General features: G+C 43.3%; 1 pseudogene; it reads left to right on the plus strand.

Moving 5' to 3' along the window:
• The first annotated feature begins 40,864 nt into the window (after nucleotides 1–40,864).
• LOC134946391 (5S ribosomal RNA) lies at nucleotides 40,865–40,984 on the plus strand (annotated as a pseudogene).
• Nucleotides 40,985–144,179: the final 103,195 nt, after the last annotated feature.

Consider the following 144,179-nt stretch of genomic DNA (forward strand, 5'->3'; position numbering starts at 1 on the left):
AAATTAAGCAGTTTAGCTAAAACCCTACAAAAATGCAGAGAAGAATCTAATTTAAAAGAAACAGAAAGCAAAGAAAAAATAGATCAGCTAAATATCCAAATTAAAACTTTAACAACACTTAATGACATGGGTAAAATCTCCCAGGATGAAGTGTTACAGAAACATAAAAATGCTCAGAGGGAATCCACAGAATGTAGGAGAGCTCTAACAGAGGTTACAACAGAGAGAGATGAGATAATAAGTGCATATAAAGTTATGCAGGGACAGCTCACAGAATGTATGAAAGGGAAAGCGATTGACCATGCCCCTTGTATGGACAGGGAGATGCAGCTTATGCAAGAGATATCTGTTCTGAAAGGACATATTGCTGCAAACATTAGGATAGGAACTGCAGCCACTGCCCCATATCCTATCTATGCATATGAAAGAGAACAATGGGACACAAATCATGAGGACAGAGAGGACTGCTGGGGAGAGGGGAATTCTACTGAATCTACCCTCAGGGTACCCATAGCAATGGGAGAGTTTGCAGAATCAGCGGCGAATAGGGAGTGCTCTATATTAATAGGCACAGATAGTAGTGATGAAGAAGTACAGACAGAAATTGAGGCACACAGGGCTCATAAACAGCCAGCATTCCTCACTGAGAGTAGGAACACCCTATTGGGATTCAATAGTGAAGGAGAGGCCATTCACTCAAGGGCCCCTAGTGCCAATCATCCCCCACAACCCATAAAAACACTTATGGGAGTGGCAGATATGATTGGAAAAATGAGTTCAGGAGAACACATCACCTCCCATGCAGCTAATGTTCAGCAAAGGTGTGAACTTCTAGGAATTAGAAATCTCACTGATCAGGTTAAGGTACTGCAATTAACAATTCCATTAGCTGCTTGGAGTGCTTTGCCAGATTTGATTAAAGAAGGTAAAGGTACATATGAAGAAACTGTAGAGGAGCTACAAAAGATAATTAACCCTTCAGTAGCAGCCACAATGGTTGCATATGAAATCAAACAGCAAAGTGAGGAGAACCCATTAATATATGCAAATAGATTGTGGGCAGCATACAGTGCAGGAAACAGCAAAAATGACAACAGTCAGAAAAACAGCAAAGATTTCAAAAACTTGTTGGTGCATAACTCGCACCCCACAATTAAAGCTAAGTGTGAACACTTGATAGATACCGTAAAGCATAGCTATGATAAAATAATGGGATTAATGCAGCGGTCCTTTCAAGCAGTACAGGCCAGTAAGCAACGTAAGATGGCAGAAAGGAATGAGAAATGTGTTATAAAGAGGGTTGCAGCATTACAGTCAGAAGGTAAACCAATGGTGGTTGAAGGGCCCCACATTCCAGGGGAGGTAAACACACCATTTAACCCACGATGGAACACAGGGTCACAAAGGAGAGGGGGAATTTTTAAAGAGAGATCCATTTTTAGAGGTGGAGGTAGAGGATACCAAGGACATTCAAATGATGGAGCTTGGAATAGACACATGGGTTACTCACAACATTTTGGGAACAGAGGAAAGGACACAGAGTTTAAAACACCAGGGTCCCACTTACACAGAGCTAAGACACCAGCTACAGGCCATAAAAGAGAAGTATGAGAATTTAGAAAAAGCAAACAAAGTGCAGCAAGCTGACACACAAAAGGAGAAAAATTGACAGTCAGTGGCCCCAAGGATAGTTGCACCAATCACTTTAGATAGGTGCGGGCGCCCTCAAGTCTCGGTTCTGGTCAGGGGCCACCAGCACACAATGTTACTAGACACCGGTGCCGCCATATCAATCCTACATGATGATCAGCCACATCACTCTCCTCTGTCAGCAGGAAAAACAATACATCTCCAAAGCTTTGCAGGGAATAAGGTAGATACAGTGCTGTCAAACCCTCTCCAAATACAAATAGGAGATGTATCTGCAATTCACACATTTGCATTAGCCTCACTGCCAAGTGAAACTAATTTATTAGGGTCTGACTTTATGATCCCTAATGGGTGTATATTGGATCTGACTAACCTTTTACTTCTGCAGAGTTCTCCTAATGTAACACCTGAGGTTGTAATTATACCAGATTCCCATGTAATTGCTGCTGTAAAACCCAATAATGCGAAATATGATGTGCTTAAGGCTAATGTTGATCATCCTGACAAAGATTTGGTATTACCATTACTTGAACAGTTTCAGGATGCTTTTGCTAAACACAAACATGACTGTGGGAAGGTAAACAAGGTGATTGAAGTCAGTGGTCTTGACCCTCCCCCACAGAAGCAGTACAATTTCCCACAGGAGGCCATAAGCTTCATTCAAGAAACAATTGACTCTCTGTTAGAGCAGCGTGTAATCAGACCATGTGTATCCACTAACAATGCGCCAATATGGCCAGTACGGAAACCGGATGGTTCCTGGCGGCTCACAATTGACTACCACAAACTTAATGGCCTTACGCATAGCTGCGCACCCACTGTTGCGTCAATGCCAGACATTCTAAAAATGTTAAACCCAGAGCATAAATGGTTCACAGTTTTAGACATTTCAAATGGGTTTTGGTCTCTGCCTCTATCTGAAGAGTGTCAATACAAATTTGCCTTCACATTTCTGGGAAAGCAATACACGTTTACGTGTCTTCCACAGGGCTTCCATAATTCTCCATCATTTTTCCATACTACGATGAGAGACATTTTAACTGATTTTTCTTCCCACAAGAATTTGTTGCAGTATGTAGATGATCTCTTACTAGCAACAGAGACAAAGGAAGAGCATCTTCAGCTACTGGGAGAACTCCTTGGCATCCTTAAAGACGCAGGTTTGAAGTGTAACCCATCTAAAGCTCAGATTTTACGGGAATCTGTTTCCTTCCTGGGGATCAGTGTTACGGCTGATGGGAGAACAATATCGGCAGATAAGGTAAAAACCATCCTTCGTTTACCCCTTCCTGTCAGCATACCTACACTGAGATCCTTCCTGGGGTTGGTAAATTACTCTAGGTCCTTCATTCCTGATTTTTCACAAATATCTGCACCTCTCTATTCTCTCCTCAAAAAGGATGTAAAGTGGGAATGGACCCCCAGTCACACAAAGGCAGTAGAAACATTAAAAGAAGCACTAGCTAGTGCCCCTGCCCTTGCAAATCCAGACCCACAGTTACCCTTTCACTTAGAGACAGCAGCAACAGAAACAGCCATGTCTGCAGTCCTGTCACAGGAAATACATGCACAGCAAAGGCCCATAGCTTATGCATCAAAGTTACTGACACCAGTGGAATTAAAATACTCCGTGTGTGAAAAACACCTTCTTGCCACATTTTGGGCAGTAAAACAGTTCACATACATGATAGGCCTGAACCCTATCATCTTACATTCCACGCACACACCAACAAGGTTCCTCCTCACAGACAGAATCAAAGATGGGAATGTCTCTAATGCCAGGTTAGCACATTGGGCCCTTTTGTTGCAGGATCGAGATATAACAGTGAAGGCAACTAACAGTCCATCCACCAGGGACTGACACACACATGTGACTTACTCCCAGCTGACCATTCAAAACATTTGTTTAGAGCAATGCCACAGGAGGCTACAGCCCCTGAACAAACCACCCAGATCTTTACAGATGGTTCATGTTTTTATGTACATGGGTCACCCCATGCAGGTTTTGGTCTGTACATAATGCATCCCCAAACCACACCACAATCTGTTTTTCGATCTTGCAATGTAAAATCTGCACAGTACGCTGAGCTGGCAGCAGTAGCACATGCCCTTGAATTATTCCAAGACCACAAACATGAAATCGCATTGTACTCAGACTCAGCATGGGTGTGTAATGCCCTTACTGAATTTTTGCCCTTTTGGCAAACTCATCAGTATACCTCATCTGATGGAAGCCCTCTTAAATATTCAGACCTTCTCCAGTACATAGTTTCCCTGGCACAGAGTCTAACACATGTCCCCTGGGTCTGTAAAGTCAAAGGGCATTCAACTACATCACCACACCATGAACAGAATGAAATGTCTGACCTTTTAGCCAAACAAGGGGCACAAGAGGGGGAGCTGTGGCAGATACCGAAAGCAAGCCCAGAGCCAAAAGTGTGCCCTCTTGTATGTGCAGTGGCAAAAAGGCCAGAGATGATAAATGCACCAGACATTTCAGAGATCCAAATGCAGGACCCTGAAATTAAAGAAATCATACAAAAGTTGAGGAATGAGGAGTTGGACTTAACAGAGGGAAATACATTGGCAAAACACACACCAAATCTAACACTAACAGAGGACAAGGAAATGCTTATCCACAATGGGGAAGATACAACATGGGTAGTCCCAAAAGAGTACAGGAATGAAATGATATATCTTGTACACGACCTCCCCACAGGTGGACACCAGGGTGTAGAAAAGACACAGCAGAGACTAAAAACAATAGGTTGGTGGCCAGATATGGTAAAAGATGTACAGCAATACTGTGACAACTGTGTGGTATGTGCCCAAGTTAACCCAGCACCTAGAAAGATAAATGCTCCACTGAGAATCCAGAGAAGGGAAGGTCCCTGGAATGCCTTACAAATTGATTACATGGGCCCTCTGCCTGTCACAGCTAAAAATAACAAATACGTGTTGGTTGTGACTGACCTATTTTCAAAATGGGTAGAAATTTTTCCCTCTAAAAGTAACACAGCTCTGAGCACAGCAAAAATTCTGGTTGATCAGATATTCACACGGTGGGGCCTTCCAACATCGGTTGAATCAGACCAAGGTTCACATTTCACAGGTAATGTGATGCATACATGCCTGGAAATGCTGGGAATAAAACAAAGCTTTCATGTCCCTTTTCATCCTGAATCTTCTGGACAGGTGGAACGTGCCAACAGACAGATCAAAACTATGTTGAGAAAGTTTGTTGGCATAAATGGTAAGAACTGGGATAATTTGTTACCCCTAGTGGCAATGGCAATAAGGGCCACACCTTCATCAGCGACCCGATTGACCCCCTTTGAATTAATGACAGGCAGGCAAATGAGATTGCCAGAGCACCTTTGGATAGATCTACACACCCCTACTATTGATAGACTGTCAATGGATCAGTACCTTACAAAACTGCAAAAAGCACTCACAGAGGTTCATCTGTTTGCAGCACAGCAGTTAGGGAAAGCACAGAGAAAAGCAAAGGCTTATTTTGACAAAGGTGTAAGAGAAAATTGTTGGGAAGTTGGAGAAAGGGTCATGTTTCTAGAACTCCGACCCACAGACCATGGTCTGGGCAAGAAATGGAGAGGACCATTTTCAATAGTGGACAGACTGAGTCCCTCAGTATACAAATTAAGAATCAACGATGCAAAGAAAGTGCAGGACAAATGGGTACATGCCAATCAGATGAAACTGTACAAAGGAGAAGGGTCAACTGAGTAGCGCATCTCTTTCTTTCTTATAATTTTATTTTGTTTTGTTTTGGTTTTACAGAAAAATGAGAATCCCAACTTTGGTCCTGTCCTTCGTGGTGAGCCTCCAGATCCAGTGTACCAGTGAGGTCAACATTTCAATTAGAGTGGAAGCCAATCCGATTCACTGTAAAGAGGGAGACTCCATCCTCCTTCCAGTGTCAGTACAAGGCACAACAGGGAAACAGGTATCCTGGTGGGGCCCAGCAGACAAAGAAATTAAAGCCTGGGATAATGGAAACGCAGGAAACTCACCACATTACATGGGTAGAATACATGTTTTTCCAAATGGATCACTATTGCTTAGCCATGCAAACCCTACAGACACAGGAACCTGGACATATGGTTTTATCATCCCCATTCCCATGTATGGGAATCCACCCACAGTAAAGAGGACTTATGTTCCTGGGAGTATCACACTGAATGTGTCCCAGAAAAGAGACCCTACTCCCCCAAGTACCACAACAACAACAAAGGCTAAATCACTGCCATCTACTAAAACGGCTGAGTGCCCACCAACAAGTGAAGGACCCACAAGTGGCCTTACTGCCACCTCCATTCCTGGTTCCTTGATAAACAATGTACAATATATACATGTACCAGTAGTCCTAAATCTATCAAAATGGAATATGGCAGAATTTGGTTATTGTGTAAATAGTAATGTTTCTTTATTCTATGCTTCCTTATTAGTAGATATTGTTGCTTGTCACCAGAGCAGAACTCAAGACCCATACACAGGACAGGCAACCCCTAACCAAAAAGGTATTTTTAGATCCAGGAAATTACAAAGCTTAGATGGGATCATTGGATCCATCCCTGGACTGTTTGGTTCCGGGATGTCAATTTGGAATAGGGCGGATTTGGAAGTCATCCGCAGACACATAGGCTATTTTGAGCAGAAAGAGAGGCAATATGTTTTGAAGCCTGTCCTGCAGGGCATTGAGGGTCTGGCCAGTGAAGAAAAATTTACTGTTTATAACATGCATGATATAGCAAGATTGTTTTCAGAGACCCAAGCCAAGATAAACGAAATCATTGAACTGAACAATAGAGAAGCCAGACAAAATCAGGTGGGGAAAGAAATAATATGCACTGCATATGGTAATTATGTCCTCAACGCAATCACACATGTAATTAGAGACCTACAATCTGGTAGAATACCTGACATTTTAAGAGATAATGACCTGACCAATTGGTATTGCTCACAATCTGACATTGGGCATGGGGAAAATACCCCAAGAGATGGTTGCAGACCTCTGCCCATCTCAACAATTAGGAATTTAGGCACTGTGACCCCCCACCCAAATAGAGGTTCACCCCATTGTTACAACAAGCAGCAACCTTGTGCAGTCAGCGATATCCTATATGTCTCCTTTACCATTTCTCTACCTGTGTTCGACCCAAGCAAGTCTTTATTTGACAAACTGTCTACAGTTCACTCCATTGGATATTTGGAAAAGGACATTTACAAAGAGCGGCTGGACCTACCAGAACTACTGGTCCGAGTCGACGACACCTGGAAAGTTCCACATACTGCTTGCTGTGCAGTCAAGGGAAACCAATACTTGGGTCGCTGCAACGTTTTCGAAATTGAGACGCCAATCTGATAGCGTAGCATTACGGTAGTCGCTCACCTATAGTGTGCCCGATACCAACAGCGTATTCTCGCGAGCGTTTGTGTCGCTCAAGCGGCTCGCTCTTGATACAGCGTCCGCTACGCTAATATTTTATGTGATTTCTAATATGAATAATCAGAATCACACCCAAGTGGCTAAAAGAATAAAAAAAAAAAAAAATAATAAAAGGAAGGTAATAACTCACTCCTTTTAAGGATGCTGCTCCTATGAGGTGATCCTTGACAAAGTCTAGTACCTCTATAAAGAAAGTTTTTTTCTCATGGAAAAAAACAAAAAGAGAGAAAAAAAAAGGAGCTAATAGTGTGATATAGTTTTTCACAATTTTTAATCACACACATACATAAACAATGGAATCGTACAATTTAAAAATCAATAATAAGCTTATCTGTTGTACAGGTCGTTGGAGAGGTAGTGGAAGCTGGCCCAACGCGTTTCGTCCCTTTAACAGCTTTTTTGGGACTTCCTCAGTGATTCTGATTATTCATATTAGAAATCACATAAAATATAGTGGTTTATAGAAACATTATAGGCACAGAGCACTTTATATAAAAAATATTTTATATATTGGCACAAATACGTCACAAGTCACTTTATAATAGTAAGAGCATTTTGCTGACACATCTTCCCTCTCTGCCTATGTAAATTGTGGTTTAACACCTCGCTGAGGGCGTTTATACATGGAGTAAGAGGACAAGGGAAGATGACCAATTAAAGATACCACTACAGGCACAACTTGATCATATTTCTGGTACGCATATATATTTTTTGGTTATACACAGATGGAAGTTTTCACACCAAAGCACTGAAGGCGCAGAGACTTTATTTCTATTGAACATATATATAGATATATATATAGATAGATAGATAGATAGATAGATAGATACAGTGCATCCAGAAAGTATTTACAGTGCTTCACTTTTTCCACGTTTTGTTATGTTGCAGCCTTATTCCAGAATGGAATAAAATAATGTCCCCCTCAAAATTCTACACACAATACCCCATAATGACAACGTGAAAAAAGTATTTATTAAAAAGAAAAAACTAAGAAATCACATGTACATAAGTTTTCACAGCCTTTGCCATGAAGCTCAAAATTGAGCTCAAGTGCATCCTGTTTCCACTGATCATCCTTTAGATGTTCCTACAGCTTAATTCGGGTCAACCTGTGGTAAATTCAGTTGATCTGACATGATTTGGAAAGGCACACACCTGTCTATATAAGGTCTCACACTTGACAGTGCATGTCTGAGTACAAACCAAGCATGAATTCAAAGGAATTGTCTGTAGACCTCCAAGACAGAATTGTCTCAAGGCACAAATCTGGGGAAGGGTACAGAAAAATATCTGCTGCCAGTGGCGCACCCAGGGGGGGTTTCCGAGTACCCAGAAACCCCCCTCCACTAAAAAAAAAGCTGCATGAGTATTATTAATGACTGTCTAGCGTCCTCTGCAGCCTGCTGTCTTCCTGGTGGCACTTGCAAGTGCAATAAAAGTTTACTTTATTTTAATTATAGTACATATATATCCATGTGCCTACATATATACATATGTATATACATACATACATACATATAAACACACACACACATGTTATATATATATATATATACATGTGTATATATATGTGTACTGTATGTGTGTTGTTGCCATATAGAACATTACATAACAATATAATTTAGTAGGTACCAAAGTTAGAACAAATTATGTAAATTAAATAATATGATTTATTACCCAATGTGATTTTAACCAGTTAAGAGTGTGTGTATATCTATATTATTGTAAGGTATAACTTAAATAGGTTTGAATGTATTAGTCTTATGTTTTGAGAATTTAGTAGCATGTGTTTCTGTGTGTTTTACTGCAAGATTATGGGTCATTATGTAAGAGACAGGTTTTCTCTGTGTAAGCCATATAGCCAGAATACACAATACATTGAGCATTACACAAATTCATCCCTTCCATGCCATTATTCATATCTGTATTAATCAAAGGATTAATGTCTGATCTGCGCTATACCAAGTACAATTAAATCAAAGTTTACATGATATGTAGATATATGTATACTGTATACTTGATTCACACACAGCAAATAAATAATTATAACTTGGTGGATAAAGTCAATAGGTCACCTAGCTCAGGTCTCATAATATGCAAACAGTTACTGGTATGAACAGGGTACATTGGAATTCACAATCAAAGATCTTCATACCTTTAGAAAGTATATCAACCAGCTGGCCTATTGTCCAGTTATACTGCTGGCCAGAGGCAATGATAATATAGGATCAAACCCACTATAAACAGGTCACAATCATTTATGCTAACACCCTAGGGCCTAGGCGAAATAGATCGTTTACACATCCATACAAAGGTAGATCTCTGATGGATAAAGAAATACCAAATTTTATGATCCCAAATTCCCTACATGCTCACCACCGTGGGACGGAGTTAGCAGAGAACGTTTTATTACACTTTGGAATCTGTCAAAACCTATAATTATCTACTCCATTGGAAACTGTGGGGATATACTAGTTTTGAATTGGTAGAATATAGGATAAAAGGGGCAGTCTGATAGATAGAGAGTTAGAAGGAGAGGAGGAAGGAACGAAGTCCAGAGGGAGTCAGGATCCTAAGACGGTAGCTATGAATTATGCCCTCACATATTCTTGCAAGTGTATAGTATGTGTATTAATTGTTTAAGTTTGTAAAACTGTTTGTGTTTTATGTATGTACCATGGTTAAGGAAGTATAGATAAATTATAAGATTTATTATCATTGTGTTATCTTATCTTGTATTTTGTATCACCTATAATAAATGTACTAGACAAAATAGAGCTGGTATTCCAAGTCTTGAACTCATTTTCGGAATCACTAAAAGTTATACATGAAATCTGCATATATTATATAAGGCTCTGCAAGTTGGGACAATTGACTTGTAGTCATAAAGTATAGTACTTATATGTTCAATGAGCCAGGATTATATATCTCTGTAAAGTATATTTAGGCTTTGCCTGGAAATATTTCCTGGACAGTAGAGATATAGCTCCTTAAATCTGAGCCAATCACAGGTATTAAATAGGAACGTCCACGCATAACATATTGTGTGATTGGACCAGTACTAAACATCACCCCTTTTGTTATGAGCCCACCTATTTGTAAGCCTATTATAATATATTTGCAGATCTAAAATACATAAACCATTATATCAATATATGATATAATAAATATATGTTATATAAGATTCCATAAATCAACATTGGCGACCACGAAGGGACTTGGAATTATTCAGTATCGATTTTGACTAAATACAATATTTAGGAGCAGCACAAGGGCTATAAGCTTGCTGGGCAAAATACAAGATCACAGTGGAATAGGTTGCAAATGACTAGAGAAACTTTTTTTTTTTTTAAAGGCCTAAAGTAAGAAATTAAAAACACGGGTGTTAGAGTTTAACTTATCAGGCTAGCGAACAGATAAGGGAGGATACCACGTGCAAAATATAGGAAATATTGTTCCCAAATACTTAAAATTTGTAATTCTCAGTGATAGAATACATATAACGAAAGGGAATAAATCTGTAAAATGGCTACAATGTCAAATATAGACAGCATTGTAGTGAAATACATCACAAAGCAAAAGTGTACAGACTTTGCTTGTGATGCCAAATTAAAAGAAAACCCATGGAGCTATGTCCAGGGTTTGTTTGATGATGAAATTAAATCATCAAAGAAAAGGAAACAGAAAGGACTAGCCATTGCAGGCTTGTATGCAGCCTGTTTGGCTATGGATGCTAAATTTAGCAGTTTAGCTAAAACCCTACAAAAATGCAGAGAAGAATCTAATTTAAAAGAAACAGAAAGCAAAGAAAAAATAGATCAGCTAAATATCCAAATTAAAACTTTAACAACACTTAATGACATGGGTAAAATCTCCCAGGATGAAGTGTTACAGAAACATAAAAATGCTCAGAGGGAATCCACAGAATGTAGGAGAGCTCTAACAGAGGTTACAACAGAGAGAGATGAGATAATAAGTGCATATAAAGTTATGCAGGGACAGCTCACAGAATGTATGAAAGGGAAAGCGATTGACCATGCCCCTTGTATGGACAGGGAGATGCAGCTTATACAAGAGATATCTGTTCTGAAAGGACATATTGCTGCAAACATTAGGATAGGAACTGCAGCCACTGCCCCATATCCTATCTATGCATATGAAAGAGAACAATGGGACACAAATCATGAGGACAGAGAGGACTGCTGGGGAGAGGGGAATTCTACTGAATCTACCCTCAGGGTACCCATAGCAATGGGAGAGTTTGCAAAATCAGCGGCGAATAGGGAGTGCTCTATATTAATAGGCACAGATAGTAGTGATGAAGAAGTACAGACAGAAATTGAGGCACACAGGGCTCATAAACAGCCAGCATTCCTCACTGAGAGTAGGAACACCCTATTGGGATTCAATAGTGAAGGAGAGGCCATTCACTCAAGGGCCCCTAGTGCCAATCATCCCCCACAACCCATAAAAACACTTATGGGAGTGGCAGATATGATTGGAAAAATGAGTTCAGGAGAACACATCACCTCCCATGCAGCTAATGTTCAGCAAAGGTGTGAACTTCTAGGAATTAGAAATCTCACTGATCAGGTTAAGGTACTGCAATTAACAATTCCATTAGCTGCTTGGAGTGCTTTGCCAGATTTGATTAAAGAAGGTAAAGGTACATATGAAGAAACTGTAGAGGAGCTACAAAAGATAATTAACCCTTCAGTAGCAGGCACAATGGTTGCATATGAAATCAAACAGCAAAGTGAGGAGAACCCATTAATATATGCAAATAGATTGTGGGCAGCATACAGTGCAGGAAACAGCAAAAATGACAACAGTCAGAAAAACAGCAAAGATTTCAAAAACTTGTTGGTGCATAACTCGCACCCCACAATTAAAGCTAAGTGTGAACACTTGATAGATACCGTAAAGCATAGCTATGATAAAATAATGGGATTAATGCAGCGGTCCTTTCAAGCAGTACAGGCCAGTAAGCAACGTAAGATGGCAGAAAGGAATGAGAAATGTGTTATAAAGAGGGTTGCAGCATTACAGTCAGAAGGTAAACCAATGGTGGTTGAAGGGCCCCACATTCCAGGGGAGGTAAACACACCATTTAACCCACGATGGAACACAGGGTCACAAAGGAGAGGGGGAATTTTTAAAGAGAGATCCATTTTTAGAGGTGGAGGTAGAGGATACCAAGGACATTCAAATAATGGAGCTTGGAATAGACACATGGGTTACTCACAACATTTTGGGAACAGAGGAAAGGACACAGAGTTTAAACACCAGGGTCCCACTTACACAGAGCTAAGACACCAGCTACAGGCCATAAAAGAGAAGTATGAGAATTTAGAAAAAGCAAACAAAGTGCAGCAAGCTGACACACAAAAGGAGAAAAATTGACAGTCAGTGGCCCCAAGGATAGTTGCACCAATCACTTTAGATAGGTGCGGGCGCCCTCAAGTCTCGGTTCTGGTCAGGGGCCACCAGCACACAATGTTACTAGACACCGGTGCCGCCATATCAATCCTACATGATGATCAGCCACATCACTCTCCTCTGTCAGCAGGAAAAACAATACATCTCCAAAGCTTTGCAGGGAATAAGGTAGATACAGTGCTGTCAAACCCTCTCCAAATACAAATAGGAGATGTATCTGCAATTCACACATTTGCATTAGCCTCACTGCCAAGTGAAACTAATTTATTAGGGTCTGACTTTATGATCCCTAATGGGTGTATATTGGATCTGACTAACCTTTTACTTCTCCAGAGTTCTCCTAATGTAACACCTGAGGTTGTAATTATACCAGATTCCCATGTAATTGCTGCTGTAAAACCCAATAATGCGAAATATGATGTGCTTAAGGCTAATGTTGATCATCCTGACAAAGATTTGGTATTACCATTACTTGAACAGTTTCAGGATGCTTTTGCTAAACACAAACATGACTGTGGGAAGGTAAACAAGGTGATTGAAGTCAGTGGTCTTGACCCTCCCCCACAGAAGCAGTACAATTTCCCACAGGAGGCCATAAGCTTCATTCAAGAAACAATTGACTCTCTGTTAGAGCAGCGTGTAATCAGACCATGTGTATCCACTAACAATGCGCCAATATGGCCAGTACGGAAACCGGATGGTTCCTGGCGGCTCACAATTGACTACCGCAAACTTAATGGCCTTACGCATAGCTGCGCACCCACTGTTGCGTCAATGCCAGACATTCTAAAAATGTTAAGCCCAGAGCATAAATGGTTCACAGTTTTAGACATTTCAAATGGGTTTTGGTCTTTGCCTCTATCTGAAGAGTGTCAATACAAATTTGCCTTCACATTTCTGGGAAAGCAATACACGTTTACGTGTCTTCCACAGGGCTTCCATAATTCTCCATCATTTTTCCATACTACGATGAGAGACATTTTAACTGATTTTTCTTCCCACAAGAATTTGTTGCAGTATGTAGATGATCTCTTACTAGCAACAGAGACAAAGGAAGAGCATCTTCAGCTACTGGGAGAACTCCTTGGCATCCTTAAAGACGCAGGTTTGAAGTGTAACCCATCTAAAGCTCAGATTTTACGGGAATCTGTTTCCTTCCTGGGGATCAGTGTTACGGCTGATGGGAGAACAATATCGGCAGATAAGGTAAAAACCATCCTTCGTTTACCCCTTCCTGTCAGCATACCTACACTGAGATCCTTCCTGGGGTTGGTAAATTACTCTAGGTCCTTCATTCCTGATTTTTCACAAATATCTGCACCTCTCTATTCTCTCCTCAAAAAGGATGTAAAGTGGGAATGGACCCCCAGTCACACAAAGGCAGTAGAAACATTAAAAGAAGCACTAGCTAGTGCCCCTGCCCTTGCAAATCCAGACCCACAGTTACCCTTTCACTTAGAGACAGCAGCAACAGAAACAGCCATGTCTGCAGTCCTGTCACAGGAAATACATGCACAGCAAAGGCCCATAGCTTATGCATCAAAGTTACTGACACCAGTGGAATTAAAATACTCCGTGTGTGAAAAACACCTTCTTGCCACATTTTGGGCAGTAAAACAGTTCACATACATGATAGGCCTGAACCCTATCATCTTACATTCCACGCACACACCAACAAGGTTCCTCCTCACAGACAGAATCAAAGATGGGAATGTCTCTAATGCCAGGTTAGCACATTGGGCCCTTTTGTTGCAGGATCGAGATATAACAGTGAAGGCAACTAACAGTCCATCCACCAGGGACTGACACACACATGTGACTTACTCCCAGCTGACCATTCAAAACATTTGTTTAGAGCAATGCCACAGGAGGCTACAGCCCCTGAACAAACCACCCAGATCTTTACAGATGGTTCATGTTTTTATGTACATGGGTCACCCCATGCAGGTTTTGGTCTGTACATAATGCATCCCCAAACCACACCACAATCTGTTTTTCGATCTTGCAATGTAAAATCTGCACAGTACGCTGAGCTGGCAGCAGTAGCACATGCCCTTGAATTATTCCAAGACCACAAACATGAAATCGCATTGTACTCAGACTCAGCATGGGTGTGTAATGCCCTTACTGAATTTTTGCCCTTTTGGCAAACTCATCAGTATACCTCATCTGATGGAAGCCCTCTTAAATATTCAGACCTTCTCCAGTACATAGTTTCCCTGGCACAGAGTCTAACACATGTCCCCTGGGTCTGTAAAGTCAAAGGGCATTCAACTACATCACCACACCATGAACAGAATGAAATGTCTGACCTTTTAGCCAAACAAGGGGCACAAGAGGGGGAGCTGTGGCAGATACCGAAAGCAAGCCCAGAGCCAAAAGTGTGCCCTCTTGTATGTGCAGTGGCAAAAAGGCCAGAGATGATAAATGCACCAGACATTTCAGAGATCCAAATGCAGGACCCTGAAATTAAAGAAATCATACAAAAGTTGAGGAATGAGGAGTTGGACTTAACAGAGGGAAATACATTGGCAAAACACACACCAAATCTAACACTAACAGAGGACAAGGAAATGCTTATCCACAATGGGGAAGATACAACATGGGTAGTCCCAAAAGAGTACAGGAATGAAATGATATATCTTGTACACGACCTCCCCACAGGTGGACACCAGGGTGTAGAAAAGACACAGCAGAGACTAAAAACAATAGGTTGGTGGCCAGATATGGTAAAAGATGTACAGCAATACTGTGACAACTGTGTGGTATGTGCCCAAGTTAACCCAGCACCTAGAAAGATAAATGCTCCACTGAGAATCCAGAGAAGGGAAGGTCCCTGGAATGCCTTACAAATTGATTACATGGGCCCTCTGCCTGTCACAGCTAAAAATAACAAATACGTGTTGGTTGTGACTGACCTATTTTCAAAATGGGTAGAAATTTTTCCCTCTAAAAGTAACACAGCTCTGAGCACAGCAAAAATTCTGGTTGATCAGATATTCACACGGTGGGGCCTTCCAACATCGGTTGAATCAGACCAAGGTTCACATTTCACAGGTAATGTGATGCAAACATGCCTGGAAATGCTGGGAATAAAACAAAGCTTCCATGTCCCTTTTCATCCTGAATCTTCTGGACAGGTGGAACGTGCCAACAGACAGATCAAAACTATGTTGAGAAAGTTTGTTGGCATAAATGGTAAGAACTGGGATAATTTGTTACCCCTAGTGGCAATGGCAATAAGGGCCACACCTTCATCAGCGACCCGATTGACCCCCTTTGAATTAATGACAGGCAGGCAAATGAGATTGCCAGAGCACCTTTGGATAGATCTACACACCCCTACTATTGATAGACTGTCAATGGATCAGTACCTTACAAAACTGCAAAAAGCACTCACAGAGGTTCATCTGTTTGCAGCACAGCAGTTAGGGAAAGCACAGAGAAAAGCAAAGGCTTATTTTGACAAAGGTGTAAGAGAAAATTGTTGGGAAGTTGGAGAAAGGGTCATGTTTCTAGAACTCCGACCCACAGACCATGGTCTGGGCAAGAAATGGAGAGGACCATTTTCAATAGTGGACAGACTGAGTCCCTCAGTATACAAATTAAGAATCAACGATGCAAAGAAAGTGCAGGACAAATGGGTACATGCCAATCAGATGAAACTGTACAAAGGAGAAGGGTCAACTGAGTAGCGCATCTCTTTCTTTCTTATAATTTTATTTTGTTTTGTTTTGGTTTTACAGAAAAATGAGAATCCCAACTTTGGTCCTGTCCTTCGTGGTGAGCCTCCAGATCCAGTGTACCAGTGAGGTCAACATTTCAATTAGAGTGGAAGCCAATCCGATTCACTGTAAAGAGGGAGAATCCATCCTCCTTCCAGTGTCAGTACAAGGCACAACAGGGAAACAGGTATCCTGGTGGGGCCCAGCAGACAAAGAAATTAAAGCCTGGGATAATGGAAACGCAGGAAACTCACCACATTACATGGGTAGAATACATGTTTTTCCAAATGGATCACTATTGCTTAGCCATGCAAACCCTACAGACACAGGAACCTGGACATATGGTTTTATCATCCCCATTCCCATGTATGGGAATCCACCCACAGTAAAGAGGACTTATGTTCCTGGGAGTATCACACTGAATGTGTCCCAGAAAAGAGACCCTACTCCCCCAAGTACCACAACAACAACAAAGGCTAAATCACTGCCATCTACTAAAACAGCTGAGTGCCCACCAACAAGTGAAGGACCCACAAGTGGCCTTACTGCCACCTCCATTCCTGGTTCCTTGATAAACAATGTACAATATATACATGTACCAGTAGTCCTAAATCTATCAAAATGGAATATGGCAGAATTTGGTTATTGTGTAAATAGTAATGTTTCTTTATTCTATGCTTCCTTATTAGTAGATATTGTTGCTTGTCACCAGAGCAGAACTCAAGACCCATACACAGGACAGGCAACCCCTAACCAAAAAGGTATTTTTAGATCCAGGAAATTACAAAGCTTAGATGGGATCATTGGATCCATCCCTGGACTGTTTGGTTCCGGGATGTCAATTTGGAATAGGGCGGATTTGGAAGTCATCCGCAGACACATAGGCAATTTTGAGCAGAAAGAGAGGCAATATGTTTTGAAGCCTGTCCTGCAGGGCATTGAGGGTCTGGCCAGTGAAGAAAAATTTACTGTTTATAACATGCATGATATAGCAAGATTGTTTTCAGAGACCCAAGCCAAGATAAACGAAATCATTGAACTGAACAATAGAGAAGCCAGACAAAATCAGGTGGGGAAAGAAATAATATGCACTGCATATGGTAATTATGTCCTCAACGCAATCACACATGTAATTAGAGACCTACAATCTGGTAGAATACCTGACATTTTAAGAGATAATGACCTGACCAATTGGTATTGCTCACAATCTGACATTGGGCATGGGGAAAATACCCCAAGAGATGGTTGCAGACCTCTGCCCATCTCAACAATTAGGAATTTAGGCACTGTGACCCCCCACCCAAATAGAGGTTCACCCCATTGTTACAACAAGCAGCAACCTTGTGCAGTCAGCGATATCCTATATGTCTCCTTTACCATTTCTCTACCTGTGTTCGACCCAAGCAAGTCTTTATTTGACAAACTGTCTACAGTTCACTCCATTGGATATTTGGAAAAGGACATTTACAAAGAGCGGCTGGACCTACCAGAACTACTGGTCCGAGTCGACGACACCTGGAAAGTTCCACATACTGCTTGCTGTGCAGTCAAGGGAAACCAATACTTGTGTCGCTGCAACGTTTTCGAAATTGAGACGCCAATCTGCGGCCTAGAATCAAGTAAACCAAGTACCTTAATCACAGATATAAATGAACTTGCCACCATTCCCAGCAAAGATATGGATATGGGAGGACCTGAACACAGTGCAAAGCCAAATACATCAACCAGCTATACAGCCAGAGACATTGCTTGTCCAGTGCAGCTAACAAAATGGAGAACTCCAGCGGTGAAGGTTACATACAACATGAATGGACAGTACTGCATAGTCACAAATCACGGAGAGTTCCTGTATGGGGAAAAGTCATGTCCAGTGCCAAACCCAAATTTCTGTTTTAGCCCACATGAGTATACCACCATTGGTCAGACGGTTATCACCCCAATCCCCGTTTATGAAGAGGACATAAATATAGATAGTGAACCAGAAATCTCAAACCTTGGAGAATATATACCTGTGTTCAACATACACATAGATAGTTTAACCTTAGATTTACAGAAACTCCTGGATAGGAAAGACACACACATAGTTCAAATTAATAACATGGTTGAGAAGGCAGATGCCACACTAAATAAATTACTGCATGATGGAGATTTTGAAATAACCATGACAAACACCTGGCTGGAGATTGGTTTAAAGGGCTTGCTGATCGGTCAAACAATCTTGCTAATCATTTTAATTTCACTGATATTGTGGCTTAAGCGCCTTATAAGGCAGGAACGCAGTAAGCTAGAAAAACTGGTAGATGCAAGATATAAGCAATTATTATGTTAATGTATGTGTGGCCATTATCATCAATTCTCACGGCCACAAGGGGGCGACTGTTGCCATATAGACCATTACATAACAATATAATTTAGTAGGTACCAAAGTTAGAACAAATTATGTAAATTAAATAATATGATTTATTACCCAATGTGATTTTAACCAGTTAAGAGTGTGTGTATATCTATATTATTGTAAGGTATAACTTAAATAGGTTTGAATGTATTAGTCTTATGTTTTGAGAATTTAGTAGCATGTGTTTCTGTGTGTTTTACTGCAAGATTATGGGTCATTATGTAAGAGACAGGTTTTCTCTGTGTAAGCCATATAGCCAGAATACACAATACATTGAGCATTACACAAATTCATCCCTTCCATGCCATTATTCATATCTGTATTAATCAAAGGATTAATGTCTGATCTGCGCTATACCAAGTACAATTAAATCAAAGTTTACATGATATGTAGATATATGTATACTGTATACTTGATTCACACACAGCAAATAAATAATTATAACTTGGTGGATAAAGTCAATAGGTCACCTAGCTCAGGTCTCATAATATGCAAACAGTTACTGGTATAAACAGGGTACATTGGAATTCACAATCAAAGATCTTCATACCTTTAGAAAGTATATCAACCAGCTGGCCTATTGTCCAGTTATACTGCTGGCCAGAGGCAATGATAATATAGGATCAAACCCACTATAAACAGGTCACAATCATTTATGCTAACACCCTAGGGCCTAGGCGAAATAGATCGTTTACACATCCATACAAAGGTAGATCTCTGATGGATAAAGAAATACCAAATTTTATGATCCCAAATTCCCTACATGCTCACCACCGTGGGACGGAGTTAGCAGAGAACGTTTTATTACACTTTGGAATCTGTCAAAACCTATAATTATCTACTCCATTGGAAACTGTGGGGATATACTAGTTTTGAATTGGTAGAATATAGGATAAAAGGGGCAGTCTGATAGATAGAGAGTTAGAAGGAGAGGAGGAAGGAACGAAGTCCAGAGGGAGTCAGGATCCTAAGACGGTAGCTATGAATTATGCCCTCACATATTCTTGCAAGTGTATAGTATGTGTATTAATTGTTTAAGTTTGTAAAACTGTTTGTGTTTTATGTATGTACCATGGTTAAGGAAGTATAGATAAATTATAAGATTTATTATCATTGTGTTATCTTATCTTGTATTTTGTATCACCTATAATAAATGTACTAGACAAAATAGAGCTGGTATTCCAAGTCTTGAACTCATTTTCGGAATCACTAAAAGTTATACATGAAATCTGCATATATTATATAAGGCTCTGCAAGTTGGGACAATTGACTTGTAGTCATAAAGTATAGTACTTATATGTTCAATGAGCCAGGATTATATATCTCTGTAAAGTATATTTAGGCTTTGCCTGGAAATATTTCCTGGACAGTAGAGATATAGCTCCTTAAATCTGAGCCAATCACAGGTATTAAATAGGAACGTCCACGCATAACATATTGTGTGATTGGACCAGTACTAAACATCACCCCTTTTGTTATGAGCCCACCTATTTGTAAGCCTATTATAATATATTTGCAGATCTAAAATACATAAACCATTATATCAATATATGATATAATAAATATATGTTATATAAGATTCCATAAATCAACATTGGCGACCACGAAGGGACTTGGAATTATTCAGTATCGATTTTGACTAAATACAATATTTAGGAGCAGCACAAGGGCTATAAGCTTGCTGGGCAAAATACAAGATCACAGTGGAATAGGTTGCAAATGACTAGAGAAACTTTTTTTTTTTTAAAGGCCTAAAGTAAGAAATTAAAAACACGGGTGTTAGAGTTTAACTTATCAGGCTAGCGAACAGATAAGGGAGGATACCACGTGCAAAATATAGGAAATATTGTTCCCAAATACTTAAAATTTGTAATTCTCAGTGATAGAATACATATAACGAAAGGGAATAAATCTGTAAAATGGCTACAATGTCAAATATAGACAGCATTGTAGTGAAATACATCACAAAGCAAAAGTGTACAGACTTTGCTTGTGATGCCAAATTAAAAGAAAACCCATGGAGCTATGTCCAGGGTTTGTTTGATGATGAAATTAAATCATCAAAGAAAAGGAAACAGAAAGGACTAGCCATCGCAGGCTTGTATGCAGCCTGTTTGGCTATGGATGCTAAATTAAGCAGTTTAGCTAAAACCCTACAAAAATGCAGAGAAGAATCTAATTTAAAAGAAACAGAAAGCAAAGAAAAAATAGATCAGCTAAATATCCAAATTAAAACTTTAACAACACTTAATGACATGGGTAAAATCTCCCAGGATGAAGTGTTACAGAAACATAAAAATGCTCAGAGGGAATCCACAGAATGTAGGAGAGCTCTAACAGAGGTTACAACAGAGAGAGATGAGATAATAAGTGCATATAAAGTTATGCAGGGACAGCTCACAGAATGTATGAAAGGGAAAGCGATTGACCATGCCCCTTGTATGGACAGGGAGATGCAGCTTATGCAAGAGATATCTGTTCTGAAAGGACATATTGCTGCAAACATTAGGATAGGAACTGCAGCCACTGCCCCATTTCCTATCTATGCATATGAAAGAGAACAATGGGACACAAATCATGAGGACAGAGAGGACTGCTGGGGAGAGGGGAATTCTACTGAATCTACCCTCAGGGTACCCATAGCAATGGGAGAGTTTGCAGAATCAGCGGCGAATAGGGAGTGCTCTATATTAATAGGCACAGATAGTAGTGATGAAGAAGTACAGACAGAAATTGAGGCACACAGGGCTCATAAACAGCCAGCATTCCTCACTGAGAGTAGGAACACCCTATTGGGATTCAATAGTGAAGGAGAGGCCATTCACTCAAGGGCCCCTAGTGCCAATCATCCCCCACAACCCATAAAAACACTTATGGGAGTGGCAGATATGATTGGAAAAATGAGTTCAGGAGAACACATCACCTCCCATGCAGCTAATGTTCAGCAAAGGTGTGAACTTCTAGGAATTAGAAATCTCACTGATCAGGTTAAGGTACTGCAATTAACAATTCCATTAGCTGCTTGGAGTGCTTTGCCAGATTTGATTAAAGAAGGTAAAGGTACATATGAAGAAACTGTAGAGGAGCTACAAAAGATAATTAACCCTTCAGTAGCAGGCACAATGGTTGCATATGAAATCAAACAGCAAAGTGAGGAGAACCCATTAATATATGCAAATAGATTGTGGGCAGCATACAGTGCAGGAAACAGCAAAAATGACAACAGTCAGAAAAACAGCAAAGATTTCAAAAACTTGTTGGTGCATAACTCGCACCCCACAATTAAAGCTAAGTGTGAACACTTGATAGATACCGTAAAGCATAGCTATGATAAAATAATGGGATTAATGCAGCGGTCCTTTCAAGCAGTACAGGCCAGTAAGCAACGTAAGATGGCAGAAAGGAATGAGAAATGTGTTATAAAGAGGGTTGCAGCATTACAGTCAGAAGGTAAATCAATGGTGGTTGAAGGGCCCCACATTCCAGGGGAGGTAAACACACCATTTAACCCACGATGGAACACAGGGTCACAAAGGAGAGGGGGAATTTTTAAAGAGAGATCCATTTTTAGAGGTGGAGGTAGAGGATACCAAGGACATTCAAATGATGGAGCTTGGAATAGACACATGGGTTACTCACAACATTTTGGGAACAGAGGAAAGGACACAGAGTTTAAACACCAGGGTCCCACTTACACAGAGCTAAGACACCAGCTACAGGCCATAAAAGAGAAGTATGAGAATTTAGAAAAAGCAAACAAAGTGCAGCAAGCTGACACACAAAAGGAGAAAAATTGACAGTCAGTGGCCCCAAGGATAGTTGCACCAATCACTTTAGATAGGTGCGGGCGCCCTCAAGTCTCGGTTCTGGTCAGGGGCCACCAGCACACAATGTTACTAGACACCGGTGCCGCCATATCAATCCTACATGATGATCAGCCACATCACTCTCCTCTGTCAGCAGGAAAAACAATACATCTCCAAAGCTTTGCAGGGAATAAGGTAGATACAGTGCTGTCAAACCCTCTCCAAATACAAATAGGAGATGTATCTGCAATTCACACATTTGCATTAGCCTCACTGCCAAGTGAAACTAATTTATTAGGGTCTGACTTTATGATCCCTAATGGGTGTATATTGGATCTGACTAACCTTTTACTTCTGCAGAGTTCTCCTAATGTAACACCTGAGGTTGTAATTATACCAGATTCCCATGTAATTGCTGCTGTAAAACCCAATAATGCGAAATATGATGTGCTTAAGGCTAATGTTGATCATCCTGACAAAGATTTGGTATTACCATTACTTGAACAGTTTCAGGATGCTTTTGCTAAACACAAACATGACTGTGGGAAGGTAAACAAGGTGATTGAAGTCAGTGGTCTTGACCCTCCCCCACAGAAGCAGTACAATTTCCCACAGGAGGCCATAAGCTTCATTCAAGAAACAATTGACTCTCTGTTAGAGCAGCGTGTAATCAGACCATGTGTATCCACTAACAATGCGCCAATATGGCCAGTACGGAAACCGGATGGTTCCTGGCGGCTCACAATTGACTACCACAAACTTAATGGCCTTACGCATAGCTGCGCACCCACTGTTGCGTCAATGCCAGACATTCTAAAAATGTTAAGCCCAGAGCATAAATGGTTCACAGTTTTAGACATTTCAAATGGGTTTTGGTCTCTGCCTCTATCTGAAGAGTGTCAATACAAATTTGCCTTCACATTTCTGGGAAAGCAATACACGTTTACGTGTCTTCCACAGGGCTTCCATAATTCTCCATCATTTTTCCATACTACGATGAGAGACATTTTAACTGATTTTTCTTCCCACAAGAATTTGTTGCAGTATGTAGATGATCTCTTACTAGCAACAGAGACAAAGGAAGAGCATCTTCAGCTACTGGGAGAACTCCTTGGCATCCTTAAAGACGCAGGTTTGAAGTGTAACCCATCTAAAGCTCAGATTTTACGGGAATCTGTTTCCTTCCTGGGGATCAGTGTTACGGCTGATGGGAGAACAATATCGGCAGATAAGGTAAAAACCATCCTTCGTTTACCCCTTCCTGTCAGCATACCTACACTGAGATCCTTCCTGGGGTTGGTAAATTACTCTAGGTCCTTCATTCCTGATTTTTCACAAATATCTGCACCTCTCTATTCTCTCCTCAAAAAGGATGTAAAGTGGGAATGGACCCCCAGTCACACAAAGGCAGTAGAAACATTAAAAGAAGCACTAGCTAGTGCCCCTGCCCTTGCAAATCCAGACCCACAGTTACCCTTTCACTTAGAGACAGCAGCAACAGAAACAGCCATGTCTGCAGTCCTGTCACAGGAAATACATGCACAGCAAAGGCCCATAGCTTATGCATCAAAGTTACTGACACCAGTGGAATTAAAATACTCCGTGTGTGAAAAACACCTTCTTGCCACATTTTGGGCAGTAAAACAGTTCACATACATGATAGGCCTGAACCCTATCATCTTACATTCCACGCACACACCAACAAGGTTCCTCCTCACAGACAGAATCAAAGATGGGAATGTCTCTAATGCCAGGTTAGCACATTGGGCCCTTTTGTTGCAGGATCGAGATATAACAGTGAAGGCAACTAACAGTCCATCCACCAGGGACTGACACACACATGTGACTTACTCCCAGCTGACCATTCAAAACATTTGTTTAGAGCAATGCCACAGGAGGCTACAGCCCCTGAACAAACCACCCAGATCTTTACAGATGGTTCATGTTTTTATGTACATGGGTCACCCCATGCAGGTTTTGGTCTGTACATAATGCATCCCCAAACCACACCACAATCTGTTTTTCGATCTTGCAATGTAAAATCTGCACAGTACGCTGAGCTGGCAGCAGTAGCACATGCCCTTGAATTATTCCAAGACCACAAACATGAAATCGCATTGTACTCAGACTCAGCATGGGTGTGTAATGCCCTTACTGAATTTTTGCCCTTTTGGCAAACTCATCAGTATACCTCATCTGATGGAAGCCCTCTTAAATATTCAGACCTTCTCCAGTACATAGTTTCCCTGGCACAGAGTCTAACACATGTCCCCTGGGTCTGTAAAGTCAAAGGGCATTCAACTACATCACCACACCATGAACAGAATGAAATGTCTGACCTTTTAGCCAAACAAGGGGCACAAGAGGGGGAGCTGTGGCAGATACCGAAAGCAAGCCCAGAGCCAAAAGTGTGCCCTCTTGTATGTGCAGTGGCAAAAAGGCCAGAGATGATAAATGCACCAGACATTTCAGAGATCCAAATGCAGGACCCTGAAATTAAAGAAATCATACAAAAGTTGAGGAATGAGGAGTTGGACTTAACAGAGGGAAATACATTGGCAAAACACACACCAAATCTAACACTAACAGAGGACAAGGAAATGCTTATCCACAATGGGGAAGATACAACATGGGTAGTCCCAAAAGAGTACAGGAATGAAATGATATATCTTGTACACGACCTCCCCACAGGTGGACACCAGGGTGTAGAAAAGACACAGCAGAGACTAAAAACAATAGGTTGGTGGCCAGATATGGTAAAAGATGTACAGCAATACTGTGACAACTGTGTGGTATGTGCCCAAGTTAACCCAGCACCTAGAAAGATAAATGCTCCACTGAGAATCCAGAGAAGGGAAGGTCCCTGGAATGCCTTACAAATTGATTACATGGGCCCTCTGCCTGTCACAGCTAAAAATAACAAATACGTGTTGGTTGTGACTGACCTATTTTCAAAATGGGTAGAAATTTTTCCCTCTAAAAGTAACACAGCTCTGAGCACAGCAAAAATTCTGGTTGATCAGATATTCACACGGTGGGGCCTTCCAACATCGGTTGAATCAGACCAAGGTTCACATTTCACAGGTAATGTGATGCAAACATGCCTGGAAATGCTGGGAATAAAACAAAGCTTCCATGTCCCTTTTCATCCTGAATCTTCTGGACAGGTGGAACGTGCCAACAGACAGATCAAAACTATGTTGAGAAAGTTTGTTGGCATAAATGGTAAGAACTGGGATAATTTGTTACCCCTAGTGGCAATGGCAATAAGGGCCACACCTTCATCAGCGACCCGATTGACCCCCTTTGAATTAATGACAGGCAGGCAAATGAGATTGCCAGAGCACCTTTGGATAGATCTACACACCCCTACTATTGATAGACTGTCAATGGATCAGTACCTTACAAAACTGCAAAAAGCGCTCACAGAGGTTCATCTGTTTGCAGCACAGCAGTTAGGGAAAGCACAGAGAAAAGCAAAGGCTTATTTTGACAAAGGTGTAAGAGAAAATTGTTGGGAAGTTGGAGAAAGGGTCATGTTTCTAGAACTCCGACCCACAGACCATGGTCTGGGCAAGAAATGGAGAGGACCATTTTCAATAGTGGACAGACTGAGTCCCTCAGTATACAAATTAAGAATCAACGATGCAAAGAAAGTGCAGGACAAATGGGTACATGCCAATCAGATGAAACTGTACAAAGGAGAAGGGTCAACTGAGTAGCGCATCTCTTTCTTTCTTATAATTTTATTTTGTTTTGTTTTGGTTTTACAGAAAAATGAGAATCCCAACTTTGGTCCTGTCCTTCGTGGTGAGCCTCCAGATCCAGTGTACCAGTGAGGTCAACATTTCAATTAGAGTGGAAGCCAATCCGATTCACTGTAAAGAGGGAGAATCCATCCTCCTTCCAGTGTCAGTACAAGGCACAACAGGGAAACAGGTATCCTGGTGGGGCCCAGCAGACAAAGAAATTAAAGCCTGGGATAATGGAAACGCAGGAAACTCACCACATTACATGGGTAGAATACATGTTTTTCCAAATGGATCACTATTGCTTAGCCATGCAAACCCTACAGACACAGGAACCTGGACATATGGTTTTATCATCCCCATTCCCATGTATGGGAATCCACCCACAGTAAAGAGGACTTATGTTCCTGGGAGTATCACACTGAATGTGTCCCAGAAAAGAGACCCTACTCCCCCAAGTACCACAACAACAACAAAGGCTAAATCACTGCCATCTACTAAAACAGCTGAGTGCCCACCAACAAGTGAAGGACCCACAAGTGGCCTTACTGCCACCTCCATTCCTGGTTCCTTGATAAACAATGTACAATATATACATGTACTAGTAGTCCTAAATCTATCAAAATGGAATATGGCAGAATTTGGTTATTGTGTAAATAGTAATGTTTCTTTATTCTATGCTTCCTTATTAGTAGATATTGTTGCTTGTCACCAGAGCAGAACTCAAGACCCATACACAGGACAGGCAACCCCTAACCAAAAAGGTATTTTTAGATCCAGGAAATTACAAAGCTTAGATGGGATCATTGGATCCATCCCTGGACTGTTTGGTTCCGGGATGTCAATTTGGAATAGGGCGGATTTGGAAGTCATCCGCAGACACATAGGCAATTTTGAGCAGAAAGAGAGGCAATATGTTTTGAAGCCTGTCCTGCAGGGCATTGAGGGTCTGGCCAGTGAAGAAAAATTTACTGTTTATAACATGCATGATATAGCAAGATTGTTTTCAGAGACCCAAGCCAAGATAAACGAAATCATTGAACTGAACAATAGAGAAGCCAGACAAAATCAGGTGGGGAAAGAAATAATATGCACTGCATATGGTAATTATGTCCTCAACGCAATCACACATGTAATTAGAGACCTACAATCTGGTAGAATACCTGACATTTTAAGAGATAATAACCTGACCAATTGGTATTGCTCACAATCTGACATTGGGCATGGGGAAAATACCCCAAGAGATGGTTGCAGACCTCTGCCCATCTCAACAATTAGGAATTTAGGCACTGTGACCCCCCACCCAAATAGAGGTTCACCCCATTGTTACAACAAGCAGCAACCTTGTGCAGTCAGCGATATCCTATATGTCTCCTTTACCATTTCTCTACCTGTGTTCGACCCAAGCAAGTCTTTATTTGACAAACTGTCTACAGTTCACTCCATTGGATATTTGGAAAAGGACATTTACAAAGAGCGGCTGGACCTACCAGAACTACTGGTCCGAGTCGACGACACCTGGAAAGTTCCACATACTGCTTGCTGTGCAGTCAAGGGAAACCAATACTTGTGTCGCTGCAACGTTTTCGAAATTGAGACGCCAATCTGCGGCCTAGAATCAAGTAAACCAAGTACCTTAATCACAGATATAAATGAACTTGCCACCATTCCCAGCAAAGATATGGATATGGGAGGACCTGAACACAGTGCAAAGCCAAATACATCAACCAGCTATACAGCCAGAGACATTGCTTGTCCAGTGCAGCTAACAAAATGGAGAACTCCAGCGGTGAAGGTTACATACAACATGAATGGACAGTACTGCATAGTCACAAATCACGGAGAGTTCCTGTATGGGGAAAAGTCATGTCCAGTGCCAAACCCAAATTTCTGCTTTAGCCCACATGAGTATACCACCATTGGTCAGACGGTTATCACCCCAATCCCCGTTTATGAAGAGGACATAAATATAGATAGTGAACCAGAAATCTCAAACCTTGGAGAATATATACCTGTGTTCAACATACACATAGATAGTTTAACCTTAGATTTACAGAAACTCCTGGATAGGAAAGACACACACATAGTTCAAATTAATAACATGGTTGAGAAGGCAGATGCCACACTAAATAAATTACTGCATGATGGAGATTTTGAAATAACCATGACAAACACCTGGCTGGAGATTGGTTTAAAGGGCTTGCTGATCGGTCAAACAATCTTGCTAATCATTTTAATTTCACTGATATTGTGGCTTAAGCGCCTTATAAGGCAGGAACGCAGTAAGCTAGAAAAACTGGTAGATGCAAGATATAAGCAATTATTATGTTAATGTATGTGTGGCCATTATCATCAATTCTCACGGCCACAAGGGGGCGACTGTTGCCATATAGACCATTACATAACAATATAATTTAGTAGGTACCAAAGTTAGAACAAATTATGTAAATTAAATAATATGATTTATTACCCAATGTGATTTTAACCAGTTAAGAGTGTGTGTATATCTATATTATTGTAAGGTATAACTTAAATAGGTTTGAATGTATTAGTCTTATGTTTTGAGAATTTAGTAGCATGTGTTTCTGTGTGTTTTACTGCAAGATTATGGGTCATTATGTAAGAGACAGGTTTTCTCTGTGTAAGCCATATAGCCAGAATACACAATACATTGAGCATTACACAAATTCATCCCTTCCATGCCATTATTCATATCTGTATTAATCAAAGGATTAATGTCTGATCTGCGCTATACCAAGTACAATTAAATCAAAGTTTACATGATATGTAGATATATGTATACTGTATACTTGATTCACACACAGCAAATAAATAATTATAACTTGGTGGATAAAGTCAATAGGTCACCTAGCTCAGGTCTCATAATATGCAAACAGTTACTGGTATGAACAGGGTACATTGGAATTCACAATCAAAGATCTTCATACCTTTAGAAAGTATATCAACCAGCTGGCCTATTGTCCAGTTATACTGCTGGCCAGAGGCAATGATAATACAGGATCAAACCCACTATAAACAGGTCACAATCATTTATGCTAACACCCTAGGGCCTAGGCGAAATAGATCGTTTACACATCCATACAAAGGTAGATCTCTGATGGATAAAGAAATACCAAATTTTATGATCCCAAATTCCCTACATGCTCACCACCGTGGGACGGAGTTAGCAGAGAACGTTTTATTACACTTTGGAATCTGTCAAAACCTATAATTATCTACTCCATTGGAAACTGTGGGGATATACTAGTTTTGAATTGGTAGAATATAGGATAAAAGGGGCAGTCTGATAGATAGAGAGTTAGAAGGAGAGGAGGAAGGAACGAAGTCCAGAGGGAGTCAGGATCCTAAGATGGTAGCTATGAATTATGCCCTCACATATTCTTGCAAGTGTATAGTATGTGTATTAATTGTTTAAGTTTGTAAAACTGTTTGTGTTTTATGTATGTACCATGGTTAAGGAAGTATAGATAAATTATAAGATTTATTATCATTGTGTTATCTTATCTTGTATTTTGTATCACCTATAATAAATGTACTAGACAAAATAGAGCTGGTATTCCAAGTCTTGAACTCATTTTTGGAATCACTAAAAGTTATACATGAAATCTGCATATATTATATAAGGCTCTGCAAGTTGGGACAATTGACTTGTAGTCATAAAGTATAGTACTTATATGTTCAATGAGCCAGGATTATATATCTCTGTAAAGTATATTTAGGCTTTGCCTGGAAATATTTCCTGGACAGTAGAGATATAGCTCCTTAAATCTGAGCCAATCACAGGTATTAAATAGGAACGTCCACGCATAACATATTGTGTGATTGGACCAGTACTAAACATCACCCCTTTTGTTATGAGCCCACCTATTTGTAAGCCTATTATAATATATTTGCAGATCTAAAATACATAAACCATTATATCAATATATGATATAATAAATATATGTTATATAAGATTTCACAGCCTTTGCCATGAAGCTCAAAATTGAGCTCAAGTGCATCCTGTTTCCACTGATCATCCTTTAGATGTTCCTACAGCTTAATTCGGGTCAACCTGTGGTAAATTCAGTTGATCTGACATGATTTGGAAAGGCACACACCTGTCTATATAAGGTCTCACACTTGACAGTGCATGTCTGAGTACAAACCAAGCATGAATTCAAAGGAATTGTCTGTAGACCTCCAAGACAGAATTGTCTCAAGGCACAAATCTGGGGAAGGGTACAGAAAAATATCTGCTGCCAGTGGCGCACTTAGGGGGGTTTCCGAGTACCCAGAAACCCCCCTCCACTAAAAAAAAAGCTGCATGAGTATTATTAATTACTGTCTAGCGTCCTCTGCAGCCTGCTGTCTTCCTGGTGGCACTTGCAAGTGCAATAAAAGTTTACTTTATTTTAATTATAGTACATATATATCCATGTGCCTACATATATACATATGTATATACATACATACAAACATACATATAAACACACACACACATGTTATATATATATATATATATACATGTGTATATATATGTGTACTGTATGTGTGTGTGTGTATATATATATATATATATATATATATATGTATGCATGTTTAATATGCTATGTATATGTGTATATGGGTTCACTACGATCTCCCGGCGGCCGGCCTCCCAGCGACCAGCATACCGGTGCCGGGAGGCCTGCCGCCGGCTTGCCAACAGGAAGAAATTTCCTTGGAAATTTCGCTTCACATAAATATTCTGGATCTAAGGGCTATTTACAATGCCCTAAGTCAAGCAAGGCCCCTGCTTCAGAACCAGCCGGTACTGATCCAATCAGACAACATCACGGCGGTCGCCCACGTAAACAGACAGGGCGGCACTAGAAGCAGGAGGGCGATGGCAGAAGCTGCAAGGATTCTCCGATGGGCGGACAATCATGTGATAGCACTGTCAGCAGTGTTTATTCCGGGAGTGGACAACTGGGAAGCAGACTTCCTCAGCAGGCACGACCTCCACCCGGGAGAGTGGGGACTTCACCCAGAAGTCTTCCACATGATTGTAAACCGTTGGGAACGACCAAAGGTGGACATGATAGCTGTGGACGCTCTAGTGACACCGTGGGTGTACCAGTCGGTTTATGTGTTCCCTCCTCTGCCTCTCATACCCAAGGTACTGAGAATTATACGACGGAGAGGAGTAAGAACTATACTCGTGGCTCCGGATTGGCCAAGAAGGGTTTGGTACCCGGAACTTCAAGAGATGCTCACAGAGGACCCATGGCCTCTACCTCTAAGACGGGACCTGCTCCGGCAGGGACCCTGTCTGTTCCAAGACTTACCGCGGCTGCGTTTGACGGCATGGCGGTTGAACGACGGATCCTGAAGGAAAAAGGCATTCCGGAGGAAGTCATCCCTACCCTGATCAAAGCCAGGAAGGATGTAACCGCAAAGCATTATCACCGCATTTGGCGAAAATATGTTGCGTGGTGCGAGGCCAGGAAGGCCCCGACGGAGGAATTTCAACTGGGTCGATTCCTGCATTTCCTGCAAACAGGAGTGTCTATGGGCCTCAAATTTGGGATCCATTAAGGTTCAGATTTCGGCCCCGTCGATTTTCTTCCAGAAAGAACTGGCTTCAGTTCCTGAAGTTCAGACGTTTGTCAAGGGAGTGCTGCATATACAGCCTCCTTTTGTGCTTCCAGTGGCACCTTGGGATCTCAATGTAGTTTTGGGGTTCCTAAAATCACATTGGTTTGAACCACTTAAATCTGTGGATTTAAAATATCTCACGTGCAAAGTGGTCATGCTGTTGGCCCTGGCTTCGGCCAGGCGCGTGTCGGAATTGGCGGCTTTATCCTGTAAAAGCCCTTATCTGATTTTCCATTCGGACAGGGCGGAATTGAGGACTCGTCCTCAGTTTCTCCCTAAGGTGGTTTCAGCGTTTCACCTGAACCAGCCTATTGTGGTGCCTGCAGCTACTAGGGACTTGGAGGACTCCAAGTTGCTGGACGTTGTCAGGGCCCTGAAAATATATGTTTCCAGGACGGCTGGAGTCAGAAAATCTGACTCGCTGTTTATCCTGTACGCACCCAACAAGCTGGGTGCTCCTGCTTCTAAGCAGACTATTGCTCGCTGGATTTGTAGTACAATTCAGCTTGCGCATTCTGTGGCAGGCCTGCCACAGCCAAAATCTGTAAAAGCCCACTCCACAAGGAAGGTGGGCTCATCTTGGGCGGCTGCCCGAGGGGTCTCGGCTTTACAACTTGCCGAGCTGCTACTTGGTCAGGGTCAAATACCTTTGTAAAATTCTACAAATTTGACACTCTGGCTGAGGAGGACCTTGAGTTTTCTCATTCGGTGCTGCAGAGTCATCCGCACTCTCCCGCCGGTTTGGGAGCTTTGGTATAATCCCCATGGTCCTTACGGAGTCCCCAGCATCCACTAGGACGTCAGAGAAAATAAGAATTTACTTACCGATAATTCTATTTCTCGTAGTCCGTAGTGGATGCTGGGCGCCCATCCCAAGTGCGGATTGTCTGCAATACTTGTACATAGTTATTGTTAACTAATCGGGTTATTGTTGTGAGCCATCTATTCAGAGGCTCCTCTGTTATCATGCTGTTAACTGGGTTTCATATCACAAGTTGTACGGTGTGACTGGTGTGGCTGGTATGAGTCTTACCCGGGATTCAAAATCCTTCCTTATTGTGTCAGCTCTTCCGGGCACAGTATCCTAACTTAGGCTTGGAGGAGGGTCATAGGGGGAGGAGCAAGTGCACACCAGGTAGTCCTAAAGCTTTCTATTTGTGCCCAGTCTCCTGCGGAGCCGCTATTCCCCATGGTCCTTACAGAGTCCCCAGCATCCACTACGGTAAGTAAATTCTTATTTTTTGGCTTCATTTCCGCCCGCAACTGACGGGGGGAGGCGTGGCCTATTTCAAATAGATTACCAGAGGTATATAAGGAGGATCTGGTCAATGTGGTGAATGTACCTGTCTCTCTTGTGGGATTGTGTCCTGAGGAAGGTCACGTTCTGTGACCGAAACATTGACCGCCATACTGGCTTCCACTAAGAGTTAATAAACATTGTCTTTTTGGATTTCTCTAATAAGTCCCTTGTTTCTGGAACTATATATATATATATATATATATATATATGTGTGTATATATATAGATATATATATAGATATGTACAATAAGGGTGTATAATGAGCGCTTAATACCTAAACGTTTACAATAAATACAAAAAACAAAATTCGTGCATAACCATTCACGTCAATTCCAAACAGCACTCCCAAGTGTAGGGGCTGCAGTGTAGACTTTCTTATTGACTCATATTTCGCTGAGTCATAAATACAAATGTTCAATAGAAATAAAGTCTCTGCGCCTTCAGTGCTTTGGTGTGAAAACTTCCATCTGTGTATAACCAAAAAATATATATGCGTACCAGAAATATGATCAAGTTGTGCCTGTAGTGGTATCTTTAATTGGTCATCTTCCCTTGTCCTCTTACTCCATGTATAAACGCCCTCAGCGAGGTGTTAAACCACAATTTACATAGGCAGAGAGGGAAGATGTGTCAGCAAAATGCTCTTACTATTATAAAGTGACTTGTGACGTATTTGTGCCAATATATAAAATATTTTTTATATAAAGTGCTCTGTGCCTATAGTGTTTCTATAAACCACTATATTTTATGTGATTTTTAATATGAATAATCAGAATCACACCCAAGTGGCTAAAAGAATAAAAAAAATAATAAAATAATAAAAGGAAGGTAATAACTCACTCCTTTTAAGGATGCTGCTCCTATGAGGTGATCCTTGACAAAGTCTAGTACCTCTATAAAGAAAGTTTTTTTCTCATGGAAAAAAAACAAAAAGAGAGAAAAAAAAGGAGCTAATAGTGTGATATAGTTTTTCACAATTTTTAATCACACACATACATAAACAATGGAATCGTACAATTTAAAAATCAATAATAAGCTTATCTGTTGTACAGGTCGTTGGACAGGTAGTGGAAGCTGGCCCAACGCGTTTCGTCCCTTTAACAGCTTTTTTGGGACTTCCTCAGTGATTCTGATTATTCATATTAGAAATCACATAAAATATAGTGGTTTATAGAAACACTATAGGCACAGAGCACTTTATATAAAAAATATTTTATATATTGGCACAAATACGTCACAAGTCACTTTATAATAGTAAGAGCATTTTGCTGACACATCTTCCCTCTCTGCCTATGTAAATTGTGGTTTAACACCTCGCTGAGGGCGTTTATACATGGAGTAAGAGGACAAGGGAAGATGACCAATTAAAGATACCACTACAGGCACAACTTGATCATATTTCTGGTACGCATATATATTTTTTGGTTATACACAGATGGAAGTTTTCACACCAAAGCACTGAAGGCGCAGAGACTTTATTTCTATTGAACATATATATAGATATATAGATAGATAGATAGATAGATAGATAGATAGATAGATAGATAGATAGATACAGTGCATCCAGAAAGTATTTACAGTGCTTCACTTTTTCCACGTTTTGTTATGTTGCAGCCTTATTCCAGAATGGAATAAAATAATGTCCCCCTCAAAATTCTACACACAATACCCCATAATGACAACGTGAAAAAAGTATTTATTAAAAAGAAAAAACTAAGAAATCACATGTACATAAGTTTTCACAGCCTTTGCCATGAAGCTCAAAATTGAGCTCAAGTGCATCCTGTTTCCACTGATCATCCTTTAGATGTTCCTACAGCTTAATTCGGGTCAACCTGTGGTAAATTCAGTTGATCTGACATGATTTGGAAAGGCACACACCTGTCTATATAAGGTCTCACACTTGACAGTGCATGTCTGAGTACAAACCAAGCATGAATTCAAAGGAATTGTCTGTAGACCTCCAAGACAGAATTGTCTCAAGGCACAAATCTGGGGAAGGGTACAGAAAAATATCTGCTGCCAGTGGCGCACCCAGGGGGGGGGGTTTCCGAGTACCCAGAAACCCCCCTCCACTAAAAAAAAAGCTGCATGAGTATTATTAATGACTGTCTAGCGTCCTCTGCAGCCTGCTGTCTTCCTGGTGGCACTTGCAAGTGCAATAAAAGTTTACTTTATTTTAATTATAGTACATATATATCCATGTGCCTACATATATACATATGTATATACATACATACATACATACATATAAACACACACACACATGTTATATATATATATATATATATATATACATGTGTATATATATGTGTACTGTATGTGTGTGTATATATATATATATATATATATATATGTATGCATGTTTAATATGCTATGTATATGTGTATATGGGTTCACTACGATGTCCCGGCGGCCGGCCTCCCAGCGACCAGCATACCGGCGCCGGGAGGCCTGCCGCCGGCTTGCCAACAGTGTGGCGAGCGCAAATGAGCCCCTTGCGGGCTCGCTACGCTCGCCACGCTACGCGCACCACACTATTCTAATCTCCCTCCAGGGGGGTCGTGGATCCCCACGAGGGAGAATAAGTATCGGTATGCCGGCGGTCAGGCTCCCGGCGCCGGTATGCTGGTCGCCGGGAGCCTGACCGCCGGCATACTGAAGACCACCCGTGTATATGTATGTGTGTGTGTATGTATATATATATATATATATATATATATATATATGTGTGTAGATATATATATATATACACACACACAGACACACTAGTTTTACGGACCCAGCATATACTGGGTCACCTCAGTCCCCACCCCCATGATTGGCTCCGCCCAGTTCTGGAAACCCTCCCATGCAAATCCTGCATTTGCCACTGGCTGCTTGGAAGGTCCCAATGAGCACAGTGGCCTCCATCATCTGTAAATGCAAGACATTGGGAACCACCAGGACTCTTCCTACAGCTGTCTAGCCATCTAAACTGAGCAATAGGGGGAGAAGGGCTTTATTCAGGGAGGTGACCAAGAACCCGATGGGCACTCTGTCAGACCTACAGCATTCCTCTGTGGAGAGAGGAGAACCTTCCAGAAGGACAACCATCTCTGCAGCAATCCATCAATCAGCCTGTATGGTAGAGTGGCCAGATGGAAGCCACTCCTTAGTAAAAATCACATGGCAGCCCACCTGGAGTTTGCTAAAATGCACCTGAAGGACTCTCAGACCATAAGAAACAAAATTCTCTGGTCTGATGAGACAAAGATTGAACTCTTTGGCGTGAATGCCAGGTGTCATGTTTGGAGGAAACCAGTCACTGCTCATCACCAGGCCAATACCATCCCTACAGTGAAGCATGGTGGTGGCATATCATGCTGTGGGGAGGTTTTTCAGTGGCAGGAACTGGGAAACTAGTCAGGGTAGAGGGAAAGATGAAAGCACCAATGTACAGAGACATCCTGGATGAAAACCTGCTCCAGAGCGCTGTTGACCTTAGACTGGAGTGACGGTTCATCTTTCAGCAGGACAACGACCCTAAGCACACAGCCAAGATATGAAAGGAGTGGCTTCAGGACAACTCTATGAATGTCCTTGAGTGGACCAGCCAGAGCCCAATCTTGAATCCGATTGAACATCTCTGGAGAGATCTGAAAATGGTTGTGCACCGACGCTTCCCATCCAACCTGATGGAGCCTGAGTGGCGCTGCAAAGAGGAATGGGTGAAACTGCCCAAACATAAGTGTGCCAAGCTTGTGGCATCATAGTCAGAAAGACTTGAGGCTGTAATTGCTGCCAAAGGTGCATCAACAAAGTATTGAGCAAAGGCTGTGAATATTTATGTACATGTGATTTCTTAGTTTTTTTATTTGCAAAAAATTTGCCAAGATCTCAAAGCAACTTTTTTCACGTTGTCATTATGGTGTATTGTGTGTAGAGTTTTGAGGTAAAAAAATTAATTTATTCCATTTTGGAAAAAGGCTGTAACATAACAAAACGTGGGAAAAGTAAAGCACTGTGAATACTTTCCGGATGCACTATATATATATATATATATAAAAGAGCAAAAATGACAGCACTCAAAACCATAGTACAGAATGAATAGATGGTGCAAGGCAGTAAAATAACATACAGGCACTCGCTTTTCCAGCTCATTGGAAAAAGCAAAACAAGCCAACACTTATGGTTTGGATGAGAAAACGAAGATTTATTCCATATCAAGGCGACAAGTGTACATACAGGCACAGCCCAACAGCTGTTTCAATTCTGATTACTATGTACGTCACAGTTGCCTAGGGGGGTCTCTCAGTCCAGCACCACTGGCCCTTGCACAGTACTATTGGTGATTCAAATGTCTACAAACAAGGAACTAACGTCCATATTACAATTTGACACTGCGGATGCAGAAAGGATTTTATTTGATGACACTGAATCTCTGGCATTCCATCAGGACAGCCCAGAGGAATTCACAAGCGATCTGCTTAGGTTGAAAAAGAGGGAGATTGAATTACATCTCCATGGTCTCACCCTCTCACAATACTATAAGGAACAATTCATTCTGAGGGGATTCAGACTACATAACCAGCCTACGCTTGGTAGACACAATAATGACTTCTGCACTAAATGGTGCAACATACTCAACAAATGTTCTTTCGATTTAATGCTCTTAGTGATAGAACAAGCGGGTACGGATTTAGAAAACATTAAGAAAGACATTTTGGAACTTGAGACCTCTGATCTCTATAGAGCCATCCAAACTCCTGAATGTGATCTTCTATCCAATCTGAATAAGGATATTGAGAAATTTTAGGGAGATCTGCTCAAGTTTAAGAAAAACAAATACAAGCAGGTCAAATTAGATTACAGAGAAAACAGGGTTTATCCCTGGTACTCTCGCAGTGAGTCGAGGAGGTTTAAACCATCGTACCAAGGTGGAAGAAGACCTCAACAATCTTTCACTGACATTGATAGTCACATACTTCAGATAGTGACTCTGATGTTCCTTCTACATCTGGCCAAACCACCTATCTCTCAAGGTCGACAAGAAATAGACGACCTTCAAATAAACCCTTATACCCACCCGTCGAGGTGGGAGAAAAAGAAGACGGCAACAACTAGAAACAGTCATGTTCAATCTCTCCAAGCATCCCCTCACACCTGATGAATTATCCATTCTTAATAAAGGCCTCTCATTCATCCCGACATTGACTCAGGACGAATTTAAGTGGAAAGTGGATCTGTACAAACTGGGCAGGCAGTTGCGACTCAGGGACTTTTTCTCGAGCAACAACACCAACTGTGAACTTATACTGACATCAGTAGAGTCGTGCCCTCTGAAGAAGCCCAGTACCTTCGATCCCCCATCTGTCAATCCTTCTATACAGACCTTTATGAGGGTTCTCAGGAGAGACACTGTACCCTTTGTTTCCAAACAAAAGTTATCTCATCACAACATCACGATGGGTGAAAGAAAGGCCATTGAGTCCCTATGCAATGACACTCAACTGGGTATCAGAGCGGCGGACAAGGGGGGAGGCATTGTGTTGTTGGACTATGACTACTATACCATGGAAACCAATAACTATTGGCTGACACCACTTGTTGTCATAAACTTGCCCATGACCCTACAGGAAGCTACAAAGTTGAGATAGATTCCATCATTCAGGTGGGAATCAATAATGGATATATCAACAAGAGCACAGCAGAATTCATGACCACTGCACACCCCAGGATACCCTTTTCGTACACACCCGGAAATTCATAAATCTCTCTCCCAGCCTCCAGGACGACCCATTATATCAGCAAGGGGGTCCCTCTATCAACCTCTATCTCAAGTAGTTGATTTTTATCTACAGCTATTGGTTAAGCAAACAGCCAGCTTCATTGAAGACACCTCCGATTTCTTGCGGAAACTTGAAACAGTACGTAATATTACCAATGACACCCTGTTGGTGACTCTTGATGTCTCGAGTCTCTACACAAACATTTTGCACTCACAAGGAGAACTGCTTACGGACAATGATGCCTATTTCGGCCCACCGGTGTCTTTTTTGTTGTTGCTCATTGATGTTATTCTCAATAAGAATTATTTGCTTTTCGAAAATTGCTTTTATTTACAGAAACAGGGGACCACTATGGGTTCGAATATGGCGCCATCTTACGCCAATATATTCATGGCGGCCTATGAACAGGTGCATATCTCTGGTAATCCTCGTTTTGGTCAATTTTTGTCATTTTATGTTCGCTACATTGATGACTTATTTTTCATTTGGCAAGGCAGCGAAGAAAAACTTTTGGCATTCATCAATGAACTTAATTCAATTCCAGGAACAATTAGATTTAGTCTGACTTTCAGCAGAACACACATCAACTTCTTGGATGTTTCCATCAAAAAGGAGAACAACAAACTTTTGACGTACATTTACAGCAAGGAATCAGATAGAAATACTTTGCTGTTACATTCAAGCTTCCATCCGGCTCCCCTTAAAAGAGTAGTTTCACAACTACTGCGGGTGATTCGCATTACCTCGGATCCCACGGCCATCCCGGCTGCATTGGAGTCCATGTGTCAACAATTTCTTGACAGAGGCTATCCCAGGAAGGAGATAGATGACACTCTATCTAGGATCGGACAGATTAGGAGAGAAGATGCTTTACATAAAAAAGTTCGTCCTGCTGATATGGAGCAAGACAGGTTAAATTTCAGCAGTATATTCACCACAGCCTCTGGCTTTATCCGCAACAAAATTCGGGAACACTGGCACTTGATTGCGAGTGATCCAGTGCTCACCAAAGACCTTTCCTTGATTCCCAGATTTGCCTACAGACGGGGTCTTTATTTGAAGGACCTTCTAGTCAAGACTGATTTTTCTCAAAGAAAGACTAATAGAACATCTAATTGGCTTACGAAAAAACCTGGGGTTTATAGATGCACGGGATGCTCCAACTGTTCATTCCTGTTATTGGGCAACCGCTTCATCAATCCATCTGACAATAAGGAGTATTCAATTAAACAGAGTTTGGATTGCAACAGCCGCTTTGTTGTCTATGTTCTCAAATGTCCATGCAATCGACTGTATGTTGGCAAGACCAGCAGAATGCTTAAAGAACAACTCAGCCAACATCGCTCCTCTATTAAGAAATGTCTTGCATCCACAGATTCCACGAGAGACTTCACGAACTTACCAGTTGCAAGACACTTCAAAGAGGCACAGCATAGGGTCAACCAACTTAAATGTTGCATTATAGACCAGATACCACCACTCCAGCGGGGAGGTGACCGAGACAGGCTGTTACTACAAAGAGAACTCCAGTGGATTCACAGACTACACACTTTGACTCCCAATGGTCTTAATGAAGACTTTAGGTTGGGTTGTTTCTTGTGAAGCGATCCAGCCCTTGCTTTTGTTTGTTTCATTTCTTTAGACACCGCCGTGTGTCCAGTATTATGCATTTTCACCTACTAAGTTTTTTGCTTGAGCCCCTTGACACTGCCGTGTGTCAGTGATTGTGCATGATGTATTGATGCGATTACTTATCTTGCATTCCTCATGGGTTGTGGGAGTGACTTTGCTGTACACTTTTGCTGTACACTTTGGTTGTGGGAGTGACTTTGCTGCTATGGCACCTTTCTGCCATCACCACCAGCATTGCCCTGTTACGGATAGGCATTTGCCGGCTCTTGATGTAGAATTCTAGTGTTTTCTACAGCCATACCACACTGGACGACGTCCAATTCTGTCCGATCTTGGAAGCTAAGCAGTGTTGGGCCCAGTCAGTACCAGTTCTGGAGACGGTCTGGGAATACTGGGTGCTGTACTTTTATCACTTGACCACTCATGGCCTCGGACTATAGCATGGGCATCCTTTAGTTATCTCTGTTTATTCTGCGTTCTTGTGCTCCTACCCCCTATCCCTTGGCACCATTTACCCTTCTGTTTAATGCACTACCTTTGATCCATCCAATATCTGCACACAGTGGGCTCTACCTTAATTCTATTTCTTTTCTTTCATTTTATATTTCACTTAGGTGCTCTATGCACAGGGATGCTGATAGCGTCCTGCCACATCTTTGCCCCTATGGGATTTTTCTTCATTTTCCTGTTCTTCTGCCGCTGTTTAGTTTTTGCTCTGCTGGGCACCTGAATATTGTCCATTGACACTTTCCAATGTCATCCACCACCATTTGTGCCATTAACTGCTGCTGTCATTTCTGATATATGATTGAGTTAGACCTATTGGTCCATTTAATGCCTACAGTTAGGCCGACTTTGTTTACATTAGCGATGACACAACGGAGCTGGAGAGCCGGGGGAGCCGCGGGCTGTGCCTGTATGTACACTTGTCGCCTTGATATGGAATAAATCTTCTTCGTTTTCTCACATAAAAAAAATAAAAATACAGGGCTTGTCCCGCCTCCCTCTCCTCCCATTGGATGCTGTTTTTTTGCTGTTTTGGTGCCAATTTATGTTTATATCCCTGTGCTAGACACTGCTCAGATAGCCCCTGAGGAAAACTTGTATCGGTTGAAACAGCTGTTGGGCTGTGCCTGTATGTACACTTGTCGCCTTGATATGGAATAAATCTTCTTAGTTTTCTCATCTAAACCGTGAGTGCTGGCTTGTTTTGCTTTTTCCAATGAGCTGGAAAAGTGAGTGCCTTATATATATATATATATATATATATAGTGGGAAGAAGCATCATAGCATGGCCTTTCTCTGGGATGAATCTTGTCATGCCCCTTTCCCATTAGTCATGTGCCTTATGTCCCTATTGAAGAGAATGGGGGGGAGCCAATTCTCTATCTGGCACAGGGCACCAAAAAGTCTAGTTATGGCTCAGAATCCTAAAATGTATCATGGAAGAAATGGATGGGTATTTTAAATGAATGCAGTTTGGATTTGATTTTATTGGTGGTGGAGGAGTCAGGACGCAAATTAAAAATCACTAGGGATAAGATACAGGAATTGGAAACGGAGCACAAAGCTACTTTATTGCTGGAGGCCAATCAAAGCTTGGTACACAAGATGAAAACACAATGGGGGAGATGTACTAAGCCTGAAAAGTGATAAATATCACAGTGATAAAGCACCAGCCAATCGGCTCCTAACTGCCATGTTACAGGCTGTGTTTGAAAAATGACAGTAAGGAGCCGATTGGCTGGTGCTTTATCACAGTGATATTTATCACTTTTCAGGCTTAGTACATCTGGCCCATTGTGATAATTACAGTAAGGAGCTCATTAGGTTTAAATGTAACAAACATTCGATTGTTAGAGAAGATTACGAGACTAATAAGGTTTATCGGTGGTTGTCCGGCAGTGAACCTCGGAATCATAGGCTGTATAATCACAGGGCCAAACACTCTTGGCGCAAACATAAGGATTCACGCAACAAAGATTCTGCTACATCTGACAGCGATAATTAATTTATCATCGCCGATTCGTGTGGTCCGTCTGATGTCGGCATTGTCCCTTTAGGGACCCCCCCTGTCAGCTCAGATGTCGTAAGAACAAGAGGATGACCCACCTGTGGGGGCAAACAAAACATCAGGAACCAAAAGCATCACTTCCAGAAGGAAGACTTAATTTACAATCTTTCCAACCGGACCCTCACAAACCTTAAAATTAAAGTTCTTAACAATGGCCTGTCATTTACACCTACCAATAAATTTGATGACCTCTCCTGACAAGTGGAATTGCACCATTTTGCACGTAAGTTACGATTACAGAATTTTTTTCAAAACCAAGTATTAATTCCATCCACTCTGTTGCGTTCACTGTACTCGGTACTCAAGGAACAGGGTGGATAAGCTCCGAGTACAGGAACATAATGCAGCAGCAACCCCTATGGAAACCCTGACTCCGTTGTCTCACCTACGTGGTCAGTCTACGCCTGCGAGACTATGTTTGCTTGGGCCCACGGCAGCCGCGTTTGAAGGGCGGATTAGGTCTGCCCAACTCCGATGCGCCCCGGTCTTAGTTGGAGACAAGGCGTAAACTGAAACGGGGCGAGAACAAGGGGAACCTCTAACTAAACAGAAACACAGAGTTAGGGGCTACTACAGAACTCTAACAAAAGGTATGTGCGGCGCAGCCGCCAAGACAAAAGACAACAAATGCTATGCTGTCCACATGCCTACACAACACCGTCATATACCGGCAAGGACAGCTTATGCGGAGACCTCTGCAGAAAACCCCAGAGCCAGAACAAAGAGAATGATACGGCCAAGGCCATAAGGCACGGCAAAGTCGCTACTCACAACACTGGTGTAGATACACGCAGGTGGACAGGAACCTCAAGGCCGCAGACACTGGCACACAGGACAGGAAAGCCGGCCAGATATCAATGACAGGCTCCGGACACCAGGACTCAGGACTCTGGACTCAGGGCTACTGGATCACAGGAACACACCAGGGCAGGAAGCAGCTCACAAGAAGCTGACAGGTTCTCACTGAAGGTAGGAATGCAGGTGGAGATTAGTAAACTCCAGATTCTGCCAGAACTGAGTATGCGGGATTCCACTATCAAACAAGGAAAAAAAAGTAGGAAAGAATGTCTCTTTGCTGGCGCACAGATGAAAATTAAAAATTAACTTTTAATAGATTTGTTAAAATTGTCTAACCACGAAATAAAGAAAGTGCAATAAACTTGTGTGATATAATTATCATATATGGTGAATGAAAATAAATTATTAAAATCAAGGTTCGCTACCTGTGTCGTGTCTTTATTGATCCAAATTTAATGTATCCTAAACAGGCTGTACTGTATTTGTACACTTCATTATATCAGTTATTGGCTTATTAATTATAATTAGCCCAATATTAGGATGCCGAATACTTTATAATATTTATTAATTGTATACTGATAGTTATATCATTAGTTTGGCAATAGTTCCAAATCTCATTCACTACAATATTCCTTCAGTAGTAGCTTCACTTATTTCAAGCCAGTTAGTGTAATTCTCCTATAGTAACTCTAGCTGTTATAATAAGGTATCATGTGGCTATTGAAGAGAAAGTGTCAGCATGTAAATAAATGCTGAATATTGAGTGTTATGTGAATGTATAAGAATATTTAATAGTTCTCCCACTGTTCTATAGATATTGCACATTTATATATATCATAATTAGTGCAAACTGTGTAATGTTCATATATATCCACTATACCAATTATATAAGTGCATTATTCATATATCTATATAGTGATTGAGTGGGGCTATTAATAAACACAGTTATTTTTATTGAAGAGATCACTTTAAGTAGAGAGAGCTATATCCTCCTGCAATAGTTACATTTGTTACAATGAATGCTATGTAACTAATAAGTCACTCCTGCAGCAATAGCTTCCTTTATTATAAACAAATCAGTGTAAATTCCACAGTAGCTGTTGTTATTGTAATAGAATACCGTGTAATTGTTAGAGAAAGCCTTTCATAAAAAAGAGAAAGGAACATCAAGTATATCTCCTTATAAAGAAAAGTACTTATAAGCTCTATAATACCAACTGTGTATTATGTTCATGTGTCCCCGCTGTATTGATTATATATGCGCATTAAATGTGCACTTGTATGTTTTAAATGGGGCTACTGAGAGACACAGTGGTTTTACTGTAGATATTTTAGATGGAGGGAAATGTATCTTTCCACAATGACTGCATTTGTTGTAATGAGCGCCATGTAGTTATTAAATCACAACATTATGTGCCAACCCTATAACTGGGTGATTGTACAGTAATTAGGTTATCCCTATATTTAATTCACCACTGACAGCTTAGTACATATGAGAGCACACAGTTCTGAACAATAAGTTGTTCCTTGACTAGGGTGTCAAGGCTGTAATTAATGCAGGCTGTAATTGCTATTAACTATATATTAATTGAACTGCTGCACAATTGTTGCAGCTGCCAGTAAATCTTATATCATTCAGGTGTCTCCCTATTATCAGAGAGAGCATGCTGTTACTGTATCAGTCTGTACTCAGTAATGTAATTTATTAGCTGGCAGCACAGTATATAGAACTGAAATAATGCTAGCCTAATCTCTCCAAAGGGGTCCCTGTTACTGTAACAATATATCTCTTGTATGGCAACAATAGGGGTTGGGTTAAACTGATACTGATCTGACCTCTCATTACACTCCAAAGAGAGCCTCTATTGCAGTGACACTCTGTGTGCAGTATCCCCCACATGCAATGCTACACATTCACAGCCATGATACACAGCCTATGTTAAATATTCCTTTCTTATAATAAAACTACCGTATTTGCCGGCGTATAAGATGACTTTTTTGCTCTGAAAAACATGCCTCCAAGTGGGGGGGTCGTCTTATACACCGGGTGCACTTCATACGCCGGGTGCCATAGTGGCCTCCCGATGCACTGCGGCCGCGGGGGGTCATCAGCGTGGCTGCGGCGAGCATCAGCAGCGATACAGGGGTGCCAGCCTTTTTGGCGTGACCGGCCCGTTCTGCTCGGCGGGAAGCAGCGGCGCTCCGACCTGCCCCTTGCACATGCGGTCATAATATACAGTATGTCACTTGGTATTAATAGACTGCTGCTAGTGACAGGGAGACAGGGAGGGCAGACAGGGAGCAGGGACCAATCCAATCAGGCTTTGTATACAGCCAACAGCCAACCACAGTACCGCACCATTGTACAGTACAATACAGCATAGAAAATGTACAGCAGTCAAACCCCTATCAACCCTATCATGGCACCAGCATGTGTGTGGAAGGTGTGCGGAAGAGGGGGTAGTCTTATACGGCGAGTATATAACAAACTCTATATTTTGAGTGGAAATGTTGGGTGTCGTCTTATACGCCCAGTCGTCTTATACGCCGGCAAATACGGTACCTAGTAGTTCTAAACTATAAATTCTAATATTTCAATTCATGGTAGAGGAACTCATCTCAATGAATTTTAAAAACTAAGTATAGTCAATAAAGATAAAAATCAATTATCTAGTTATGGACCACCCATTATTTTAAATGTTATATCTTAACAATTGAGACAAGCATAATTTATTGACTATACTTAGAACTACTAGGTAGTCTATGACCGATTATTCTAATTGTTTATTAATTGATGTATTATAACGGATACCCTAGCAAATTATACTTACCTCCAAATGATAAGACCTAGCATTTGAATCAACGGGTGGTCCACAACATAACTCAGTATAATCCATATACTATATATCTCTGTATATAGAGTCACCAATCAATTATTACCAATTTAATTAAATAACAGGGCATATGCCAATGATTACTGTAATCACTAAATTCACATTATTACATTTTTCTTCCCCCCCCCCCCCCTTTTTTCATTTAATCTGGGGAAATTAATTCCCCTCATAAAATATTAATACGTTCACGTTTGACACGTTTCACATTTATTTGGGTTATTTTTTACACCTTTTTGGATTATGCACAACTGTCTAGTTCTCATTAATATTATATCACACTGTACACATATCTGTGTATTCATATATATACACAGGCTTAACAATCTAGGGATAACATATCCCATCACCTAGTCACGCTCAATAGCTCACACATATTGATAATTAAGCATATCCCTATAGTATATCCTCTGGGGTACATAATTTAATTTTACTTATCACCACTAAAATTTCTATTTACTTTGGATATTTAATGGATAAAATCTGAGTGATTGGTAATAGAGCACTAGAATAACACAATGTGACCAAAGAATATACATTTTAACTATACTACCTAATTTATATTGGAAAACCATATAAAGAAATCATATTTACCCTTTTAGGTTTGATTCAATGCTAATAGTTTACTATAACATGAATAGCAGAGGAATATGTTTATAAGTACTATAATAAGAAATTAGTCTGCTATAATATAAATGGCAGATGAATATACCTATGATGATTGCAATAAGGAACAGGGTAATGGATTACTGTTTACCTATTTCTATTATAGAAGGGAACTTATCAGCTGACAAGTATCTTGCAAAAAATATATATCCATATTTAATTTAGCAATGATTAACATACAAGTCTTGCCATCAATTCTCTTTCCTATTATGCTATGTAAGCAAAGTATCCAGCTTTCATTCAATACAAGTACCCACACAAGCGGGACGTTTTTTCCCCTATCTTTAACATGCAAGCCAGGCCATTGTGACGTTCCTCCTATGTTTAACATGGGAGGATCGTCATTGGTCGAGCCAGTCACGTGATTGACGTGACGTAAGAGAGAGGGAACTGTGGGCAGGAAGTCTTTCACGCGTCTCCTATGTTTAACATGGGAGACGCGCGATTGGCCAGGAGGATCACATGATCCATTAGTGAGTAACCGATTGGACACTGGTTGCCAATATAGGGTAACCAGGGTAAACAATCGGGTCAGACCTGAAAAAGTCTAAATAGCACGAAACACGTGTCGGCGGCGTCATGGCCGCTACCTGGCCCTACTATACTTAATACAATGAATGTATCTAGATAAAAGCAGAACTAGTTTATGGCATATAGTTCATTTATATAAGAAAGGAATATTTAACATTCATGGCTGTGAATGTGTAGCATTGCATGTGGGGGATACTGCACACAGAGTGTCACTCAGTGGCATCACTAGAAGTTTTTCTCCCCCAAGCCAAAAAATTCTTCGGCGCCCCCCAATCCCCATCCCCCATAATTGGCACTATGGAAGGGACAAACATGTGTGGCTTCATTGGAATGGGCGTGGCTTTGCATAAAGGGGCGTGGTATTGCAGGAAAAGACTTCCTTATACCCCAGTTTTGCAACCTGCACGCCCAGACGTTAGCCACCACTGGAAAGAAAAATAATCCTGATTCATGCCCCTTACATTATTTGCCATTTTTCCTCCTTATAGTAATGCCCAGTATACATTATGCCACATACTGCAATGGCCTTAGCCATTATGCCACACACAATAATGCACATGACACAATATGCACACACCATAATGCCCCCGACACATTATGCCACACACTGTAATGCCTGTGACACATTATGCCACACACCGTAATGCCTGTGACACATTATGCCACACACCGTAATGCCTGTGACTCATGACGACAGGAATCGCAATGCCGGTTATACATTATGCTACACACTGCAATGCCCCTGATACATTATAGCACATACAATGTCTGTGACACTTTATGCCACGCACCGTAATGCCTGTGACACATTATGCCACACACCGTAATGCCTGTGACACATGACGACAGGAATCACAATGCCTGTTATACATTATGCTACACACTGCAATGCCCCTGATACATTATAGCACATACAATGCCTGTGACACATTATGACACACACTGCAATGACCCTGAGACATTATACCACATACCACAATGCCCGTGATATAGTATACAACACACAGTAATGCTCGACACATTATGACACAAACCGCAATGTCCGTGATACATTATGCCACACACTGCAATGACCCTGAGGCATTATACCACATATCACAATGCCCGTGATATAGTATACCATACACCATAATACCTGTGACACATACCGCAATGCCCGTTATACATTATGCCACACTGCAGTGCCCCTGAGACATTATACCACATACCACAATGCACGTGATATAGTATGCCACACACCGTAATGCCTGTGACACATTATGACACACACCGCAATGTCCGTGATACATTATGCCACACACCGTAATGCCCATTACACATTAAGTCCTACAGTAAGGCTTCTAATTACTTTTAAATTACCTGCTCGTTGCCAGGGGTTTCATGCTCTTGGTTCCATGCACGGTGCCAGGGGTTTTCATGCTCAGGGTGTCATGCTCGTTGCCAGGTGTTTCATGCACTGGGTGTCATGCTCGTTGCCAGGAGTTTCATGCACTGGGTGTCATGCTCGTTGCTAGGGGGTAGTGCTTGTTGCTAGGGCTGTGCTCCCAGTGCCACATATGTCCCCAGTGCCACATATTCCCCTACGGTGCCAGGTACTCACATGCCCCCAGTGCCAAATATAGCCCCCCCTCCCCCATTGCCACATATGCCCCCAGTGCCAGATATTCCACCACAGTGCCAGGTGCTCACGTGCCCCCAGTGCCAAATATAGCCCCCCCCCATGTGCCAGGTACACATGCAGTGCCATATATCCCCCTCAGTACCCCCCCAGTGCCATATATACCCCCTCAGTGCCATATATGCCCCCTCAGTGCCATATATGCCCCCTCAGTGCCATATATGCCCCCATACTTCCCCCCAGTGCCATATATACCCCCTTAGTGCCCCCCCAGTGCCATATATGCCCCCTCAGTGCCCCCTGTGCCACACATGCCCCCTCAGTGCCATATATGCCCCCTAAGTGCCCCCTGTGCCATACATGCCCCCTCAGTGCCATATATGCCCCCTGTGCCATACATGCCCCCTGTGCCATACATGCCCCCTCAGTGCCATATATGCCCCCTCAGTGTCCCCTGTGCCATATATCCCGCCTCAGTGTCCCCCCCCGCTGCTGTGAAGGAGGGACAAGGAGGGCACAGCGCGCGCCTCTCTCATGTCCCTCCTGCATCTCCGTCTCTCTGGTCTAATAAAGGAAGTGCCGGTTCGTGAGCCAATCAGAGCTCACGAACGGCACTTCCATTATTAGACCAGACGGACGGAGACGCAAGATGGACACTGGAGAGGCGCGCGCGGCGCGCTGTGCCCTCCGTGTCCCATTACAGCAGGGAGGGAGAGGAGACAGCAGATTGACATGCATGTCAATCTGCTCTAAATCAGTGGCGGCGCCCTCGCAGCCCCTCGCCCCCAAGCCACCGCGAGGGCTGCGGGGGCAGTAGTTATGCCACTGGTGTCACTGCAATAGAGGCTCTCTTTGGAGTGTAATGAGAGGTCAGATCAGTATCAGTTTAACCCAACCCCTATTGTTGCCATACAAGAGATATATTGTTACAGTAACAGGGACCCCTTTGGAGAGATTAGGCTAGCATTATTTCAGTTCTATATACTGTGCTGCCAGCTAATAAATTACATTACTGAGTACAGACTGATACAGTAACAGCATGCTCTCTCTGATAATAGGGAGACACCTGAATGATATAAGATTTACTGGCAGCTGCAACAATTGTGCAGCAGTTCAATTAATATATAGTTAATAGCAATTACAGCCTGCATTAATTACAGCCTTGACACGCTAGTCAAGGAACAACTTATTGTTCAGAACTGTGTGCTCTCATATATACTAAGCTATCAGTGTTGAATTAAATATAGGGATAACCTAATTACTGTACAATCACCGAGTTATAGGGTTGGCACATAATGTTGTGATTTAATAGCTACATGGCGCTCATTACAACAAATGCAGTCATTGTGGAAAGATACATTTCCCTCCATCTAAAATATCTACAGTAAAACCACTGTGTCTCTCAGTAGCCCCATTTAAAACATACAAGTGCACATTTAATGCGCATATATAATCAATACAGCGAGGACACATGAACATAATACACAGTTGGTATTATAGAGCTTATAAGTACTTTTCTTTATAAGGAGATATACTTGATGTTCCTTTCTCTTTTTTATGAAAGGCTTTCTCTAACAATTACACGGTATTCTATTACAATAACAACAGCTACTGTGGAATTTACACTGATTTGTTTATAATAAAGGAAGCTATTGCTGCAGGAGTGACTTATTAGTTACATAGCATTCATTGTAACAAATGTAACTATTGCAGGATATAGCTCTCTCTACTTAAAGTGATCTCTTCAATAAAATAACTGTGTTTATTAATAGCCCCACTCAATCACTATATAGATATCTGAATAATGCACTTATATAATTAGTATAGTGGATATATATGAACATTACAGTTTGCACTAATTATGATATATATATATATATATATATATAAATGTGCAATATCTATAGAACAGTAGGAGAACTATTAAATATTCTTATACATTCACATAACTCACTCAATATTCAGCATTTATTTACATGCTGACACTTTCTCTTCAATAGCCACATGATACCTTATTATAACAGCCAGAGTTACTATAGGAGATTACACTGACTGACTTGAAATAAGGGAAGCTACTACTGAAGGAATATTGTAGTGAATGAGATTTGGAACTATTGCCAAACTAATGATATAACTATCAGTTTACAATTAATAAATATTATAAAGTATTCGGCATCCTAATATTGGGCTAATTATAATTAATAAGCCAATAACTGATATAATGAAGTGTACGAATATAGTACAGCCTGCTTAGGATACATTAAATTTGGATCAATAAAGACACGACACAGGTAGCGAACCTTGATTTTAATAATTTATTTTCATTCACCATATATGATAAATATATCACACAAGTTTATTGCACTTTCTTTATTTCGTGGTTACAGAAAAAGGGTGTACACTGACAAGAATTGCACAATAAAAACAGACTGAGCAGCCTTGTTACTGTACCGGGAGGGACAAACACATAAATCCCTGGAAAATTTTAAAAATGACAGAAATGTGCAGCATACAATGGCGCTCAGACCGTAAGATGTATCCTTTATAATGGTAGAGGGATGTACTAAATGAAACCAAAGTGGATTATGAATAAAGTGCATTTATTACAATAAAAACACATTGACATGCATGAGCAATGTACTTGTTTAAAAACAAATTAAAAACATGAAGACAAAAAAAAAAAAGGTATATGATGAATGCAGCATGGACTGGGAGGCAGTGACTTGGTTAAAGTGCTTGTGCAATGAGTTGGTAATCAATCTCTCACCATCTGGTGGCCCCGCGGTGGGCTAGCTTAAGGAAAGCAATGCTGGTCCGGCGCTGATATAGCCCGGCACCACCGCATGGGGCAGGAATCAGCTTCTGGATCCTTTCAACGATGTCACCGCTCCTTTGTCCAGTCCTCAATCCAGATACAATGCGTTTCGGTCAATTGCCTTTGACCTTTCTCAAGTTTTTGGATTGAGGGTGTAAGGCTGGGTGGCTCTTTTATACCCCCACAAATGGTCTTTAGTCCTGACACCTGTGTTTCCAGGGAGCGCCGCATCTCGCCGGCTCGTCCCGCCGGAAGTGATGAACTCTGCGTTCCACCGCCGGCCGGAAGTGTCTCAGTTTGCGTTCCAGTGCGTCACCGGAAGTATTCCCCCAGGCGCCGCAATCGCATCTGTATTCGATCTTTTTGGTTGATTCTTCCCTCTGGGCCTATGCTGTCCATAAAGTACCATATTGAGTAGTAGGTTGTTAAATTCAGTTTGAACTTCTATTGTTGAATTATCTTTATTAAATCCCCGTCGGCCATCTTTGTTACTGGAAAGGTTCTTTTTCTCCATATTGTTGGTGTCACAGAGATTCATTATGAGATCAGGATCCCATCATGTTCTTCTAATACATTTTATGGAGAGGACCAACTCTGACCAAACTTTGTGGTACTTTATGTTCCCACTAGTCCTTCCCTATTACCCGAGTTGGTCACTCCTCTTTGGTATTATTTAGATGGTATTGTAGCAACAGATATGTCCCCTCATATAGGTAAAAAAGAAGATAACAGAAGATAAAAAAGAGAGAGATTAAAATCACATGTGATATACATTCAAAACAATATACTAAAAACAAGAATTCAATCTAAAAACCACTTTAATTCAAAATCAGCATTGTGCTTTGGGAAAAAGTTAAATGGATGTTAAAATCATTTTGATTAAGAAACTCTAAAAATGGGGGTAGGCTTTCTTGTATGCCTCTCCAAATGAAATCATGGTGGAGGTTTATTGACGATATTTTTTTCATTTGGAGAGGCATTTAACTTTTTCCCAAAGCAAAAAGGAGATTGTCTTTTTAGACTTAAAGATCTATATTGCGGGAGAATACATATGTACAAAAACTCATCAGAAACCCACAGACTCCAATGCTTATATTAATATAGACAGTGAACATCATTACAAATGGCTGGATAATAACCCTATAGGCCAGTATAAGCGACTTAAAAGAAACTGCACAGACCCAAAGGTACTTGAGGTACAAATGAAAGAGATGGGGGATCGCTTCCGGGAAAAGGGATATCCAGAATCCACTTTGGATAAAGCAGAGAAACAGGTCCAATGCACAGATAGAAAAGACCTCTTAAAAGAAAAGACACCCCTTGAAACAAGCAGAAACCCATATGAATGGGCCTTTGTTACCAAATACGGTGCACACCACAAAAAAATTGAAAGCATCTTTAAACAAAACTGGAAAATTCTGCAGGATGATCCTGTCATTGGAAAAATTATTCCTGATAAGCCCACGTTCATTTACAAAAAAGCCCAATCCCTGAAAGACCGATTGGTCAAGAGTAGCCTGCCAGAAAAATCCTTGGCCAGAATGTGTAACCAGGGTTTCCATAGGTGTGGTGCTTGTCTGATGTGTCGGACAAAACCAAAAAAGATATACCACGGAAATTCACTGAGTTCACAGTGAATGGAAAGAAGTATAAGATCAGAGACTTCATCACTTGTCACTCAAGAAACATCATCTATCTCCTTGAGTGTAAATGTGGGCTAATATATGTGGGTAAGACATCCAGGCCCCTAAAAACTAGAATGGCGGAGTATGTGTATAACATCCGCAAGTGCCTGGATAGTCATCCATTTTCAGAGCATTTCACCAAAGTACACAATAAGTGCGAGGGACACATCATTAGATATTTAGGCATCCAGCAAGTCAAATCCAGCTGGAAAAATAGAGATCTAGAAAAAAGTTTGGCCCAAAATGAGATGCGCTGGATTTTTGACTTAAATTCACTGAAACCTAACGGTCACAATGCTGATTTTGAATTAAAGAGGTTTTTAGATTGAATTCTTGTTTTTAGTATATTGTTTTGAATGTATATCACATGTGATTTTAATCTCTCTCTTTTTTATCTTCTCTTATCTTCTTTTTTACTTATATGAGGGGACATATCTGTTGCTACAATACCATCTAAATAATACCAAAGAGGAGTGACCAACTCGGATAATAGGGAAGGACTAGTGGGAACATAAAGTACCACAAAGTTTGGTCAGAGTTGGTCCTCTCCATAAAATGTATTAGAAGAACATGATGGGATCCTGATCTCACAATGAATCTCTGTGACACCAACAATATGGAGAAAAAGAACCTTTCCAGTAACAAAGATGGCCGACGGGGATTCAATAAAGATAATTCAACAATAGAAGTTCAAACCGAATTTAACAACCTACTACTCAGTATGGTACTTTATGGACAGCATAGGCCCAGAGGGAAGAATCAACCAAAAAGATCGAATACAGATGCGATTGCGGCGCCCGGAGGAATACTTCCGGTGACGCACTGGAACGCAAACTGAGACACTTCCGGCCGGCGGTGGAACGCAGAGTTCGTCACTTCCGGCGGGACGAGCCGGCGAGATGCGGCGCTCCCTGGAAACACAGGTGTCAGGACTAAAAACCATTTGTGGGGGTATAAAAGAGCCACCCAGCCTTACACCCTCAATCCAAAAACTTGAGAAAAGTCAAAGGCAATTGACCGAAACGCGTTGTATCTGGATTGAGGACTGGACAAAGGAGCGGTGACATCGTTGAAAGGATCCAGAAGCTGATTCCTGCCCCATGCGGTGGTGTCGGGCTATATCAGCGCCGGACCAGCATTGCTTTCCTTAAGCTAGCCCACCGCGGGGCCACCAGATGGTGAGACATTGATTACCAACTCATTGCACAAGCACTTTAACCAAGTCACTGCCTCCCGGTCCATGCTGCATTCATCATATACCTTTTTTTTTTGTCTTCATGCTTTTAATTTGTTTTTAAACAAGTACATTGCTCATGCATGTCAATGTGTTTTTATTGTAATAAATGCACTTTATTCATAATCCACTTTGGTTTCATTTAGTACATCCCTCTACCATTATAAGGGATTTATTTCGTGGTTAGACAATTTTAACGAATCTATTAAAAGTTAATTTTTAATTTTCATCTGTGAGCCAGCAAAGAGACATTCTTTCCTCCTTTTTTTTCTTTGTATAACTCAACTTGTCTCTGGTAGCACCCCCGAACATCCAGTAATTAGTACCTAATCAAACTGACGGACATTTATCGGGGTTCTCTCTCTTTTTTCTTCAAATAGCAATTATTTAGAATTAGTAGCTGGTGCAGAACATATCCCCCTCGCCTATTTCCCTACATATCACTATCAAACAGGGCCTGGACACCAATACAATATTGGACATAAAACAAACCAGGAACATACAGGTATCTTTAACAAACGTCTAGCACCAGCACTAGACTGCAGAGGTAGCTGGGTAATAAGGGAACATGCCCCAATCAGGATGGCTGGAAGCCAGGCACAAGGTAATTGCACAAATACCTGCAGGTGAGTCTAAACACATAGAAAACAGGCTGCAATTACACAGACTCACCACCGGCAGGCAACAAGAGTCTTCTAAAAAAAATACAATAGAAATCCTGGCATGCAAACAGAACTATAATACAAAATACATAAATGGAAATCAAACAGGAATGAACCACTGCTTGTGGATCATAACAGTACCCCCTCCTTAAGGGTGGACTCCGGACACCCCACAAAAGCCAAGGGGGACAGAAACAGAAGTATAACATAAAATACATAAATGCAAAACAGGAATGAGCCACTGCCATAGCTCATAACAGTAACCCCCCCTTGAGGAGGGGTCAACGGACCCCAAAATTCAGGTTTCTCAAAACAAGGGATACATTAAAAACCTGACACACTGGTAAAACAGCTTATAACAGTGCCCCCCCCCCCCCTTGACAGTGGCCACTGGACACAAGACAATAATTTTTAAAATTTTTTATTAACAAGGCGAGTCAGCAATTATTTCTTTTTTTCTTCTTCTTCTTCTTCTTCTTCTTCTTCTTCTTCTTCTTCTTTTTACATGGTTCTTGTGGTCTAACCAAGGTAATTCCCCAAACATTGTCTGAACTGATGGTACCGTCCAGCAAGGCTGGGTTCAATTCAGAGATTGTTTTTTTAACCTTGGGAGCTGAACTTTCAGAAGAAGTACTGCTAGAAGAAGATAGAAAAGCACATCCCGCAGTCAAAACAATAGGCTGAGATTCTTGGGCCAAGTTTATAACATTCGGTGGACTCTCAGCAGATAAGACGGGTGACCTAGAGGAACCTGAACCATATCTCTTAATAACTGCATCACTGAAGGATGGGGGATCCTGAAGAATGGGATCTTTATTTTTAATTAAGTTGGACGCCCATGCTAAAGGCTCCCCTCTAAAGGAATATATCAGATAGAGTACAAGGTTCTCTGAGGTGATGCCCAAAAATGGTCTAGGCGGCATAATAGTGAAGTAGTGTTTGTAAAGCACAAGAAATTGGACTAAGTCCCCATCAAAGACTATAGATGTTGAGATATCAAAAGAGTCAGGATCTGCTTCCTTCCCATCTGACTGACTTGAGTGAATTGCTAGGACCAGGTCACTACCGACCTTACTCGAGGCTGTGGCCTTCGGGACCCTCTTTGGGGCAGCGGCCTTCAGAACCCCTTTTGGGGCAGTGGCCTTCAGGACCCCCACTGGGGCAGTGGCCTTTAGGACTCCCTCTGGGGCAGTGGCATTCGGGACCTCCTCTGGGGCAGTGGCCTTCGGGACCCCCTCTGGGGTCAGCACCTCAGAATCTCTCACTGGGACTGGATCATTGGACTCCCTCACAGAGACCAGACCATCGGACTCCCTCTCTGGGACCGGACCATCGGACTCCCTCTCTGGGACCGAACCATTGGACTCCCTCTCTGGGACCGAACCATCGGACTCCCTCTCTGGGACCGGACCATCGGACTCCCTCTCTGGGACTGGACCATTGGACTCCCTCTCTGAGTCGATAATTATCGAGACTTCTCCCGGGATTATGACCTCCGGGACTTTTGCTGAAGCTATGACATTCAGAACCTCCTCTAAAGCCATGCCTCTTGAGACCTTTCCTGGGGAAGTGACCTCTAGACCCTTCTCTGGGGCTGGGCCTCTCGAGACCCCACCTGTGGACATAGCTTCAAAGATCCCTTCTGGGGTTGTACTTCTCGAGTTCCCTTCTGGAGCTATGGCTCTATATACCCTTTTTGGGGTTGCGTCTTTAAAGTCCCTACCAGGGATAAAAGCTAAGACCTCCTTTGGGATTGACACCTGAGATATTATATTCAATGCTCCTCTTCGACCCTGAGCATCGGGCACCGCTCCTAGACCCTGAGCATCGGGCACCGCTCCTAGACCCTGAGAATTGGGCACCGCTCCTAGACCCTAAGCATCAGGCACCGCTCCTTGACCCTGAAAATTGGGCATCACTCCAGGACCATGAGCATCGGGCACTGCTCCAGGACCCTGAGCATCAGGCACCACTCCAGGACCCTGAGCATCAGGCACCACTCCGGGACCCTGAGCTTCAGGCACCACTCCAGGACCCTGAGCTTCAGGCACCACTCCAGGACCCTGAGCTTCAGACACCACTCCAGGACCCTGAGCTTCAGGCACCACTCCAGGACCCTGAGCTTCAGGCACCACTCCAGGACCCTGAGCTTTAGACACCACTCCAGGACCCTGAGCTTCAGGCACCACTCCAGGACCCTGGGCATCGGGCACCACTTCAGGACTCAGAGATTCCACTACTGGGGTTTGCAACTCTGATTCAACAGGAAAGTCAAGAGAGGAGAGAAACATTCTCCGTTGGTTCCTGAATTTATAATGGGGCTCCCTAGCCCAAGGACCCCAATTATAGGACAGAGTGCTTTTTAGTGTAGGTTTTGTGACAAGTACCTCTGCCACAGTAGAGACAGGAATAGGTCTTGAATCCTGACTCAACTTGGCCAGAGGGCAGGACTTGTCACCACACTTTGTCTTGCGCAACTCACAGGTCTGCAGATAGTGGCCTAAACCCCCACAATATAGACATAAATTTAAGTTTCTGCGACACAGACGCTCCTCTTCTGAGAGCCTGGGCCGCAGAAAACTTTTATTCCTTTTCTCTCCAACCAAACCTGAGGACTCTCTTGTCACAATATTGTGAGCAAGAGTCTATTTAGAGATAGATGAACTCTCAACAACTTCTGGCAGGATAAGCAAAATTTTGGTCAGAAGGTTTTGCAGTTGCTTTAAGGATTGCTGCAAAACCTCCAGCTGTTCAGGTCTCAAGGCACCGAAAGCAGAGTTCAAGGCTTAGAGAGATACCTGCATGGCTTGCATAGTTGGCACAGGAGGATTTCAGGCTAGACAGACCAGACTGGACTGTATTCTAAACTAGACAAGTCAAGACTGGACTGGATTCCAAACACTAGACTGGATTCTGAACATTGAATTCTGGACACTGAATTCTGGACACTGGATTCTGGGCTGGACTGAACACTGGACTGGACTGAACACTGCACTGAACAAAAAAATGAAAAAACTACTCCATTTAGCTTTGTTTCTTTTTTTGTAGTATGACTGGTGATAATGTTACGTTCACTGTACTCGGTACTCAAGAAACAGGGTGGACAAGCTCCCAGTACAGGAACGTAATGCTGCGGCTAGAACTGAGTTCAGCAGCAACCCCTACGGAATCCCTGACTCTGTTGTTTCACCCACGTGGTCAGTCTATGCCTGCAAGACTATGTTTGCTTGGGCCCACGGCAGCCGCGTTTGAAGGGCGGATTAGGTCTGCCCAACTCCGATGCCCCCCGGTCTTAGTTGGAGACAAGGCGTAAACTGAAACGGGGTGAGAACAAGGGGAACCTCTAACTAAACAGAAACACAGAGTTAGGGGATACTACAGAACTTTAACAAAAGGTATGTGCGGCGTGGCCGCCAAGACAAAAGACAACAAAAGGCAATGCTGTCCACACGTCTACATGACACCATTATATACCAGCGAGGACAGCTAATGTGGAGACCTCCACAGAAAACACAAGAGCCAGAACAAAGAGAATGATACAGCCAAGGCCGTAAGGCACGGCAAAGCCGCTACTCACAACACCGGTGTAGATACACGCAGGTGGACGGGAACCTCAAGGCCGCAGACACTGGCACACAGGACAGGAAAGCCGGACAGATATCAATGACAGGCTCTAGACACCAGGACTCAGGACTCTGGACTCAGGGCTACTGGATCACAGGAACACACCAGGGCAGGAAGCAGCTCACAAGAAGCTGACAGGTTCTCACTGAAGGTAGGAATGCAGGTGGAGATTAGTAAACTCCAGATTCTGCCAGAACTGAGTATGCAGGATTCCACTATCAAACAGTGCCTGGACACCAATACAATATTGGACATGAAAAAAACCAGGAACATACAGGTATCTTTAACAAACATCTATCACCAGCACTAGACTGCAGAGGTAGCTAGGTAATAAGGGAATACGCCCCAATCAGGATGGCTGGAAGCCAGGCACAAGGTAATTGCACAAATACCTGCAAGTGAGTCTAAACACATAGAAAACAGGCTGTAGTTACACAGACTCACCACCGGCGGCCAACAAGAGTCTTCTAAAACAAATACAATAGAAATCCTGGCATGCGAACAGAACTATAATACAAAATACATAAACGGAAAGCAAACAGGAATGAACCACTGCTTGTGGTTCATAACACACTGATCCTCATTATAAGTTTATTAAACAGAGACACAAATCATCGTTTGATCCACAATCTAATAATTCTTCAATCAAAGCCTTCACATCGTTAATAAACAACTCGTGGTGAAATATTCTTCTGCCACACCAGGAATCAACCAGAACCTGTCCAAGTCTGAATTCAGAGCCCTGAAACAACTAGGCTCTTACCGGGACATAGTAATCCGCTACGCCAATAAGGGGGGCGGTATTATAATCATGAGTTTGACAGATTATAAAACTGAAATATACAATCAATTATCTGATACATTGGTATATCAAAGGCATTCATCTGATCCAACTGCAGGATTCAAAAGTGAGCACATTCTTAATCAAGCCTGTTCAGAATTAATATCAGAAAAGTTGTGATAGGCTCTTAAGCTAATTTTTGCAAAAGTTCCAGTTTTGTTTACCGTACCAAAAATTCATAAGAATTTAACTCACCCTCTCAGCAGACCTATCATTTCTGCACATCAGTCACTTTACCAACCTATTTCAGTGTTTTTAGACAGTATTCTCCAGACTCTTATTGTAAAGCAACCCAATATTGTGAAAGACACTACTTTGTTTTTGAACAGTCTCAATTCGCTCAATGATTTACCTGACGACACGTTTATCTGCACTGTTAACATATGCAGCTTATATTCAAGCATTCCTCATGCACAAGGCCTAGCGGCCATGAAACTATTTTTAATTAAGGAAAATCTGACTTCATTTAACACGGATCTGTTCCTTAACTTACTAGAACTAACCCTCACCAGAAACTATTTCCTGTTTGATGGTAAATTCTTCTGCCAAACTAGAGGGTGTGCTATGGGAGCAATGTCTCCCCCTCATTCCCCAATGTTTTTATGATACAGTAGGAACAGGAGATGTTTATTTTTTTAAATTCTTAATCTTGTATGGTCAGGTAAAGTAGAAAGTACAAATAGAAGTAGCAAACTGGCAAACAGAGCCCAAAAACAAAACAAGAACAACCATAGTATTTTAAAGAATAATATAAACCAAAACCCAAATTTGAACCAGTATCAAAAGGATATTGAGGTGGGGGAGTTGGATGAAGAAGAATGGGGGGGGGGGGGGGAGGGGAGGAGGGAAGTGAGGGAAACACCGATACAGTCTTACAGCAACAAGTATATAGTGAACTATTATATGTAGGATAAGAGGGAGGGAGAAGCAAAAGAGTATAAAAAGGCCAAGAAAAGCATGGGGAGCGAGATGACAATGCTAAATTCCTTTGTCGTATAAACAACCCTTTATGAAGTCTAAGAACACTGTACGCTGTTTGCTTAAGAAGTACCGTAATGGTACGCTAGTTGCGTAACGATCGCTCAGCCGTAGGCGAGACGCTCAAGCGTCACGTTCGCTCACGGCCCAGTGATCACAGGACACGTTATTGGCTATGACTAGAGTAATGATTCGCTATGGCGTAGCTTACGCTCAAGACCACGAGGTCACCAGCGGCGCAGACGCTCACAATGCTATACCTTTATGTCTAAACCTTATACCAATGAAATACACAGAATACCTTAATGTGAATACAGGGTGTACGTGCAACCTTGTGTAACCTGACTAACTACAAAGCTGCTTGAGCGTCACCGACGCTCAAGTGAACACTTAACACTATAGAAAATACACAGATACTGGTTTAGGGTCCGAAGCCTATTAACTGTATTATATCTAATATACTTGTAAAAAGGGGATAACAGTACAAATGATACACTACAATATAACAAAGACTTCCTAACCACAGAACTAAACAATAAATACAAAAAGACAATACTACACTGACCTAAATGCAATACAATACAATGCTATAATACTATGAGAGATATAAGAGAAAAGAGGAGAGAGAGAGAGAGACGGAGAGAGATGAGAGAAATTGGCTCACAGTAAGACAATGATTACGGAGAGAAAACTTACGCACAAAGGGTATGATCGCATGCGCCTCGATATCCAGCTCCCGGCTATCAGCAGATAACCGTTGATGAGAGAGTGAAGTTGGATATGGTCGGCCTGCCTATTTATGCCCCACACACAATGCAATCTCATAGTCCCTACAATCCCATTGTCCATTGGCCGAAGGAATTCGGCCCTGCATCATAACAAAAGGTCATAGGGCGATTCATACAGGTGGGCTGTGACGATTTCCAACAGCTCAGGTGGGTGGGAAACTAGGTTTCCCGCCGCATACCTGAGTATGAGTAAATAATAGAAATGGACATAAACTTCTTATGTCCATAACTATTCGCACGAGCGATTAATACGCTCCAAACCAACACCGGAATATTGCTAATTAAATACTCTTCCGATGGGTACCAAACACTGCTGTATGATTCCTGTTAGACCCTTCGTACGATGCAAAGAGGGACTCCTCAGCTCAGGGACATTCTATTTTAACCAAACTTTCAGAATCTATCAAGGTGACCATGATCTACAAACTACATTAATTGTGAACATTTGTAACGAATGAGTCGCACGCTACGACTACATAAACTCTACCGTAAATACGCATACCGCGCCTGCGAGTGCACGCTATCGCGGGTATGCGCCTTCACGGGAGAGCGTACGCATGCGCAGCGCGGACCAGTGTGCGGTGCAAATATGGCAACGTGCATAGAGACATTTTTCTGACTTTGACAGTCCACCCTTTGGCAGTCAATAATAACTGCCACCTTCTAAAATATTTAAGGAGAAAAATGTAAGTCAGGGGTTAATTGATTTCCATGGTGGGGTAAGGAAGAAGAGAGGAGTAGGTGTGAAAAGGGTATGACCTAGTGAGAAAGTAGAAGCATGTGTGTATGAGTCCATGTTTGGAGGGTCATGTATCATCGTGCCGTACGCGTGGTAAATCAAGCTTCGAGGTATTGCGAAGTATACATTTGAATTCCTTCTTATCCTGTGGTACAGGTCTGTGGATGGGCTGTCAAACTCTACCGAGCTCATTTCGGCTGTGGTTGTAACAAAATGGGGATGCACATTTTAGTTGATGATACATGAATGGGGGAGGTATGTGGTTGCTGCTATCTGTGCCTGTATTCCCTATCGTCTATGTGTGTCGTTACCTGGGGGTTGTAGAGATGAAGATAAAGAACACTTACGAAAAATGCAATGATATTCTATGTCAGGGAAATGTACATCTGTTGTTGAAGTTGTGTTCGGTATCTGTTGAGAGTCGTCTTCTTTGCGCTGTATTGCTCCTTGGGCATGAGCAAATAGCTTTGTCTGAGCCATCAGATTTACAAAAAAATGTTGGGCTAGCGTGAGTTTAAAAGTACTAGGGAAACTGGGGATCCATGGCAAAGTTCATCAAGTGTCCATATTTAAAGTTGTCAAATCTTCTTCTTTGGTCAATCCGTTGTCTGTATACATCTCGTCTCGTCAGCTTCCTCGTCCAAGGGGGTCTTTGTATCTGGGAGAAAAGCAGAAAAACAGGTGAAAGAAACGGACCGTATAATCGCATTTTCATCACATTCTGGTTTCTATCATTGGGTCATAAATCAAATCCAGGTTAATTACAGTTTCCTCGCTCCTCAAGCTCATCACTTTTGTACTTTGTTTGCACCTCATTAAAGCCTGCCCGCATCTAAATATCAATCCAATCGATATAATGACACCCAAGATACATAGTAGAAACTTTCCAACATCCATTATGACTCCTTGAGCCCAGTCTCCCAAACCGGAGAACCAATTTCGCGGGTTCAACCATGACACCCAACCAGTCAGCTCATTACCTACAGCAGCAAGGGTGAGATTGTGTTTTTGACGAAATTCCCACTTCAATTGGAGAATATCGTCCATCTTTTGGTCTATGACCTCTACCGGATCCTCGGTGCTATTTGTGATATACGTGCAACACTTTATGCCGTACTGTGTTGCCAATGTAACACAATATCCGCCTGTTACTGCTGTAAGATAATTAAGAACCATCCTATGCTGAACTAGTTCTGTTTTGTAAGCTTGAAGTTCTCTTCCAGTGTATCTAAACGTGTCATCATACATTTCAGTGATATTATCTAACAAATTGGCGAGTGCGGAAATGTATCTATAATTCATCACTCCTCGAGCGGTACGAGTGAAATCTAACGCTACCAGAACCTGAATCCCGGTGGATTCATGGATAAGATCAGAGGCCGGATGCTCTAACCTTTCTGACAGCTGTCTTTTAACTCGGTGCTCGTAATGAGTGTGAGTATAAGGAGCTTGGGCACCACGGTGTATGTCCTTCATTTTGTCATGTGTAACAGTCATCACTTCAGGCAATACTTTTCCAATATAACACAATCCTTCAGAGTTTGGGGCAAGCCACTTGTACGCCTTTCTCCCGCATATGAAATATGCATCATCGGGGAGAACATAAGGGACGGAGAAGGACATGACCATGTTACAAACCTTCCAGGTGAAATCTCCTGACCCTAATTCTTCCATCTGCTTAATGCACGTATCAGTTTGTACGATATGTGCACAGTATCCTGGTGATACCTCTCCAACTCTAGTAATCCTATTTCCTAAGGTATATCGATACCGAAAAGATTTTCCTCTACTGGCTATATGGCGTACGAGCTCTGTATCTGTAGGCATTCTATCTGCTCTGTGTGAAAAGGTCATGGTAAGGTTGCTCCATGACACTTCCCAATTTCCCGGTTTTCTGGGATTGGAGATGTTAAAACATATGAGGGACCTATCCACATGGTATTGGTGGAGCTTCAAACTGGGAGTGCTGGAGATGTTAAACCTCCGGTCCACCGGTCTCCCACCACTTAGCTCAAGTACCTCCCCTAACGTTAAAGGAAATGGTACTAGCCCTGATTTGCTGTGACCCTGAGGTACTTGAGAGCATACCCAACAATCTGTTTGGTTTAACACGTTACCCACTAAGGAGTGATAGTCACTCAATGGATGCCGGTCCATATGGATATTAAAACTGGATTGGCATTTCTTTATGCACCCATCTTCAACCAGATTATCACAGAGCCTACAGATACAATTTTCTTCAGCTAACAATCCATCACAATTTCTTCTATCGGATCGTTTTCTGATACTCGCCTTTGCTTGTTGGTTTGGTTGATCTTGGAAAACTACGCCTCCATCATCATAATCGGAACCCATTCCAGAACCTCTTTCGACCTCTATGGTACTCTCGCCGGAACAGACTGCTCTGGTCAACATCATGGTTAACATCAAAATCCGGATCACAGTCTCTTGGGGCAAGTCCATCTTTGAGGAGGAAATAGAGAAGAATGAGAAGGGGGAAAAAGAAATTTTAAGGGAGAAGGGCTGGGAAGTGGAGAAAAACAATAAAAGGGAGAAGGGAGTCGACAACTGCTTTCGGTCTTCAAGGCTCAGGTGCCGCCTCAGTCCTCCTGGAACAGACACTCCAGTGATACAACCTCTACCGTCTGTTCCTTATCACGGGACTTCTCTGGATCAGCAACCTTTTTGCAGTGGGATGAATGGACCCAAGTCTCTCTCTCAGCAACCTTCAATGCTGTGGTGCTAGTCAATAAGACCTGGTATGGTCCTTCCCATCTATCAATAAGACAACCTGAGCGTAGAAAATTTCGTATCATTACATAATCCCCAGGTTCAATGTCATGACAATTACTACCTGGTAAATCAGGAATCACCAACTTCAGATTATCATTTTGACTCCTCAACTGCTTACTCATGTTAATCAAGTACTTTACAGTTACTTCATTGTTACATTTCAAATCATCCTGAGGGTTAATCATGACATGCGGTTGTCGACCAAACAAGATTTCAAAAGGAGACAGATTAAGGGGGGACCTGGGAGTGGTTCTGATGCTATACAAAACAATGGGTAAAGCTTCTGGCCACGTCAATCCTGTCTCTGTCATTACTTTACTCAATTTATTTTTAATAGTGCTGTTCACTCTTTCGACCTTCGCACTCGCCTGTGGACGGTACGGAGTGTGCAGCTTACTATCAATTCCCATCAACTTACACATTCCTTGAAAGACATCACCTGTAAAATGGGTACCCCTATCACTTTCAATGATTCTAGGGATACCATATCTACATACAAATTCCTGCACAATTTTCTTAGCTGTAAACATAGCGGTATTTGTAGCTGCTGGAAAAGCTTCGACCCAATTCGAGAAAACATCTATACAAACAAGTACATATTTCAAATTTCGACATGGGGGTAATTGAATGAAGTCAATTTGTATTACCTGGAAAGGGCCGCCGGCAGGTGGGATATGGGATGGTTCTGTAGGTATTGCTTTTCCAACATTCTTTCTCAGACAGGTAAGGCATGACATTGCTCTTTTACTCGCATGAGAGGAGAATCCTGGGGCGCACCAGTATGCTCTTACCAATTTGCACATCCCCTCCTTGCCTAGATGAGTCAGCCCGTGAGCTGCTTCAGCCAGACATGGAAGGTATGCCCTGGGGGCCACTGGTTTACCATGTCCATCCGTCCAGAGCCCTGAGGACTCCTGGCCATATCCCTTTGCCTTCCAGACTGCTCTTTCCTGTGTGGAACACAAATTCTGCATCTCACACAACTTCTGTGTGTTGATGGTATTAAATACCATCAGTTGTGTGGTGTCTGTCCGTATGGGGGTAGCAGCTGCAAGCTTTGCGGCCTCGTCTGCTCGGCTGTTACCAAGGGATACTGGGTCTTGGCTATATGTATGTGCTTTACATTTGATAACAGCCACTCTGTCGGGTTCCTGTATCGCTGTTAGAAGCCTTTTTATATGAGCTGCATGCGCTATCGGTGTGCCAGCTGCCGTCATGAAATTTCTGAGCCGCCATAGCGCTCCGAAATCATGTACTACCCCGAAGGCGTATCTAGAATCGGTGTAGATATTGGCTGACTTACCCTTAGCCAATTCACATGCTCTGGTTAGGGCGACCAGTTCAGCAACCTGGGCTGAGTGAGGTGGGCCTAGCGGTTCCGCTTCTATGGTGCCTTGGTCATCTACGACTGCGTATCCAGTACACAAGTCTCCCGAGTCTGACTGTCTGTGACAACTACCGTCCGTGTAGAACGTGAGTTCTGCATCTTCCAGTGGATTGTCACTGATGTCAGGCCTTGCGGTAAAATTTTGGGTCAAATATTCCATACAATCATGTGTATCTTCCTTTGCATTAAATCCTCCTTCCCCATCACTCTCACCTTCCACCCTTTGTGCCTGACCAGGCACACCTGGGAGAAATGTTGCAGGATTTAATGCACTGCATCTCCTTATGGTGATGTTTACTGGGGCCATTAATGCCAATTCCCATCTTGTAAACCTTGCTGATGAGACGTGTCTGGTTTGGGCAGAATTCAATAAGGCAGATACCGCATGCGGTGTATGGATTGTGAGGTTGTGGCCTAGCACGACATCTTCGCTTTTCGTCACTAGCAATGCTATCGCCGCAACGCTACGCAAGCATGTGGGGAGGGATCGCGCTACCGTGTCTAGCTGGGCGCTGTAGTATGCAATTGGCCTGCTGGCGTCACCGTGTTTTTGTGTTAGTACACCTGCTGCGCACCCAGCACTTTCTGTTCCGTATAGTTCAAAGGGTTTCCCATAGTCTGGCATACCTAGTGCTGGTGCCTGCGTTAGACACTGTTTGAGTCTCTCAAATGCTGTTTCGGATTCGTCTGTATGCGAAATCCGATCAGGTTTGTTTGAGGAGACCATTTCCTGCAAAGGTAGCGCCAATATGGAAAACCCTGGGATCCAATTACGGCAATACCCACACATTCCTAGAAACGTCCTGATCTGTTGTTGGGTTTGTGGCAGTGTCATGTCTCTAATGGCTTGGATTCTATCAGCGGTCAGGTGTCTCAGTCCTTGTGTTAGACAGTGTCCTAAATATTTTACCTTAGTTTGGCATAATTGCAACTTGTCTTTGGAAACCTTGTGACCTGTGTCTGAAAGATGAAACAGGAGCTGTTTCGTATCTTTCAGGGATGCCTCCAATGAATCAGAACACAGTAGTAGATCATCCACGTACTGTATCAACACTGATCCACTCTCCGGTTGGAAAGACTGTAAACAATCATGCAAAGCCTGAGAAAATATACTTGGACTATCTATGAAACCTTGGGGTAACCGAGTCCACGTGTATTGGACTCCTCTGTATGTGAATGCAAACAAATATTGGCTGTCAGGGTGCAGAGGTACCGAAAAGAATGCGGAGCAGAGGTCAATAACAGTGAAAAATTTGGCAGTGGGAGGAATTTGCATTAGGATGACAGCTGGATTAGGCACTACGGGGAACTGACTCTCAACTATTTTGTTAATCCCCCTTAGATCCTGCACTAGCCTGTAACCCCTCCCCCCACTCTTTTTAACAGGGAAGATGGGACTATTTGCTGTGCTGGACGTTCTTACTAGAATGCCCTGTTGTAGCAAGCGCTCTATTACTGGGAAAACTCCTAACTCCACCTCTGGTTTCAGAGGATACTGTGGGATTTTTGGAGCTATCCTACCATCTTTTACTTGTACAACTACTGGAGCTACGTTTGCCATTAATCCAGTGTCCTGTCCATCTTTTGTCCAAAGTGACTCTGGTATCTGAGATGTCATCTCTTCTACTTGGGATGGGTTCCTATTTGTCATAATGGAATGTGACATTAATTTTGATGGGGAGTCTAACATGTCTCGTACTTCCTGAGCGTGATTCTCAGGGATGTCCAAGAATACACCTTCAGGAGTACAATAAATGACGCAACCCATTTTACATAGTAAGTCTCTTCCCAGGAGATTAGTTGGTGCCGATGCAGCCAGCAAAAAGGAATGCTTGGTATGCAAAGGCCCTATTGTAATCTCGGCTGGTTTGCTAACAGGGTAGTGCTGGACTACTCCTGTTACTCCCATGGCTGGAATTGTCCTACCAGTGGTTCTCATGCCCACTGTCGAATTTATCACTGACTTGGCCGCCCCTGTGTCTACAAGAAAGTTTAAAGTTTTACCAGCTACATTGATTGCAATCTCTGGTTCGCTTCCAAGACTAGCAATCAACTTAACTGGGTGCAGATTACAGGTATGGCCACACCCCTATTGGGTATGCTGACCTCCCTGAATCCTGCTGGCAGCGACTACTTGTGTGGGGGTTAGCTGGGAACTACCAGAGGCATGCCAATCTCTGTTCGGGGGATATCTTTTTGTTTCCCCTGTATGTGGCTCAAAACTCCGCCTCTGTGGACCCTGCTCCCAATGTCGTGTGTCGTGTCGTTGTCTAGGGGGTTGAAAAGATCTTTGTACACTCTTTGTTCTACATTCTCGTGCATAGTGTCCCGGTCTGTTACAAGAAAAACATGTTATTACACTTGCCTTACCCACAGGATTCGGTGGTACATACGCAGGCTGCCTTGTGGTCAGCGCCTGTATACTTACGGACATCAACTTATCACTTTGCGATTCCCTGTGCCTAGTGATGTTTCTGTCGTGATCAATAGCAGCCTCTCTCAATGTGGACACTGACAGACCTCGCCAACATGGCTGCGTGGTCTGTACCCTAGCTTTTAATGTTTCTTTCAAACCATCCATCAGTACAGATACTGCTACTTCTCGATGGTTTGGGTTGGTCTTAATGTCTTCTATACCAGTGTACTTTGCCATTTCTAATAGTGCCCGGTGAAAATATTCTGTTGCCGTTTCGGACTCCTTTTGCTTAATGGAAAATATCTTGTTCCATTTAACAACGGCTGGGAAATACTCCTTTAGCTGTAAATTTATCCTTTTTACATTATCCTTGTTGTACACGTCTGTAAGCGGTACATCTTTATCCAATGCACAGTCAGCTAAAAATTGAGTTGCGTCAACATTGGAAGGTAAACAAGCTCTTAGCAGTATCTGCCAATCCTTGTTGTTGGGTTCTACAGTGTTACCTAGATCCCTGATGTATTTTTGGCTAGCAACTAAGTCCTTTCTGGGGTCAGGAAATTCGGACACTATTGTTCTTAATTCCATTCTGGAAAATGGAGTGTACATGGCAATGTTCCTTATGGGAGTGGCTCCAGACACATCTGTTTTTCCATTGGGAACTGCTATTACCCTTACAGGAGCAATTCTAACAGCCTCTTCCTGTGTAGATTCTACTGCTTGTTGTGGTACAATTGTTTCAGTGTAGTGCATGGTGCCGTACTTACCCGTTGACACGACCTCACCTATCCCTCCGCTAGGGGCTTTCACTAATCTCGTGGGTGTCGCTGTGCCTACTGTGGTCTCTGCTATGGTGGCTGCAAGAGAGAGAGCTGAAATTGTTGCTGAATCGTCTTCTTGATCACACTCCTGAGGAAGGTTCAAAACAGGGTACATCTTGCACGGGTTAATACTTGCATGAGTTATTTGGTTAACATCATTAACATTTACAGGGTTACTAAGAGTTTGTGTTTTACAACCCAGTGCGTTTCTCTCCGCAATCAACTTCTCTCCTGCAATGTATGGTGGAGGAGGAGCTGTGGCTATCAGCTTCCTGACCGCCCCAGATCCTGCCGCCAGAGCCAAACCTCTCTGTATCTCACCTTCCTGGTGCCATAACTGTAAATAATCATGATGTTGAATTCGTCTCTTTGTTGATTTTACGAGACATATCCTCCTCCTTAAATTTTGTAACACTTCTGGACTAAAGCTACCTATTCTTGGGAATTTGTCCCTGTCTTGTACAGTCATTCTTTCCCATTCATCACATAAAGATTCGGTGTGACTTCCATATTTTTCACACATTACATATCGTGCCGACCCAACTGGTCGGTTCACAGAATCAACCTGAACCAGGGTTGATCGCCCCCTACCTGAGCAACTGGCCCCCATAGTCTGCAGGTGTTGCTTAGTCCTCCTTGGATTTCTGTATCAAGGTTTTCAGCAAGCCTTTACAGACAACCAAATTACTCCACAGTAGGCCGGCGGTGGCGGTTTACCGAGTACCCCACTCACTCGCCCACCTCGACCAATACGACCTGATCACACCGACGTGGTGCTGGCGTACTCGATACAGGGCCCTACCAAAAACCTTCTGTTTACTGGAACATATGAGGGTTACCCGCAGGACACTTACTCTTTCCAGTAAAGGTGGGGTTGTTAGATAGTTCCTGAGTGACCAGCGAACTTCCCTTTAAAAATAAAAAATTACACAAATCACGTCAGAATGTACAAATAGCGTTTGTGACCACTTTACTCTAATGGTATTAGGTCAGATTACTAACTACTGCACACAATTACGTGCGGTCCAATCGTTCAGTACATAAGCACTACCTGTTATGTACTGAGAGATTTAATGGAATCGATGTTTCCGGCCGCGATTCCTTCAGCATGAGCTTATGGCCTATATGGGTTCTGCACCAACACCCCAGGCGTTGTGCCTCTTGTACCTTTATAGCGGACCTTTTAGTACCTTGTGACCTCCTGGTCTTGACCTTATGACCTCCTGGTCTTGTTACCTTATGGTCCGCTATACTCTAATGCTCAAATATTATTTAACCAGGGATGCCTCCCTAGCCACCGTATATGTCACTTACACGTATGTCCCTTGACGAGTACCCGACTTTCCTTTTGGTTCCACCTTAAAGTTGTATAAACTTATGTATAAAAAAAAAACACACTCACTCAACACATGTACACTTTTGTTTCTATATCTATTTCTGCGCAGAAATTGTCTTCAGTCCAACAGTGTTACCAATTAGGAGCAGGATCTGTTAAACTAAATTTCAGATTTTTTTTCCAAAAATAGATTTGCGTTATTTACCGCTTCGCGTTATCTACCGCTGTGCGTTACTTATCGCTTTGCGCTAATTATCGCTTTGCGCTAATTCAACTTTTCGTGACTTGAGCTACGTGGGCGTAACCGGACGCTACGTTGCGTAGTGAACGCTGCGTGCGTCTGCCTTTTGGATTGCGTACGCTAGTCTTTGTTAGCGACACGTGTACGCAATGCAAAGATCCACCGTAACACAATATATACTTTTATCAATGTAAATGATCCCTGATCATCTACCGCAATCCACACTGACTGCCTTGTCTCCTAGACAAATCGTGTGTTGTTCTATACTTTAACTATTACCTTTACTATGAAATAACAGCAAATCTCTTTTTAGCACTTTCTATCAACTATAAAAATTGGCAAACAGGAATAGTGATATACGAAATTGAAAAAGAAATGCAGATAAATGTATGCGTGCGTGTATACGCAAGACAGAAGAGAAATAAAACAGTTTTAAAAGACACAAGCGTTTTGTTCTTACTTCCGGTTCCCGGATTCCTTCAGCACTCTTTATCTAAGCGAAGCAGACGCTTATCCCGTCAGCACTGCGAGACAACCTCCCACCCTTTGCTGGGGGGATAATGTCTGCTGATCTACCTAGTGCAGATATGAGAAGGATAGGACGAGTCCCCAATTGACAATGCTAAATTCCTTTGTCGTATAAACAACCCTTTATGAAGTCTAAGAACACTGTACGCTGTTTGCTTAAGAAGTACCGTAATGGTACGCTAGTTGCGTAACGATCGCTCAGCCGTAGGCGAGACGCTCAAGCGTCACGTTCGCTCACGGCCCAGTGATCACAGGACACGTTATTGGCTATGACTAGAGTAATGATTCGCTATGGCGTAGCTTACGCTCAAGACCACGAGGTCACCAGCGGCGCAGACGCTCACAATGCTATACCTTTATGTCTAAACCTTATACCAATGAAATACACAGAATACCTTAATGTGAATACAGGGTGTACGTGCAACCTTGTGTAACCTGACTAACTACAAAGCTGCTTGAGCGTCACCGACGCTCAAGTGAACACTTAACACTATAGAAAATACACAGATACTGGTTTAGGGTCCGAAGCCTATTAACTGTATTATATCTAATATACTTGTAAAAAGGGGATAACAGTACAAATGATACACTACAATATAACAAAGACTTCCTAACCACAGAACTAAACAATAAATACAAAAAGACAATACTACACTGACCTAAATGCAATACAATACAATGCTATAATACTATGAGAGATATAAGAGAAAAGAGGAGAGAGAGAGAGAGACGGAGAGAGATGAGAGAAATTGGCTCACAGTAAGACAATGATTACGGAGAGAAAACTTACGCACAAAGGGTATGATCGCATGCGCCTCGATATCCAGCTCCCGGCTATCAGCAGATAACCGTTGATGAGAGAGTGAAGTTGGATATGGTCGGCCTGCCTATTTATGCCCCACACACAATGCAATCTCATAGTCCCTACAATCCCATTGTCCATTGGCCGAAGGAATTCGGCCCTGCATCATAACAAAAGGTCATAGGGCGATTCATACAGGTGGGCTGTGACGATTTCCAACAGCTCAGGTGGGTGGGAAACTAGGTTTCCCGCCGCATACCTGAGTATGAGTAAATAATAGAAATGGACATAAACTTCTTATGTCCATAACTATTCGCACGAGCGATTAATACGCTCCAAACCAACACCGGAATATTGCTAATTAAATACTCTTCCGATGGGTACCAAACACTGCTGTATGATTCCTGTTAGACCCTTCGTACGATGCAAAGAGGGACTCCTCAGCTCAGGGACATTCTATTTTAACCAAACTTTCAGAATCTATCAAGGTGACCATGATCTACAAACTACATTAATTGTGAACATTTGTAACGAATGAGTCGCACGCTACGACTACATAAACTCTACCGTAAATACGCATACCGCGCCTGCGAGTGCACGCTATCGCGGGTATGCGCCTTCACGGGAGAGCGTACGCATGCGCAGCGCGGACCAGTGTGCGGTGCAAATATGGCAACGTATACACAAAAGGAAAATTTTGAGTAGTCCTCAGGCGCCGCTATATATATGAACAATCCAGATGTACACTTTGCCCAAATACAGAGTCTAGTATGGAAATTTCACAGCCAGTCGAGATTCCTCTTTTATAGGTGGATTCGCACCTCAAGACTGACCTCCACACCATGCGGGATGTACATCAAAAGGTTTCTTTACGTCACCCTTGGTCTCATTCCTTATAATGATAAACGTCCTAGCCCATATGTGAGACACTCACCTCCAGTCTGGGCCCTATGTTCCTTAAAAGGTTTCTTTTGTTCTACGTCTCTACTTCCAGCTCCGTTTGTGATTCCTTATGTCATCCACCATCGACACTCGGCAGGATGGATGCAGATAGACCAATACCAATTATGGAGTATAAAGAAGAATTGTACGTAGATTCAAAAAAGGGGAATTTATTCCAGACAACAATTAAAAAACAGATAAAAACAGAAAATAAAAAAAGGGTGAATCGATCCTCTGGTCTAGAGTTGTTTCCAACACATGCCCCCCAAAAAAGATTACCAAGGAGTGACTTCGTAAATCTCCAAATGGGGATGAATAAGGCAAATGGAACAACTTACAGACCTGGGTCTATTTCACAAAAAGCAGGTACCAACGCGTTTCGGATCTATCATCCTTCCTCAGGGTATATCACACAACCTAACCTGTCCAGCCTTTTATACCCACTGTCCATTTCCTGGAACAGTGTCAGCCAATCAGGTTCTCTAGATGTTTAATACACTTTTATCTTGTGTTTTAAGCTTATCTTCTCTCATCATATTACTCTTAATACTAATATATCCTAAAACTGGCCATTATCCATCTATAAAAACTTTTAAACATTGCAAAACACATAAATAAAACATAATTGGTAATTATAAACTCCAGCACTGGATTCCTGGAATCTAAAAATGTCCATAGAATAATATAGTATGATGGTGGTCCCAATCCGGATCGTTTAGCCGCTTGTTATAAAGTATCGCTGTAGTGATGAAATCATTCCTTTCCATTTCCTCCGGAAGTGACATATTTAGGTGTGTCTGGCAAGTGTGTCCTCACAGGTATATGTCCCCTGTTCCTTAGTTCCAGTATGCGGGGAGCCGTGTAGTTAGTCGTCCGCTCGCCCGTAACCGGAAGTGTTCTGACCGAACTTCCGGTTGGTGGAACGCAAGTCCCGGAGGGTGTTTTGGAACGCACGGCCATCTTCAACATACAGATATGCATTCCGGGGAGATAAACAATAAATATAAAAGATTATTCTCTGCACATAATCAAAATATTCCACATACTTCCATTTGTTACATTACAGTCATAGGACATAATGCTGTTTATATATAAAAGTACTTATTACTAAATAAAAAGCGGAAAAAATATTTCTTCATTAATTTCATTGGTTGTATCCATTGACACCACATCCTAGTCAGATCGATTTGATGCCATAAAGGGATTATCCCTTTATCCTAAATCATTATTGATCAATTGTACACCTATAAGAACCACTTCATTTCGAAATCGACATTCAGTCCCTTGGGATCAAGGGTACGAAGTTCGTAAATTGTTCTCATCTCTAACTTAGCAAGCCTTATCTCCTCATCACTATTTCTCCAATTAGGGGTAATTATCTTTATTCCGCAAAAGCGGACACTTTTTAGAGGAATGGCATAAAATCACAGATTCATGCTCCTACTCTCTAATGGAGTTGATTATTAAAGAAAAAAAGGAAGAGTTACGAACAATAGAGGAAGAAATAGAGACATTTAAATCATTAGTAGAACCATATGCTAGTTCAACTGAATATAAAGAAATGGAGGAAGTTATTACAAATAGAGTTATGAAAAGTGAAAGAGAGGTTAGAAATAAAAAACAAAAAAAGTATAATAGGGATAAAAAAGATAAGGCTGAACTAGCTATTATCCCCTCAACCCATGAAGATAAAAACATCTATCAGGAGGGATTACCACAAAGACCCCCACGTACACCCTATAGAAGAAGGGAAAATAGGATAGACAGGGGGGCCAAGTATGAAGACAGGAGAAATGATGTAAGAGAAAGGAGTTTTAACTATCGGAAAAACTCCACTAATAGATATAAAGGTTTACCATCAGAAATAACTTTAGGGAGGCGACAAAATATGATAAGGAAAGAAGGAATGGAGGGGAGGAAAAAGTGGAATATGGGATGAGGTTTAACCAGAGAGAGAGAGGTAACTCATGGAGAAATCCAAGAATGGGAGAGGAGAATAGATCCCGTGACACATATGAGGAAAGAGGACATGATACCAATAATTGGGAACATGTAGACTCCAAGAGGAGACGAGATCATTTTTTAGAGAGAGGAACCCACAAACTATCGAGATGGAGATAAATAATACATCTAAAAAAAGAAAAAGAGGGAAGAGAGGGGGAAAGAAAAAAACCTTAAATAGAAATAGAAGAAAAAGGAAGACTCAGCCATGTCCAAATATTGAGGATAATACAGTCCATGATTATACCACTGATATAAGTGCAGAGAATAAGAAGGAAGTCACCAAAATTTATAACCTAAGCAAATATGAATTAAATATATATGAAAAATCAGTCCTGGAAAAAGGATTAAAATTTGCCCCAGCCAACACATGTGATAAGTTTGATACATATGTCGATATGGAGAAATTCATTAGAAGGCTTACATTAAAAAGATTCTTTGATGAAACTTCTGTGGGCAATAAGGAGGAAGAGACTAATGTTGTATCTAAATTTAGAAAGAAATCTAAGTTTTACCCCAAACACAAAAAAGGAAGCTTTATTGAGTCCTTTGAGAGAGTAGTGAAAGCTGACCTGGAGAGCATTAAGTTTAAACCCAATAGAAAGGTAAACCTTTCTAAAGAAGAACGAAAGGCGATAAAATCCCTACGTGAAAATAAAGAAGTGGTAATTAAACCTGCTGATAAGGGGGGAAGCATAATTATTATGAATGTAGAGGACTACAATAAGGAGGTGTTACGCCAATTAATGGATACATCTACATATCAAAAACTAAGAGGAAACCCCAATGACAGTGTCAATAAGAAATTTGAGGTTTTTTTGGCTATGTACCTTACGAAGGGGGTCATTACGGAGGAGGAATATAAATTTTTAGTGATAGACAATCCTTCTATACCTGTCCTATATATTCTTCCTAAGATCCACAAACACAAGGAGTTACCCCCAGGTCGCCCTATTGTTGCAGGGACCAATTCTAGTTTATCCAATTTATCCTTTTTCATAGATCATATATTGCAACCAATGGTTAAAAACACCAGATCATATCTGAAGGACACCATAGAGACCATTAATAAACTTATGCAAGTAGAATGGGAACCTGATTGTTTATTAGTTACTGCGGATGTCACATCCTTATACACGGTGATTAATCACCAACAAGGTCTAGATGCTATGTCATTTTTTTTGGAAAAGAATGAAATCTCTAGGGATAAAAGTGCCTTTGTGTTGGAAGGAACATCCCTCATTCTACATAACAATTTTTTTTGGTTTGACAATTCCTTTTATCTCCAACTGACCGGAACAGCCATGGGCACCAGACTGGCACCCAGCTACGCTAATCTTTTTATGGCACTTTGGGAAGAACAACAAGTATGGAGTGGCCATGAGTGGGGTGCCAGTCTGGTGTCATGGAATCGTTATATTGACGATATATTGTTCATTTGGAGAGGAGGACGTGCCTCCTTAAACATGTTTTGTGATTATTTAAATACTAACCAAAACAACATTCATTTATCCTTTAATATCAGTGACATCGAGGTCAATTTTTTAGACCTACGTATATATATAGAGGATGGTAAAATCAAAACGTGTAATTTCACCAAACAGACGGATTGCAATTCCTTTATAGATTATAAAAGCAACCACCACTATAATTGGCTAAAAAGCATTCCGATCAGCCAATTTCAGAGGGTCAGACGTAATTGTACCGACACAGAGGTATATTGGGAACAAGCACAGGTTCTGCAAGAACAATTTCAGGAAAAGGGATATGATCCACTTGTAGTACAAGCGGCCAAAGAAAAAATAGGCCATATTGATCAGAAAAGTATGCTTATGAAAACAGATAGATCTAAGAATAATAACCTAACGGACATCCCCATTATTATGGGTTTCAACAGTCAATACAGACAGGTGGAGCGTATCATCCGACGCCACTGGTCTATACTGACACGAGATCCCAAACTTCGGGAACACATATCTGAGGCTCCAAGATTTGTGTACAGAAGAGCTAAGAATTTAAAAGAAAATATAGTTAAAAGTGTTACCACGGCACCAAGAATGATGACTAGAAACAAATCTAGAGGTTTCTATAGATGTGGGCTTTGCATCATGTGCCAAGCATGTAGAAGTAAAGAAAACAAAATCACCCAGTACAGGTCCACACAAACAAATGAAACTTATAAAATAAGGGACTTCATCACATGCAATACTAAAAATTGTGTGTATTTACTAGAATGTGCCTGCGGTCTTCAATATGTAGGACGAACAACTCGCATGTTGAAGATCCGCATGGCTGAGCACACCCGTAATATCAAAAAGGGTTTGGAGACCCATAATGTATCTCTTCACTTCAGTAAAACACACAAATGTAACATAGATCACTTGGTAAGCTTTTGCGGAATAAAGATAATTACCCCTAATTGGAGAAATAGTGATGAGGAGATAAGGCTTGCTAAGTTAGAGATGAGAACAATTTACGAACTTCATACCCTTGATCCCAAGGGACTGAATGTCGATTTCGAAATGAAGTGGTTCTTATAGGTGTACAATTGATCAATAATGATTTAGGATAAAGGGATAATCCCTTTATGGCATCAAATCGATCTGACTAGGATGTGGTGTCAATGGATACAACCAATGAAATTAATGAAGAAATATTTTTTCCGCTTTTTATTTAGTAATAAGTACTTTTATATATAAACAGCATTATGTCCTATGACTGTAATGTAACAAATGGAAGTATGTGGAATATTTTGATTATGTGCAGAGAATAATCTTTTATATTTATTGTTTATCTCCCCGGAATGCATATCTGTATGTTGAAGATGGCCGTGCGTTCCAAAACACCCTCCGGGACTTGCGTTCCACCAACCGGAAGTTCGGTCAGAACACTTCCGGTTACGGGCGAGCGGACGACTAACTACACGGCTCCCCGCATACTGGAACTAAGGAACAGGGGACATATACCTGTGAGGACACACTTGCCAGACACACCTAAATATGTCACTTCCGGAGGAAATGGAAAGGAATGATTTCATCACTACAGCGATACTTTATAACAAGCGGCTAAACGATCCGGATTGGGACCACCATCATACTATATTATTCTATGGACATTTTTAGATTCCAGGAATCCAGTGCTGGAGTTTATAATTACCAATTATGTTTTATTTATGTGTTTTGCAATGTTTAAAAGTTTTTATAGATGGATAATGGCCAGTTTTAGGATATATTAGTATTAAGAGTAATATGATGAGAGAAGATAAGCTTAAAACACAAGATAAAAGTGTATTAAACATCTAGAGAACCTGATTGGCTGACATTGTTCCAGGAAATGGACAGTGGGTATAAAAGGCTGGACAGGTTAGGTTGTGTGATATACCCTGAGGAAGGATGATAGATCCGAAACGCGTTGGTACCTGCTTTTTGTGAAATAGACCCAGGTCTGTAAGTTGTTCCATTTGCCTTATTCATCCCCATTTGGAGATTTACGAAGTCACTCCTTGGTAATCTTTTTTGGGGGGCATGTGTTGGAAACAACTCTAGACCAGAGGATCGATTCACCCTTTTTTTATTTTCTGTTTTTATCTGTTTTTTAATTGTTGTCTGGAATAAATTCCCCTTTTTTGAATCTACGTACAATTCTTCTTTATACTCCATAATTGGTATTGGTCTATCTGCATCCATCCTGCCGAGTGTCGATGGTGGATGACATAAGGAATCACAAACGGAGCTGGAAGTAGAGACGTAGAACAAAAGAAACCTTTTAAGGAACATAGGGCCCAGACTGGAGGTGAGTGTCTCACATATGGGCTAGGACGTTTATCATTATAAGGAATGAGACCAAGGGTGACGTAAAGAAACCTTTTGATGTACATCCCGCATGGTGTGGAGGTCAGTCTTGAGGTGCGAATCCACCTATAAAAGAGGAATCTCGACTGGCTGTGAAATTTCCATACTAGACTCTGTATTTGGGCAAAGTGTACATCTGGATTGTTCATATATATAGCGGCGCCTGAGGACTACTCAAAATTTTCCTTTTGTGTATATGTATGGTTATCAAGGAGTGGTGCTCTTGTGAGTCCAGTCCAGGGCTGCAGCTAAGGCGCAAGTTACTTTTCTCTTTTGTTTTTTTAAATATGGCAACGTGCATAGAGACATTTTTCTGACTTTGACAGAGAGCTAGAAGAAGGGGGGACACCAGTCGTCGTCTACGGGTCCGCGGCAGAAATTAACAATGCAAAGGAGGAAGAGACGGTCTACGCTTTGCAAGGAGCCAAGGAGCCCAAACCTCGTCAAAAGTATATCCTCGGTCATGGAGGTAGTAGGTGATCCTCTCCATTGATGCAATGTGCCAGATTTTGGCTTTGAGGGCAGCGAGAGGAGGGGGAGAGGTTTTTTTCCAATTTTAGAGCTATCAGTGATTTTGCCGCTATTAAAATGTGTGTTGCTAGTTTTTTTTTAAATTTATCAAGGGGGGGGGGGGGGATAACACAGTAAAAATTCCCAAGGGGTCTTTCAGCAGAGGGGTTTCGAGGAGGGAGTTCAAGAGGGCCATGAAGTCCCAAAAAGGGGTTATTATCGGACAGGTCCACCATATGTGGAGCATAGTACCTCTACAGCCACAACCTCTCCAGCAGTTTGGAGAAGTAGACAGAAAGAGCTTATTGAGTCTGTCAGGATCATAATACAAGTGATAATAAACCTTGTATGAAGTTTCTTTGATATTAGTTGCAATTGAGCTCCTTGCAATCCCCAGTCTCATGTCGTCCCAGTCCTCAGCTGCTGGGGGAGGTCCAAGATCTCGTTCCCAAGCAGTTTCATGGGGTCTGAAAGGGGGAAGGGTGGTGTCTAGTAGAAGGGCATAGAGCTGGGAGATAAAGCCATTAGAGAGGGGGGGGGGAGTTTTTCCATATCGTTTCAAAGGGGTAAGGGCACAAAGTACTTTGAGTGGAGGCAGGGAGCATAAAAAATGGTGAATTTGTAGGGTTTTTCTGTTGAAGATCAGACAGGGATAGCCTTTGGCCCTGAATGGCAAAATCAGCTGGAAATTTAAACCCCAGTTGAGTCCATGTACGAAATCTCGTAACCGAGGAACCTGGAGGAAATAAAGGGTTCTGCCAAATAGGGGTCAAGGGGGAGGAGAGGGTGGTAAGATTCAACTTTACAGAACAACAGTCCCAGATTCTAAGATTAAATTTGATGGTAGGAAGTAATTTGGAAGTAAGGGGTCGGGATGTGGAGGGTAGACCCGATAAGGGTGTCAGATCCGGGAGGGAAATGTAAGCCGATTCAATATCAAGCCAGGAAACTGATCCAGAGGGAGCATAGGAGGCTATAATATCGGAGAGATGAGAGGCGAGATAGTAGAGTTTAATTTCAGGAAGACCTCTACCACCGGCAGAAACTGGTCTTTTCAAGGTGTTTGCAGCAATACGCAGGGGCCTGTGGTTCCAAATAAAATGGATAAGGGCTTTCTGAGTATTGCAAAGGAAGGAGTCAGGGATGGCAACAGGGAGAGTCTGGAAGATATAAAGCCATTTGGGGATTATAATCATTTTGACGGCGATGATCCTACCCAGCCACAAAATAATAAGACTGTTCAAAGATGACAGATCAGATTGTATCTTGGAGAACAGAGGTGGAAAATTTCCACGGAAGAGAGAGTCATAATGGGAGGTGAGATAAATCCCCAGATATTTGACCTTCTTCGTTTCCCATTTGAAGTAAAAATTTGTTCTGAGGGTTTCGGCTTTTCGGGAAGGGGGGGGGGGGAACATGGAGCAGCATGGCCTCCGACTTGGAGTAATTAACCTTATAGCCCGAAACAACACCATAAGATCGGAGGACCGAGAATAGGTTCGGGAGAGATATTGCAGGTTGCGTCAGGGAGAGGAGAATATCATCCGCAAAGAGAGAGATTTTGGGATCGGTATGGCCCACTAGAACACCATGTATATCATGATGGGATCTAAGTTGGGAGGCAAGCGGTTCAATTATAAGAGCAAATATCAATGGAGACAAGGGACATCCTTGGCGTGTGCCATTAGAGATATGGACTGGGGCAGACGGCACGCCATTAATCAATACTGTAGCGAAAGGGGTAGAGTATAGTGCCAGGAGACCAGTGAGGAAGTCACCAGACAAGCTGTAGGCTGCGAGAGCAGATTTGAGGAAACTCCAGGAGATTCTATCAAAAGCTTTTTCAGCATCTAAAGAGAGCACAATAGTAGGGGATCCCCTGGAGTTTGAGATATGAATAAGATCGACAGCACGTCTGGTGTTGTCTCTCGCCTGGCGACCTGGAATAAACCCTATTTGGTCATAATGGATCAGGGATGAGAGATACGGGTTCAAACGGTTTGCCAGAATTTTAGCGAATATCTTCAAATCTAAGTTCAGGAGGGAAATAGGATGGTAGCTTGCACAGTTAAATGGATCTTTACCTTCCTTAGGGATCACAACAATTCTGGCTTCCAACATCTCAGAGGGAAAAGGGTCGCCATGGAGTACCTGATTGAAAAGGGACTGGAGGTGAGGGACGAGGAGGGTAGAGAACTTTTTATAGTACAAGGCTGTAAAGCCATCTGGACCAGGAGATTTGCCCGATGTTTTAATCATTATAGTCTGAGCAATTTCCTTCGCAGAGATCTCAGTGTTAAGATGTTCCAAAGCGTCATGAGATAATTTGCGGAGATTAGCTTCAGAAAGGAAGCCAGAGATCAAGTCGGTGTGGGACGGAGAGGATGAGGGGAGGGAGGGAGGGAGAGGGGAGGTTATACAGGTCAGTATAGTAGGCTTGAATGGCCGCTCTAATGGGAACAGGGTCATGAGTCAGGTGGTTGTGGTCTCTAATCAATATGATATTGTTTCATGCCCTAGTAGATCGCAGTCCAAAGCCAGGATCCTGTCGGCCTTGTCCCCCTTCTCATAGAATGTTTGGCGAAGCCATTTAAAACATGTAGCCACTTGTCTAGAAAGAAGGAAACATAGAAACATAGAATTTGTCGGCAGATAAGAACCACTTGGCCCATCTAGTCTGCCCCTTTTTTTTTAATATTATTTTTTTATCTCTAACCTTATTTGATCCTTATTTCTTTGTAAGGATATCCTTATGTCTATCCCATGCATGTTTAAATTGCTCTACTGTCTTAGCCTCTACCACCTCTGATGGGAGGCTATTCCACTTGTCCACTACCCTTTCTGTGAAATATTTTTTTCTCAAATTTCCCCTGAACCTCCCCCCCTGCAGTCTCAGTGCATGTCCTCGTGTCCTATTGCTTCTCTTCATTTGGATAATGTTTCCATCCTGGACTTTGTTAAAACCCTTGATATATTTGAAAGGTTCTATCATGTCCCCCCTTTCCCTTCTCTGCTCCAAACTATACATATTGAGATTTCTTAGTCTTTAGGAGATCAAGTTCCGCCTTGACTGTACGAAGTTCAGATTAAATAGTCGGGTCAGAAGATGCTTAATGCTGGGATTCTAAGTCATGGAGTTTAAGGGAAAGTGCGTTAATCTGGGTGAGGGATTGTTTTTTATTCTTGGAAGCCATGCTGATCAAATGCCCCCAGAGAACCGCTTTGTGGGCTAACCAAAGAGTAGATCTAGAAATATCTGGGAAGTCATTGAGGGCAAAATAATTGGAAAGCTGGTCGTGAAGATGGGACAGGACCTCAGGGTTGTGAAGCAGAGAGTTGTTAAGGCGCCAAGTCATCGGACGAGGGCGAGAGAGTAAGCCTGAAATATCACAGGAGATAGGAGCATGAGTAGACCAAATAAGTGGGTGGATAAGGGCAGATTGAAGATTCAGAGCAAATACATAATTGATCAGGATCATATCGATGTGGGAGTATGAATTGTGAAGAATAAAATGTATAGTCACAAGCAGACGGATCTTTCATCCTCCAGGAATCGTAGAGGAGTTGGGACTTCATGAGACGGAGGAGAGATCTAGAGTGGAGGGAGTCCGAGGAGGGGGCTGAGGGTACAGTGGCCAAGCGGTCCAATGTGGAGTTTAGAACAGAGTTAAAATCCCCCACGAGAATGAGTTCTCCGTGTCGAAATCGGGTTATGAGAGTGTCTCGTTTGGAAAAAAGTAGATCTTGACGTTGATTTGGGGCATATATGTTAACTAGTGTACATAGCTTATTATTTAGTTTCCCCACCAATATAAGAAAGCGTCCCTCTTTGTCAGTATGGGACTCAATAAGTCCAAATTGCGACCCCTCGTTTTTTGGCAGTATGGCTGCACGCATGAAAGGAGTCAGGGTATAGCTTACATCGTAGTTCAGGATGGGAGTTGTGTAAGAAATGAGTCTCCTGGAGGAAAACCAAGTCACCCTTGTGGAGTTTAAGATAGGCAAAGAGCTTTCCGCATTTTTGGTGGCTATTGAGCCCTTTTACATTAAAAGAAAGAACCCGCAGACCCATGGGCAACTAACTGAAAGACAGGCAGAGTAGAAAAGGTGTTGGACCATAGAGATGGCATGGAGGAATGGAAAGGTGCATAGAGGAAACAGAAAGCAAGAGATATCGTGGTGAAAAGGAGGGAGAAAGTAGAGAAAGAAGGAGATTGGTAGGGAGGGAGGGACAGTTGGTCATCCGGCAATTGAGGCCAGGACCATTGGCGCCGACAGGAGGAAGGGATACTAGATGTCTGGAGGATGGGTGGTCTTCAGTATGCTGACTGACGGGATCCTGGCGCACAGTATACTGGCGCCGGGATCCTGACATCCGGCATACCGACACTTATTCTCTCTCGTGGGGGGTCCACGACCACCTGGAGGGAGAATAAAATAGTGTTGCGCGCGAAGCGCGCCACCTCACCCGTAGCGTGGCGAGCGCAGCGAGCCCGCAAGGTGCTCTTTTGCACTCACCACACTGTCGGTAAGCTAGCGGTTGGGATCCCGACGCCGGTATGCTGGTCGCCGGGAGCCCGACTGCTGGCATATCGTAGTGAACCCCTGGAGGACAGCTAGGTCAGCTAAAGGACAAAAAGCCCTGAGGGGGCACGGCAAGGCATCTGATTGGTGCATCTCAATGGGAATAGTGGGAGGTGACATACAAACAAACAATCCCCTCTCTGGGAACCTGAGAGATAAGCAAGAAGTAGAGGCAAGACTAAAGAGCAGGTGGAGCAAGAACAGGAGAAAAGCAGGGAGGGAGTGAAAAAGCAGGGTATCACATTACAATAAATGCTGGAAACATAATTATTTGAGCAAAATTAAAGGTTAGCAAGGTTAAAACATGAAAATTCTAAACACAAACTCAAACGGCTCCCCGAAGGGGGAGTATGGCCGTTATAGACCATCATAACTGGAGCTATCAAAACATGGGGTCTGGTGACAAGTCAGGTCACCGGAGGTGGAGCTGAAAAGGTTGCTTTTGCCGGGACCGTAGACCATTCCGAACGGGGAGGTAGAGGGGCCATCCTCTGCTTTTGAGTTATTGGGGGTACGGTGGAAGAGTCTCCTTCAGTGGAGATGCCTATTTTGGACAGTAGGGATTGAGCCTTAGATAGGTTTCTACCCGTCAGCAATTTCCCTTGGTGCCAGACCAGGATGCGGAATGGAAAACCCCAACAGTATTTGATATTGTGCTGAGAAAGTCTTGAAGTGACAGGTTTAAAGTCCCTGCGTTTAGCTAAGCTGATCGGGGAGAGGCCTTGAAAGATCTGCAATGGGGTATTCTCGAAGGTAACAGAACTCAGTCGATGAACCTCCTTCATAATGGCCTCTTTCGCAGTGAAGTAATGCATTCTGAGGATAACGTCCCTGGGTCGGGAGGAATCCTGTGAGCGAGGACGAAGAGCACGATGATTACGGTCTAGAAGAAGGTACTCTTTGGGGGTGTCAGGGAAGAGCTGGGTAAAAAGGCGTTTAAGGTATAGTTCGAGGTGGGAGGCCTCTACATCTTCTGGGACACCCCGAATCCTCAAGTTGTGTTAGGCACCGTGGTCCGCGATGTCCTCGCGGCCCGGCGCCTAGCAACTAGGGACGCCGAGCGTGCTAGCCGCCGGGTCCCTAGCAACGCTGGGACGCTGTGCGCGCTGAGCCGCCGGCTCCCTAGCTACGCTGGGACGCCGGGCGCGCTGAGCCGCCTGGACCCTAGCAACAGGGATGCCATGGGCGGACCGCGCTCCCCGTTGCAGGGTCAATCAAGTTAAACACACACACTTGTCTTCTGGTCGTGCAGCAAGGCAGCTGCACGGCATTTATGCTAATCAGGCTCTGAACATCTGATTGGAGGACTCCCTGCTAAATACCTTCTCAGTGCTTCACACAGACGCCGGTAATAGCTTCCTGCATGCTGCTTAGGTTGCTGAACGTCTGTTCCAGTCCTGCTGTGTCCGGTCATTCCTGTCCTCAGAGTTCCTGAATCTGAGAGTGTCATCTTATCCCAAGGAGTCTTCTGGTCCTCAATTGCTCGTAACAGTCGCCAGAGGATCTCGTGTGGTTTTCGTGAGTTGCGGCTCTGCCGCGTGCTGCGGCCCAGCCCGCTTCATTTTGTATTCTGTTTCAGAGCATTTGCGGAGGTTTCCGCTTCCACAAGTCCTCTCCGGAACTCGGCGGTGCCGGGTAGGAGAGTGGACAAGTGGGTATTTTGGTTGTCCTTTTCCCTGGCGGTTTTCCGCACATATTCTAGTTTTAGGTTATTTTGTAGCCCCTGGCTTTGTTGTTTAGTAAGAGGGCCCCTTGTTATCACCCTGTCTCGGATTTCTCTTTGTCTCCCATTAAGACCTGAGGGGGCATCGGAGTTGGGCAGACGTAATCCGCCCTTCAAACGCGGCTGCCATGGGCTTATGAATGCCATTTTAGATTTCTCACAAATATTTAAGATGCCCGCTCTAATATATATATATATTGTAAATCCCTGCACATCTTATTACCAAAATCCCATAAATGTGCACTTGCATCGCACAACACCTCATAAGCATACCACAGCATCCCATAAGAGAAAACGATACACCCACACATTATCTGAGTTCCAAAGCTCAGTGAAGTATATATTTCTTGTTAAAAGGATATGGATACAATATATATTACAAAGTACAGCATATCTATAATTACATGGTTACACACACACACACACACACACACACACACACACACACACACACACACACAGAAAACAGTTAGAACATAGTTAAATTACATGGTTACACACACACATACACACACACACACACACACACACACACACACACACACACAGAAAACAGTTAGAACATAGTTAAAACACAGTTACATATAGTTATAGTTAAATGCCTGCGATACATTTACCAGATCCTTCTCATTATTAGTTTATCTCTCCATATGACTCTGTCTTTCTCTCTTTCCTCTTTAAAATCATGCAAAACCTCCATCTTCCTCTGAGTCCACCAGCAACTGCCCTCCTCTCTCCCTAGCCAGCAACAACTTTCCAGTTTTTCCTAGTTCCTGGGGGAGGGGTCTCTACTACACAATTCTCTTATGTATATGCTGATCAGGTTCAGCCCTGAAACTACCAAAAGGGTTGGCTTGAGTTCCCTGTTCACTGTATCATTTATTGTTCTAACAAAGTGATTTTAGCTTTTATACATTCAATCATAACTATCCGCTGCAATGTCCTACAACTTAATAACAAGTATCAAATTAATCTACGCATTGAGCTGGTTGTTTTAATAGTAAATATGACCGGTGTATCTGGTTCCGTTCCAATAATACACATTCATGACATTAATTCATTAGCTAATTTTAAATCTCCATGATGTCTGGTGCTTGATATTATTATAAATATGTACTGTATGAAATAAGTGTCGAATCCATCTCTGTGCCATGTCCGAGTAAATGCGTGTGTTACCATATATTGCTGTGCTCGCTGCGCATATTTGCAAGTATAGCGACTTAAATGTGTGCAGTTTGTATGTTCTCTCTATGTAATATTTTTGACTTTGACAGTCCACCCTTTGGCAGTCACCAATAACTGCCACTTCCTAAAACATTTCAAAAAGAGAAAAATATATGTCATATGTAAATACATTTCTATGATTGGGTAAGGGAGGAGAGAAGAAGGTGGGAAAAGGGTATGACCTAGTGAGATAGCGGAAGCATGTGTGTATGAATCCATGTTTGGGGGGGTCGTGTATCTTCGTGCCGTACGTGTTGTACATCAAGCTTCGAGGTATTGCGAAGTATACATTTGAATTCCTTCTTATCCCGTGGTACGGGTCTGTGGATGGGCTGTCAAACTTTACCGAGCTCTTTTCGGCTGTGGTTGTAACAAAATGGGGAGCACATTTTAGTTGATGATACATGAATGGGGGAATATGTGATTGCTGATATCTGTGCCTGTATTCCCTATCGACTATGTGTGTAATTACCTGAAGGTTGTAGAGATGAAGAAAAGACATAATTACGGTAAATGCAGTGGTATTCTATGTCAGGTTAATGTACATTTGTCGGTTGAGGTCTTGTTCGGTGTCTGTTGATTGCAGTCTTCTTTGTGCTTTTGCCCATAAGGTGCGAGCAAAAACTTTGTCAATGTCCATAGATTTACAAAAGTGTTGGGCTAGCGTAATTTTAAAATTTCTAGGGAAACTGGGGATCTATGGCATAGTTCATCAAAAATCTGTGTATAAGGTTGTCAAAACTTCTTCTTTAATCCATCTGTTGTCTGTATATCGGCTCATCAAATTCCTCGTCCAAGTGGGTCTTTTTACCTTGGAGAAAACGGAAAAACAGGTGAAAGAAACGGACCGTAGAAATCGCATTTTCATCACATCATTGTTTCTACATTTGGGTCATAAATCAAATCCACTGGAATTACAATTTCCTCACTCCTTAAACTCATCACCCTAGTACCTCGTTTGCACTTCATTAAAGCCTGACCGCATCTAAATATCAAGCCAATCGTTATGATAACACCTAAGATACATAGGAGAAACTTCCCTACATCCATTATGACTCCGTGAGCCCATTCTCCTAAACCAGAGAACCAATTTCGCGGGTTCAACCATGACACCCAACCAGTCAGCTCATTACCTACAGCAGCAAGAGTGAGATTGTGTCTCCTGCGAAATTCCCACTTCAGTTGGAGAATATCGTCCATCTTTTGGTCTATGACCTCGACCGGGTCCTCGGTACTATTTGTAATATATGTGCAACATTTCACGCCGTACTGCGTTGCCAGTGTGACACAATATCCACCTGTTACTGCCGTGAGATAATTGAGAATCATTCTATGCTGAACCAGTTCTGTTTTATAAGCTTGAAGTTCTCTTCCAGTATACCTAAATGTGTCATCATGCATTTCTGTGATATTATCTAACAAATTTGCGAGCGCAGATATGTATTTATAATTCAACACTCCTCTAGCGGTGCGAGTGATATCTAACGCGATTAGAAACTGAATCCTGGTGGATTCATGGATCATGTCAGAGGCCGGATGCTCTATTCTTTCTATCAGGTGCCGTTTAACTACGTGCTCGTAATGGGTGTGAGTATAGGGAGCTTGGGCAACACGGTGTATATCTTTCATTTTGGCATGTGATACAGTCATTACTTCTGGCAGTACTTTTCCAATATAACACAATCCTTCAGAGTTTGGGGCAAGCCACTTATACGCCTTCCTCCCGCATATGAAATATGCATCATCGGGGAGAACATATGGGACGGAGTAAGACATAACCATATTACACATCCTCCATGTGAAATCTCCTACCCCTAATTCTCCCATTTGTTTAGTACACGTATCAGTTTGTACGATATGTGCGCAGTATCCTGGTGATACCTCTCCAACTCTCGTAATCCTACCTCCTAGGGTATACCTATATCTGAAAGATTTTTTCTCTACTGGCTATGTGGCGTATAAGCTCTGTATCTGTAGGCATTCTATCTGCTCTATATGAAAAGGTCATGGTTTGGTTGCTCCATGACACTTCCCAACTTCCCGGCTTTCGGGGATTGGTAATGTTAAAACATATTAGGGATCTATCCACATGATATTGGTGGAGCTTCAAACTAGGAGGACTGGAGATATTAAACCTCCTGTCCACCGGTCTCCCACCCTTTAGCTCAAGTACCTCCCCTACCGTTAAAGGAAATGATACTAGTCCTGATTTGCTATGACCTTGAGGTACTTGAGAGCATACCCAACAATCTGTTTGATTTAACACTCACTACCCACTAAGGAGTGATAGTCACTCAATGGATGCCGGTCCATGTGGATATTAAAACTGGATTGGCATTTCTTAATGCACCCATCCTCAACTACGTTGTCACAGAGCCTACAGATACAGTTTTCTTCAGCTAACAATCCAAAAAAAAATGTTTACAAATAACATGGCTGTTAGATTGTTTCCGGTACTCGCCTTTGTTCGGTGCTTGTGTTGCTATTGGAAATTTACACCTCCGTCTTAGTCACTGGAACCTTTCTGGTGTCAAAACTTCTTTCTCGACCTCACTGGTACTCTCACCGAAACAGACTGCTCTGGTCAACATCAGGGTCAACAGGAAAATCCATATCACAGTCTCTTGTGGCAAGTCCATCTTACAGGAGGAGAAAAGAAGAAATTTGTAATGGGGTACAGAAAAACAGTTTGAGGGGGAGAGAAACTTGTTACGATAATTAAGTTCTCTAGTCTTGTTGTTCTTCTTTTTCTGCTGTCATCTCAAAGGTGCTGTCTCTCAGTCTTCCAAACGAACATTCCGGTGATGCAATATTTCTTCCAAACCAGCGACCTTTCTGTAAGGAGCAAAAATCTTGCATTACCATTTGTCTAGCTGATGTATGACATACCATCTTTAAACCATGAAAACATGAGTGAGAAGAGAGGAAAATAAAAAAAAACAAAAGAGAGAGAACAATTCATATGCATATATATATTACATAAATCAACAATAACCAGCAATAGGAAAAGAGAAAAAAACATTTTTCGAACATTTTTTTTTTTAAACATTGTCAGATCATCAGGCTGTCATATCTACATGTCCAATGGTTTCCTTGCGCAGTCCCTCCCCACCAGCACCTGCATTACTCCACTGTCTGTATCTGGCCAGGATACATTGATGCGGATAGGTCATGCTGGGGTTTGGTAGACTTCTGCAAAGACCAAGCGGATATGCAATGTTTGAGTCCTTACTAATAATCGTCAGAGATGGGGAGAGAGAGAGAAAAAAAACATTTTTCACAAATACATTTACAACGTTTCACCTTGTCATTCCTGTGTCTTCAGTGAATGACCTCCCAATTTATTAACCGTTACCTCAGGCTTACCATCAGTCCTAATGATCACCTTTCCTGACTACATATCATGGGTGTGGCCCAAAATTCTTCCTAAAAGATCCCTGATTATAATTGTGTGTGTTATAATTTTGCTCATTTCTTGGTCTAGGGGGTCTGACTTTATGTGGGTTATTACAGTTGCTGGCATAATGCCCTTCTCTTCTACAATGATAACAAATCCTTGGCTTTCTCCATGTGCTAGGGGCCTGGGGTTCCGGTCGACTTGATGCCTCCTCTAGTGCTTGGATGCTCAGTACCATCAACCGCTCTCCCTGTGCTTCCCTGGTTCTTTGGATATTTTGGTCATGCTCGATAGCGGACTCTCTTAATGCAGCCACCGAGATACCTCTCCAATGAGGTATAGAGGTTTGTACCCTAATTTTTAGTGTGTCTTTTAAGCTGTCCATTAATACAGACACAACTACCTCTCTGTGGTGTACGTTAGTTTCAATGTCATCTATACCAGTGTACCTAGCCATATCCTGCAGAGCCCGGTGAAAATACTCTGATGCGGATTCACCTTCTTTTTGTTTTATTGTAAAGATTTTATTCCACTTTACTACTGTAGGAAATATACTCCTAACTGTAGATTGATTCTTTTTACATTATCTTGGTTATACTTGTCTGTTAGTGGTACTTCCTCATCTAGCTTACAATCAGCGATAAATTTCAATGAATCAACATCGGGGGGTAAACATGCCCTCAAAACTGTCCTCCAATCTTTGTTATTTGGCTCTGCAGTGTTTCCTAGCACTCTAATGTATTTTTGACAAGCAACTAAGTCTTTCCTGGGATCAGGAAATTCAGACAGAATTGTTCTTAATTCTGTTCGGGAAAAGGGGCAGTACATGGCGATGTTCCTGACAGGAGTGACTCCTGAAGAGTCAGTTTTCCCATTTGGTACTGCAATTACCTTGACAGGATTAAGTCCAGTAACGTCATTCTGAATTGATTCCACGATATGAGGTACATTTGTTTGTGCGTGATGTATAATACCATACGTACCTGTGGACACGACCTCACCTGACCCTCCGTTAGGGGGTTTGATTACAGTCTTTACCGATTTGGTCGCGTCCACCTGGATGTCTTGTGTGATGGCTGCTGGAAAAGGCACCGACATTGTGCTGGGCTCACTTTCTTGTTGGTGTTCCTGAGGAAAGTTTAACAAGGGGTGCGACTTGCATGGGTTAATAGTTGTACATTTAACACTTTCATTTTTATAAACCTTATTACGTTTGTTACATTCATTCTTAATATAGTTACTAAGAGCACTTTTATCGCACCCCATCGTGCCTTTCTCCGCAACCATAATCCTCTCCATTGCCATGTCTCTCCTCTCAGGATGAAAGTTAGGTATGTAAGTTACATTTCTTTGCATGTCACTTTCCTGTAGCCATATCTGTAAACAATCATTATGTTTAACTCGTTGTTTCCAGGATTTTATGAGACAGATCCTTCGCCTTAAATTATGCAATACCTCTAAGTCAAAACTACCTATCCCGGGAAATGGTGCCTTATCCCCCGCAGTCATTCGTGTCCATTCATCACAAAAGGTCTCAGTGTGGGGACCATACCTCCTCCACATTACTAACCGAGCAGACCCTCGGGGTCTGCAAGCCTCTGCAGTCTGAACCCTGACTGCTGAACGTCCCTGTGTTGTGCACTTGGCTTCCATTGTGGACCTTTTTAACACAGAAAAACTTCCTAAAATGCACCAAACACAGAAGTCTACGGTGGAAATCCTTAAAGCTCTTCCACTGAACTCCTTCTGCTCCGAGTACAACGAATCCGCCCCTTTTAGCAGACACGTGTAACCGTTACAGGCCCTATCTCTAGAGATTTTCCTGAGAGACCAGTGAAAATTCCCTTCTTTACACAAATCACGCTTGCATGTGCTCCCTACAACACGTATGAGGGCAAGATTTACGCATGGATATACTACCTCATATCACGTTGCGTTATTGGTCACACATACAACCGTGCGGTCCAATCGTACCACTTATAGACACTTGTTTCCCATAAATGGTAGGATCATTGGAGTCTCCCTACTGTGCTCCAAAACAGCCAGAGCGTAATACAACGAAAACTTTATCACACTCTGTTGCACGTTTTCACTCAGACCGTGCTCATCACGTTCCACCAAAGATCACCCAGATCACTCAGTTCACAAAGCGGGATTCAATACACTCATACCGTTTTCAACCCACTATCATTCTTATAGTTTTCTGATCAGAAAAATCATTTCCCGTAGTCTGATAGCTGTCCCCAGAGGCATTACAGTAAAGTAAGGTATTTAAACTAAGTTTTGGAAAAACTGAAATCAATTTGTGCTATTATCACGTGGCTATGCTATACCGCCCCCACTAAAACAATGCTATTGTGCGATTTGAGTTTCGGTGGGCGTACCCAGATGCTCCGTTGCGTAATATACGCTGCGTGCGTCGGCCTTTGTGTTGCGTTCGCGAGTCTCAGCCTTTTGTTAGAGACACGTGTACGCTGGCCATACAAAAATACAATTAGCACGTTTATCAATGTAGATGATCTTTAACTGTAATCATCTACCAAGCACCACACAGGTCTTTCCTTGTATCTCAGGCGAAGCTGTGCGTGTGTTTTACAAATTACCCCTTAATGTATCGTTTTTACTCTTTAACTACCAATAGCAACAAATCTTTCTCAGCACGTTTATCAATTATACAATGGCAAACAGGAAGGTGAGATATGTGAAAGTACACAGATGAAAATGCAATTCTAAATTAATCTAATAACATACATTGATGTAAGCACAGACATATAGACATTACATATATGTACTAATCACTTATTACATATATGAGACCTTATTCAGTGCTTCCAATTCGCATACGAATGTGCTTTCAAACTATCTGTGAAGGCAATCTCCTTCACTGCTGGGAGAAAAAAAAACAACAACAAACCAGTCACACAGGTTCATTTGCATTTCAATGGCCCATCTCACAACTAGCAGAGAATCCTAGAATCTTGGAGGTGAGAGGGGAAAAAGAAAAAAAACAACAAAAAACAAAACAACAACTTTCATTAAGCCCTATCTGAACTATTTATAATTGACTATGACACTGGTTAAATAAATGCATTGGTAACTCATAAATGGTGATTTTTTTTTTTTGACAATGGATGGCTGATTATTTCCTGAAAATCAGCCATTTTAGGAAAAAAAATTGACCTTCCCAAAATGGCCGCTGCTCCTCCCCCTTCCACCTCCATGAGGGTTACACAAAATGGTGGACAGACCATGCGGCTTTTGTCATAAAGAAAATCACCATGCAAGCTTCTAAAGTAATTTAGGCCTGAGTTAAAAAAAACTATATCAAGGCTATGCAGCAACTTTTAAATGTACTTTTAAACCTACTTAAACAGATAAACAATCTAATCTTAATCAAACACGATATGATCCATTTGAACCTTGTTTTGCAACTATAAAAATACATTTTAGCATCTTAAATATTAAGAGAAACGCCTTGTCCCTTAAAATTTCCTATCAGCGTCTTACTGATACCACAATACATTAACGTGGATGTTTTTTTTTTTTTTCTCAGCATTTCGCTAGATGTCCGTCATTAGCCGGTCAATTACAGCCGCGTTTGTAATGTACAGTGCATCATTAAGAACGTGATATCGCAGACCAGAGCCCCCATCTATGAATGCCATTTTAGATTTCTCACAAATATTTAAGATGCCCGCTCTAATATATATATATATTGTAAATCCCTGCACATCTTATTACCAAAATCCCATAAATGTGCACTTGCATCGCACAACACCTCATAAGCATACCACAGCATCCCATAAGAGAAAACGATACACCCACACATTATCTGAGTTCCAAAGCTCAGTTAAGTATATATTTCTTGTTAAAAGGATATGGATACAATATATATTACAAAGTACAGTATATCTATAATTACATGGTTACACACACACACACACACACACACACACACACACACACACACACACACACACACACACACACACACACAGACACAGAAAACAGTTAGAACATAGTTAAAACACAGTTACATATAGTTATAGTTAAATGCCTGCGATACATTTACCAGATCCTTCTCATTATTAGTTTATCTCTCCATATGACTCTGTCTTTCTCTCTTTCCTCTTTAAAATCATGCAAAACCTCCATCTTCCTCTGAGTCCACCAGCAACTGCCCTCCTCTCTCCCTAGCCAGCAACAACTTTCCTGTTTTTCCTAGTTCCTGGGGGAGGGGTCTCTACTACACAATTCTCTTATGTATATGCTGATCAGGTTCAGCCCTGAAACTACCAAAAGGGTTGGCTTGAGTTCCCTGTTCACTGTATCATTTATTGTTCTAACAAAGTGATTTTAGCTTTTATACATTCAATCATAACTATCCGCTGCAATGTCCTACAACTTAATAACAAGTATCAAATTAATCTACGCATTGAGCTGGTTGTTTTAATAGTAAATATGACCGGTGTATCTGGTTCCGTTCCAATAATACACATTCATGACATTAATTCATTAGCTAATTTTAAATCTCCATGATGTCTGGTGCTTGATATTATTATAAATATGTACTGTATGAAATAAGTGTCGAATCCATCTCTGTGCCATGTCCGAGTAAATGCGTGTGTTACCATATATTGCTGTGCTCGCTGCGCATATTTGCAAGTATAGCGACTTAAATGTGTGCAGTTTGTATGTTCTCTCTATGTAATATTTTTGACTTTGACAGGCTCAAGCAACCATAGTCTTGCAAGAGATTTCTGACAGCACGGGCGAGACAACGGAGATAGGGCGCCAGGGGCTATTTCCGTTCCCACTCCCTTTCCCAGCATTACGTTCCAGTGCTCAGGTCCTTGCTATAAGATCTCCCCAGACCAGAGTGCTGGAATCATAACAAGTTGTTTCTCTTGCCCTATTGTCCTGGTCCTCATGATCTTCCTGTAGTTGAGAAATATCTTGGTGCATCTGCAGGAAGTCGTCTCGACGGATTGATGAAACGTCACCACCTCCTCGCCTCGCCTCTCAAGTTGGTCAGTTCTGGAACCGATCTCTGCAATGTCGGTCTTCAGCTAGTGGAGGGCTTGGACAGAAGTCTTAACATCCCTTACTTCCTTGAGAAGGGAGAGAAAGTCTCGCTGCGTAATGGTTTCGAGATCGGAGGAGATCCACTATGGCAGCTGCCACACAGGGAACCCGGATGGCTGTATTCTGCAGGCACAGCAGGGCAGGTAAGCCCCTGGGGAGAGCTGCAGCAGGAAGCCGTGCGGGTGCCCGGAGGCCCGTTCGCCGCCCTCACTCCACTCCGGAAGTCCACGGCAGGCGCCTGACAAGCTGGATGTCCCGGCTGCAGGAGGACGGGTAGGTCAGGGGATCAGCGATGGGGATGGAGGAGTAGATGCCCAGGAGAGGCAAGTGTTTATGGGATGTACCATGGGGTAAAAGTAGGAGCCCCACAGATGCCTGTCCAGGAGATGTTTTTTGAGGACCCACTGAGTAGTCAGTACATATTACATTATTCCCGATACATCGATGATGGTTTAATTTTATGGACCGGTGGGCAGGAGAGATTCGATCATTTGGTCACCAGGATTAATAACATGAATTTACCTATTAGAATTACAGCGCAAAGTGACACGACCTCTCTTAATTATTTAATTACTGGCATTGTGGGACATGGGGGGGGGGGGCATGTTGATGTGATTCAATGTGAATCGGTTCATTAGCCCTTTCCATCTGCAAGAGCGTTATGTGTGGCTGCGGGGTATGGCTGCCAGCTGAGAGACTTGTCCACTGTTCTGGGGAGGGGGATCAGGAGAGCCACCCAATTTTCAGGAGCCTCCCGACCATTCTGGGATAGTAGGTAAGTATCAAATCCCTCCACATGCCACTTATCATCCACTATATTGGAATGTTGCTAAATACTTTTATTAATGATAATTGATAAGATATATCATGGAAACTACAGAGGACCCTGTATTATATAGTGGTCACTAAAATGGCCTTTGTATTATATATCAGCCACGAGAATGATCCCTGCATTGTATATTATTCACTCCAGTGCTCTGTGTCCTTTGCTTGGGTCACTCCTTACTCAGATGGGGCTGATATTTATTTATTGCCATTTGACATATTATTTTTTCATGTATTTCATTGGTTATTTAAACCACATTCATATTAGACAAACCAGGCCTACAGGGGTTTTGTCAAGTCCATTTTTCCATTGCACTGGTTGAAAAGTAAATGTGGTCCCTCCCCCCCAGACTGAAAGTTGACAGCTAGTGCCTGGACCCCTTTGTCTTATACATCTAGTACCTAAGCCTCAACCCACACTACTACTCTGTCCCATATATCTAGCACCTACCTCTCTACCCAAACTACTACTCTGTCACATATAGCTAGTACGTTCCACTCTACCCAAACTACTACTCTGTCCCATATATCTAGTACCTACCGCTCTACTCAAACTACTACTCTGTCCCATATATCTAGTACCTACCACTCTACCAAAAGAACTACTCTGTCCCATATAACTAGCACTTACCTCTCTACCCAAACTACTACTCTGTCCCATATATCTAGTACCCAATCTTCCAACACTACTGCTCTGTACTTAATGTCTAGCCTCTTCCACCTAACAGTGTCTTCCCCTATATTTTGCCATTACAATGGCAGGGCACTTACATACAGCACAGCACATCACACAGCACCTGCGATGCTTCTTTTCATGTTTCTCTGCTGCCTGCCGCACACAGTGAAAACACTGGCGCACAGCATTCTCACACAGAGCTGGATTAACGAGGGGGGGTAGCACGGGGTGAGTACCCCTAGGCTCTATTTTCTCCCTTGCAGCCCCGAATCCATGGCCCTCAAATCTCTGCCATCCTCCTCTTCCTCCCAAATCATACCTGCTGCAGTAAGGGCAGAGGAGGAGGAAGTGAAAGCAGGAGCTGGAGGAAGTCTAGTCAGGAGCACTGCATCAAACGGTATCAAACTTGTGCATATACTGTTGCCCGCCGGTGTGCCAATGGGCTGAGAAGCAGAGAGAAGTGAGCATACTTTATGTACATAGACATATCGGGGTCTGTACTCTGTGCACTGTATGCTACATGTAATGATCCAGCATAGCCGTGTGCAGACACCGACTTGGGGGTGCCGCTCCGGACTTCCCCCCTCCGCCACATTATAGTCTACTCTCCCTCCCATCCAGGACATAGACTGCTTACCTGGTGGCCCAGGTAAGCAGTCTTATGTCCCAGAGCAAGGGGTGGAGCAGGTAGTCCTTTACCCTGTGGAGGATGGAAGTCCAGAGCGGCACCCCTGTGTCGGCGCCTGCACATGCCTATGTGATCTGGTGAGGCTGAGAGACAGGGGGAAGAAGCTGAGATACACAGGGTGGGTGTATGAGACAACACATAGGGGTGAGTGCAAGTGAAGCTGGGAGACATGGTAGGGGGGTAAGATTAAGAGAAGCAGGTGTGGAATGAGTATGAGAGACAAAGGGGGGGGGGCTGCGGCTGAAAGACAGGGGTGGGGGGGGGACGGGGAGGTGAGTCTGAGAAAGAAAGAGGATGAGACACAGAGGGGAGATGAGGCTATGAGACAAAGTACCTGGCCCTTGTCAGCTCTCGATGGCCCTGCAGTAGTGCAGGTCCTGCTGCTGTCAAACTGAGGTACAGGGGAAGCCAGCACACATACAGTGGGCACACCCCTGATGTGCTGACAAGAGGAGTGGGACTCCTGTCTTAAGTGCCCCCTGCCCCCTAAAGCTTAATCTGGACCTGTCCTCACATTCTGTTTCTGTATAGCTGTTTTTTGTTTCTCCTGTGGTACCTATGTCATGTGCGTTTCCCCAGTCCTGCAGAGCACTGCATTGCCTGGGCCAGGATCCAAGGACTTAGCAGTTTGAGGTTCCTGTCAGCCTCCATGCCTGCTGCATGTTTGACATTTGTAACCAGCTCCAGTGCCTAGTGTCAATCCACACTGCTACCACCCAGACCCCTTCTCTGTATGGACCCAGGACTACAGTCTCGGCAGTCCCCACCTGATGGTGACCCTGCTTGTGATCCTGAACTTTCTTCCGTCTGCTATGTTTGTACTGTGCCTACACTCCTGCACAGTCACTTAAGGGGGGAAGTGAGCAGGCTATGACCTGCTGTTGTTCCCTAGCAGTGATGCCCATCCCGTAGTTGGAGAAATCCATGGTTCCTATAGACTATGTGCCCCAACTCTTTCAGTGCTAACCCCAATCTGACTGCATCCTATATCTGCATGTTACACTGGGTGACACTGAGAAAAATAGAATCAAGCACTTAATTCCCTCAGAAGATCTGCCGACACTCATACTTTTGTTTGTTTGAGCTTGGAATACTGCAATAATATCTACCTGGGCCTCCCTGCAAAATACTTGCACTACTTGCTGCTGGTGCAAAATGTATTAGTCATGCTGTAAACTAACTAACCAGACCTGTTACTGCCACATAATTAAGTAAATTGTGTTCATATGCCATTCTTAGGCTCAGTTATGTGGTGAGGGACAGGTGCTGCTTCTGTTTGTCCACATATTTTATTATTGTAAGCCACAAGCACTATTATATTGACCATAAGTAGTTTGAGTTGGTCCTGGACCACCACCCCAAGTCACCCCTGCCCTTAGGATACTTCAAGGTTCCACCCAGTTTGGGAACCACTGCTCTACTTCCTGCACTGGTCACCTATAAAATTACAACTGTATTTCAAGATTGACTTATACCCCTTTTACACTCCCAGGCTCTGGTCATTCCCAGTAATGTGTCCCGGGATATTTCTCAGGACACATTCCCGGGAATGATACTTTTACATTAGTGGCCCGACCCGGCATATTGACGGGTCGGTGACGTCACCGCTGACTCTACTGGAGGCGGTGCTTGGAGATAATCTTCTCCAAGCACCGCCTCCTCCTATACAGAGAACGGGTGTCGGGTCGCCTTGACCTGGTAAACCCGTTCACTAGTGATGAGCACCGGAAATTTTTCGGGTTTTGTGTTTTGGTTTTGGGTTTGGTTCCGCGGCCGTGTTTTGGGTTCGAACGCGTTTTGGCAAAACCTCACCGAATTTTTTTTGTCGGATTCGGGTGTGTTTTGGATTCGGGTGTTTTTTTCAAAAAAAACTAAAAAACAGCTTAAATCATTGAATTTGGGGGTCATTTTGATCCCATAGTATTATTAACCTCAATAACCATAATTTCCACTCATTTTCAGTCTATTCTGAACACCTCACAATATTATTTTTAGTCCTAAAATTTACACCGAGGTCGCTGGATGACTAAGCTCAGCGACCCAAGTGGCCGACACAAACACCTGGCCCATCTAGGAGTGGCACTGCAGTGTCAGGCAGGATGTCCCTTCCAAAAAATACTCCCCAAACAGCACATGACGCAAAGAAAAAAAAAAGGCGCAATGAGGTAGCTGTGTGACTAAGATAAGCGACCCAAGTGGCCGACACAAACACCTGGCCCATCTAGGAGTGGCACTGCAGTGTCACGCAGGCTGGCCCTTCAAAAAACTACTCCCCAAACAGCACATGACGCAAAGAAAAAAAGAGGCGCAATGAGGTAGCTGTGTGACTAAGATAAGCGACCCAAGTGGCCGACACAAACACCTGGCCCATCTAGGAGTGGCACTGCAGTGTCACGCAGGCTGGCCCTTCAAAAAACTACTCCCCAAACAGCACATGACGCAAAGAAAAAAAGAGGCGCAATGAGGTAGCTGTGTGACTAAGATAAGCGACCCAAGTGGCCGACACAAACACCTGGCCCATCTAGGAGTGGCACTGCAGTGTCACGCAGGCTGGCCCTTCAAAAAACTACTCCCCATACAGCACATGACGCAAAGAAAAAAAGAGGCGCAATGAGGTAGCTGTGTGACTAAGATAAGCGACCCAAGTGGCCGACACAAACATCTGGCCCATCTAGGAGTGGCACTGCAGTGTCACGCAGGCTGGCCCTTCAAAAAACTACTCCCCAAACAGCACATGACGCAAAGAAAAAAAGAGGCGCAATGAGGTAGCTGTGTGACTAAGATAAGCGACCCAAGTGGCCGACACAAACACCTGGCCCATCTAGGAGTGGCACTGCAGTGTCACGCAGGCTGGCCCTTCAAGAAACTACTCCCCAAACAGCACATGACGCAAAGAAAAAAAGAGGCGCAATGAGGTAGCTGTGTGACTAAGATAAGCGACCCAAGTGGCCGACACAAACACCTGGCCCATCTAGGAGTGGCACTGCAGTGTCACGCAGGCTGGCCCTTCAAAAAACTACTCCCCAAACAGCACATGACGCAAAGAAAAAAAGAGGCGCAATGAGGTAGCTGTGTGACTAAGATAAGCGACCCAAGTGGCCGACACAAACACCTGGCCCATCTAGGAGTGGCACTGCAGTGTCACGCAGGCTGGCCCTTCAAAAAACTACTCCCCAAACAGCACATGACGCAAAGAAAAAAAGAGGCGCAATGAGGTAGCTGTGTGACTAAGATAAGCGACCCAAGTGGCCGACACAAACACCTGGCCCATCTAGGAGTGGCACTGCAGTGTCACGCAGGCTGGCCCTTCAAAAAACTACTCCCCAAACAGCACATGACGCAAAGAAAAAAAGAGGCGCAATGAGGTAGCTGTGTGACTAAGATAAGCGACCCAAGTGGCCGACACAAACACCTGGCCCATCTAGGAGTGGCACTGCAGTGTCACGCAGGATGGCCCTTCCAAAAAACACTCCCCAAACAGCACATGACGCAAAGAAAAATGAAAGAAAAAAGAGGTGCAAGATGGAATTGTCCTTGGGCCCTCCCACCCACCCTTATGTTGTATAAACAGGACATGCACACTTTAACCAACCCATCATTTCAGTGACAGGGTCTGCCACACGACTGTGACTGAAATGACGGGTTGATTTGGTCCCCCACCAAAAAAGAAGCAATTAATCTCTCCTTGCACAAACTGTCTCTACAGAGGCAAGATGTCCACCTCATCATCATCCTCCGATATATCACCGTGTACATCCCCCTCCTCACAGATTATCAATTCGTCCCCACTGGAATCCACCATCTCAGCTCCCTGTGTACTTTGTGGAGGCAATTGCTGCTGGTCAATGTCTCCACGGAGGAATTGATTATAATTCATTTTAATGAACATCATCTTCTCCACATTTTCTGGATGTAACCTCGTACGCCGATTGCTGACAAGGTGAGCGGCGGCACTAAACACTCTTTCGGAGTACACACTTGTGGGAGGGCAACTTAGGTAGAATAAAGCCAGTTTGTGCAAGGGCCTCCTAATTGCCTCTTTTTACTGCCAGTATAAGTACGGACTGTCTGATGTGCCTACTTGGATGCGGTCACTCATATAATCCTCCACCATTCTTTCAATGGGGAGAGAATCATATGCAGTGACAGTAGACGACATGTCCGTAATCGTTGTCAGGTCCTTCAGTCCGGACCAGATGTCAGCATCAGCAGTCGCTCCAGACTGCCCTGCATCAGCAGTCGCTCCAGACTGCCCTGCATCACCGCCAGCGGGTGGGCTCGGAATTCTGAGCCTTTTCCTCGCACCCCCAGTTGCGGGAGAATGTGAAGGAGGAGATGTTGACAGGTCGCGTTCCGCTTGACTTGACAATTTTCTCACCAGCAGTTCTTTGAACCCCAGCAGACTTGTGTCTGCCGGAAAGAGAGATCCAAGGTAGGTTTTAAATCTAGGATCGAGCACGGTGGCCAAAATGTAGTGCTCTGATTTCAACAGATTGACCACCCGTGAATCCTTGTTAAGCGAATTAAGGGCTCCATCCACAAGTCCCACATGCCTAGCGGAATCGCTCTGTCTTAGCTCCTCCTTCAATGTCTCCAGCTTCTTCTGCAAAAGCCTGATGAGGGGAATGACCTGACTCAGGCTGGCAGTGTCTGAACTGACTTCACGTGTGGCAAGTTCAAAGGGCAGCAGAACCTTGCACAACGTTGAAATCATTCTCCACTGCGCTTGAGACAGGTGCAATCCACCTCCTATATCGTGCTCAGTTGTATAGGCTTGAATGGCCTTTTGCTGCTCCTCCAACCTCTGAAGCATATAGAGGGTTGAATTCCACCTCGTTACCACTTCTTGCTTCAGATGATGGCAGGGCAGGTTCAGGCGTTTTTGGTGGTGCTCCAGTCTTCTGTACGTGGTGCCTGTACGCCGAAAGTGTCCCGCAATTCTTCTGGCCACCGACAGCATCTCTTGCACGCCCCTGTCGTTTTTTAAATAATTCTGCACCACCAAATTCAAGGTATGTGCAAAACATGGGACGTGCTGGAATTTGCCCAGATTTAATGCACACACAATATTGCTGGCGTTGTCCGATGCCACAAATCCACAGGAGAGTCCAATTGGGGTAAGCCATTCCGCGATGATCTTCCTCAGTTGCCGTAAGAGGTTTTCAGCTGTGTGCGTATTCTGGAAAGCGGTGATACAAAGCGTAGCCTGCCTAGGAAAGAGTTGGCGTTTGCGAGATGCTGCTACTGGTGCCGCCGCTGCTGTTCTTGCGGCGGGAGTCCATACATCTACCCAGTGGGCTGTCACAGTCATATAGTCCTGAGCCTGCCCTGCTCCACTTGTCCACATGTCCGTGGTTAAGTGGACATTGGGTACAACTGCAATTTTTAGGACACTGGTGAGTCTTTTTCTGAGGTCTGTGTACATTTTCGGTATCGCCTGCCTAGAGAAATGAAACCTAGATGGTATTTGGTACCGGGGACACAGTACCTCCAACAAGTCTCTAGTTGGCTCTGCAGTAATGATGTTTACCGGAACCACGTTTCTCACCGCCCAGGATGCCAAGGCCTCAGTTATCCGCTTTGCAGCAGGATGACTGCTGTGATATTTCATCTTCCTCGCAAAGGACTGTTGGACAGTCAATTGCTTGGTGGAAGTAGTAAAAGTGGTCTTACGATTTCCCCTCTGGGATGACCATCGACTCCCAGCAGCAACAACAGCAGTGCCAGCAGCAGTAGGCGTTACACGCAAGGATGCATCGGAGGAATCCCAGGCAGGAGAGGACTCGTCAGAATTGCCAGTGACATGGCCTGTAGGACTATTGGCATTCCTGGGGAAGGAGAAAATTGACACTGAGGGAGTTGGTGGGGTGGTTTGCGTGAGCCTGGTTACAAGAGGAAGGGATTTACTGGTCAGTGGACTGCTTCCCCTGTCGCCCAAAGTTTTTGAACTTGTCACTGACTTATGATGAATGCGCTGCAGGTGACGTATAAGGGAGGATGTTCCGAGGTGGTTAACGTCCTTACCCCTACTTATTACAGCTTGACAAAGGCAACACACGGCTTGACAAATGTTGTCCGCATTTCTGTTGAAATACTTCCACACCGAAGAGCTGATTTTTTTGGTATTTTCACCAGGCATGTCAATGGCCATATTCCTCCCACGGACAACAGGTGTCTCCCTGGGTGCCTGACTTAAACAAACCACCTCACCATCAGAATCCTCCTTGTCAATTTCCTCCCCAGCGCCAGCAACACCCATATCCTCCTCATCCTGGTGTACTTCAACACTGACATCTTCAATCTGACTATCAGGAACTGGACTGCGGGTGCTCCTTCCAGCACTTGCAGGGGGCGTGCAAATGGTGGAAGGCGCATGCTCTTCACGTCCAGTGTTGGGAAGGTCAGGCATCGCAACCGACACAATTGGACTCTCCTTGTGGATTTGGGATTTCGAAGAACGCACAGTTCTTTGCTGTGCTTTTGCCAGCTTGAGTCTCTTCATTTTTCTAGCGAGAGGCTGAGTGCTTTCATCCTCATGTGAAGCTGAACCACTAGCCATGAACATAGGCCAGGGCCTCAGCCGTTCCTTGCCACTCCGTGTGGTAAATGGCATATTGGCAAGTTTACGCTTCTCCTCCGACAATTTTATTTTAGATTTTTGAGTCCTTTTTTTACTGATATTTGGTGTTTTGGATTTTACATGCTCTGTACTATGACATTGGGCATCGGCCTTGGCAGACGACGTTGATGGCATTTCATCGTCTCGGCCATGACTAGTGGCAGCAGCTTCAGCACGAGGTGGAAGTCGATCTTGATCTTTCCCTATTTTTGGAACCTCAACATTTTTGTTCTCCATATTTTAATAGGCACAACTAAAAGGCACCTCAGGTAAACAATGGAGATGGATGGATACTAGTATACTTATGGATGGACGAGCGACTGCCGACACAGAGGTAGCTACAGCCGTGGACTACCGTACTGCGTCTGCTGCTAATATAGACTGGATGATAATGATATAAAAAATATATATATATCACTACTGCAGCCGGACAGGTATATATTATATAATGACGGACCTGCTGGACACTGTCAGCTCAGCACTGCAGACTCCTAAAGTAAGCTACTAGTATCAAGAAGATAGAAAAAAAAAAAAACACCACGGGTAGGTGGTATACAATTATGGATGGACGAGCGACTGCCGACACAGAGGTAGCTACAGCCGTGGACTACCGTACTGCGTCTGCTGCTAATATAGACTGGATGATAATTATATAAAAAATATATATATATCACTACTGCAGCCGGACAGGTATATATTATATAATGACGGACCTGCTGGACACTGTCAGCTCAGCACTGCAGACTCCTAAAGTAAGCTACTAGTATCAAGAAGATAGGAAAAAAAAAAAACACCACGGGTAGGTGGTATACAATTATGGATGGACGAGCGACTGCCGACACAGAGGTAGCTACAGCCGTGGACTACCGTACTGCGTCTGCTGCTAATATAGACTGGATGATAATGATATAAAATATATATATATATATCACTACTGCAGCCGGACAGGTATATATTATATAATGACGGACCTGCTGGACACTGTCAGCAGAATGCGTTTATAGAATAAAAACACCACACGACGAGTGTTTAACTTTTTCAGGCAGACAATCACAATATACTGGTGGTCAGTGCCAGTGGTCACTGGTCAGTCACACTGGCAGTGGCACTCTGGCAGCAAAAGTGTGCACTGTTAAAATATGTACTCCTGCTATAACTGCTCCCCAGTCTCCCCCACAATTAAGCTGTGTGAGCAGTGAGCACTCAGCACAGTCAGATATACAGTATTACATATGATGCAGCACACTGAGGCTAAGCACAGATATGGTATGTGACTGTGTCACACTGTGTATCGTTTTTTTTCAGGCAGAGAACGGATTAATTAAACTGGTGGTCACTGGTCACACTATCAGCAAGTAGTACTCCTAATATGCTCCCCAAAATTAGTAAATCAAGTGTCTCTACTACTCTCTAGTCTAAACGGAGAGGACGCCAGCCACGTCCTCTCCCTATCAATCTCAATGCACGTGTGAAAATGGCGGCGACGCGCGGCTCCTTATATAGAATCCGAGTCTCGCGATAGAATCCGAGCCTCGCGAGAATCCGACAGCGGGATGATGACGTTCGGGCGCGCTCGGGTTAACCGAGCAAGGCGGGAGGATCCGAGCCTGCTCGGACCCGTGTAAAAAAAGCTGAAGTTCGGGGGGGTTCGGTTTCCGAGAAACCGAACCCGCTCATCAGTACCGTTCACACTGCACAGCTTCCCGGGATGGTCCCGGATTCAACCCAGGTCGAGACCTTTGTTGAAATACCGGGATGCTCGTCCCGGGAAATTGAAAGTGTACTTTTTTACACTGACAAAAATCCCGGGATGATGCACGTTCACGTGCAAAATCTCGGGATAAAATTGTCAGTGCAAAAGGGGTATTACTGACTTTAAAAGCCCTACATAAGCAGGGTTCCAGCCACCTGAATCACATTCTTTTTCCTTACACATCCACTCGCTTACTTTGGCCTGCAGATGGACAAGAAAGGGTATGTTTACTAAAGTGCTGGTTTTTAGAAGTGGAGATGTTGCCTATAGCAACCAATCAGATTCCGCTTATAATTTATCTAACACCTTCTAGAATATAATAGCAAGAATCGGATTGGTTGGTATGGGAAATATCTTCACTTCTAATATCCCTCACTGTACTAAATATACCTTTTAGTACCTAAAATGCTCCTTAATTAATTTAGGAGTAGAGGTTTTACTCCTCTCCTACTACTAGCCGTAGTGTTCACGGCTTCGGCTCTCTGATACTTGTGTCCTTGCACAGTTGGAGAAGCCTCCACTCTAGAAACATTTACAAACAGACTCTAGACTTATTTGTTTATATATCAAGTTCATTAATACTAGTGATGTGCACCGGACATTTTTCGGGTTTTGTGTTTTGTTTTTGGATTCAGTTCCGCAGCCGTGTTTTGGATTCGGACGCATTTTTGCAAAACCTCACCGAAATTTTTTTGTCGGATTTGGGTGTGTTTTGGATTCGGGTGTTTTTTTCAAAAAACCCTAAAAAACAGCTTAAATCATAAAATGTGGGGGTCATTTTGATCCCATAGTATTATTAACCTCAATTACCATAATTTCCACTCATTTCCAGTCTATTCTGAACACCTCACACCTCACAATATTATTTTTAGTCCTAAAATTTGCACCGAGGTCGCTGGATGGCTAAGCTAAGCGACACAAGTGGCCGACACAAACACCTGGCCCATCTAGGAGTGGCACTGCAGTGTCAGGCAGGATGGCACTTCAAAAAAATTGTCCCCAAAGAGCACATGATGCAAAGAAAAAAAAAGAGGCGCACCAAGGTCGCTGGATGGCTAAGCGACACAAATGGCCGACACAAACACCTGGCCCATCTAGAAGTGGCACTGCAGTGTCAGGCAGGATGGCACTTCAAAAAAATTGTCCCCAAACAGCACATGATGCAAAGAAACAAAGAGGCGCACCAAGGTCGCTGGATGGCTAAGCTAAGCGACACAAGTGGCCGACACAAACACCTGGTCCATCTAGGAGTGGCACTGCAGTGTCAGGCAGGATGGCACTTCAAAAAAATTGTCCCTAAACAGCACATGATGCAAAAAAAAAAAGAGGCGCACCAAGGTCGCTGTGTGACTAAGATAAGCGACACAAGTGGCCGACACAAACACCTGGCCCATCTAGGAGTGGCACTGCAGTGTCAGGCAGGATGGCACTTCAAAAAAATTGTCCCCAATCAGCACATGATGCAAAGAAAAAAAGAGGAGCACCAAGGTCGCTGGATGGCTAAGCTAAGCGACACAAGTGGCCGACACAAACACCTGGTCCATCTAGGAGTGGCACTGCAGTGTCAGGCAGGATGGCACTTCAAAAAAATTGTCCCCAAACAGCACATGATGCAAAGAAAAATGAAAGAAAAAAGAGGTGCAAGATGGAATTGTCCTTGGGCCCACCCACCCACCCTTATGTTGTATAAACAGGACATGCACACTTTAACGAACCCATCATTTCAGCGACAGGGTCTGCCACACGACTGTGACTGAAATGACTGGTTGGTTTGGGCCCCCACCAAAAAAGAAGCAATCAATCTCTCCTTGCACAAACTGGCTCTACAGAGGCAAGATGTCCACCTCATCATCATCCTCCGATTCCTCACCCCTTTCACTGTGTACATCCCCCTCCTCACAGATTATTAATTCGTCCCCACTGGAAACCACCATCTCAGATCCCCGTGTACTTTCTGGAGGCAATTGCTGCTGGTGAATGTCTCCACGGAGGAATTGATTATAATTCATTTTGATGAACATCATCTTCTCCACATTTTCTGGAAGTAACCTCGTACGCTGATTGCTGACAAGGTGAACGGCTGCATTAAACACTCTTTCGGAGTACACACAGGAGGGAGGGCAACTTAGGTAGAATAAAGCCAGTTTGTGCAAGGGCCTCCAAATTGCCTCTTTTTCCTGCCAGTATACGTACGTACTGTCTGACGTGCCTACTTTGATGTGGTCACTCATATAATCCTCCACCATTCTTTCAATGGTGACAGAATCATATGCAGTGACAGTAGACGACATGTCAGTAATCGTTGGCAGGTCCTTCAGTCCGGACCAGATGTCAGCACTCGCTCCAGACTGCCCTGCATCACCGCCAGCGGGTGGGCTCGGAATTCTTAGCCTTTTCCTAGCACCCCCAGTTGCGGGAGAATGTGAAGGAGGAGATGTTGATGGGTCACGTTCCGCTTGACTTGACAATTTTCTCACCAGCAGGTCTTTGAACCTCTGCAGACTTGTGTCTGCCGGAAAGAGAGATCCAACGTAGGTTTTAAATCTAGGATCGAGCACGGTGCTCTGATTTCAACAGATTGACCACCCTTGAATCCTGGTTAAGCGAATTAAGGGCTCCATCCACAAGTCCCACATGCCTAGCGGAATCGCTCTGTTTTAGCTCCTCCTTCAATGTCTCCAGCTTCTTCTGCAAAAGCCTGATAAGGGGAATGACCTGACTCAGGCTGGCAGTGTCTGAACTGACTTCACGTGTGGCAAGTTCAAAGGGTTACAGACCCTTGCACAACGTTGAAATCATTCTCCACTGCGCTTGAGTCAGGTGCATTCCCCCTCCTTTGCCTATATCGTGGGCAGATGTATAGGCTTGAATGGTCTTTTGCTGCTCCTCCATCCTCTGGAGCATATAGAGGGTTGAATTCCACCTCGTTACCACCTCTTGCTTCAGATGATGGCAGGGCAGGTTCAGGAATGTTTGGTGGTGCTCCAGTCTTCTGTACGCGGTGCCTGAATGCCGAAAGTGGCCCGCAATTCTTCGGGCCACCGACAGCATCTCTTGCACGCCCCTGTCTTTTTTTAAATAATTCTGCACCACCAAATTCAATGTATGTGCAAAACAGGGGGCGTGCTGGAATTTGCCCAGATGTAATGCACGCACAATATTGCTGGCGTTGTCCGATGTCACAAATCCCCAGGAGAGTCCAATTGGGGTAAGCCATTCTGCGATGATCTTCCTCAGATCCCGTAAGAGGTTGTCACCTGTGTGCCTCTTATGGAAAGTGGTGATACAAAGCGTAGCCTGCCTAGGAACGAGTTGGCGTTTGCAAGATGCTGCTACTGGTGCCGCCGCTGCTGTTCTTGCTGCGGGAGGCAAAACATCTACCCAGTGGGCTGTCACAGTCATATAGTCCTGAGTCTGCCCTGCTCCACTTGTCCACATGTCCGTGGTTAAGTGGACATTGGGTATAACTGCATTTTTTCGGACACTGGTGAGTCTTTTTCTGAGGTCTGTGTACATTTTCGGTATCGCCTGCCTAGAGAAATGGAACCTAGATGGTATTTGGTACCGGGGACACAGTACCTCAATCAAGTCTATAGTTGCCTCTGAATTAACGATGGATACCGGAACCACGTTTCTCACCGCCCAGGCTGCCAAGGCCTGAGTTATCTGCTTTGCAGCAGGATGACTGCTGTGATATTTCATCTTCCTCGCAAAGGACTGTTGGACAGTCAATTGCTTACTGGAAGTAGTACAAGTGGTCTTCCGACTTCCCCTCTGGGATTACGATCAACTCCCAGCAGCAACAACAGCAGCGCCAGCAGCAGTAGGCGTTACACTCAAGGATGCATCGGAGGAATCCCTGGCAGGAGAGGACTCGTCAGACTTGACAGTGACATGGCCTGCAGGACTATTGCCTTTCCTGGGTAAGGAGGAAATTGACACTGAGGGAGTCGGTGGTGTGGTTTGCAGGAGCTTGGTTACAAGAGGAAGGGATTTAGTGGTCAGTGGACTGCTTCCGCTGTCACCCAAAGTTTTTGAACTTGTCACTGACTTATGATGAATGCGCTGCAGGTGACGTATAAGGGAGGATGTTCCGAGGTGGTTAACGTCCTTACCCCTACTTATTACAGCTTGACAAAGGCAACACACGGCTTGACACCTGTTGTCCGCATTTGTGTTGAAATAATTCCACACCGAAGAGGTGATTTTTTTTGTATTTTGACCAGGCATGTCAATGGCCATATTCGTCCCACGGACAACAGGTGTCTCCCCGGATGCCTGACTTAAACAAACCACCTCACCATCAGAATCCTCCTTGTCAATTTCCTCCCCAGCGCCAGCAACACCCATATCCTCATCCTGGTGTACTTCAACAGTGACATCTTCAATTTGACTATCGGGAACTGGACTGCGGGTGCTCCTTCCAGCACTTGCAGGGGGCGTGCAAATGATGGAAGGCGCAAGCTCTTCCCGTCCAGTGTTGGGAAGGTCAGGCATCGCAACTGACACAATTGGACTCTCCTTGGGTATTTGTGATTTAGAAGAACGCACAGTTCTTTGCTGTGCTTTTGCCAGCTTAAGTCTTTTAATTTTTCTAGTGATAGTATGAGTGCTTCCATCCTCATGTGAAGCTGAACCACTAGCCATGTACATAGGCCAGGGCCTCAGCCGTTCCTTGCCACTACGTCTCGTAAATGGCATATTGGCAAGTTTACGCTTCTCCTCAGACGCTTTTAATTTTGATTTTTTTGGTCATTTTACTGAACTTTTGTTTTTTGGATTTTACATGCTCTCTACTATGACATTGGGCATCGGCCTTGGCAGATGACGTTGATGGCATTTCATCATCTCGGCCATGACTAGTGGCAGCAGCTTCAGCACGAGGTGGAAGTCGATCTTGATCTTTCCCTATTTTAACCTCCACATTTTATATGCCAGTATCTATAGCAATGGCCTACTACTATATTTACTGTGCACAACTGAAATGCACCACAGGTATGGATGGATAGTATACTTAATGACGACACAGAGGTAGGTACAGCAGTGGCCTTCCATACCGTACTGCTATATATAATATACTGGTGGTCACTGTGTCAGCAAACTGCAAAACTAAAATGCACCACAGGTATAGAATGTAGATGGATAGTATACTTAATGAATGACGACACAGAGGTAGGTACAGCAGTGGCCTACCGTACTGCTATATATAGTATACTGGTGGTCACTGTGTCAGCAAACTGCAAAACTAAAATGCACCACAGGTATAGAATGTAGATGCATAGTATACTTAATAAATGACGACACAGAGGTAGGTACAGCAGTGGCCTACCGTACTGCTATATATAGTATACTGGTGGTCACTGAGTCAGCAAACTGCAAAACTAAAATGCACCACAGGTATAGAATGTAGATGGATAGTATACTTAATGAATGACGGCACAGAGGTAGGTACAGCAGTGGCCTACCGTACTGCTATATATAGTATACTGGTGGTCACTGTGTCAGCAAACTGCAAAACTAAAATGCACCACAGGTATAGAATGTAGATGGATAGTATACTTAATGAATGACGACACAGAGGTAGGTACAGCAGTGGCCTACCGTACTGCTATATATAGTATACTGGTGGTCACTGAGTCAGCAAACTGCAAAACTAAAATGCACCACAGGTATAGAATGTAGATGGATAGTATACTTAATGAATGATGACACAGAGGTAGGTACAGCAGTGACCTACCGTACTGCTATATATAGTATACTGGTGGTCACTGTGTCAGCAAACTGCAAAACTAAAATGCACCACAGGTATAGAATGTAGATGGATAGTATACTTAATGAATGACGACACAGAGGTAGGTACAGCAGTGGCCTTCCGTATCGTACTGCTATATATAGTATACTGGTGGTCACTGGTCAGCAAAACTCTGCACTGTACTCCTCCTATATAATATTAATTATACTGGTGGTCCCCAATCCCCACAATAAAGCAGCACACTAAGCACAGATATGGAGTGTTTTTCAGGCAGACAACGTATACTGGTGGTCACTGTCAGCAAAACTCTGCACTGTACTCCTGCTATATAATACAGCTGCTCCCCAGTCCCCACAATTAAGCAGTGTGAGCACAGATATATTATGCAGCACACTGAGCACAGATATGGTTTGGAGCGTTTTTTTCAGGCAGAGAACGGATAAAACTGGTGGTCACTTATCAGCAAAACTCTGCACTGTACTCCTCCTAACAGCTGCTCCCCAGTCCTCCCCACAGTTAAGCAATAAAGCAATCAAGTTCAACAATAAACGGAGAGGACGCCAGCCACGTCCTCTCCCTATCATCTCCAATGCACGAGTGAAAATGGCGGCGACGCGCGGCTGCTTATTTAAAATCAGAATCTGGCGAGAATCCGACAGCGGGATGATGACGTTCGGGCACGCAAGGCGGGAAGGTTCGAACCTGCCTCGGACCCGTGTAAAATGAATGAAGTTCGGGGGGGTTCGGTTTCCGAGAAACCGAATTCGCTCATCTCTAATTAATACCCAATAAGTTCACAACAAAGAACAGAAAATACAACTTAAATCCTTAGCTCTTTTATGTAGTCTATTAATTCTTATGTCAATTTTGTATGTTGTGTTTCTTAAAATGCAAATGTAAATCACTGTGGGGTATATGCAATCCCGGGCGAATCGCGCCTTTTTTTCGTCCGTTTAAAAATTCGCCTGCACTCGACAGCCGCAGCCCTGCCGCCGGGATCATGAATTCACCATATGCAATGCAAAACTGATTCGACCCACCCCTTGGCGGATAACGGCCCAATCGGCGAGTAGTGGGCGTCCCGAATTCGACTTCCCGCCGAAAGCAGCCCTTTATTAGGGCTTGTTTGCTGCGTGCTCTGCAGCCATTTTGTGAACCTGCAGAGAGGTGTGAGTAGGTGCAGAGCTAGCAAATTGGTTGTTTGCTGTGGTATCGTTTGGACACCCCAGCAGGCTTTATTCCAGGACAGACAGGAGGATACCTGTTACCCCGGAGGAGAGCCATTTTAGGAGCTTTTACTACATTTGTAGGTAAGTACCACATGTGGGTCTGGTGTTGCATGTATGTGTTTGTGTAGTGGGGGTTGCCATGAGGTGTACATGGGGTGTTTGGGTATGTGTGCAGGTATGTGTATAGCTCCTGCTTGTTTTGCTGCATTTTTGGGGTAGTTTTTCACGTTTGTTTTTTCTTAAAATGACTTTTTGGGTCTTGCTTTTGCATTGGTGTACCTCCAGCATGTGCAGGATTGATTTTTGGCTAGTTTGGGCTGATTTTAGTGTGTGTCGGTAGCAATGCGGTCGACATGTGGTGTTGTTTGTTTGTCAAACATGTTTTTTCCCTCCTATTTTAGCACTGGTGTACCTCCAGAGTGTGTAGGGATGCTTTCTGGCTAGTTTGGGGTGATTTGGAGCAAGTTTCTGTCTCACATGAGGTCGACATGTGGTGTCGGTTGTCTGCCAAACATGTTTTTTCCCTCCTATTTTAGCACTGGTGTACCTCCAGAGTGTGCAGGGATGCTTTTTGGCTAGTTTGGGGTGATTTGGAGCAAGTTTGGTCGGCCATGCGGCCGACATGTGGTGTCGGTTGTTTCCCAAACATGTTTTTTCCCTCCTATTTTAGCACTGGTGTACCTCCAGAGTGTGCAGGGATGCTTTTTGGCTAGTTTGGGGTGATTTGGAGCAAGTTTGGTCGGCCATGCGGCCGACATGTGGTGTCGGTTGTTTCCCAAACATGTTTTTTCCCTCCTATTTTAGCACTGGTGTACCTCCAGAGTGTGCAGGGATGCTTTTTGGCTAGTTTGGGGTGATTTGGAGCAAGTTTCTGTCTCACATGAGGTCGACATGTGGTGTCGGTTGTTTCCCAAACATGTTTTTCCCCTCCTATTTTAGCACTGGTGTACCTTCAGAGTGTGCAGGGATGCTTTTTGGCTAGTTTGGGGTGATTTGGAGCAAGTTTGGTCGGCCATGCGGCCGACATGTGGTGTCGGTTGTTTCCCAAACATGTTTTTTCCCTCCTATTTTAGCACTGGTGTACCTCCAGAGTGTGCAGGGATGCTTTTTGGCTAGTTTGGGGTGATTTGGAGCAAGTTTGGTCGGCCATGCGGCTGACATGTGGTGTCGGTTGTTTCCCAAACATGTTTTTTCCCTCCTATTTTAGCACTGGTGTACCTCCAGAGTGTGCAGGGATGCTTTTTGGCTAGTTTGGGGTGATTTGGAGCAAGTTTGGTCGGCCATGCGGCCGACATGTGGTGTCGGTTGTTTCCCAAACATGTTTTTTCCCTCCTATTTTAGCACTGGTGTACCTCCAGAGTGTGCAGGGATGCTTTTTGGCTAGTTTGGGGTGATTTGGAGCAAGTTTGGTCGGCCATGCGGCCGACATGTGGTGTCGGTTGTTTCCCAAACATGTTTTTTCCCTCCTATTTTAGCACTGGTGTACCTCCAGAGTGTGCAGGGATGCTTTTTGGCTAGTTTGGGGTGTTTTGGAGCAAGTTTGGTCGGCCATGCGGCCGACATGTGGTGTCGGTTGTTTCCCAAACATGTTTTTTCCCTCCTATTTTAGCACTGGACGTCCAGGAAGGGCAGAATCCCTCAACTGTTCAGAGGGTTCACACCCTGGCATCGGAGATTACTTCCCGCCAGGATACATACACAAATGTCGTTGGAGCCAGACTGGACAACATTGAGAGGACAATGGAGAAGATGTCAAACAGTCTGGTTGAAATGCAGAAGGCTCTTGACGACAGCACGGCCACAATGCTACAGGTCAGAATGGAAGATCATAGGGAGACTATGGACGTCCTTCACATTCTGGCCGAATCCATGAGCCGGCTCGTGGAGAACACATCATGCCTGGCACACAGCAATACCAACATGTCGGAGAGCCATCGACAATCCTCATCCAGCCAACAGCTCATCGCAACAACACTGCAGATGATCTATGATAAGCTCCCAGGACCAGCTCATCAACACGCTGGTGATCCACCATTTCCGCCGTCGCAAGCCACAAGGATGCCTCGTACCCTTCCTCAACTACCATCCCAGTACAGACAGTCACAGATGTACCAGGGATATACAGGGATGTACCCCACCCCCCAGATGCCTCCATCACCGGCCGCAACATCTACAGCCGCATGGGCACAGAGGCCCAGTCAACGCACTACCCAGCCTCCCAGGACATCGACGCCCCACCAGGAGGAACCCCAGGATCCGGACAGACTTCCACCATAAGCCCGGTCGTATTGTTTTATTTACTTATATGTTTTTCATGTATCCCTTTCTTCCCCTCCCATTAGTTTTTTTTTTTCCTTACTATTGTTTTATCTGTGTTGGGCTTCCCCACCCGTGACCGGGTACTACCAAGGAGCTTTGTGTAGGCATACATGCGCGGGCATGTATGCGGGCGCGTGTGGTAACGGATGAAAGCTCCTTGTGGCTACATGTATGATGGACCAAAGAGCTATTCTGATACCACTTTTTTACCCAAAAAATCCTTTTTGTAATGGTGTACAATAGGCTTTCACTGTTGTGTGAATTTACTATTCACTAGTGTGTGTTTTTGGCTTATTCATAGGATTGGGTGGAAAATTGAAGTGGATGGCATAAGTTCGTGTTGTGCATACCAAGGTGAGTAGAACCATGTTTCAATGTATATATTCAAGAAACTTTGGGCCGCATGCCTTTGTGGAACCACACAGCCCAGCAATGGGTCATGCTGGGCTGTGTGGTTCCACAAATGTTAGCGTGTCAAAGTGCTGACCACTGACGCCACTATTTCACTTTGGACCGCATGCCTTTGTGGAACCACACAGCCCAGCAATGAGTCATGCTGGGCTGTGTGGTTCCACAAATGTTAGCGTGTCAAAGTGCTGATCACTGACACCACTATTTCACTTTGGACCGCATGCCTTTGTGGAACCACACAGCCCAGCAATGGGTCATGCTGGGCTGTGTGGTTCCACAAATGTTAGCGTGTCAAAGTGCTGACCACTGACGCCACTATTTCACTTTGGACCGCATGCCTTTGTGGAACCACACAGCCCAGCAATGGGTCATGCTGGGCTGTGTGGTTCCACAAATTTTCTTGGGAAAGAAATGAACATGACTTTAGTGTCTTTACTTAATATACTTTTTTCTTTCCCCCACAGATATCTATCTACACAAGAAAAGAATGTAAAGAAGAACAAACTACTTTTTTGATTTAATTAACTTTCAATTTTTATTTCAAAAATAAAATCCTATTTTTCTTCAATAAATTTTTAAAAAGAGAAGTTTTCTGTGGTTTTTATTAAAAGTATTTGATATGCAGTTGAATTGTACACAAGTAGGTCGCCCATGGAACATCAGGGGAACTGTGTCTCTTCACATCCACGCCACTTGGGAAGGATACACTGCAAGACCTGTGGAAGAGAACAGTATGAGGTTCCAGCTATTGGTAAAGTGTCACCCTGGTACTGAAAAGAAGAGGTACAATCAACATGACACAAGCAGGTTACAGTGGGCTCAAATGCAACCCTCCGACACTTGCGTCGCTACACATACAAACATTCCCCGACAAGCATTGGTGTATCAGGGAATGATTGGATGTGCAGTTTTGCAAATGCCGGAGGGCTGCACTTGGACAATAGGGAGTTTTGGGCACTACATCTCACCTGAGGGGGGTTGTCTGCTACATGGCGGAGGCTCAGGTCCACATCACAAGTAGGTTGCCCATGGTAGAGTTGGATAAAAGGGTCCAATATTTGCGGAAACCCAACAGGAGAAAACGGGGGTAACGAGTCGTCAACAGGACTAAACTTTAAAAACAGGCCTGGGAAGGTACATCAACAGGACATAAAACTCTGAAATACATGAATAAAGATATTTTTTTTATTGAATATTACAATGTCTGTTTACACGACAATACAAATGTATACTCACAGGCAACAGAAAAAAAGTTTTGGAACACTGTCCACCGGGAATCATCTCCTTCGTCCATACCCACCGGTAGAGCAGAAGAACAGTTCCCGCATCGGAAAGCACTGCGACAAAGAGTCACCGGCAAACGGTTTGCGACACATGTTGTGTAAAATACAACATGCATTTACCATGCCGCAAACCTTCGCCGGGTGACCTCACCGCTAACCGCAAAGTTCCCACTGAATATAATGGAGAGGCTTTGTGATGCGCTGTCTGACAGCTCAGAAGCGCAGCCAATCAGCAGAGTGCAAGGACGTTGTGCTCGCTGATTGAGACAGCAGTCACGAAGGGGTCTCTGCATTCGGGGAAAGGGGTCCCATATGTAAACATGGGTCCCCTTTCAGTCCGCTGGTCCGGGTTTGTCGTGTTATTTTTTTGCCAAGTACGTGGATTTATCTCTGGACACTGGATCAGGTGAGTGTTATTTATTTCACAGGTACCCCGGATCGACGGAGAATGTGGCAGTTGGCGGGTCAACATAGGTAAGCATGTGTGTGTCCACATGTGAAATAAACTTTTACTGTCACGGTGTGTGTCTCCTGTTTTTATTTGGGTATTTTTTTCCCAGTAGAACTACAGGTACCAGTGGGCCCGTTTTTCTCCTGCATGCTGGTACTTGTGGTTCTCCAAGTACCAGCTTGCAGGGGAGGCTTGCTGGGACTTGTAGTACTACTGGAAAAAACAATATTCTTTCACATTTCTCAAGGCTATCTGCCTCCCATCCGCAGCCCTTGGATGGGGGGGACAGCCTCGGGCTTCACCCCTGGCCCTTGGGTGGTTGGGGGGGGGACCCCTTGATTGAAGGGGTCCCCACTCCCCCAGGGTACCCCGGCCAGGGGTGACTAGTTGGATATTTAATGCCACGGCCGTAGGGCGCTGTATAAAAGTGACCCCCGGCTGTGGCATTATCTCTCCAGCTAGTGGAGCCCAATGCTGGTGTTAAAAATACGGGGGACCCCTACTCTTTTTGTCCCCCGTATTTTTTGCACCAGCACCAGGCGCAGAGCCCGGTGCTGGTTTTAAAAATACGGGGGATCCACTGTCCATTTTTCCCCCGCATTTTTAGAACCAGGACCAGCTCGAAGAGCCCGAGGCTGGTTATGCTTTGGAGGGGGGACCCCACGCCATTTTTTTCCTGCATTTTACCATACCATTCTAAAAAAATAAAAAATAAAAAAAAAATAATAATAATATTATTTTAAAAAATATATAAATAATACTTGTGCCTCCAAAAAAGACAAACCAAGTAACTAATCCCTTCTAATATAAATAGATATGCTATTATCAATAAATTAAAACACACAAAAAAACATGTTTTAATTTTTTTTTATTAGTTTCACCCACCAAAGTGTGGCGGATTGAAAATGACGAATTTGCTGTCTAAAAGCACTGTTGTCGAATTTCCAAACTTGAATTGAATATGCTTTTGTCGAATTGCAGCATTTGTACCATTGCAAAAAAGTCAAATTTGACAAAAGTCGAATTTCCAAAATTCGAATTTTGAATGACCATTTTTTGGCGTAAAGTACTGCATTGCATTGTCGATTTTTTTTTTTGGGCGAAAAAGTTCCGGAATTCGACAATTTTGGAAATTCGACAGCAATTGCATATACCCCTTTGAGTCCTATAAAGAGAAAAGTACTGTACAAATAAAATTATTAATATTTGAATTTATTATTTAATAGCTTTTAAATTGCTAATTGGCTCAATCTATCCTGGGGGTTAACGCTCCTCTGACACTGATCTCCTGTAATCAATCATGCCTTTTTCCTGCCATGATAATGGATCTTTACACTACTGTTTGATAGCTGTGCCCAAGATGAAAGCTGTTTCTGGGCAGGGAGATAAGCTATAATTATTAGTGTTGGGTATGAAGAAGAAGTGGATGAGAAAAGTGTAGAACAAGTTCAACTAAGGATAAACAAAGACTTTACAATAGTAAAAAGGCCCGTACACAATGGCCGATATATCGCGGGTCCGTCGGCCAGTGTGTACGGCTGATACGTCTGTGAACTCCGTCGGTCACAGACGTATCGCGTCGGCCCCGCAGCACAGCCAACGGCCAATATATCTACCAATATATTGGCGCACACCGCTGTGTGTGTACGGGCGGTCGGCCGACCACCCGTACACAGGCTGTGGCGGCCGGCGGTGATTGACAGCTAAACTGGACGGGCGTGTTTACACGCCCACCCAGTTTAATGACGTCAGTCCCCGATGGATCGGGCAGTGTGTATGCTCAACACACTGCCCGATCCGTCCATAGATATATCTGCCGATCAATTGATTGGCAGATATATCTACCAGTGTGTACCCACCTTTAGACAACAAATAAGAGCCAAGTGATTCTCAGATCACCTGTTGCTTTGTATTGACTTGTTTGACTATTTTACCTTTGAGAGGTGAGAATCTGTCACCCACAATTTCTATACAGAAATATTTAGATGAATACAGCAACGGTATAAACATTTCTAGTATGTTGTGCAAAAGTAAGCACAACTGAGCTTTACTATGTTTTACAGTATGGTTGTATTTTATTTATTTATATATAACTTTTATCCTCCAATCATAGTCAATCTCAATGGTGCTGCACATGCTACCTAGGTAGCTATATGCACAGGGCTGGATTAAGCCTTTGGGGGTGGGGGGGGGGGCATAGTACTTAAGACAGGGGGGATGGGGGGGGGCAGGGAAAGGTATAATACTTTATGCCTGGACTTACCTCGTAATATATGATTGGTGTCACCTGTGTTGAGCTATTTCATTGATAACAAAGGTGTTTCAACATAGATGATTGCAATCATAACTCTCTCTAGACCTGAATGCTCTCATTAGCTAGCAGGTAACACAAGACCCAGACACCCAGGTGTGAAGGAGGAGAAGCTGGTATTCCTGGGTCACTTACAGCTCTCTCCCCTCTCCTATCTCTCATCTGGTCAGGAAGCTTCATTGGTATCTCATGAAACCTGATAATCCTGTGCCTCCGATAGTACTGCATACTGTCCTGCTCACATTCTGACTGCCTTGTTCTGCTGCTGCACAAAATGGAGAGCTAGTGATGTCAGTGTGCTCCAGCTGGGGGGTCCTCTGACAGAGGGGGTCCTGGGGTTCAGTATGCCCTGCATCCCCCCTTATTATAGCTATGCCTATGCAGCAGATTATCAGGATTCTGACACCTATACCTAAATGTGTATGGAGAAGAGGGATAAGGAAGGGATGTTTTAAAATATACACAGAGGCATCACTAGGGTTGGTGTAACCCATTGTGGTAATTTATGGTGTCACCCCCCCATAGACCTACTCCCGTATCACCCACACGGAATCCTCCTTAGTAATGTTTTTTTTTACTTGTAAATCATAATTCCTGTATATCACTGAATGCAATGGGAATAGTAGTGACATAAACAGCTAGCAAAATTAACATTATACCTTTCAATTACCATATCATATGCACATCCTAAATGTAATAACATTTAAGAGTCATGCAAATTTGACTTAATGACCTAAATTATTATACTTGACAGTTTTATGACTTACCGGCCATAAACTGAGACTGTGAAACTGGTTTGCAAAGTAATGAGGTTTTTCATGTGTTACCCAAGATTCTGAATATGGCATAGGGATGAATACGTCAAAATAAACTCTCATGAACAGCATACCAAACCATATTAAAATTATTAAAAGCAGCAAAGTATATCGTACATATTCATTTTAGAGATGAGCGGGTTCGGATTTACTTGGTTCTTTACGCCAGAACTATCGACATTTCTTTTTTTATGGATTTTTCTTAGTGGCTAACCAAAACATGTGACGTCCGATAACCAATAAGGAGATTCGGGTAAATCCGAGTAAATCCTAGTAAAACCAAACCCGCTCATCTCTAATTCATTTGCACACATCTCTATAGTTTAATTTGAAATAAACCATAAAAACATAAGAAATAACAAATGCAGAAGCATTTTAGCACTTAGCGAACATCTCAACAAAATAATCAAAACCTTCCTTACCTGGCCTTCAAAGCTGTGAACCTGTGAATCACTTCATGAAAGTCAATGCCTTTTACCAGCTCACTTTCAATTGATAGTATTGCAAGGTTGGAAAGCCTTGACTGTCCCATGGTAGATCACAAATAGTTATTTATGACTTTCAGCTTTGAGAAGCTCCTCTCACATGAAGCCACAGACAGAGCCGGATTAAGGCTATGGGGGGCCCGGGGCACTTCAGACAGTAGGGTCCCTTAAAAAGAGGCAGGCAGATGAATAAAATAGATAGATAGATAGATAGATAGATAGATAGATAGATAGATAGATAGATAGATAGATAGATAGATAGATAGATAGATTTTTTTTCCTATTAGGTATTCTCTAGAAAAGAGGAGGCAGCACTCGGCTGACTTTTAAATTAGTGTAAATCTGTATTAATAGTTACTGACGTGGGATTTTCCTTTAGGGTACAGATTTACACTAATTTAAAAGCCTGTGGAGTGCCGTCAAGTGCCTTTCAGTGTAGATATACAGAACAAACAGCAGCATTCATGGACCTCACAAGAAGACCACAAGAAGCCGGTTCAACAGTTTCGGTTTATACAACCTTCATCAGAAATGAGGTCCGAAACTGCTGCTGTTTGGTCTGTAGATATATATATATATATATATATATAAAATCCAAGAAATCAGGCTAATTAGTTATCAGGGAGAGTGTTGGTCCAAGTACGCTATATATATATATATATATATATATATATATAGAACTTCTATAATGCAGCACTCCTGACGTCTTCAAACAAAGTACACTCGTGGGCACATATCAAGCTGACAACGTTTAAGTGTCCTTTATTAGAGTGGCCCTTTTGTCAGGTAACCTGATGAAAGTGCACACGCTAATAAAGGGCACTGAAATGCTGCCAGCTTAATATGTGCCCACGAGTGTACTTTGTTTGAAGACGTCAGGAGTGCTGCATTTATAGATGTTCTATGAAATTTGCATGCGGGCACCCGGCGCAGTACGGGCTATTGAGGGGAGAGCTGGACATCCTGTTTGATATATATATATATATATATATATATGAGTCCAGAGACGGCGGCACTCACGAGGACTTGTAAGTGTAGAGAAATAACGAGGCAAACACCCCTGCTTTGCTGTTAACGTTTCAGTTGTTTAAAACTTTCGTCAGAACAATACAAACATTGTAAAACCCTTACCTTTATACATTCACCATCACCTCCTCTGCTCCCACGGCGCGGCAGCCAGGTGAGTCCGGATGACGTCACACGCCCACGTGTGCGGTGCGCTCCTTTCCCCGTCATAGCGCCGGTTGCCTAGGGAACATCTACACAAATACATAGAATGAACACAAAACAAAGTAAACAAACATTAGTGACATGCGATCCAGTATACATTAATGTTGGAGTTTTGCAGGCTCATTTTGTAACATTAATTATATGCATTAGAGAATATACATTAACCCTTACATCTGGCTTTAGAGAAAACAACGTACTCCCAGTTGCTCATTTAAGCCTACTGGAACAAGGGTATTTAATCGGTGGATCCATCTAGCTTTCCTACGGAGGAGTGCTTGATTACTATCCCCACCTCTTATACTAGCAGGTTGCTGATCAATAATCTTATATCTCAGCGATGCCAAATTATGTTTTGCCATTTTAAAATGCCACGCTACAGGTTGTGCTTGCTGGTCTCCCTCCAAGGCAGCTCTGATGGCCCATCTATGCATTGTTATCCTTTCACGGAACTGCCTGGAGGTTTTGCCAATATAGTATAGCCCACACGGACACCTTATAAAGTAGATGACGTGTGTACTAGTGCAGGTAAGGACTTTGGTGATTTTAATGAACTTGCCCATCTGAGGATGGGGAAAGCAAGGGCCTGTCTCCATGTAGCTGCATGTTGTGCAGCCAACACATTTATAGCACCCTGGCTTCCTTGTTAAAAACGTAGCTATAGGCTCTGGTTTGCTGTCAGAAATGTCATTATGGACCAATAAGTCCTTAAGATTTCTATTACGTGTGTATGATGGTAGCAAGGTATTGGATTTGAACATGGGCAGGTCTCTATCAGAAGTAATAATAGACCAGGTCTGATGGGTAATTTTCTTAATCTCACTACTATGAGAATTATACCTTTGTACAAATGGAATTTTATCTTTTAATAGAACTAGTTTCGGGACCCCAGCCAGTAATAATTCTTCCCTATTCATGCTCAAAACTTTATCTTTGGTAACCATCAAATTTGATCAATTGTAACCCCTTGCCTTAAAGTCCATAGCCATCCTCATGATTTCAATATCCGTTTTGGCCAGATCATCTGAAATGCGATGTGCCCATAAAAATTGGGAGTATGGTAAACTGTACTTAATATTAGGGGGATGAAAACTAGATGCATGAAGGACAGTATTTTTATCTGTCGGTTTCTTGTATAAATTCGTGCGTATTCTCCCCTCTATGAGTGAAATTTCCACATCTAAATAATTGACACTGATATTACTGATTGTCGCAGAGACTGGGTATGGACACGGGCCCTCATTCCGAGTTGTTCGCTCGCAAGGCGATTTTAGCAGTATTGCACACGCTAAGCCGCCGCCTACTGGGAGTGAATCTTAGCTTCTTAAAATTGCGAACGATGTATTCGCAATATTGCGATTACACACCTCGTAGCAGTTTCAGAGTAGCTTCAGACTTACTCGGCATCTGCGATCAGTTCAGTGCTTGTCGTTCCTGGTTTGACGTCACAAACACACCCAGCGTTCGCCCAGACACTCCTCCGTTTCTCCAGCCACTCCCGCGTTTTTTCCGGAAACGGTAGCGTTTTTATCCACACGCCCATAAAACGCTGTGTTTCCGCCCAGTAACACCCATTTCCTGTCAATCACACTACGATCGCCGGAGCGAAGAAAAAGCCGTGAGTAAAAATCCTATCTTCATAGCAAATTTACTTGGCGCAGTCGCAGTGCGGACATTGCGCATGCGCACTAAGCGGAAAATCGCTGCGATGCGATGAAATTTACCGAGCGAACAACTCGGAATGAGGGCCACAGACTGTTCAGGAAGTCCACAGATCGCAATGCTCTTTTACATTTTGATAGCCATCACCCAGGCTCACTTAAACAGAATATGCCTATTTCACAATTCTTGCGGGTGCTCCGAAATAACTCAGAACCCGACACAGCAAAGATACAAATGGAAGAGATGAAGTTGAAATTCTCCTCTAGGGGCTATAGTCAACAGACTATTGATAATTGTATACAAAAAGCTCTCAAGATTTTTTCGACAGGAAATACCAAGAAACAGTGTAGGCCGCAAAATCCCTTTGTGGTCACAACAACGTTTGACACTGCTGGTCCTGTGGTTCGACGAGCAGTAAAAAATCTCTGGCCAGTGGTTAAAAGTGATCCAGCCCTCTGCAAGCATTTACCAGCTAAGCCTCTTATCAGTTTTAGAAGGGGACGAAATCTAAAGGATATTCTCATGCAGCCGGATAGACCATTAAGATCAGAATCTGATTCTTGGCTATCAGTACAAAAGAAGGGGTGTTTTCGATGCGTGAATTGCACAACTTGCAGGAGCATGACCTCCGGTGAATATTTCCACCATCCACATACAGGACAAAAGATTAAGATCAGCCAGCGAGTGAGTTGTACTTCTGACTTTATCATCTATACACTCACATGCCCATGTTCCCTGATGTATGTGGGTAAAACGGTGCGCCCATTCCGCGAAAGGATGGCGAATCACCGTTTATCCATCAGAACAGCACTAAATGAGGGACATTCGGATAAGCCTGTTGCTAGGCACTTTTTTGAGGCAAAACACAGCCTGGCTTCATTGAAATGTATGATTATAGACCGTATAGCTCCTTTGAAGAGAGGTGGAGATAGAGCAAAATTATTGCTCAAACGTGAGGCATCATGGATTTTTCGACTGGATACTATACGCCCTAAGGGCCTGAATGAGGGCATCCAATATGGCATTTTTCTGGAATAAACCTTCAAACATATATGGAATTAATATTTGTTCTATATATACTTTTTATTTTTTATTTTTCGTTTTTGTATTTTTTAATATTTTTTTGCTTTCTGTGGCTCCTATGAGTGGACGGTCTGCGTCCATGCCCAGGTCCTTATTTTTCTTTAATTTGTGAATAATAGTCCAGTGATTATATTATATATAGTTAGACTTTATGTATAGTTAGACTCTTTTCCTAAGTTCACGTATTGCTGACTCCATGTGACCTCTCCGAGTTGACACATTGAGTTCACTACTGTTTCTTTTTCTTATACTACTCCCTGTCTCAATATCTCACCAGTTGATTATAATAGATCAGTAATCATTTGAAAAGATGCTGTGTGGGTTATAAGTTTGTCTGACAGGCTGCATGATCTCCATGGAAACCGGAGCACTGTAAGCCAGTAAACAGCGTGAGACTGGTGTGACGATATTGAGTACTTCCGGTCAGGTGTCCGGAACTTGCGTTCCAGACACCGGAAGTCTAAGACGCAGTGGAACGCACGCCGCGGACCAACGCTGAACTTAGCAGGTACTAGTGAACCATGTGTCTAATCGGTAATTATGGATCTCAGCTTTTATTTATATGTTATATCTGTAGTTGTATTGTCTGTATATGTATTTTGTCTATGTTTGATGTAGGTGGATCATTGGATAAATGATAATTGTATTAATTAGGGGGAGGGTCACTCTAGGGTTTATAAGGGGACATTTCATTGTACTCTATGATCTTGACAAAGGTTCCACTTGGGAACCGAAACGTCGATTACACCCCTCTATTGATGTCTTGCTGCTAATAAAAAATAAGAATACTATGAAGACTGGTGAGTGCTCCTATTTTCATTGGATATATTTGTACTAATGGGTCTTGATGATTCATTATTATATGGAAGTCACCCCAGCATTTGTGGATAAGGCCAGAGTGTGGACTGTTCCTGTGAATATTTATGTTTCAACTATCAAGTTGTAACTTTATGTCCGGCACCAGGCAAACAGGATTGCTTATTCTAAAGATGTTTTATCAGCATTATCAGATGTGAAGATATGATATGCCTTAATGAAATGGCTCTAATGCAGACGTGAACTCTGGATATGGACTTGTGATTTCATATTTTTTCCTGGGCTATTTTGGATATTTTTTTCATTTTTTTCATTTTTTATATATTTTTGTTTGATTATATTTTTTTGATTACTATTGTTGATTTGACTCTGTGGCATAGACGGCCCTGTTGATTTAGTGATATTGGTTCAATATTTGCTTACTGAGGTGATTAACCATTTGCTCGGCACATGGATAACATTGTGTCGACTGAGCTCCTATTCTCAGCTGAACATGAACTCTTAGCTTTAACTGATGAAGATGCAGAAAGGGTACTATCAGGTTTCAGTGATTTTGAGCGATTACCTGCAGAGAGTGCATTGGATTTGTATCACAGACTGCTTAATTTACAGAAAAAGGAAGTGGACCTTCTGCTACATGGGCAATTTTTGTCCAATTATTACAGAAAGAAACAACTGCCAAGGGGTTTCCGTATTAAAAACATCCCCACGATTGGGAGGAATAACCCAGCCTTTTGTAGCAGATGGTGCTCGGTCCTGAATAAATGTTCCTTTGATTTACTTTTGCTTGTGATAGAAGAGGTAGGGGTTGATTTGAAGAAAGTGAGGACGGAGTTAACTGATTCACGCTCGGTAGCAACTGAGGTTCTGCAGGCAGATACTTCACAACAGTGGTTGAGTAAACTTAAAGATCAGACTGATAAATATCATAAGGATTTGGTGACATTTAAAAGGGCCAAACTCACTAAAGTAGAACGTGATTATAAGGACCATAGAGTCTATAGATGGCTCACAGGCAGTGATAATTCACTAACATTTAGATCAAGAAATAATAGACGTTATCAGAATCAGTCTCAATTTGATAGCTTATCATCTTCAGACAGGGACTCCTCTGATTCCCAGATATCTGGCAAACCTCCCCTACCCAGGGCTAATACTCGCTCTAAAATCAATAACGCGGCTTTAAACGTAGAAGGCCCCACCTTCGGCGGGGCAAACACAAAAGAGAAAAAGAAGACCACAAAAGCACAGAAGAATTAGTAATTAACCTATCTTTGCATAAATTATCAGAACCTGAGACCAGCTTATTATCGAAGGGACTAGGTTTCATTCCGACACCTAAGTTTGATAACTTTAGATGGTCAGTTGACAAATACAAACTGGGTAGGAAGCTCAGATTGACAGAGAAATTTCAAAATACACGAAAAATGGATTGTGCTATGACACAATTTAAGAAAAAGAGTAGATATGATCCACCCTCACTGAACCCTAGTATAAAAACTTTTACTAGATTACTGGATCAGAATATACAAGAATCACTTACCAAACAGAAACATGTTAGATCTAATTTGAGTCCACTGGAAAGGAATGCACTTAGAGACCTTAAGGATAATCCTTTGATAACCATACGCCCCGCCGATAAGGGGGGCGCGGTGGTAATATTAGACACTAAGGATTATGATAATGAGGCAATGAGGCAGCTATCGGACAGGGATACTTACAGGATCTTGGGGGGAGACCCCACAATTCCCTTTAAGAACCGCCTGGATAGCAGCCTGGATTTTGCTTTTTCCAATGGGTGGATTGATTCTGATGTACTAAACTTTCTGAAAACTGATTATCCGATTTGTCCTATGCTCTACCTGTTACCTAAGATACATAAGACCCTGGTGAGACCTCCGGGTCGACCAATTATCTCGGCCCGGAACTCTCTATTTTCATCTGTGGCCCAATATCTTGACAGTTTTCTTCAGATATATGTTAAAAAGACTAAGAGCTATATACAGGATACGAGTGATTTTTTGGGTTTGATCAGTACACTTCCAGCTTCGCTACGGGGGATCCTAGTCACGATGGACGTGGTGTCTCTATACACCGTCATACCACACAGTGAAGGTTTGATGGCTGTTCGTAGAGCCTTGTCCAGTGCACAGATGATCTCTCCACCGATTGAATTTTTGGTAGACTTGCTAGAATTGACTCTTACGTGCAATTACTTTCAGTATGGCGGCCGATACTATCTCCAAACGGCGGGGACCGCGATGGGCAGTAATATAGCGCCATCGTATGCAAATATATATATGGATGCTTATGAGAATACACATATCTTCCCGCTGTTTGGGGATAGTATCGGCTTCTATTGTCGCTTTATTGATGACGTATTTTTAGTTTGGATAGGCAGCGAGATGGCACTCCAGAAGATGCTGGAGCACTTGAATGGCCTAGACTCTCCAATTAGATTCACTATGGAGTACAGTGGGAGTGAGATCAATTTTCTTGATGTGACCGTCTATGCCACAGAGACTGGGTATGGACACAGACTGTTCAGGAAGTCCACAGATCGCAATGCTCTTTTACATTTTGATAGCCATCACCCAGGCTCACTTAAACAGAATATGCCTATTTCACAATTCTTGCGGGTGCTCCGAAATAACTCAGAACCCGACACAGCAAAGATACAAATGGAAGAGATGAAGTTGAAATTCTCCTCTAGGGGCTATAGTCAACAGACTATTGATAATTGTATACAAAAAGCTCTCAAGATTTTTTCGACAGGAAATACCAAGAAACAGTGTAGGCCGCAAAATCCCTTTGTGGTCACAACAACGTTTGACACTGCTGGTCCTGTGGTTCGACGAGCAGTAAAAAATCTCTGGCCAGTGGTTAAAAGTGATCCAGACCTCTGCAAGCATTTACCAGCTAAGCCTCTTATCAGTTTTAGAAGGGGACGAAATCTAAAGGATATTCTCATGCAGCCGGATAGACCATTAAGATCAGAATCTGATTCTTGGCTATCAGTACAAAAGAAGGGGTGTTTTCGATGCGTGAATTGCACAACTTGCAGGAGCATGACCTCCGGTGAATATTTCCACCATCCACATACAGGACAAAAGATTAAGATCAGCCAGCGAGTGAGTTGTACTTCTGACTTTATCATCTATACACTCACATGCCCATGTTCCCTGATGTATGTGGGTAAAACGGTGCGCCCATTCCGCGAAAGGATGGCGAATCACCGTTTATCCATCAGAACAGCACTAAATGAGGGACATTCGGATAAGCCTGTTGCTAGGCACTTTTTTGAGGCAAAACACAGCCTGGCTTCATTGAAATGTATGATTATAGACCGTATAGCTCCTTTGAAGAGAGGTGGAGATAGAGCAAAATTATTGCTCAAACGTGAGGCATCATGGATTTTTCGACTGGATACTATACGCCCTAAGGGCCTGAATGAGGGCATCCAATATGGCATTTTTCTGGAATAAACCTTCAAACATATATGGAATTAATATTTGTTCTATATATACTTTTTATTTTTTATTTTTCGTTTTTGTATTTTTTAATATTTTTTTGCTTTCTGTGGCTCCTATGAGTGGACGGTCTGCGTCCATGCCCAGGTCCTTATTTTTCTTTAATTTGTGAATAATAGTCCAGAGATTATATTATATATAGTTAGACTTTATGTATAGTTAGACTCTTTTCCTAAGTTCACGTATTGCTGACTCCATGTGACCTCTCCGAGTTGACACATTGAGTTCACTACTGTTTCCTTTTCTTATACTACTCCCTATCTCAATATCTCACCAGTTGATTATAATAGATCAGTAATCATTTGAAAAGATGCTGTGTGGGTTATAAGTTTGTCTGACAGGCTGCATGATCTCCATGGAAACCGGAGCACTGTAAGCCAGTAAACAGCGTGAGACTGGTGTGACGATATTGAGTACTTCCGGTCAGGTGTCCGGAACTTGCGTTCCAGACACCGGAAGTCTAAGACGCAGTGGAACGCACGCCGCGGACCAACGCTGAACTTAGCAGGTACTAGTGAACCATGTGTCTAATCGGTAATTATGGATCTCAGCTTTTATTTATATGTTATATCTGTAGTTGTATTGTCTGTATATGTATTTTGTCTATGTTTGATGTATGTGGATCATTGGATAAATGATAATTGTATTAATTAGGGGGAGGGTCACTCTAGGGTTTATAAGGGGACATTTCATTGTACTCTATGATCTTGACAAAGGTTCCACTTGGGAACCGAAACGTCGATTACACCCCTCTATTGATGTCTTGCTGCTAATAAAAAATGAGAATACTATGAAGACTGGTGAGTGCTCCTATTTTCATTGGATATATTTGCACTAATGGGTCTTGATGATTCATTATTATATGGAAGTCACCCCAGCATTTGTGGATAAGGCCAGAGTGTGGACTGTTCCTGTGAATATTTATGTTTCAACTATCAAGTTGTAACTTTATGTCCGGCACCAGGCAAACAGGATTGCTTATTCTAAAGATGTTTTATCAGCATTATCAGATGTGAAGATTAGAGATGAGCGGGTTCGGTTTCTCTGAAACCGAACCCGCACGAACTTCATGTTTTTTTCACGGGTCCGAGCAGACTCGGATCCTCCCGCCTTGCTCGGTTAACCCGAGCGCGCCCGAACGTCATCATGACGCTGTCGGATTCTCGCGAGACTCGGATTCTATATAAGGAGCCGCGCGTCGCCGCCATTTTCACACGTGCATTGAGATTGATAGGGAGAGGACGTGGCTGGCGTCCTCTCCATTAGAAATTAGATTAGAAGAGAGAGAGAGATTGTGCAGAGTCAGACAGAGTTTACCACAGTGACCAGTGCAGTTGTTGTTAGTTAACTTTTATTTATTTTAATATATCCGTTCTCTGCTATATCCGTTCTCTGCCTGAAAAAAAACGATACACAGCAGCAGCCAGTCACACAGTGTGACTCAGTCTGTGTGCACTCAGCTCAGCCCAGTGTGCTGCACATCAATGTATAAAAGGCAAAGCTTATAATAATTGTGGGGGAGACTGGGGAGCACTGCAGGTTGTTATAGCAGGAGCCCCCAGGAGTACATAATATTATATTAATTTAAAATTAAACAGTGCACACTTTTGCTGCAGGAGTGCCACTGCCAGTGTGACTAGTGGTGACCAGTGCCTGACCACCAGTATAGTAGTATATTGTTGTATGTATTGTATACTATCTCTTTATCAACCAGTCTATATTAGCAGCAGACACAGTACAGTGCGGTAGTTCACGGCTGTGGCTACCTCTGTGTCGGCAGTCGGAACTCGGCAGGCAGTCCGTCCATCCATAATTGTATTACAATATATACCACCTAACCGTGGTATTTTTTTTTCTTTCTTTATACCGTCGTCATAGTGTCATACTAGTTGTTACGAGTATACTACTATCTCTTTATCAACCAGTGTACAGTGCGGTAGTTCACGGCTGTGGCTACCTCTGTGTCGGCAGTCGGCAGGCAGTCCGTCCATCCATAATTGTATTATTATTATAATATATACCACCTAACCGTGGTTTTTTTTTCATTCTTTATACCGTCATAGTGTCATACTAGTTGTTACGAGTATACTACTATCTCTTTATCAACCAGTGTACAGTGCGGTAGTTCACGGCTGTGGCTACCTCTGTGTCGGCAGTCGGCAGGCAGTCCGTCCATCCATAATTGTATTATTATTATAATATATACCACCTAACCGTGGTTTTTTTTTCATTCTTTATACCGTCATAGTGTCATACTAGTTGTTACGAGTATACTACTATCTCTTTATCAACCAGTGTACAGTGCGGTAGTTCACGGCTGTGGCTACCTCTGTGTCGGCAGTCGGCAGGCAGTCCGTCCATCCATAATTGTATTATTATTATAATATATACCACCTAACCGTGGTTTTTTTTTCATTCTTTATACCGTCATAGTGTCATACTAGTTGTTACGAGTATACTACTATCTCTTTATCAACCAGTGTACAGTGCGGTAGTTCACGGCTGTGGCTACCTCTGTGTCGGCAGTCGGCAGGCAGTCCGTCCATCCATAATTGTATTATTATTATAATATATACCACCTAACCGTGGTTTTTTTTTCATTCTTTATACCGTCGTCATAGTGTCATACTAGTTGTTACGAGTATACTACTATCTCTTTATCAACCAGTGTACAGTGCGGTAGTTCACGGCTGTGGCTACCTCTGTGTCGGCAGTCGGCAGGCAGTCCGTCCATCCATAATTGTATTATTATTATAATATATACCACCTAACCGTGGTTTTTTTTTCATTCTTTATACCGTCGTCATAGTGTCATACTAGTTGTTACGAGTATACTACTATCTCTTTATCAACCAGTGTACAGTGCGGTAGTTCACGGCTGTGGCTACCTCTGTGTCGGCAGTCGGCAGGCAGTCCGTCCATCCATAATTGTATTATTATTATAATATATACCACCTAACCGTGGTTTTTTTTTCATTCTTTATACCGTCGTCATAGTGTCATACTAGTTGTTACGAGTATACTACTATCTCTTTATCAACCAGTGTACAGTGCGGTAGTTCACGGCTGTGGCTACCTCTGTGTCGGCAGTCGGCAGGTATCCAATACTAGTATCCAATCCATCCATCTCCATTGTTTACCTGAGGTGCCTTTTAGTTCTGCCTATAAAATATGGAGAACAAAAAAGTTGAGGTTCCAAAATTAGGGAAAGATCAAGATCCACTTCCACCTCGTGCTGAAGCTGCTGCCACTAGTCATGGCCAAGACGATGAAATGCCAGCAACGTCGTCTGCCAAGGCCGATGCCCAATGTCATAGTACAGAGCATGTCAAATCCAAAACACCAAATATCAGAAAAAAAAGGACTCCAAAACCTAAACTAAAATTGTCGGAGGAGAAGCGTAAACTTGCCAATATGCCATTTACCACACGGAGTGGCAAGGAACGGCTGAGGCCCTGGCCTATGTTCATGGCTAGTGGTTCAGCTTCACATGAGGATGGAAGCACTCAGCCTCTCGCTAGAAAACTGAAAAGACTCAAGCTGGCAAAAGCACCGCAAAGAACTGTGCGTTCTTCGAAATCCCAAATCCACAAGGAGAGTCCAATTGTGTCGGTTGCGATGCCTGACCTTCCCAACACTGGAGGTGAAGAGCATGCGCCTTCCACCATTTGCACGCCCCCTGCAAGTGCTGGAAGGAGCACCCGCAGTCCAGTTCCTGATAGTCAGATTGAAGATGTCAGTGTTGAAGTACACCAGGATGAGGAGGATATGGGTGTTGCTGGCGCTGGGGAGGAAATTGACCAGGAGGATTCTGATGGTGAGGTGGTTTGTTTAAGTCAGGCACCCGGGGAGACACCTGTTGTCCGTGGGAGGAATATGGCCGTTGACATGCCCGGTGAAAATACCAAAAAAATCAGCTCTTCGGTGTGGAGGTATTTCACCAGAAATGCGGACAACAGGTGTCAAGCCGTGTGTTCCCTTTGTCAAGCTGTAATAAGTAGGGGTAAGGACGTTAACCACCTCGGAACATCCTCCCTTATACGTCACCTGCAGCGCATTCATAATAAGTCAGTGACAAGTTCAAAAACTTTGGGTGACAGCGGAAGCAGTCCACTGACCAGTAAATCCCTTCCTCTTGTAACCAAGCTCACGCAAACCACCCCACCAACTCCCTCAGTGTCAATTTCCTCCTTCCCCAGGAATGCCAATAGTCCTGCAGGCCATGTCACTGGCAAGTCTGACGAGTCCTCTCCTGCCTGGGATTCCTCCGATGCATCCTTGCGTGTAACGCCTACTGCTGCTGGCGCTGCTGTTGTTGCCGCTGGGAGTCGATGGTCATCCCAGAGGGGAAGTCGTAAGCCCACTTGTACTACTTCCAGTAAGCAATTGACTGTTCAACAGTCCTTTGCGAGGAAGATGAAATATCACAGCAGTCATCCTACTGCAAAGCGGATAACTGAGGCCTTGGCATCCTGGGTGGTGAGAAACGTGGTTCCGGTATCCATCATTACTGCAGAGCCAACTAGAGACTTGTTGGAGGTACTGTGTCCCCGGTACCAAATACCATCTAGGTTCCATTTCTCTAGGCAGGCGATACCGAAAATGTACACAGACCTCAGAAAAAGAGTCACCAGTGTCCTAAAAAATGCAGCTGTACCCAATGTCCACTTAACCACGGACATGTGGACAAGTGGAGCAGGGCAGGGTCAGGACTATATGACTGTGACAGCCCACTGGGTAGATGTATGGACTCCCGCCGCAAGAACAGCAGCGGCGGCACCAGTAGCAGCATCTCGCAAACGCCAACTCTTTCCTAGGCAGGCTACGCTTTGTATCACCGCTTTCCAGAATACGCACACAGCTGAAAACCTCTTACGGCAACTGAGGAAGATCATCGCGGAATGGCTTACCCCAATTGGACTCTCCTGTGGATTTGTGGCATCGGACAACGCCAGCAATATTGTGTGTGCATTAAATCTGGGCCAATTCCAGCACGTCCCATGTTTTGCACATACCTTGAATTTGGTGGTGCAGAATTTTTTAAAAAACGACAGGGGCGTGCAAGAGATGCTGTCGGTGGCCAGAAGAATTGCGGGACACTTTCGGCGTACAGGCACCACGTACAGAAAACTGGAGCACCACCAAAAACTACTGAACCTGCCCTGCCATCATCTGAAGCAAGAAGTGGTAACGAGGTGGAATTCAACCCTCTATATGCTTCAGAGGTTGGAGGAGCAGCAAAAGGCCATTCAAGCCTATACAATTGAGCACGATATAGTAGGTGGAATGCACCTGTCTCAAGTGCAGTGGAGAATGATTTCAACGTTGTGCAAGGTTCTGATGCCCTTTGAACTTGCCACACGTGAAGTCAGTTCAGACACTGCCAGCCTGAGTCAGGTCATTCCCCTCATCAGGCTTTTGCAGAAGAAGCTGGAGGCATTGAAGAAGGAGCTAACACGGAGCGATTCCGCTAGGCATGTGGGACTTGTGGATGCAGCCCTTAATTCGCTTAACAAGGATTCACGGGTGGTCAATCTGTTGAAATCAGAGCACTACATTTTGGCCACCGTGCTCGATCCTAGATTTAAAGCCTACCTTGGATCTCTCTTTCCGGCAGACACAGGTCTGCTGGGGTTGAAAGACCTGCTGGTGACAAAATTGTCAAGTCAAGCGGAACGCGACCTGTCAACATCTCCTCCTTCACATTCTCCCGCAACTGGGGGTGCGAGGAAAAGGCTCAGAATTCCGAGCCCACCCGCTGGCGGTGATGCAGGGCAGTCTGGAGCGACTGCTGATGCTGACATCTGGTCCGGACTGAAGGACCTGACAACGATTACGGACATGTCGTCTACTGTCACTGCATATGATTCTCTCAACATTGATAGAATGGTGGAGGATTATATGAGTGACCGCATCCAAGTAGGCACGTCACACAGTCCGTACTTATACTGGCAGGAAAAAGAGGCAATTTGGAGGCCCTTGCACAAACTGGCTTTATTCTACCTAAGTTGCCCTCCCACAAGTGTGTACTCCGAAAGAGTGTTTAGTGCCGCCGCTCACCTTGTCAGCAATCGGCGTACGAGGTTACATCCAGAAAATGTGGAGAAGATGATGTTCATTAAAATGAATTATAATCAATTCCTCCGCGGAGACATTGACCAGCAGCAATTGCCTCCACAAAGTACACAGGGAGCTGAGATGGTGGATTCCAGTGGGGACGAATTGATAATCTGTGAGGAGGGGGATGTACACGGTGATATATCGGAGGGTGAAGATGAGGTGGACATCTTGCCTCTGTAGAGCCAGTTTGTGCAAGGAGAGATTAATTGCTTCTTTTTTGGGGGGGGTCCAAACCAACCCGTCATATCAGTCACAGTCGTGTGGCAGACCCTGTCACTGAAATGATGGGTTGGTTAAAGTGTGCATGTCCTGTTTTGTTTATACAACATAAGGGTGGGTGGGAGGGCCCAAGGATAATTCCATCTTGCACCTCTTTTTTCTTTTCTTTTTCTTTGCATCATGTGCTGATTGGGGAGGGTTTTTTGGAAGGGACATCCTGCGTGACACTGCAGTGCCACTCCTAGATGGGCCCGGTGTTTGTGTCGGCCACTAGGGTCGCTAATCTTACTCACACAGCTACCTCATTGCGCCTCTTTTTTTCTTTGCGTCATGTGCTGTTTGGGGAGGGTTTTTTGGAAGGGACATCCTGCGTGACACTGCAGTGCCACTCCTAGATGTGCCCGGTGTTTGTGTCGGCCACTAGGGTCGCTAATCTTACTCACACAGTCAGCTACCTCATTGCGCCTCTTTTTTTCTTTGCGTCATGTGCTGTTTGGGGAGGGTTTTTTGGAAGGGCCATCCTGCGTGACACTGCAGTGCCACTCCTAGATGGGCCCGGTGTTTGTGTCGGCCACTAGGGTCGCTTATCTTTCTCACACAGTCAGCTACCTCATTGCGCCTCTTTTTTTCTTTGCGTCATGTGCTGTTTGGGGAGGGTTTTTTGGAAGGGACATCCTGCGTGACACTGCAGTGCCACTCCTAGATGGGCCCGGTGTTTGTGTCGGCCACTAGGGTCGCTAATCTTACTCACACAGCTACCTCATTGCGCCTCTTTTTTTCTTTGCGTCATGTGCTGTTTGGGGAGGGTTTTTTGGAAGGGACATCCTGCGTGACACTGCAGTGCCACTCCTAGATGGGCCCGGTGTTTGTGTCGGCCACTAGGGTCGCTTATCTTACTCACACAGCGACCTCGGTGCAAATTTTAGGACTAAAAATAATATTGTGAGGTGTGATGTGTTCAGAATAGGCTGAAAATGAGTGTAAATTATGTTTTTTGAGGTTAATAATACTTTGGGATCAAAATTACCCCCAAATTCTATGATTTAAGCTGTTTTTTAGGGTTTTTTGAAAAAAACACCCGAATCCAAAACACACCCGAATCCGACAAAAATAATTCGGTGAGGTTTTGCCAAAACGCGTTCGAACCCAAAACACGGCCGCGGAACCGAACCCAAAACCAAAACACAAAACCCGAAAAATTTCAGGCGCTCATCTCTAGTGAAGATATGATATGCCTTAATGAAATGGCTCTAATGCAGACGTGAACTCTGGATATGGACTTGTGATTTCATATTTTTTACTGGGCTATTTTGGATATTTTTTTCATTTTTTTCATTTTTTATATATTTTTGTTTGATTATATTTTTTTGATTACTATTGTTGATTTGACTCTGTGGCATAGACGGCCCTGTTGATTTAGTGATATTGGTTCAATATTTGCTTACTGAGGTGATTAACCATTTGCTCGGCACATGGATAACATTGTGTCGACTGAGCTCCTATTCTCAGCTGAACATGAACTCTTAGCTTTAACTGATGAAGATGCAGAAAGGGTACTATCAGGTTTCAGTGATTTTGAGCGATTACCTGCAGAGAGTGCATTGGATTTGTATCACAGACTGCTTAATTTACAGAAAAAGGAAGTGGACCTTCTGCTACATGGGCAATTTTTGTCCAATTATTACAGAAAGAAACAACTGCAAAGGGGTTTCCGTATTAAAAACATCCCCACGATTGGGAGGAATAACCCAGCCTTTTGTAGCAGATGGTGCTCGGTCCTGAATAAATGTTCCTTTGATTTACTTTTGCTTGTGATAGAAGAGGTAGGGGTTGATTTGAAGAAAGTGAGGACGGAGTTAACTGATTCACGCTCGGTAGCAACTGAGGTTCTGCAGGCAGATACTTCACAACAGTGGTTGAGTAAACTTAAAGATCAGACTGATAAATATCATAAGGATTTGGTGACATTTAAAAGGGCCAAACTCACTAAAGTAGAACGTGATTATAAGGACCATAGAGTCTATAGATGGCTCACAGGCAGTGATAATTCACTAACATTTAGATCAAGAAATAATAGACGTTATCAGAATCAGTCTCAATTTGATAGCTTATCATCTTCAGACAGGGACTCCTCTGATTCCCAGATATCTGGCAAACCTCCCCTACCCAGGGCTAATACTCGCTCTAAAATCAATAACGCGGCTTTAAACGTAGAAGGCCCCACCTTCGGCGGGGCAAACACAAAAGAGAAAAAGAAGACCACAAAAGCACAGAAGAATTAGTAATTAACCTATCTTCGCATAAATTATCAGAACCTGAGACCAGCTTATTATCGAAGGGACTAGGTTTCATTCCGACACCTAAGTTTGATAACTTTAGATGGTCAGTTGACAAATACAAACTGGGTAGGAAGCTCAGATTGACAGAGAAATTTCAAAATACACGAAAAATGGATTGTGCTATGACACAATTTAAGAAAAAGAGTAGATATGATCCACCCTCACTGAACCCTAGTATAAAAACTTTCTCTAACGTCCTAAGTGGATGCTGGGGACTCCGTAAGGACCATGGGGAATAGCGGCTCCGCAGGAGACTGGGCACATCTAAAGAAAGCTTTAGGACTAACTGGTGTGCACTGGCTCCTCCCCCTATGACCCTCCTCCAAGCCTCAGTTAGATTTCTGTGCCCGACGAGAAGGGTGCACACTAGGGGCTCTCCTGAGCTTCTTAGTGAAAGTTTTAGTTTAGGTTTGTTATTTTCAGTGAGACCTGCTGGCAACAGGCTCACTGCATCGAGGGACTAAGGGGAGAAGAAGCGAACTCACCTGCGTGCAGAGTGGATTGGGCTTCTTGGCTACTGGACATTAGCTCCAGAGGGACGATCACAGGTCCAGCCTGGATGGGTCCCGGAGCCGCGCCGCCGGCCCCCTTACAGAGCCAGAAGAGCGAAGAGGTCCGGAAAAATCGGCGGCAGAAGACGTTCCTGTCTTCAATAAGGTAGCGCACAGCACTGCAGCTGTGCGCCATTGCTCTCAGCACACTTCATACTCCGGTCACTGAGGGTGCAGGGCGCTGGGGGGGGCGCCCTGAGACGCAATAAAACATGACAGAAATACCTAACATGGCAAAAAATACATCACATATAGCTCCTGGGCTATATGGATGCATTTAACCCCTGCCAGAATATACAAAAAACCGGGAGATAAGGCCGCCGAAAAGGGGGCGGAGCCTATCTCCTCAGCACACTGGCGCCATTTTCCCTCACAGCTCAGTTGGAGGGAAGCTCCCTGGCTCTTCCCTGCAGTCACTACACTACAGAAAGGGTTAAAAAAAAGAGAGGGGGGCACTAATTAGGCGCAGTATTAAAACATACAGCAGCTATAAGGGGAAAAACACTTATATAAGGTTATCCCTGTATATATATAGCGCTCTGGTGTGTGCTGGCATACTCTCCCTCTGTCTCCCCAAAGGGCTAGTGGGGTCCTGTCCTCTATCAGAGCATTCCCTGTGTGTGTGCTGTGTGTCGGTACGTTTGTGTCAACATGTATGAGGAGAAAAATGATGTGGAGACGGAGCAGAGTGTCTGTAACAGTGATGTCACCCCCTAGGGGGTCGACACCTGAGTGGATGTACTGTTGAAAATTACGTGACAGTGTCAGCTCTATATAAAAAACAAACAAACAGTGGTTGACATGAGACAGCCGGCTACTCAGCTTGTGCCTGTCCAGACGTCTCATAGGCCGTCAGGGGCTCTAAAGCGGCCGTTACCTCAGATGGCAGATACAGACGCCGACACGGATACTGACTCCTGTATCGACGGTGAAGAGACAACCGTGATTTCCAGTAGGGCCACACGTTACATGATTGAGTCAATGGAAAATGTTTTTATACATTTCTGATAATACGAGTACCACCAAAAAGGGGTATTATGTTCGGTGAGGGAAAAACTACCTGTAGTTTTCCTGAATCTGAGAAATAAAATGAGGTGTGTGATGATGCGTGGGTTTCCCCCCGATAACAATTGATAATTTCTTAAAAAGTATTGGCTGCATACCTTTTCCCGCCAGAGGTTAGGGTGCGTTGGGAAACACCCCCTAGGGGGGATAAGGCGCTCACACGCTTGTAAGAACAAGGGCTCTACCCTCTCATGAGATGGCCGCCCTTAAGGATCCTGCTGATAGAAAGCAGGAGGGTATCCAAAAAGGTATTTACACACATACTGGTGTTATAATGCGACCAGCTATCGCCTCAGCCTGGAGGTGCAGTGCTGGGTTGGCATGGTCGGATTCCCTGACTGGAAATATTGATATCCTAGATAAGGATAGTATATTATTGCCTATAGAGCATTTAAAAGATGCATTTCTATATATGCATGATGCACAGCGGAATAATTGCCGACTGGCATCAAGTATAAGTGCGTTGTCCAATTCTACCAGTAAAATGGTCAGGTGATGCGGATTCCAAACGGCATTTGGAAGTATTGCCTTTGAAAGGGGACATTTGGGGTCGGTCTTTTAGACCTGGTGGCCACGGCAACAGCTGGGAAATCCACGTTTGTACCCCAGGTCGCCTCTCAAAATAAGACGCCGTATTATCAGGCGCAGTCCTTTGTTGGCAAGCGGACAAAAGGTTCCTCTTTTCTGCTCGTGACAGAGGGAGAGGAAAAAGGCTGCAGAGATCAGCCAGTTCCCAGGAACAGAAACCCTTTCCCGCCTCTGCCAAGCCCTCAGTATGACGCTAGGGCTATACAAGCTCAGGCACGGTGGGGGCCCGTTCTCAATGAATTTCAGTGCGCAGTGGGCTCACTCGCAAGTAGACCCCTGGATCCTTCAGGTAATATCTCAGGGGTACATATTGGAATTCGAGACGTCTCCCCCTCGCCGTTTCCAAAAGTCGGCTTTACCGACGTCTCCCTCTGACAGGGAGGCAGTTTTGGAAGCCATTCACAAGCTGTATTCCCAGCAGGTGATAATCAAGGTACCCCTCCTGCAACAGGGAACGGGGTATTATTCCACACTATTGTGGTACCGAAGCCAGACGGCTCGGTGAGACCGATTCTAAATCTAAAATCTAAAATCTTTGAACACTTACATACAGAGGTTCAAATTCAAGATTGAGTCACTCAGAGCAGTGATTGCGAACCTGGAAGAAGGGGACTACATGATGTCTCGGGACATCAAGGATGCTTACCTTCATGTCAAAATTTACCCTTCTCACCAAGGGTACCTCAGGTTATGGTACAGAACTGTCACTATCAGTTCAGACGCTGCCGTAGGGATGGTCCACGGCACCCCGGGTCTTTACCAAGGTAATGGACGAAATGATATCCCTTCGAAGGAAGGGAATTTTAGTTATCCCTTACTTGGACGATTCCCTGATAAGGGTAAGATCCAGGGAACAGTAGGAGGTCGGTGTAGCACTATCTCAGGTAGTGTTGCGGCAGCACGATTGGATTCTCAATATTCCAAAATCGCAGCTGGTTCCGATGACTTGTCTTCTGTTTCCTAGGGATGATCCTGGACACAGTCCAGAAAAAAGGTGTTTCTCCCGGAAGAGAAAGCCAGGGAGTTATCCGAGCTAATCAGGAACCTCCTAAAACCGAACCAAGTCTCAGTGCATCAATGCACAAGGGTTCTGGGTAAAAATGGTGGCTTCCTACGAAGCAATCCCATTCGTTAGATTCCACGCAAGAACTTTCCAGTGGAACCTACTGGACAAATGGTCCGGGTCGCATTTTCAGATGCATCAGCGGATAACCCTGTCACCAAGGACAAGGGTATCCATCCTGTGGTGGTTGCAGAGTGCTCATCTTCTAGAGGGCCGCAGATTCGGCATTCAGGACTGGGTCCTGGTGACCACGGATGCCAGCCTGCGAGGCTGGGGAGCAGTCACACAGGGAAGGAATATCCAGGGCTTAGGGTCAAGCCTGGATACATCACTTCACATAAATATCCTGAAGCTAAGGGCCATTTACAATGCTCTAAGCTTAGCGAGACCTCTGCTTCAAGGTCAGCCGGTGTTGATCCAGTCGGACAACATCATGGCAGTCACCCACTTAAACAGACAGGGTGGCACAAGAAGCAGGAGGGCAATGGCAGAAGCTGCAAGGATTCTTCGCTGGGCGGAAAATCATGTGATAGCACTGTCAACAGTATTCATTCCGGGAGTGGACAACTGGGAAGCAGACTTCCTCAGCACGACCTCCACCCGGGAGAGTGGGGACTTCACCCAGAAGTCGTCCACATGATTAAAAAACTCGACAGGTATTGCGCCAGGTCAAGAGACCCTCAGGCAATAGTTGTAGACGCTCTGGTAACACCGTGGGTGTACCAGTCAGTGTATGTGTTCCCTCCTCTGCCTCTCATACCCAAGGTACTGAGATTGATAAGATGGAGAGGAGAAAGCACTATATTCGTGGCTCCGGATTGGCCAAGAAGGACTTGGTAACCGGAAACTTCAAGAGAGGCTCACGGAGGATCCGTGGCATCTACCTCTAAGAAGGGACCTGCTCCAGCAAGGACCCTGTCTGTTCCAAGACTTACCGGGGCTGCGTTTGACGGCATGGCGGTTGAACACCGGATCCTGAAGGAAAAAAGGCATTCCGGATGAAGTCATCCCTATCCTGATCAAAAGCCAGGAAGGATGTAACCGCAAAAACATTATCACCGCAATTGGCGAAAATATGTTGCGTAGTGCGAGGCCAGTAAGGCCCGACGGAGGAAATTCAACTGGGTCGATTCCTACATTTCCTGCAAACAGGAGTGTCTATGGGCCTGAAATTGGGGTCCATTAAGGTTCAGATTTCGGCCCTGTCAATTTTCTTCCAAAAAAGAACTAGCTTCAGTCCCTGAAGTTTAGACGTTTGTAAAAGGGGTACTGCATATACAGCCTCCTTTTGTGCCTCCAGTGGCAATTTGGGATCTCAATGTAGTTTGGGTTCCAAAAGTCACATTGGTTTGAACCACTTAAATCTGTGGAGTTAAAATATCTCACATGGAAAGTGGTCATGCTGTTGGCCCTGGCCTGGGCCAGGCGCGTGTCAGAATTGGCGGCTTTATCCTGTAAAAGCCCTTATCTGATTTTCCATTCGGACAGGGCGGAATTGAGGACTCGTCCTCAGTTTCTCCCTAAGGTGGTTCCAGCGTTTTCACCTGAACCAACCTATTGTGGTGCCTGCGGCTACTAGGGACTTGGAGGAATCCAAGTTGCTGGATGTTGTCAGGGCCCTGAAAATATGTTTCCAGGACGGCTGGAGTCAGGAAATATGACTCGCTGTTTATCCTGTATGCACCCAACATGCTGGGTGCTCCTGCTTCTAAGCAGACTATTGCTCGTTGGATTTGTAGTACAATTCAGCTTGCACATTCTGTGGCAGGCCTGCCACAGCTAAAATCTGTAAAAGCCCGTTCCACAAGGAAAGTGGGCTCATCTTGGGCGGCTGCCCGAGGGGTCTCGGCTTTACAATTTTGCCGAGCAGCTACTTGGTCAGGGGAAAACACGTTTGCTAAATTCTACAAATTTGATACCCTGGCTGAGGAGGACCTGGAGTTCTCTCATTCGGTGCTGCAGAGTCATCCGCACTCTCCCGCCCGTTTGGGAGCTTTGGTATAATCCCCATGGTCCTTACGGAGTCCCCAGCATCCACTTAGGACGTTAGAGAAAATAAGAATTTACTTACCGATAATTCTATTTCTCATAGTCCGTAGTGGATGCTGGGCGCCCATCCCAAGTGCGGATTGTCTGC

Source organism: Pseudophryne corroboree, chromosome 7 (genome assembly GCF_028390025.1).
Source record: "Pseudophryne corroboree isolate aPseCor3 chromosome 7, aPseCor3.hap2, whole genome shotgun sequence".
NCBI classification, from domain to species: domain Eukaryota; kingdom Metazoa; phylum Chordata; class Amphibia; order Anura; family Myobatrachidae; genus Pseudophryne; species Pseudophryne corroboree.